Source organism: Diadema antillarum, unplaced genomic scaffold, assembly GCF_040938485.1.
Source record: "Diadema antillarum isolate AM-2024a unplaced genomic scaffold, OU_Dant_1.0 seq00001337_RagTag, whole genome shotgun sequence".
NCBI lineage: Eukaryota > Metazoa > Echinodermata > Echinoidea > Diadematoida > Diadematidae > Diadema > Diadema antillarum.
In genome coordinates, this window is record NW_027272106.1 from 5,967 (window position 1) to 150,145 (window position 144,179).

General features: G+C 37.4%; 5 protein-coding genes across 5 annotated transcripts in view; all 5 read left to right on the forward strand.

Annotated features, from left to right (window-relative positions):
* The first annotated feature begins 16,176 nt into the window (after window positions 1-16,176).
* Window positions 16,177-43,973, forward strand: LOC139708439 (uncharacterized). The gene is made up of 18 exons (XM_071620389.1): window positions 16,177-16,357; window positions 21,972-22,355; window positions 23,893-24,177; window positions 25,425-25,703; window positions 26,400-26,429; window positions 26,735-27,070; window positions 27,847-28,125; window positions 28,561-28,839; window positions 29,550-29,579; window positions 33,597-33,956; window positions 35,449-35,808; window positions 37,185-37,214; window positions 38,475-38,513; window positions 38,977-39,156; window positions 39,932-40,168; window positions 41,132-41,482; window positions 42,246-42,281; window positions 43,969-43,973. Exons 1-18 carry the CDS (start codon window positions 16,303-16,305, stop codon window positions 43,971-43,973), a joined length of 3,555 nt encoding a protein of 1,184 aa, XP_071476490.1. The 5' UTR covers window positions 16,177-16,302.
* A 1,201-nt stretch (window positions 43,974-45,174) lies between these two features.
* Window positions 45,175-68,992, forward strand: LOC139708443 (tolloid-like protein 2). The gene is made up of 19 exons (XM_071620394.1): window positions 45,175-45,307; window positions 46,917-47,168; window positions 48,321-48,611; window positions 50,034-50,075; window positions 50,502-50,810; window positions 52,347-52,388; window positions 52,846-53,196; window positions 54,183-54,233; window positions 56,117-56,425; window positions 57,157-57,198; window positions 57,731-58,081; window positions 59,813-59,854; window positions 61,090-61,131; window positions 61,581-61,931; window positions 62,295-62,336; window positions 66,115-66,422; window positions 67,303-67,344; window positions 67,939-67,971; window positions 68,928-68,992. Exons 1-16 carry the CDS (start codon window positions 45,175-45,177, stop codon window positions 66,243-66,245), a joined length of 2,781 nt encoding a protein of 926 aa, XP_071476495.1. The 3' UTR covers window positions 66,246-66,422; window positions 67,303-67,344; window positions 67,939-67,971; window positions 68,928-68,992.
* On the forward strand, window positions 66,416-69,265 carry LOC139708444 (bone morphogenetic protein 1-like). The gene is made up of 4 exons (XM_071620395.1): window positions 66,416-66,422; window positions 67,303-67,344; window positions 67,939-67,971; window positions 68,928-69,265. Exons 1-4 carry the CDS (start codon window positions 66,416-66,418, stop codon window positions 69,263-69,265), a joined length of 420 nt encoding a protein of 139 aa, XP_071476496.1.
* A 34,190-nt stretch (window positions 69,266-103,455) lies between these two features.
* On the forward strand, window positions 103,456-120,358 carry LOC139708445 (tolloid-like protein 2). The gene is made up of 11 exons (XM_071620396.1): window positions 103,456-103,632; window positions 109,714-109,752; window positions 110,819-111,178; window positions 111,724-111,897; window positions 113,408-113,644; window positions 114,970-115,335; window positions 115,988-116,329; window positions 117,206-117,508; window positions 118,162-118,287; window positions 118,933-118,999; window positions 120,190-120,358. The coding sequence occupies exons 1-11, from the start codon at window positions 103,563-103,565 to the stop codon at window positions 120,356-120,358; spliced, it is 2,253 nt and encodes a 750-aa protein (XP_071476497.1). The 5' UTR covers window positions 103,456-103,562.
* Window positions 120,359-121,237: 879 nt separating this feature from the next.
* LOC139708446 (uncharacterized) overlaps window positions 121,238-144,179 on the forward strand; it is a 38,596-nt gene continuing 15,654 nt past the window's right edge. The window contains exons 1-10 of the mRNA XM_071620397.1: window positions 121,238-123,111; window positions 127,811-128,148; window positions 131,689-131,994; window positions 133,773-133,901; window positions 135,774-135,857; window positions 136,612-136,692; window positions 137,717-138,070; window positions 140,140-140,445; window positions 141,499-141,627; window positions 143,023-143,097. Coding sequence (XP_071476498.1) covers window positions 121,238-123,111; window positions 127,811-128,148; window positions 131,689-131,994; window positions 133,773-133,901; window positions 135,774-135,857; window positions 136,612-136,692; window positions 137,717-138,070; window positions 140,140-140,445; window positions 141,499-141,627; window positions 143,023-143,097 — 3,676 coding nt within the window. The remainder of the gene's footprint in view (window positions 123,112-127,810; window positions 128,149-131,688; window positions 131,995-133,772; window positions 133,902-135,773; window positions 135,858-136,611; window positions 136,693-137,716; window positions 138,071-140,139; window positions 140,446-141,498; window positions 141,628-143,022; window positions 143,098-144,179) is intronic.

The window sequence follows — 144,179 nt, forward strand, 5'->3', positions numbered from 1 at the left end:
TCTAAAGACACACCTAATTACACTATTGTACCAAAAATGTTCGAGATAAACTGCTAAAAATACACACTTCCTGCCCGTTTTATGATACCAAATTTTAGCATAATGTAAAAGAAGACCCGCTCTTTCAGAAAATATGAAAAAGTCAAGTTCGGCTAGGTTGACCCATTTCACTTATTTTCAGTCCTCACGCAAAATCAGTGTGTGCGACTTTATGTTCGTTTTGAGGTGCACGGTCACATATATATAGACCTCTAGTTAGTATTAAAAAAAATATGTTAATTGTTAAATAAGTAATAAATTTAGACTTCTACACCGACTACATCGTAGCATTGGGGGTACCACCTATCGTCACCCTAAGGATCTGTAGCTTGTTTATTCCAAAATTATAAAACAAATTCGCCTTATTCTTGTCTCAAATATGCCATAAATACTGCAGTTTTGAATGTCGTGACCGTCTCTTTGATTCTGAATCTCCGTTTTAAAATAGCACAATTTTAGTGCGTGCGTTCAATTTTCTCCGCACAGTTTAAAAGGGTACCTTACGATCGGCATCCCCTCCCTCCATAGGTAATACACATGAATTTCACAGCCATGCGTCGTTACTGAGCGGATGTGTAATTGAAACGTGTTTAGTATGGTTTGTTAGTTTATTTGTGAGTTTGATTTTCGTTTCTTCATTTTTATTGTTTTCATAGCAAATGGCATTTAATCCCATGCGTACATTTCATTCTAGATCTATACGCAAACAGCCATGATACGCAGGGTGCCGATGTCAAGGTACCCTGGCAGGGCTCGACACAAGCTTTTATTTTTGGTGGCCCCATCTTCCTTTATTCTAGCCAAATGTTATTGCTATTTACTTTCGAAAGTAAAAGCAAACATCCGACATTTATTTAATCTTAATTCGGGGTTGAATATCATTGTTATTCATTTCCGAACGTCAAAGGGCAAGGGATCATTCGACATTTATTTTAGCATCTTCCGCAGCTGATCTGTTATTGCTATTTACTTCAAACCTGAATGTGAACATCCGGTATTTATTGTATTTTACTATCTATATGGAGTTGAATATTATTGTTGTTCATTTCCGAACGTCAGAGCAAAATTGATATCCGACATCTATTTTAGCATCTTCCGGAGCTGAATGTTGTTGCTATATTATTCTTAACATTCACCTGAACGTGAACATCCGGTATTTATTTTTTAGGCAGTTTATTTTACTATCTATATCATGGAGTTGAATATCATGTTTATTCATTTCTGAACGTCAAAGGGATCATTCGACACTTACTTTAGCATCTTCTGGAGCTGAATGTTGTTGTTATTTACTTTCCAACGAAAAAGCAAACATCCGGCATTTATTTTCTCATCGTACGGAGTTGAAATAGACTAGGTCTAACTGCTAGGTCTAGACTAGTTAATTTAGGCCTAATTGTTACATGTAAAATATTTTTAGAGCTAGGCCCGCCCGGATACTATTTTGTAGTAACATTACATTTTATTGCGTACATGCTTCAGTATTTACCCAGCTGGAAAGGCATAACTAGATACATCGAATTGGGGGATTTGGGTTCGATCTAGAATGGAAACGGGAGCATTTTCCACCAGCCAGGGACAAAAACGTAAACTCCACAACCAGAGACTCCAACCCAAAGTACCTTCTGATCTGGAGATTCTCCCGACTGAAACCCCAAGCAAACGGGAGACTCAAAGTTGATGTGTGCGAAGCGCGAAATTCCTAGGGTTCTAGATGCTCTCTGGTGCTATCTAAGGCTTATTTTTTCAACATACGATAGAAATATGCAAGAAATCCTTTCCAACGGGAGACAAAGAGCCAGGGCGGGAGAAATTAAATCTCAAACGGGAGAACGGGAGATTTTGCAAAAATGGGTTTTCGGCGGGAGATCTCCCGACGAAAACGGGAGAGTTGGGGTCTCTGCACAACATGTGCACGTAAAGTACAGAAGCGTTGCGTTTGAGATTTCTGTGCACCCACCTATTGAGTTTCACGTTATCGCCGGACGCGTACATCATTCACTCAGTGCCATAATATTATATTCTTTGCGATTTTACGCCTTTCCATCGTAATCTAGACATTAAACGTAAATTTTGCTACTCACCACAGTCTTTGCGTCATTTGTAGGTTCATTGAATCCAATGTCTTGGTTGTCCATGGCGTAAGAATCTTGAAAGACAACTTCTCACACGGCCGACGGTAGACCGGAGTTTTGTGCGTGCCTGTAAACACCCTTGCGGCGGGTACCCGGTATGGTACGTACACCGTGCGTACCCCACCCACCTATGTTAGATACTGAGTACCCGTACGATACCAAGGGGATCCGATACCACCTGGCATTCGGCCGTACGGCAGTCGGACGGCAGCCTGCGCCTGCAGCTGTCAAGCTGTTCTCGGTTGGTGTTGTGGTATGGGTGTACAAGTCTACTTTTAGGCTACCAAATGTTCACGGTCGTGATTCGCAGACCTCTGAGCACAGAATATCAGTGGCCGATCAGTTGGAGCCAGAGAAAATCGTATTCCCCTATAATAGATATATCATATTCAACAACCACTTTACTTTTGTTGCAATGTAAAATAATGTAGACATATTTAAATTCTTCCATCATTATTTTGATGTTAACTTACGTTTTGAATAATTGTCATTATTGCTGTTGACTATGACCTGCTGCCTTCAAGAAGGTTTAGGCCTATAATTTTCTTCCAGAAAAAAAAAAAGTCAAAAATCACGAAGATTTGAAAATTTTCTGGTTATGTGGTAAAGACAGAAAAATCCGTCTGTCCGGATTAGTTTAATTTTTTTTTTTTTTTGGTTACTTTACGGCTTTACGGCCTTCCTCATAAGGTGGGATTCCTGCAGGTAAAAAGAGTTGTGAGTTAATATCTACAAGACCGGAAACAACAAATTACAACACTGGCACCAGAAAAAAAAAATAACCAAAACCCCGAAATCTTTCGATGCATCCTGTTTTTTTCACGGACCTTGGTATCATGTCGATCAAACATATACTTTTGCAATTCGTTCTGGTAAAAACGTCGACCACCATGACTATGGCTTTCCGGAAAGTATAAATCAGTTCGGAGCTCCACTTGCCCATGAGCAGAAAAAGGTTATTTGTACTAACATGCCTGTTGGTTTTTAAAGGGACGGGTATTGTATTAGTGGACTTGAGGATTGGGCTGTTAACTTTTTTGCGAGATACCAAGAAACCACTTATAAAACTAGTAAAGAGCATAACATTTTCAGAGAAATTCACAGTTTATGTGATGAAAATCGGTTTTGGAATGGCTGAGACATCCAAAAACAAAGTAAAACAAACCCACCCTAATAAAAGGTGTGTCCCACCTTTTATTACAGTCGCTTCGTTTTGCATATCTCCGCCATTTCAAAACCAATCTTCATCAAATAAACATTGAATTCCTCTTTGAATTACATGCTCTTTCACATTGCAGGAGAGGTTTCTCATCACCTCACCAAAAAATGTTAGAAACCTGGAAGTTAGGTTTGAACCAAAACTCATGGGAGTATACGAATATACGATCTCTTTAAAATATTCACTAGGATTAGGCCTAAGCATCTGTGAGGAAGGCATAGTGATTATTCATGTTTTGGTCAGGTTTTATTCCTGCATTTTCTTTCTCCAAACACAATAACAAATGAAAGAAAAAAAAATGTTACAGTATGCAAAAGCAGTTGAAAGTAAAACATACAAATAAATGCAGGAAACTGTCAATTTCGTAAATTCATCATCTCTAATAATCATGAATTAAAGCAACATACAGGGGACCGTCATCTTAAGCAGAGCTTGACGTGGATGAAGTCCTCTCTTTATGCGAACGTTGTATACCAAACACCAAACAAACCAAAAATAACAACAGTGACTGCGTATGTTATAAAGGAAGAAGAAAAAACCAACAACAACAACGCAGTGCCTTTGACTAGTACTCGTTAGTAAATGGAAGTGTAGGCGGGTGTAAGGCAAACGACAGCGTGTCGCGTGTGTGTGACAGTGCAATACAGTGTGATTTAATGTAGTGTAGTCCTTGAGAATGCTCATAATCGATGTAATCCTTATAAATGCTGCTTGCCAGCACACTCACCTGACAGCAATTTAGTGGTATTTGGCAATATCAATAGAAAGAAATTGTTGATACAGTACATTGAATACAAAATAATGAAATTGATGCTTACCTATATACAAAGTGTCAATATTGACGGATCATTCTGGTCATCTGGTCTACGAAAGTTCATTCTTTGTTTAAACAGGATTTATAGGAATTCCTTAAATTGTTACGTAAAGTTTATGCATTATGTCGCTCCGTTAAAACGAGTGAAGCTCCCCTAACCGACCGAGAAAAAAAAAAAGAAAGGTCATTTCGTATCAATGTGCCCATTAGCTTTGCCACATATACATTAAACTCCGAACTGGCTAATTTCAACAGTGAGCCAGTGCATTATGGTTATCCTTCTTTTGCATGCATAAAGTGCAACCCTGGGTAACAGTTAACAGTGTCATGAGGCTTACGAAAATGGATAAACACATTATGTTCATCAGTTGCCAATCTAACTTTCCGGTATTAATCGATTATTAGGTAGACCCTACAAGTGGAACTCGCCAAGGACGTTCCACATCTGGCATAAGCACAGCCTAAAAGACCTTCGTTTGTCTGTTCTTCATCATAACATGGACCCTAAGTAGGGTCCATGATCATAATTTGATGAGAGTTTGTACACAAAACGCACTCTCCACTAATGACTGAACCATCTGTCCTGCAAAGCTATTATATTCAGAGGTGCATGACAAAACAGAAGAACAACAGGAACTGCAATAAGCTTGCATTGTGTTGAAATACACTTGTGAAACAAACAGTCTTTAAAACATTATTTTGATGAAGACACGGCTTTCACAAGTAGTTGAAATGAACAGGCGATTGAATCGCTCCACAAGCATGTTGCACTACAACTAAGAAAGCTAATTCCGTAAAAATGCTGAAATAAGGATGAAAATTACTCGACTATAGGCATACCCGGGCACTAACCTGATGTATCTAGCAATAAAGAATTATACTTCAAGATTATTCCTTATAAGTTTCATTTGTGGAAATTATATGACTCGCAAGTTGTATGACTCATGGACCTGTTTTCACTGTCGAACTCGTGCATGGGCTGTATGACTCGTATGGTGTCGGCATCGTGGGATAACCACAATAATGACTTGTGTGGCACACAGACCCATTGGGTACAGAAGGGGGTTTACACTATGCATACACTGCAAAAAGTCCGGTGTTAAATGGTGAACACCGAGCTGGTGTTAAATTTTCGGTGCTCATTTTTATGGTGTTAAATTAACACCTCCGGGTGTCATTTCCAAATAAAAAACTGTTTTTTGAAGAGTTTCTTAGTAACTGCACTTCTTGTTGATTTTTAATTTAAACAAGACGACCAAGAAGTTTACATTAAAATACTAGATTTTTGAAAAAAATGTGAAAATAAATTTACACCAAAGTAACAGCAGCTGGTGTGGTCTCTTATTGAAGCTGGACGGGTGTTAAACCATTGATATTAACACCAACAAATATCAAATCAACACCATGTGGTGTCATTTTTGAATTAACACCAGTACAGTGTCAAAATAACACCAGGTACAGTGTCAAATTAACACCACGAAGTGTCAGGTGAACACTTTTCAACACCATCACAGTGCATTTTTAACACCTGTGGGTGTGGTCCTTTATTGAAGTTTGATCGAAGTTAGATTTAACACCCGAGGTGTTAAATCTAACACCGATGTTTTTACAGTGTAACACATAAAGAGCTAGGAAACTTTGTCTGATGCTTACCTTCAAAAGTGACTTCAGAGGAGTCACCCTTTGTAAATTATGTGAACATTATTATCATCTTATATTCTTATTCTGTGCACTTTTATTCGGAGAGCTCCACTCGGAAGCAAATAAACTGCTAAGACTTACACCATTGTATGGAAATGAGGCAACAGCTCAGCGGACGTTTGGGGGTTTTGAATATCGCAGGTTATCTTACGATATAACTTCCTCTCGTAGTTCCTAATGTCATACACACAATTAGGATGATTACGAATTCATATCTCATTGTTGGATAATATATCCACCGATATAGGGATCTCACATGTTTCGTGGATGTTTACTGATGTTTAATCTTTGATAAATAATGAGAAGGGTATAAATTAGAGAAAAGGAAGTAAACTTTGGTATAAGGTTCGAATCGTATCAGGGCAATTACTCCTAGGACATTCCACCGCCCCTCCGCTAAATATTGGCGAAATGATAAGATTAAATGATAAAGATTAGGGTAGGGTTAGGTTTCGGGTTAGAGTTTGGGTTAGGATTAGGATGAGTTTCGAGATTGGGATTAGGGTGATGGGTTAGGGGAAGAGTCTGGGGTAATTTTCCAAGGGGTAATTGCCCCAGAACCGGTTCGTACATCAAGAAGAAAAAATACGAAATTTGTGACATTTCACGCCACATGAGGAGTATAGGGGAAGATTAAGATGACGATTCATGAATGCTCCATGATCGCCATGCAGCAAAAATTATATTCATGTTCATCATGATGATAGATTTTAAAATAGATACGCTAGTACAATGGTTGTTGATATGTTTTTGTTTTTGTGTTTTTGTTTTAAATGGGAGTGGGTGTGATGAGCGTGTAGCACTCTCGGGAACGCCCTTGACCGAGTCCCTCGATAATGAGTTTGTGCCACATGACGGATTGTTTGCATGGTTTGCTCGAATTGCAACGAAGAAGGTCGTTACATCGCCAGGTGCACGGTGTTAAAAAGTCAACAGGATGCATCAGAAAATCCAAAGCAAATGAGAGTTATATTATGACGATATAGCGTAGAGAAATGACACGCGGGTTTTGTGCAAAACTTGTCGTTGAGTTCATCCCCTCTGAATGCCACTCCCCCAGTGTTCTTTGCCAGTTTTGACTTCATACAACACAATATCGCGAACAGTCTGCACACGTCTAAATTCTACATTGTGCAGAATTACAGATTTACAGAGCGAGAGTGTATAAGGCAACGCATTACAATATGAATCACATTAATCATCAATCTGTCATATTGTGTAATGAATGAATTCACGGAGTGCACATTCACAACATCGAAGCTGGGCAGATTCAGGAAAAGCAAAAGCAGGGAGAGAGGTATATAGGCCTATGTATCATATCAAAATTTCTAGGTCGCAGAACATGAGGGCTGCAGTAAGACCCCCCCCCCCCCCCCGCCCCCTCACACACATTTGGCTCTTCCAGAAAAGAAGAAGAAGAAGAAGAAGAAGAAGAAGAAGAAGAAGTAAAGAGAGAGAAAGAAAGAAAATACTATTTTTCTTCCCAGAATATTAAACATTGGAGATTATGTCACATACTGTACACGTTGTTGAGAGTGCAATATATGTAATAAAATTATATTCTGAAGAGGGTTTAAAATTGTATTTCGGATATTATTTCAGAGAGTGACTGTCATGAGGGCCCATATAGATACAGTATGTTGCCCTCCTCATATCCCTATTTTGTTCCTGTATGACTGACTGCATGTTTAATTTACTGTGACTGATACAATAGTAATGTTTTATGTACAGATTTTGACATAGTGTATGGGATGTGGGGAAGAAGACCAGCGGCCATGGTAATTAAGTTTACCTTTTTTTTTGCCCCTGGCAGCCCTGTTTTCTATATGTCACAATCTAGGTCTTTCTCTCCTCTCATTTGTGCTTTGTCTTTGTGTTATAATTTATCTTATATTTGATAATGCTAAATCAGTTGTGTTTTGTGTTAACCCATGTACATGTGCAATGTCTGAAATGTCGAATAAGGTTGAACAATAATAACCATAATAATAAAAACGCCCTCTAACGACAAAAGAAGTAGCAGGTTCAGCTGGATGGTCCCTCGGCATAAGCAGCGACTTGCGACTTCGTCGCCGCAAAAGGCGCATTTTGTAAAAGGAGTACAGCTGGCAAAGGGTCTGGAAACCAGATTAGCTTAAAGGTACTTTTTCACCATTGGGAGCAGTGATTTAAAAAAAAAATGTTTGAGTTATTACATTTGATACATATGTGTGTGTGTGTCACAAGACATCCTACCATAATAAACATTTTAGATTAAAGCCCAAAATGTAAGGAAATATCACTATTTTTCTCACTATGCCACTGTAAATGGTTTAGTCTCAGACCAATTTTATTAAAAAATATTTTACATCTTGTTTATATCTTGTATATTTAACAAAACTTAACATTGATAATACTGATTGGCTCTTTCACACTGGTTGTGTCTTTCAGTGACTCAATTCTTAGAACTATTTTGAAGCACTAAAGCTGGGTTTTTGTTTCATCTGCAAATGGTAAATAATGCCTTTAAAGAGTGAAATGGGCGATGAGGGAGCCGAGGAAGCTGAATATGGATTTAGTTAACACTTTCTTTGCTAGGGAACTTTGAACGGTGTCTACAATGCAATGGGGTTTTCTGTGTCAATCGGCATTCAATACACATTATATCATAAAGCAGTTACCGTGTGCAACTCCAAATTTTTGTAACTTCTATATCAGGTCGTTCGATTAAAAAAACAATACCATATTTGAAGGAGAAAAATATATACTTTGCTTAGTCGATGCCACTTTAGCCTTAATCATTCGTATGAGCATCACCAACAGTGTCGAAGGATGTAGAAATAATATATAAGAAAAATACTATGGTGTGACAAATGAAAACTAAAATTGCGCCAGAGACAGCTAAGATCCGTGGGAAGGGGTGGAGACTTTTTTTTTCTGAAATGAGAGAAAGAGTTCCGGCCAATGCAATGATTGCGACACTTGGTGAAAGCAGATCAGTGGGATATGAAAGCAGTTTATTTGTTCGGAGCGAAATAGAAAGTGCGGACGCACAATTTAGGAAATGACAGGGCTATGAATGTATACCCGGCTGTTGTCCAAATTTCGTGCAGTTAGTGCGCCTTAAGTGAACGGTGCAACTGTTGTATGACTAAGATGTTACAGAATGGTGCGGGTAAAATTGCTATCCCACAAAGGCATAATTTTAGTTCTGAATTCTAGACACTTCACAAGCGTTCACTGTTCATAAAAAAATGAAAAAAAAATGATACTGGTCATAGTTACGGTAATGCGAACACTGAGGAGATGATGTCGTTGCCTCCAAAACCTATAGTTTCTGTGAAAACAATTCAAAAATTTTAGCGACTACAGTTTCCCCTTTCAACTTCAAGGATCACCAAAGTTGAATCATAAAACTTTAGAAGTGATGGGATACAAAGGATATAATTTTTACTTTGTGAATTTACACTGAGAGGGATGTCGTCTGTGTTATTGTTGAGCTAGCAATATTACCTCCTCATTTGATTTCCATAACGTCATTGTGGCCGATATACGCCTACAGGTATAGTTGTTTAATGAAAACATCGAGGTCATAACTATATTACAAATCTCCAATTTCTTATCAACTTCATGATACATTACGTCTGATTTTATTCTATTTTTCATTTTGTTTTGTTAACTTTTAATCCCTCGTGGAAGAAGGTCGCATCAATATCCAGAAATCTTTGGTTATACACCCCCCCCCCCCCGATACCCGGCAGGTACCTGTAACCCAAAACTCGTTACAACACCTCTATCCACACCCATCGACGCAGTTGACCCTGCTGGGCGTTATCTAGTCCGCCAATATGGAGTGCAAAAACAAGTAATTTAACACGTGTTTATCTAAGGGATTACAACAGTGCAGAATGAAATCAATGCGAAATTTTAAGGTATCGGCACAGCGGATGAAGAGTTCAAATTTTATAGCACAATTATTTCGGAAGTGGGTCACTGGAAAAGGTTTCATACCATGTACAGTGTAGGCTACTGTACGCATGCTCTGACAGTAACCCCCCCCCCCCTTATTTTTAATTCGCTACACACACCTATTGGGGAAAAAAAAAACTTAGGCTCTTTTCAAAGAGTTCACTCGTGTCATTTTGTCTTTGTGCCGCCGTCACGAAGTGTCGCCGCGCCGCGCCGGAGGGATAATGTATTCGGGTTGTCCGTCCGTCCTCCCATCCGGCCTTCCGTCCGTCCGTCCGTCCGTCCGGAATGAGAAACAGTTTGAGGTATCCTAATGGAATTTGATACATGGACATACCAGATGTATGAGTGGACGAAGTTGTGCCTATCTGCACATGTTTAAGGTCAAACGTCAAAGATCACGGTCAAATTCTCCAAATTTTACTATTTACCCCATATTATGCAATGCCTATAAATATTTTCTTGAAAGTAAAAGTGTATACATGCATTACTTTAAAAAGATTGTCTAAGGAGAGTTTTGGGCCATGGGGTCAAAGGTCATCAAAGGCCAAGTGAAAATGCAAAAATGTCACTTTTTCTCATATCTCTGAAGTGGCTCAAGGTATTATGAAATTTAGTGTACATATGCATTTACTGCCTGACAATGAGTCGCTTGGAAATTTTTAGGCCATGGGGTCAAGGATCAAAGGTAATGTTAAAATACTAATAGTAAGAGTCTGCTATTTAATGGTGATATAACTCATTTTCTTCAAAATTTAGATTATTCACTGTATAAACTTGATAAAACTAGGTATATGTACACGCATTAGTGCACAATGATCCTGTAGGGAAAAAAACTTTGGCCATGGGGTCAAAGGTCAATTGAAAATGACTAAATGTCACAATTTTCCCCATTCTTTTAACTAGCTCAAAGTATTATCGTGAAAATGCATGTTACCTATATGCAGTTACGGATTACTTGAAGACTTGTGCGCCAGGGGATCAAAGGGCAAGGGTCAGAGATCAAGTGAAAATTCTTAAATCCTGCTCTCTTGTCAGTGGAGCACTTTAGTCATCAGTCCAAGTGAAAGCTATTTCAAGGAAAGTAGTAAACAACCAACACAGTTGTGACAAATATGTCATTTTTTCCTTTTTACCAATGCAGTGAAACTGTCGTCTCAACATTGCCAAGAAGACCTACTGGAGTGGAAGAGCCATGCATTATTAGCGGAGGCATAGGCCTACTAGTCGCTATAGCGACATTACCAATTCCTGTCTGATTTGCAGCTGTCGTTTCTTTGCCTTTTAAATTGTCAGTGGATTTAATGGATCAAGAGCTGTCATTTCTAGCTGAAGTGACCCATGTGCGTGTTTGTGTGTGTGTGTGTGTGTGTGTGTGTATGTGTGTTATGTGGAGTGTTGTGGATTACTATAAACCAAAACTTGCGCTTTATCCTGTTTCTAACGCCTGCATAGTCAGCTTTTCTTTATCCAGCTCCACAGTATGTTCTCCTTAATGAAAGTGCGTTTGTTTTGTTTCAATGTCGTTGTTTTTTGAATTTGTGCTGGTTTGAATTATTCAAAACGTGATCAAGGCCACTCCAAGCACTGGTGTATCAATAACATCTACGATCTCTTTACAAAGTCCTCATACGGATGTAATGCAACAGTGCTGGTATATAATCAGTGCGTATGGGCCCCCATCAGGTCAGTTATCAAGAGCACTATTTTGTCAGTACTGATACCGCTGAGTCACGGAAGAAAAGTTCAAGAGACTGCTCAAGAGTACTATTTTGTCAATGCTAAGTACCACGGAGTCACGCAAAGAAAATACACCTTGAGACTGCCGGTGTAACTGTGGTAACGAAATACTTATCTGAAGAGACATCGGCCGGATTCAGTTCTGACTATAGTCAATATTGTTTTGCTCAGAATATCTATGACCTCATGTTCATTAATCCATATAAGGCGAAGAGAGAAACAAATTATATACACAGTCTACCTTCATACAGGCTGGAACAGGCACGCTATTACACTTTTTTTGTGTGTGAAATAATGAGAAACCTCTCATGAAATATGAAAGAGCATTATAATCTAAATGTGATTCAACGTTTATTTAATGAAAATTTATTTCAAAATGGTTGAGATATCAAAAACAGAGCAATCCTAATAAAATTTGGGACCCACCTTTCATTAGGATTCCTTTTTTTTACTTTGTTTTTGGATGTCGCAGCTATTCCAAATCCAATTTTCATTTGATAAACTTTGAATTAATCTTCGAATGGCATGCTCTGCGTTATTTCATATGTGGTTTCTTGGTATTTCGCAAAAAGTTAGAAGCCCAGTCCTCATCAACACCAATACAATTACATCCCTTTAATCTCTGAGAATTCCTTGAGTACAGTCCTACATTTTCATGATTTCCTAGACCACATACTGGCTTTGAAAAAAAAATCTTATTGCCAAAATAGTGTGATTCTTGTGAGGGAGGCGAGTTCTTTGGTGTATGCAAGTTCGCGCATGGGTAGAAACGGGTCATTGGTAAAAAATGATTGCTGAAGTTTTTTCAATTCCAATTGAAAATTCCCTCCGTTCATGTTCACGTTTATATAATTGGCATAGAATGATATTCTGATGTAAATAATTGAAAGTTGTGAGACAAAAATGTCACAACTCCAGCAACATACAAACACGTTTCAATGCTAAATTGTGTGCAACAATCACATAGATAGCACCTGATCAGGGGACTTGAAAATCCACATTATTGCAATGTAGTCTCTGTTTCTAATCTTATTCAAAAATTTTCCTGTTCAATTTGTTTCACTTGTCTTCGTATTATGGAAGTCAACTTGGCTAAAGAGTGTAGTTTCCCTTTTAAACAAGAGTTCTACTGGTTTATACGTGATGTTCGCTATTTTTTATCACAATGCCGGGCGTATTTGACTATGAGCATCAGTAGAAAAAAAACAACAGTTTTTTTTTTATAATATTATAGTTGCGAATTGACACAAACATCCTGAGCTTTTCTATAGTGCTGTATTAAGAAATAAATTTGATAGTAGGGGCCCACCCATATAAATAACTAAACTTCCATATATTTTGTGCTTATAATCACGAATAAGCTAATTGCAGGTGATTATTATTAGACTGCCTGATGTACGACGGAATGTTTTGTTTACCTGGAAGTTGCTGGAATGGTTACAGAAAGAAACAATAATGGTCTCTACCTATTTCATCAATTCTGAGTGTGCGTATTCTACTTTCTCTTTTCTGTTGTTTACTTTAAAGTTGTTACTGATAGGCCTATCTTCTGTTTGTGTCAGATAGTGATATACCGATATCTCTTCCTGGTTTTTGAATTTATTTGCGGTTATCTGTTTAATTCATCTGCGCTACCTGATCCGGTTCACATATAAAAAACGAGAACAGTATAAAAACGTCATCCGTTTTCACCTGTGCCGAAAGATGTATCAAGAGGAAAACAACAACAACAAGTGATTATCCATATGACACCAAAAGGACACGCATGTTAGAATCAATATGCCAGGGTGCTTTTCCTGACTTTTTCCTTACCTCAAGAGTAACCTTCGAAAGGGCTCACAGCTGATCGATTGGGGTGGGGTTATAAGCTACGTAGGCTTTCTCCTAGACTCTGTATGCTAGATTTTGCAAGGTTGGAGTGAGATATGAATATGGAGGCCGATATGTATTTTTCTTGTACTAAGTATTTAGATTCGAATTAGTGTATATTCAAAGGAGAAATGACTTGAATGAGGACTCAATGGATTTAAAGGGGGACCGGATATAAGTCATAGTTTGAAAAGAAAGAGTAAAATGTTACAACCACCGGGTATCCAACAATCTGAAAAGTTTGATCAAAATCAGCTAAACATTAAGAAAATTTTGAAATTATAAGTTTTGCTAATTTTCACAAACACTTTTGAAAACCCAATATAAATATGCAAATAAGAAGTCGATAATATCGATGATAACAGCCTCACAATTTGCCCTGCTCTCAAATCATAAAATATTGACTGGTTACCATTTTGAAGTTATTCAGCCAGGAATAGAATTATGTATGCTCCCTTTTAGGAAGAAAAATGGAATGGTTTTTTCATTTACTTGTCTTGTTCTATGGAAATTAGTAAGGTGAGGACATCCTAAGTTCAGTCATTCGCATATTCATAACAACACTTTAAAACTTCACAACCCCCTACTAATTTTGATACCATTTTTGATCACATTTTCACTGTTGAGTCCATATAACTTAGCTCTTTCTTTGTTTACCAACTTTCATCTCATCCTATTAAGGTGCATCACTCGACGTGTGGTTTCATATCTAGCTACTGAAAAGAACACTTTTCTCTTTGACCCCTTCATCTCAAATCCAAAGTAAGAATTTTCCAAAACTGGTGATATGTTCGTTATTCCGAGGGTAATCCGAAAATGAAATACGGTCAGTTACTCCGAAACACAAAAATTCTAGCTAGAAAAAATAGCTAGAAAAGGTTTGTAATTCCCAAAATGAAATAAAGTTCTTTATTCTTGGGGGTAAGATTCGTTATTCCGAAGGTTTGTTAATCCAAAAACCTACAAGGTGTGTTATTCCGAGCTACGGTTTGGTTAATAAAAATTTGCTTTCTAATCCGAAAACACATGGACGGTGACTACTAACTAATCTTCGGAATTATTTTTTTTTAATTTTTACATTAACGAACATTCGGGATAACAAACTGTAAACTCTCCCCCCAAAAAACAAAAAACAAAAAAAATCCAAACTAAACAAAACACACACAAAACACACACACACACAAACAACAATTGAGTGTGGATTCACAAATAGCTGAAAGTTACGAGTGAACCACTCCAAATTCGAGGTTTCGACTTTCTTTTCAAAAGTTTCAAAAATGATGTGGTTAACTTCATTACGTCGCCATCAACCATTTATGATGTCACAGCACATGGTAAAACAATATTTGAAATTCTAGTTATAATAACCCAGATCTTCATTAATTTTTTTTTTTCTCTACAACAATCAAACTTACTACTTTACCGGTTCATGAGATAAAGCCAAATAAATTGTCATTCCTTCTAGAGCCACCTGAGAGGAACTATGTCAAATGCTTTATGTAATAGTATTTCTTGCTTTTTGTCTGAAAGTCATTTATGTTTTCTTGAAATCATTCCGCGTCTATTCCATTCTGGGGGAAAATATTGAATTCCAATCGTTCTTTTTCCACTTATAGTGTTTCTCTGATCTTTTTGCATTCGCTAAATCCACAGATCTATGTTGTGAGAAATTTTCCTTTTCACTTTTTTAATGGCCACCTCTTCTAATTCCACTGCTGATAAATACGTTGGCTACAATAAGGCTAATCGCTTTAGGCATGTGCCAAAAGCTGGAAGTGTTGTGCATAAGTATAGACCTGAATATAATTTCCACACTTAATTCTACGATTTTGGTGTTTACACGAGAGTTCATACAATGAGCAAGTCAGCCTGAAAACGGAACGGGTGAGCCGGAAAATATAAACATTTCTGAATGTAACTGTCTTTCGTTCGAAAGAATTCCTCGTTGATTCCTATTCGTATGCATGCGAATCACATGCATGGTGTGAAATCATTATAAGGGAGTGCAGTGTGCCATAAATGATGATTAGGCTGGTTTTTCTCCTTCTTTTATTATTCAATCCTTCACCGTGAATATCACCCTATTCGTATAGTGTGTAGTTTTCAATAAGTTGCAGTAATTAATAGCAGAAGCTGAACAACATCTAATCAAGACAATCAGGATAAACATGAAGAGTCTTTGCAAACGCTGTGAACATCGCAAGTCGCCCCCTTTTGTACTTATACTATGAAATATGAATGTCTTAGTTCTGGACACAACTTGTACCGATTTTATGATAACAAATAAGTCGGGTCTTGAAGTCTTGAAACAAAGACTACGCCACTTGAGCGTGGGTGTCGAGGCTAGGAGACCTGTCCTGGCACGATTGTATGACCAGATACAGTATAACGTCACAACTTGGACCTTTCCAACCCACTCAATGAGGGGTCCGAAAAACCGTTGATTCATGTACGCCATTATGTCCAAACGCAGAATAAACCTGTTTACAAGGACGCATTCGAAGTAATTATCACTGAGATAAAGATTGATATGACTTTTAAAACACTACCCCGCACAGAATAATCACCAACAACGCTACCTAACGTGTCTCGAATGAAGAAAGCAAAACTATTACCCACAGAATAATGGACTATTCCACAAAACTTTCTGTTAGGGCGTGATCTGTACTCCTATAAATGAAACAGCAAATGCTCTGCTTTGTCCGCAACTGGAATCGGCCCCTCGGTAGGTCGACACTCCGATTGGTACCAGTGGGCGAGAGATTGCGTGTTCTGAGACTACTCTTGATTGTGGAGAACATCCGAGCTTCCTCAGGAGTTTTCTGTAGTCCCCACCGAAGATGATGTCTGCAAACAGCATCTTGGTCGTGTGCCTTTTGGCACAACTTGCAGCTGGTATGTGTGCAATCTCTATCTTTTTTCAGGTATTCTAACAGGGGTTCGATTGCAGATATCCCTATTGGGATCATAATCCTTGGATTATAAGTATTTGGGTAGAATATAGTTTCACTGCCCGCAAGTCAGACCAAAACAGAACCCGCAAATTCTGCAAAACGATACATTCAATGAGTCGGAGAAGAGGTATTGAATAGTTTCACTTCAGTAAAGTCATTTTAAACTAACCGGACTCTTTCAATCTAACAGTTAGCAGCAAAAGAAGATATTGAATTACTTGGGACTAATTGTGATATTCTTCGAAAGGAAAGGTGGAAGAAAGAGCTGTTTTTACCACTGCACCACTAGAAAAGTTTGTTTAAGACTTCAGAGTGCAAGGGCAGTTACATTTTCGAGTTTGAAAAACCCGTCTGACAATGGTGAATGTAAATAAATAGCAAATCAACTGGCGTGGCGCGGTGCGGCTGAATGCATAACTCAAAAAGTATAGCAAGGCCAAGCGAATGCTGACAATGACTTTTGTCGAAGTGTTCGGGGTGGGCAAGTTCACGAGAGACATGGAATTTTGCTATCTATTTGAAAAGAGTTTGAAAAGACAGAAAATACCTTTGAACCTGTGCATTATCTAGAAGACATAGTCTGATTTTGCTGTCAATGACGTCACAAGTATCCGGCGCGTTCGGCGAGTCTCGGTATATAGGTTTTTGAAATAAAAAGGAGAAGGGTATTCTCCTCGCTTTATGTTGCACAAATCTTTTGAATGAGGTCGTGATTTGTAATGATGTTGGGTTGGTTTAATTTTCGTTTGTAATCTCATCAAATACTTTCCACGTTAGATATCTTTGAATGCCTGAGCAGTAAACTAAGTGTTTGGAGCCATAGTTAGACATTGATTGCATGAAATAACGATTTAATGTGGTACTTTGCATTCCTTTATTCTACTAGTTTGGGATCATCTTTTATGCTATTTCGTATTTGATGTTTACCGTTATTTTCAACGTTTTAAACGAGTCGGTCTGGGATGATGTAGGTGATGTATAAGCTTTCAAATTTAGATTTTATTCACAGGCAAAGAAAAAAAAATATCGAAAGATCTTTTATAACGTTAAAGGAAAAATGTCTCTTATTTGAATTCATAGATACCGTAAATAGTGTATATTTAATTATAGCCAATCAAAATCATGTGAGAAAGTACATGCATGTATTTGGACCGTTATTGCAACATATCGATTATTTTTCATAGAAAACAGTATAATAACGCTAATCCGTGCATATTATAATAATTATAGCTCAAATCTCATGATAGGAAGAGATATGTAGAGGTAGCGAGATTATACAGAGGCGGAATGGGAGATGCACAGATGGATATATAGTGATTTGAAAAAAAAAATCAATGTTCTATAATTTAAAATTGAGGTTTTTGTTGTGATGTATGCTTTACAGTGTAAATTGACATCTTCTATTGCACAAACATTGAAATATATCTTGACAAGTGGGAAGTTTAATCATTCTTTTGATATGTAGTTGAAAGGACACTTTTATAGATTACCGGTACACAAATATCAAAGTGCGATTAAGGTACTCATTTCTCGTCTCCCTTCAAGCGTATACATTATTGACCGAATGTTACATTCTAAAGATGACTACGGTATTTCGCTCTACATGGTGCACAGGTGTTAAACGAATGAACCTTGATTATTGACTGACTATAGGTGCTTGGGTGATGTTCCAATCAGCAGTTAACACAGATCAATAAAAAAAAAAATACTCCTAAAAACCTATTACTTAAAAAACTAACACCTCTTTATAGATCTCACTTAATTTCACTGCTAGTGACCTGAGAAGTTTATTCGTTTTGCTTTGGCCTTTCTCTCTCTGTTTTGTAGATATTTTTTTTCTTGTATGTTGTTGAAATCATTGAAGCGCTTTTGAGTCCGTTTAGAAAAGGCGCTCTATATTGATCATCATACTTATTCCGACAGTTTGCTATTCCGACATTCCGAAGGTTCCTCAGTCCGAGAGAGAAATAATGATAGTTATTTAAAAGGTTTGACAGTCCCAAAAGAAGTTCGTAGATCTATAGGCCCTATATATACCTATCATTAACGAATTTTCCGAATTACGAACCTCTACATTTCATTCCGGAATAACGATCCTTTGTAATAACGAAATGTAACGGAATACTGTTATGCAATTAACGTTTCAAATGGTGGCCTTATGCAAAAGTGAAAGAATAATATACATCGGAACAGTAATTTTTTTTTAATTTTTTTTTTAACATGAGTAATATATCTACGAATTTTCAATGTGGATTTCGAAAAAGAAATCACAATACCACGTACGCTTTACTTACCTTCGTTGAGAAGATTACATAAAATTATGCACTCGATACATTTTGGCACAAAATAGGGATCGTCCAGAACTTCTCCAAGGCTTTTGATAACCCACGATTAATCACGACATACTTCTCTCAAAATTTTTCCATTACGGTATACGTGGAAAAGCATTTTGATGGTTCACAAGTTATTTACCTCATAAATTTAGATATGTTCATGTTAACGGTTTTGATTCTTCCATGAATATTGAATGTGGCGTTCCACGTGGAAGTTTGTTAGTCCCACTGTTATTTATAGAAATCCCTAGAAGAGGTTTCGCCCATTAAAATTTTAGGTGTTTGTGTTGATAACAAGTTTTCACGGAAGTGTCATAATCATCAATAATATTTATAGTGTAATCTCAATATGAATTATGAATAGATTGAAATATGATGACGCTTTACCCAAGTTTCGTCTACCGTATTTAGATTATGGAATTCTTGCTTGGGGGAATACATCATTCGACATTGCTAGGCAAACTTTTTCTTTCGCAAAAGATGGCGCTCAGAATTAACCTTCATATTCGAGCACAAAGTGATATACTGTTCTGTGAACATAAAATCCTGAAAATAAAAGAGTTGTATTTATTTCAACTTGGTCAATTTATGTTTAATTACAACTGCGACCACCCAATCAAAATATTTTCACTCTTTATTTCATCGTAACATCCACGAACAAAAGGCCGTGTCACACCTTTCCGGGTAAGCTACGCGGGCTTGTCGCGAGGAGCTGGGATTTTCCAGCACGCAGGAGAATTTTCCGCGGGCGGACAAGAATGTTTGCGAGTGTCGCACTTGTGTCTTACTTGCTAGACGCGTGCTACTTACCTTCTACTTGCGTGTATTTCGTGTGACCTGCGTGAGAGCTTTGAAACCGATCCGTTTTCTGTTACGAGCAACTTACTGGTACTGGTAGGTACCTGCGCTGGAGTTCCCTGCAAGATGCTGCCGGTAAAGGTCTCCTAATGGTGTTCTGCGTGTACCTCTGTGAGCGAACCCCCACGACTCACTCGGAACAAGTTTTGAGCATGCTCACGGCCTTGTCATACCGTATCTGGGGAAGTTTTGCTAACATTCTGTAGGACTTCTGCCAGAGGAATTCCGTCACTGAGTTGTCAGCCCCCATGCGCCTGGCACACAGGTCACACGGTATACCCGCAAGTAGAACGTAAGTAGAACTCCTCCAGCAAGTAAGACACATGCACTGACTCGCCCAAATCCTTGTTCACCCTCAGGAATTGTCCGGTATGCTGGAAAACTTCTACATGCAACAAGCCCACGTAGCTTGCCCTGAATGGTGTGACAAGCCCTAGCATGGTTGCGCGTAAAAAGATTTGCGTGCGCACCTCCGGGCGACTACGGGTGAAATACGTGCTAGGTACTGTCATGCGCAGGTCATCTAAGGAGACCTCGGGCGGTAAAAAAAATGTTTTTCGCAAGTCGCACGCAAGGCTTGCCCGAAAAGGTGTGACACGGCCTTCACTATACCATGAGAACAATCCAATGAATTTCATCTGCTCTTAGTGAGAACTGTACACACTCAAAATACATAAATAGCCTAGACAATAATTCAAAAGAATCTGTTTACATAAACTAATCCCATAATTATAGACACAAACTGAAAACAATTCCACTGAAAACAATTCCACATATACCAGTTAACTGCTTTTTACAGTCCTCCATTTTTACTTGCTTTTTCTTTATTTCTGTTATTTCTGGGTTTTGTTGTTGTTGCTGTGGTTATCGTTATTGTTTTGTGAGGCCGCATGCATAATATATTATATTATTCTCTTTTGGTCACATTTCCCTGGTATACACGGCCAAATAGTGTCTGTGCCATAGTATTGTTGTGCACGTATGCATTCTAAAATCATATGAACTCTGTATATGCCTCGTTCGCATGCCCTATACTCAAAGGCGTGCTAACTCCGCATATTCTGCTCAAACGCACAAACCTGCCCAAACCCGATCGATAAATCCCCAAATGCCATAGTACAATTTCGTTCTTCCAATTTCTCCCAATTTCGTTCTTCTCATATAGCTTGCATTTTATGTGGTGACTGACTAGCAGTTGGTGTTCTCCACTGAACTTGTGTGAGAATTCTAAGTTTCTGTCACTATTATGTGAGCAAAAGGCATGCCTTTTTACAATAATCATGATAATGTAGTTCCTGGTCATTTCAAAGAAAAGCAATAACAGATTTGTCGTGAAATTTACATCAAAACAAGCTAGGCATTTTCTCTACAAATTTGCTCACTACGTGTCCAGCCAAACAGAGGTCTTTAAAAGTTACAAGGATTTGAAAAAAAAAAGAATGTTTGAAAGCGTGACAATGTTGGTGTCTCAAAATAATTTGGTACACAGGGGGTTTCCATCATGGCACATAAAGAGTTAAGTACTGTTTATAGTAAACTTGCATTATCAGCATCATATTATAGCAATGAGCGGATGTACAATGGTAAATAGATGACTTTAGTATGACTATATTTCTTTGGTATATTGGTGCTGTTGTTGTTTTCATTCAAGTGTTCCGCGTCATACAAGGTTGCCTTTATATTGGAACACTCTTTTCGGTCGTTATGGATTTTTATGTTTTTGTTACCATGACAAGCGTGCATTTTTGTTGTTGTTATAATATCATTGATGCATATACTTTATATCGTGTTCGACGAGCTGTCTTTATCTGATGAATGAAAGTCAAATTGACAACTTATACAGATTTGACTAATTTTTTCTTCCTTGATGGCATTATTAACTACAGTGTATTTTGTTAATTAATTAATCAACGAATTAATTAATAAAAGTCTACATTACTATGAGATCAATTAACGAACAAGGCCCATGATTTCGGCACAAGTAAAAAAACACAAACAAAACAGGAGTTCGACATCACATCATCAGGGCTTAATGAGTGTTTCGTGGGCCATTTGACCTCGTGGGTTTTGTTTTCCTAGTGTGCAGCTCATGGACTATACGACTCGTGGGCTATAATGACTTGTGGTCTTACGACTCCTGGGGGTGGAACTCGTGAAGTGAATTCAAACAAACAACTCTATAGAGGGTATTCATTTGCATGTTCCTGTCCTTTTCTAGTTTTTTTTTTGTAAAATCTTTCAAACACCGTTTATTTTGTGTTTTTGAAGGTTTGACAATTTATTTGTCTGTTCAGCAATTTGTTTCAGTTGTGATGGACGGCGCTATGCTATAATGATGGTGTCATATTTGCCTTTTCCGTGCAGGCGTTCTTATTAGTGATGGCCAAGTGCGCCTGGTAGGCGGCGAGACGCCTTATGAGGGAACGGTTGAGATCTATCTCAGAGGCGAATGGGGGACCATCTGCGACGATAGATGGGGAATAGACGACGCCAAAGTTGTGTGTCGGATGCTTGGCCACCAAGACGTAGCCGATGCCTGGCAGAGAGCGCATTTCGGCCGGGGCACCGGCGAGATATGGCTGGACGACGTGGAATGCGTAGGTAACGAATACTCACTACTAGGATGCACTACCTCTGATATCGGTGTACACGATTGCACCCATTCTGAGGATGCTGGCGTTTCCTGCATCCCAGGGCCAACGACTCCGGCAGTTTCTGAATCCATCCAAACCACTCCGGCCGGAAATCGTAAGTATAGCGACCGCTGTGACTGGTTTACTTGATGTAAATCAGGATCGTGGTATCGGACCCTTTTTTATTCTTTATTTTCACGATTCATCAAATCAAAATTCATTGGATGGTTGCTGGTTTGATTTTATTTTCATAAATATAATCAAAATTCTCTTCAGCAATGTAACAGAAAACGTCAATATATGGATTGCAATATACATGTACATGATTCGAAGAAAAACACTCAATGTATACATTGATTATACGTAAACAAAGTTCGTATAGCATATTACCAAAAAGGCTAATAATTAACTATGAAATTATGCAGAGGAAAGACTGCCACTACAACGGTTGCTCGAATGCGTGCCAGCACAGAAACTTACCCCTCCTCTATAACTATACACTCTAAATTTTGTTTGCTGAACAAGAAAAGGGAAAGAGAAGTTAACGTGTTTAATGTATTGAATTTTATATTCTAGTGCATAAATATCAATAAAGATATGGTAAATTTTGGTTATGTTGATGAAAGGACGATGATGAAAGAAAATAATGATATTGGAGATGTATGGTGCGTGGTGACGATGAAGGTGATGGTTACTAAATGAAATAGTAGACACCGAATCATTGGTAAATTTGCAGATATATATATATATTTTTTTTTTTCAAATCTAACTCAAAGAATATAAGAAAGAGCCTGATCAATGCAGAATTTGTACCTCCCCATACCAAAATAATAGTACTACTAATAATACAAAAAAAAATTATGTTTCCTCCTGTGTGTGCGATCTCTCATAATGTTTATAAGCCCTGACCCGCGCGTAAGTTATCGAAATGAATGTGGCATACGATTTAGTATACATAAAGACATAAAAAAGTAAATTCAAATCTATGCTCACTGTTGACATTTCATTTTGATCCCACGGCCTCACTGCTTGCGACCAGAGTGTGTTTTGATCTTCCTGTCAATTCATACACACAATTGCAGTCATATTAAACTCCTGCCAACTCTTTTAACATTTAACTTCGACATGAGATAGTGGTAACGTGTTTACCTGTGACTCAGAGTTTCAATTTTCTCATGTTTTTGTTTTACCTCTGTTTCATTCGACAATAAATTTCATCATTATATGAACACGTAAAATATTAAGTTAATGAAGTGATGGCAGACAAAAATAGAACAGTCAAGGTGAATGCTTGATTTCCTTAAATACTGAATACATCCCATAATTTTATAATACGTTCCAATACAGTAGTAATTGTTCACTGAATCCCAAAGGTCACTAATCATTGGCAATAAGCATCATGACATCTTAATTCGTACTTTCCCTTCCATATAAGGATTGATTGCTTATCACAGACTATTTAAAGGACGTTTATGAGTTTAATGTGTCCCTGTGTTCTGTAACGCTGGTCGAGTTCAAAGGTCACCTTCTGAATGATGCCTGGACATGAATAAAGAGCAGACGTTTCAACAGATCATTGCTGCTGGATTACTGATAAACAATCACTAATTGTCAGTTCATACTACCCTTTCTTCATCATCTGTCTGCTGAAGGAACCTCAGCATGTGGCGAGGACCCGTCTGGTAGTTCGTACCGAGGTACCGTGGATCGCACCATATCAGGGCGCACATGCCAAATGTGGACCGCCCAAGAACCCCACGAGCACACCAGGACACCAAGCAGGTATCCAACCAGTGGACTTGGTGCCCACAACTACTGCCGCAATGTCGGCGGGACCTCCTTCACTGCATGGTGCTACACCACCGACCCTGAGAAGCGTTGGGAATATTGCCCGGTGGGAGATTTCAACCCTGAATGTATGGATAGCGGATCAGCAGGTTAGTCAAACATACATCTTATAGCTCCCCTCTTCATTTTTTAAAAACTATGTCTTTTTAGGGGGAGGGGGTGGTATAGAATTAATGTAGGGTAGGGACTACGGCGGTAACTTGATTACTAAAGAGACAAAAGACAACATAGGTACATATAATAGACGATATCAGGATAATATGTTTGCTGAGATGCTGTCAAAATAGTAATAATGAAATCTTTGGTATTATTTATGGGGATCACCATATTCAATATAATTGTCAGTAAGCCTATATATAAAACAATAGTTTAATAAGAAACAGACAGATAGACCGTATATGTAGACGAAACTGTACAATTTCGTTTAAAGAGAAATTCCAGTAAAGTTTTAGGTTAGTCTGATAAGAAAGAATAACATCTTATGGGTACAAAAGTAAAAATTTGATTAAAAAAAAAATGGAGTAAAAATTAATGAAGTAATGATTTCTGCAGAACAGTTGTCATCCAGCTGATATGAATATGCCAATGAGTCAGAGATAGTGATGTGATCATCTCACAATTTTCAATCGATGGACAAAGAGTAAAAATTCAATTTCTGTTATCAAAGCGTAAAGCAGGATGTAATTCACAGTTGAATAACTTCAGAATAAAATTGAGACTGGGGTGTATTTGAGTGTGATTGGAAAAATGGAAATTTCAAACTTTTATGTACAAACTATATGACAAGTTGTGGGGGATGACATCACTTCACTATTTGCAGATTCATTCTGAATATTCAAAAACTGTTTCCTGAAAATAGTAAAAAACCTTCAAAATGTCATAACTGCCTTATTTTTCAGCCAATTTTGATCAAATTTTCCTTGTTGTACAAACGAATTTTACTCCTTTTGCAAACTAACTCTCAACTGCACTGGAATTCCCCTTTGATAACAGGAAGTTTTAGAAACGGACTAAACAGACCTTAGCAGAACCTGATCTGGAAAAAATATTGTTAATTGGAACATTTAACTCAAGTTTAGCAGGTAGCTTAAATACAGACAGACAGTCAGATAGACAGAGACATGCAGATGACTGCAGACAAACAAACAAATAAACAAACAAAACAAAAGTATGCTGGTAGTCATAACCGTTATGCCACGGGTAAGTAAACACATCTTTTGAAGATTCACTGTGGAGCTGTCATTGGAAAATCAAGCACTGATGCTATCCATTGACACTACTAGTAATATATTGTGAACTTTTTTACGCTGACTGTTTCATTTCTTGTACTAATCAGATCCCAGAGAATGCTATGCTGATCCATACGGGACGGATTACAGAGGGAACCGCGATCTCACCCGCAGTGGTCTCCCTTGTCAAGTGTGGTCATCCCAGTCTCCTCATGAGCACACCCGAACACCGGAAAGATACCCGGATGCCGGGTTGGGGGACCACAACCTGTGTCGTAACCCGGATCAGTCAGACATGGCCTGGTGCTACACAACGAGTGATGAGACGCGATGGGAGTACTGTGACATAGGCTACCCATCTCAGTCGCAGTGTGCAGAAGCAACTGGTTAGTGATATCTAAAACATATAGCTCAGAAAAAGTGGTTATACATGTACTGTTGTGTGGTGTGATAGTCGAGTTTCTACTGCATGTCTTTCCCTTCTATTCTACTTAATTCTGATTAAGTGTGGTTTCCTTGGAACTGTGAAATAAAACAACAGCCAATAATATTATATTATCTTGATTCAGGTGATTGCGAGTTTGTCTTGGAGATGTGCAAACAGTGTTTATTGTCGATTTTTTCTTGTAAGGAGGAACGGCCTAAGCAACTTATGCATGAATATGTATCTTTTATGCGTGGATGTGTGTAAGTTTGTTACTGTATTCTATATTTGCTTGCATATTTTCAACTATCGCAAAGAGACGTTAAGAGTATAAAAGGCCTGAATGAAAAAGATTAAGCGTCATTCGTGAGGTGGTGCCAGTCATCGGTTTTGAAAGAACTTGATGTAATGTTGTTTTTTATTGATAGAGCAAAATGAAAATAATGCACATTGATTATTGATAGAGCAAAATGAAAATAATGCACATTGATCATGAATTATATATCAAAACTTAAATGCAATAACTTTAGTAATATTGAGTGTGTGATTATTGTAGTGTTTGATTTTGATGAACAAAATCATACATCAAATATTGATATACTATATAGATTTTATCGGTTTAAATGCAATTATCATAATGTCTTTTTTTGTGTAATAGGAACGGAAATCCCAACACCTACAGACGATGGTGAGAATATATACCCATATTCTATTTTCATATACCTGATATGATAAATCCTCAATTCTTCTTGGCTGACATAATGGTTGAAATAAATTGCCAGCCCAAGCATATTTTAATATCCTTCTTAAAAAAAGGAAGATTTCCGAATGTTTCATACGTTTGTCATAACTCTGCCATATGACCACTCTTCCCCCGACATGAACATCAAAATGAAAAAGAAAACATGTATATGTGACTCTCTTTTACGTCATGAATATTTTGGAAGTTAACTCTTCCTTTCTCACCTTTCATTACCATGGAAACATCTGGAGGACTAACATTCAACCTGGCATCTGGAGAGAGCGCGACCATCTCATCCCCTAACTATCCCCAACCATACGACAGCAACACTGACATCACCTGGATGGTGTCTGTTCCGGAGGGCTGTGGCATGACTTTGCGCTTTGACAGTTTCAGTACAGAGAGTAATTATGACAAGTTCACAATCAGCGACAACCCGGACTTCTCAGACGTAGCCGATGAGTTCTCAGGGCAACTGGTCCCACCTAGCGCAAACTATGACTTCAGCTCTGCCTGGATCAGGTTTCGCTCTGACTCGTCAATAAACTCAGATGGATTTGAGGCAATCATTTCAGCAAGATGCGCAGGTTTGAACTTCATTTTCACTTTCAAAAGCTAGTGTCTGTAAGTTTATCTTTCTGAAGGCTGCATGATGTTAATCTGTGTCATGATTTTACAGCAGGGGGCGGTGGCGATTTGGCTCGGTTGGTGGAGAGTTTGCCTCACAATCCAAATGGCTTTGATGTGATTCCTACCGAGTCTAATGAGCAATGCTGTGTTTAATAATGCTGTCTTCTCCTCTAATAAGATGCAAACACACTCTGTTCCTCGGATGAGACATCAAATGGAGCTAGGTCCCGTATATCAGCTACATAGGGAATCATGACTTATGCATGTAAAAGAACCCACTTAATTCAATCATCGCAAAGAACGGAGTGCTGTAACACGGTGAATATTGGTCCACCCACTACCCAAGGCCCAGGTGAAGATGCCAAAACCTTGCTCAATGCGCAGGTGACTAGCCATAGGCATCAGTCACCTGTCAGTGTCAACCAGGCACATTGTGTCATCATAAAGCAGAAGACAGTCAGTCGGTTTTGTTTCTGCTTGTTCAGAGGGAGGTATAAAAATGTCAACCCTCAAGGTTTAAGGTCAAGATCATGTACTTCATTTTTGAATGTCTGAATGTTAATTTGCAGGACTGCCTGCATTTAATACAGATTACGTAATCAGCCGTAAAGGAGGTAGACCTATACTCCGAGTTAACTGCTATAGCGTTAGCCCAAGCACACTGCATCAGCTGCTCGATATTACTTAGGCAGTATTCGATACTCATGAATAATGTTCCATACACTTGTTTCAGCGTGCAATGACGAGGATCCGTCTGGCAGTTCGTACAGAGGTACCATGGATGCCACGATATCGGGACGCACATGCCAAGTGTGGACGGCCCAGGAACCCCATGAGCACAACAGGTCGCCTGGCCGATATCCCACTAGTGGACTTGGTGACCACAATTACTGCCGTAATGTTGGTGGGACCGCCTTCACTGCATGGTGCTACACCACCGACCCTGAGAAGCGTTGGGAATATTGCCCAATTGGCGATTTTGACCCTGACTGTATGGAAAGCGGATCAACAGGTGAACAGATGCATCTCATCTCCCCTCCTCACTTGCAATTTGTGTCTCCTTTTATTTTATCATTTCTATTTGCGGACGAAGGGGGGGGGGGAGAGTGGGGATTGAGGAAAGGGACATACACAAGTTTAGCCATTGAACTGTGCAGACCTTTGTAGATCCCAAAGTTGATTGTATGGTGGTCTTGACAATTGTTTTTTTTCACTGTCTCTTACTTTTTGTGTTTCCGATTTTTTTAAGTGCTTGCAAAATAGCTGCCCCTATCTCATACTTGAAAGTAAGCTTTCTTTATTTCGTGAATGGCGGGGTATCAGATCACCACAAAAACAAAGCACTATAAGCTTTTTTGTTTTTTGTTTTGTGTTTCCTTTTCTTCGGACCCATAATATCCAGCACCGACATTTTTGTCTTATGATGACTGTTTCCTATACTGATCAGATCCCAGAGAATGCTATGTTGATCCAAGTGGGACTGATTACAGAGGGAACCGCAATTACACCCGCAGCGGTCTTCCTTGCCAAATGTGGACCTCCCAGTCGCCTCATGAGCACACCCGAACACCAGAAAACTACCCAGATGCCGGGTTGGGGGACCACAACCAGTGTCGTAACCCGGATCAGTCAGACATGGCCTGGTGCTACACAACGAGTGATGAGACGCGATGGGAGTACTGTGACATAGGCTACCCATCTCAGTCGCAGTGTGCAGAAACATCCAGTGAGTATATTTGATACATGTAGCTCAGGAGGAGGGGAATACTCATTATAATGGTACTGTATATGGCATGCATTCCATGTGAGGGGCGTCGATCCGTTTTCACGGTTTGCGGGCAAAACTTGGAGTGGGGCGATCTGTGTGCGATGGAGCCATCTGGGGGAGGGTGTCCTCCCACACGAGAATGATTTTACATTTTCAGTCATAAAATTCAGCGATCTGCCCGCTATTTTTTTTGTTTATATATATTGTATATATATATATATATATATATATATATATATATCTGTTTCTTTTTTAACTATCAGAAAGTAGTACTCCTTGTACTGAACCGGGGACATATTAAACGGAGCAGACTGCGGTATGGGTATACAGCTTCCCCCTCCAACGAGAGGGAGATTTTGCATTTTCAGAATTGAGAATTGAAATTCAGCAATAGGATGCACTTCCACTTTTGTTTTAAAGAAGAAAAAAAAATATTTTTTTTTGTAAATGTCGTTCTCTATAGTAGTTATTATTAATTCAACGAAATGCACATTCATATAGTCAAATAAGATGTGATTTAAAAAGTTAAGAGATTCAAATTATCCTGGAAGTTGCATGATACAAAGTTTACATTGTTGATTTTTTTTTTTGTATACGGAATCATGAAATATTTGATTTGCTAAATGCTGTTTTTCAAGCAATCATAATGGCTTGTTTTCTCATAATAGGCACGGAAATGCCAACAACCACAGATTCTGGTAAGTGTATTTACAATTGTACTTTCTTCTGTCCTTTTTTGTTGTGCATTTAATTCATGTAGTTTTTTTATTGATCTTTTTAAAATATTCATATTCGATTCGATCTTCTTAAATGATATTTCAAAGACTACTTTTAGGGCCCATAACCCAATTTATTGTGTGTGTTTGTGTGTGTGTGTGTGCGCGCGTGTGCAAATACCATTTTATTTTGATAACTTCCTGTACTCCTGCACTCTTTCTCCAATAGTATAGGTGTGGAGTGAAACGGAGATGTGTCAATTTGTTAATATTTTTCAATTTCAATTTCAATTTCAATTTTATTTCCATTTCCATTGAATAAACAGGGAAAATTATATACAATACATTTACAGAACATATTTGCAACAATTTCAAAGAAAACGTTCAAGTGGTCACGAGTAACAACAGAAATTCCTTTCTAAGGTATACATAATACAAAGATTAGAATGGAAATGGAGGGTCCCATTAAAAAGCAAAGCTTGTAGGATATGGGACCCTCGGAAAATACGTACACAAAATCAAAGAAACCAATGTCAACTGACATGAAATTAACTTAGGAAGGAACAAAGAAAAAATAAGGAAAACGAAGATAAAAGGGGAAATGAGACTATGATACAACACACACCATCGTGGACACAAGCATACTGTACTTCATGATGTAAATGCAATGACACAACGATAAAACGCTCCCTGGTTTGATATTGCGATTGATTTGGTGCAAATACCGGTATGAATGCACAGGAACGGATATGAAAAAGAGAAAGAGAATAGACTCACTGTTGTCTGGTACAATAAAAGAAATATCTGAGGAAAACTTATGTTAGACAGATTGTTTTCTTTAAAAGATGATTTCTGTGTGATATCTTAATACTTGTCAAAAAGATGACTTGATTGAGGCAATAAAACCGAACCTAATTTGCTACATTTCTGCAGCGGTTTCCCGAAGACAGATCATTATCTAGGGGTTATGCTCTGTTTTACAAGGTCACATCACATTAGTTTGTTTCGAAATAAATGTAGTAAAATTTGTGAAACCAAATTGAAGGGGACTCATTAAAAATCAAGAAAAAATATTAGATTTCATACATTAATTAAGTTTCATATAACTTCAAGATACTGTGGTATTGGAAACAAACACAGATGCAAATCGGAAGAGAGCACACCACTCTCAGTGACTCTTCTGTAAAATCATTTGAAATTGTACCATTACGTAACGTTCTTGTTTCACATTTATTTGATAACACTTCAATATTTCTGTTAATCTGATTGTATCTATCTATCAAAATAAAAATTAAAAGTATAAGGAATTGCACTTGACTATGGCAAGAGAAATGCGTCTTGTATGTGTAAAGAAACATGTAGGGTTACATTCATAAACCTACTATCTAACAGAAAACATATTTTTTTTTTTTGTTGATCGATCAGAATCCTGAGGTAATTTTGTTAATCAAGATTTAATAATTATATTTCACGTCGTATTTACTGGAGAAAAACTAGATTGAGATTATTATAGCTTTAAGAAAACTTTTCAAAGCCAGAAATATATATTGGAAGAAATATTCATGTTAGACACTGATGACATTGACACTGAAGTTTAAGGATTGATTATAAATCAAGCAAACAAGAAGCATTATAAAATTCTGTAACCAAATAAGCAACGGCGTTTGGTTTGAAAAAATTGCGACAAAAATTTTACTTTGAAATGTACCTAATGAATCATTAAAAATCACTAAATGAAGAATTTGTTCGCAAAAACCTATAAGTCCATTTTTGAAGATTTTGAAGTACGGTCTCTGTCATAAAGTACAAATGATACCTTTTAAATGATATATTGGTCACTACATATGAAGAGCTTGCTTCCATTTTCCAATGGATTTAGCGCCGTTTGGTTGCAAGCTCTTCATATAAAGGTACATTTTTAAAGTTATGGTCAAAAGAAGTACAAATTTTCTTATTATTCCCTTTATTTTTCTTGACCTTTAATCGCAAATACAGGTATCTCCATTTGACAAATATTGACTCATCGGTTTTTTTTTTTTCTCGAACAAACTCTTCAAAATATAACTGTAGTAAAATATATCCTACTACAACAGAGCACAGAAATGTAGTTTTTGTGGCTTGATGAGTCCAAGTAGATCTTGTCAACTTGCTTCACACCTGATAATAGGGTTGACAGACCATTTTTATCACCACCATGATTACGACTCCTCTGCTCGATGTGTGGAAAGTCAAAAGAAAATATTCCTTAAAGTTTCTTTCTAAATAATCATGAAGATATTTGAATGGGTCATCCTCGCGCAATTTTATCCTAAAACGAATTGCTATCTTCAAGTAAAATGTGTCTTCTATTCTTCTGTCCATAATGAGGATTTGCATGTTTGCCTGTAGTTATCTCTTCTATGACTTGCATGAAATTGTACGTGAAACAAAAAAAGTTTACAAAGTACATCAAGGCTATCATTATTTTAAATGGAGGGAACATTTCAGCAATATTATCAATGTCTCCGTAAATGTTTGTTGGGTATATGGGGCCAGGTATGCCAGGAAAATTGAACGGAAAGGAAGATATGCAATCGGCCACAAAAAACAACAACATAACAACAACAACAACAACAACAACAATAACAACACAAAACACAGAAATATCAGAACTTGAGGAAATGCACTCAGACATATACTGGACAACGAAGAACGAGGAAAGAGGAGCAGGGAAGAATAGAGAAGGAAAAGGAGAGGGAAAAGGAGAGGGATGGAAAAGGTCGGTGGAGACACTACAAAATCTCAAGGACAAGTGAACATAACGGGTTTTTTCATTAAACAAAATTAACTGGTATATTTAAAAAACAAATATTTTTTTAAAGTTTATACTTAAATGTAATTAACTTCACAGATTCTTTTAAATCATTATCTAAGCTATTCCAAAATCTGGGTCCGGTATAAACAAATATATTTTGAGTGTGTACAGTTCTCACTAAGGGAAGATGACATTCTTTAGATTGTCTCGTGGGATAATTATGTACGTGGCTGTTACGGTGAAATAAAGAATAACATATTTTGGGTAGATGGTTGCAGTTGTAATTAAACATAAATTGACTAAGTTGAAACAAATACAACTCTTTTATTTTCAGAATTTTGTGTTCAAGGAACAGCTTGTCAGTATGTGCTCGGATATGAAGGTTAAAAACAATTCTGAGCGCTATCCTTTGCAGAAGAAAAAGTTTATATCCCCCCAGTGCAGTGCAGTGATCGCGCAATCGGTGGCTGAGATCTGGGGGGAGGGAGCAAATTGACTCCCATCAGTAAAAACTAGGTCTCAAATAGCCTAGTTAGAATATAATGAAAGTACATAATCATGAAATACTTCCAAAAAAAATGTCGTATAATGAAAGTACATAATCATGAAATACTTCCAAAAAAAATGTCGTTATTATGCTACTTTCATGGCTTGCTTTCACAAACAACAGGAAGCAAAATGTCAAAAACCTCAGATTCTGGTGAAACTTTTAGCATAATTAGTGTTCCTGTCCTTCTCTGAAGAAATCACTTTTTATGCAGCTTTTCGTAACACATTCACCATTCATATTTTTTTTTAATTGAAATTCATTTTTCTCAGCGGCCTTTATTTTTCATAACTGATTTGTATTCTGTTTTATAACTTCAGAATTTCAAAAGGCTGTAATTACTAATTCAAACTCTTTTTCAATCTGTGATATGTTTTTGAAATATTCAAATCATTTTTTGTTTTTTCTTCTTTTTTTATCGTTTGCCCTTTCAAATATGTATTTCATCCAAATTCAACCAGCACAGCTGCTGTTTTGCCTTAATAACTTTTTCATTCTTAGAATTGTGATGTGTTCAAATATGTGTGTGTGTGTGTGTGTGTGTGTGTATGTGTGGTTATATTTTGGCGTGTATGCATACTTTAGGAATGAAAAGCGTGTGTCTGCCTTGCACCAGACTGCTAACCATTGATAAGTTTTTTCCCTTTCGCATTTCTAGTCACAACGGTTGCCTCTGACGGACGAACATTTAACCTTGAATCTGGAGAGAGCGCGACTATCTCATCCCCTAATTATCCCCGACCTTACGACAGCAACACTGACATTACTTGGACGGTGTCTGTTCCAGAGGGTTGCGGCATGAATATGCGCTTAGTCAGTTTTAGTACAGAGAGTACTTTTGACAAGCTGACAATTGCCGACAACCCGGACTTCTCAGGAGCAGCTGGCGAGTTCTCAGGGACACTTGACCCAACCAGCTATGACTATGACTTCAGCTCTGCCTGGATCAAGTTTCGATCTGACTCGTCGATAACCTTAGATGGATTTGAAGCAGTCCTTTCTGCGAGATGCCCAGAAGGTGAGAAGATTTCTGTTTGAAAGATGGCTGGAAGTATGTCTTTCTGATAACTGTATTTAATTGATTTGGGTTTTTTATCATTAATTTTTCTGACGGTCGGTTTAGTTTCTGTTTCTTTGGGTGATTTGTATGCAGCATCACTCCATCCAACAGACTTCTAAAATATAAATGACGCCTTCCAAAAAGAACTAATAGTACTTCATACAATGTGTTCACTCATGTTTTGGAGAACTTGAATCACAATTTTGAATTATCATAGCAGTCAAAAGATACCAAATTGATATGTGTGTTATGGTTGGTGTGAATCAAAAGCACATAATCATGAAATATATGATATGCCAAAATGTCGTCATTATGCCACTTTCGTGGCTTGCTTTCACAAAGAATAGGAAGCGAAATGTCAACAACCATAGATTCTGGTGGACCTTTTAACATATCAGTGTTCTCTTGTGTGTTTTTTTTTTTGTCTTTGCAGAAACCACATAATTATTTCCCCTCTTCATGGAGCTTTTCATAATATTCATCGCATTATGCTGGGTTTTATTTTCTCAAAAGTTTATTTGCATTTGGATGAAATTAATCTAAGTATCTTGAATGACTGCACTCATTTTCAGTTGCTGGTTTTTTAATCCAATACGTATTTATGAATTCGAAAATATTTAAAGATTTTTAACGTGTGAATTATGTATATAATGGATTTTATCATAATTATGTACATTGTATGTGAGGGTGTGTGCAATTTCTCTTCTGTTGATGCCTTATCTTTGTTGTTAAAGTTGTTATTAATTTTTATGATAATGTAATTATAGTGTGGCTTTTTTTTTTCGTGGGAGGGGTTTTCAATATGAATCAGTTGTTGTGTAAAGTGTCAGTTTGTTTCATTTCTTTTCTTTATGTCTGTCTGTAAAGTTGTAAAGCCGTAACGTTTGATGTAAACCAAATATGGTTAGTCTTCGAACTTTTATTTGGTGCTTTTTAATAAAACCGAAATTGAATTGAATTGAATTGAATTGAATTGAAATCACCGTTTTATTATTCTTGTTGGAATGAAATCCATTTTCATCAGAGGCCTCTATTCTTCATAATTACTATTGTTTTTTCTTTTTGGCCGCAGAATGTTAAAAGATAACTAATTTGAAAGCTTTGAAAGTTTGCAAACTAGACCTATTTTGGAACATTAAAGATATTGTTGTTTTTCCTTTCTTTCTGTTTGCCTTTTCTCCCAATAATTATTTCATCCAAATTCTACCAAGACAGCTACTGCATTGCCTTATGAATATCTCTATCATTCTCCGAAATGTTGTATGTGCCATTGTGTGTGTGTGTGTGTTTGTGTATGTGTGTGTGGGTGTGTGTATATTATATATGTGGGTGTGGTTATGAATATTCGTATGAGTATTCGTGCATGTATGCATAAATGCGTGTGTCTGCCTTAAGGAGAATTGTACCAGACTGAATACCATTGATATGTTGCCCCCTCTCTCATTTCTAGTCACGACGGTTGCCTTTGACGGACAAACATTTAACCTGGAATCTGGAGAGAGTGTCACCATCTCATCCCCCAATTATCCTCAATCATACGACAGCAACACGGACATTAGTTGGATGGTGTCTGTTCCAGAGGGATGTGGCATAACTTTGGACTTTGCCAGTTTCAGCACTGAGAGTACTTTTGACAGGCTCACAATCGCAGACAACCGGGACTTCTCAGGTGTAGCTGATGAGTTCTCAGGTTCATCTGTTCGCACCAGCACTGACTATGACTTCAGTTCTGCCTGGATCAGGTTTCACTCTGACTCCTCAATAACCTCATCTGGATTCGAGGCAGTCATTTCAGCAAGATGTGCAGATAGTAAGAACATACTTTAGATTTCATAATGTTGGTGTATGATGTTAACCAATGATTTTAAAACAAACCTGACCAGAATTTGCCACGCAGTTTACCAAGCTTCCTCTAACTGACCAATATAGCATTTTGTGGCTAATGAGCGCATGGAGAGTCAACCGGCGAGTCAATTCAAAGAGCGTTGGTGAAATTAGTTAGGGTAGGGCATGTGTATAGAAGCCACAGAATGAAAGGGTAAGAAACACAGCAAATTCTGACTCAGACTGAGAAAGTTTTTAAGTTTTGAAATTGATTTTGCAATTTTGAAACTGTGATCATTTTTGAGGTTGCAATAATGCTTGCATGGCGGAATCCTATGATAACTCTCGTATTGGTGGAGCTATATATTACAAAACAAAAGTGCCTTCAAATGAAATGAACAAATTGGGTGGATGGACTATAATTACCAATTTCAAATCATTAAGATTATTCAAACGTCAAGTTTTGTTAGTGTAGACATGAAATTATGGAAGATGCCATAATTCTGAAATGACGGGAGATTACAAATGACCAGATAAATGACCAGATGGGACTGATTGACATTATTTTCCAAATTGACTTATTGAAATTTTAATATTCAAAGCTCATATTAAATCCAGTTGTGTTGGTCTGGACATCACGGCAGGACAAATTGTTGATGCGAGCCACTGCCATGACGTGGTAACACAGCAAAATTACACACACACACACACACACACACACACACACACAAATAGACAAACGAGGCAAATTGAGCATTAAAATGCAGAGAATGAAATCCTAGATACAACAGGTACTACCTTTATATATATATATATATATATATATATATACAGTTTTATCAAATAATCATGAATATATGTATATGTGTATATTATGATTGTTATGTATTATTTTCATGCAATAATGACTTTTTATATTTTACTGTATACACAGCTGTATGTCACTCCCCAATTCAGCCATTTGGCTTTCATGGGAGTATTGTGAATATACCAAATTTAATTTGATTTAATTGATATTAGATATAAATTACATATGTATCCATACGCACTCTATTGTACCTTTTTATCGAGCATAGCATTCTCGAGATTTAACCTCTTCAATTTACAATAAGATTGACTCTATACTAAGCTATAGCTTCAGCTTATTGCAGCCATATATTAAAAAAAAACATTTAAGAGACACATCGCCATTTTATAGTGCAGAAGTGGCTTTGTGGTTGTGGTTACTGCCTGATTGCATGCAATTATTTGGTAATAATCAATAACTATTTTGGGAACCCAATTTATGGTTTGAAAGGTTAGAACTGTTGATTAGTTTACCATGTGAATAACTCATGAATTCTCATAACAATTCCCTTTCAGAAACAACTATGATGCCCACAGAAACTGTTGGTAAGAACTGCTTTGATGTTGAGATCCTGTATCTTTTTTTTTATTGTTGTGTCATTTTATTTCATTTTCATCAGCTATACAAAAACGTACAATGTGATGGCCACAGACTGCTTAATTCAATTGATATATAAAGTAATGACTGTTAAGTGCATATGTGACCCTGCACCTCAAAACAAGCAAAAAGTCGCCAGACATGAATTTTTAGTTAAGACCATATTCTGAAAGAGCAGACTTTAAGCTTTAAAATGATGTATAACTCAAATCAAATGGACTCTCCTAACCTATCTAAATATTGGAAAGAAAGCACAAACTCAGGAAAAGTGTGAACTGAGAAAAGAGGCTCTGAAGTACAGTGTCTATGCAAGCGCTTGATCTTTACCAAACCGTGCTGGCTGTGCGATGAATGGGACAAAAAACAGGAAGCAAACCACCACAGTAACAACAATGAAAGGATTATCAGATTAAACTGAAATGAAGCATGCCTCATTAACACATTCTGTCCATAATCAATGCCAACTTTCAAAGCAGTAGCACTATCCTTTCAAAAGTTATTAGAGTTGAAAGTGAAGAGTGTGGACAAGGTTTTTCAGAAATGAAAAAGGGATTCTAAAGACACACCTAATCACACTATTCTACCAAAAATATTCGAGATAAACTGCTAAAAACACACTTTCCTGCCCGTTTTATGATACCAAATTTTAGCATAATGTAAAAGAAGACCCGCTCTTTCAGAAAATATGAAAAAGTCAAGTTCTGCTAGGTTTCACTTATTTTTAGTCCTCACGCAAAATCAGTGTGTGCGACTTTATGTTCGTTTTGAGGTGCATGGTCACATATAATACTTTTAAAGACTCTTTTTGAATCTCTCATTTAATAAGAAATGTGAAACACGGTTTTTAAGTTTTTATCTTGATTGATTAAATAATTGATTTTATCATAATGACTTTTTGTTCTCCTAACAAATTGAACAAAACCACTGAACATTAACTTATCTTATGTGTAGGCCTACTTTTCGTAATCAAGCCTTGACGAGGGGAAAGTAATGATTCGGCCTGTTTGCTTATTTAGGTGTCATTAAATATTTTCTTGTGATCTTTGTCCCATCACCACACTATTTGAAAACTAACGAATACAATGCACACGACTTCAAGCGACAACGTATTGCAGTTACAGAACTACCAAAGGCTGCGTTTAGTTCAATGCATGAAGGCATTCACCACGCCATGAATATCTAATGAATTCTATTAATTTCGCTTTCAGAAACAAATGTGACCATAGTGATGCCCACAGAAAGTGTTGGTAAGAACTTCTTTAATGTGGATACCATGCATCTACTTTAAAAAAAAAATAGTTGCCTAAGTGTTTGATTGTTTATAATGTTCTCATCCACTACGAAATGTACAATGTGATTGCTAGACTGCTTAATTCCATCACTGTGAAGTTATGACTGATAAGTGCATGGTGCATTTTTATGCTATGGATAATCCACACAACTTCAAGTGATACCAGAATACATTTTCCAGTGACCACAGAATGCATTTAAAGAATTATCAAATGCTGCGTTTATGAATTTTCCCATGTTTAAAACACGTTTCGATACCCACTATCAAAACGCGTTTGCAAACGTCTTTCGGATCGCGTCTGTCGAGTTGTTGCGTTTACGAACTATGTAGTGATGTTGGGAGGCATTTAAATATTATGTAATATCGTATTAATTTTGGGTATACTTTTGCGCTCCCCTTTTTCTTTATTTATTGTTTAGCAGATAGTGACATCATGTGCTCACGGTGCATAGAAATGAGGTCAAATATGCCAGGATTCCCTGGATATAGCGGAGTCGGCCCTCCCTGTGTGAACTTCCCATCGCGAGACTCCGTTAGCTGTCCTCAGTCTGGAAGCTGCAAGTTTATGAATATTACAAGTTATCTGTCCCACCCAATGTGTAAGTTTTAATGTTTTATGTGGGCTTTAATTCTTATTGTTGATTCTGCTGATGCTTAAATGCAACTGATATGAACAGTCTATTTTAGTCAACAGTTTAGATAGTCGACATGATTCAGAGATTCATATGAACGATATGACAAAAAAACCCAGTCTTGATAAGATTAGATGTGACCATGTCTTGGATGCGGTTGCAAAAGCACTGTATAACCGATTTTAACCTTTATGCACAGACTCTGACCTCTTTTTTTTTTTCAAGTGATTAGAACAAAAATTAGGAATTGTAGCTTTTCTTTCTAATTTCATTTTGCTCTATCATCCAGAATCAATGATGTCTGTAAGGTTGAGAAGTAGCGGTTGCATCAGCTTTAAAAAAATATTTTTGAGTATGGGATAAACCTGTGACGTGATGACATTATTACCATGTCTCATTTGCACATGTAGCTGCAAATAGTATCATTACTGTGTTAAATTTATGTGAAAGTGTCTACACTTATTTATTTTTTTTTTTTGGGGGGGGGGGGGGGGAGTGGGATCGATTTCGTATGAAACTTGCAGCATGTTGCGTTTCACTCTAGTATTACATTTAAAAAAAGATGTGTCTTTGGTAGAACGTGTCTCTCAAGTAAGTCCTATTTTCCAGGTCGTGAAACTACATGTATAGTGCGATCGAGGTATACCTCATCAACTGCTGCAGTAAGCATGAAGATATAAAGTGTTAATTGTTTTGTGTCATCTTTCCCCTCTCTTCTGTGATATGCTGGGTACGTTCACAGTCGGCAATGTAACAATTACTCAACTGGAGAGAGGATGCAGCGAAGAGGGCATGCCTCCTAACGTGTGCCTCACTCCAGCAGACTTGCCTGGGGTAATGGAGGGACTCCAGGGTTCTCTGGAGGCCAGTGGATTGACTTTCCAGGGATTGGAGGGGCAGTTCTGCACCTGCAACACAGGCGACTTCTGCAATGAAGGACCGTCGGGCGTTGTTGCAACAACGTCGGCAGCCACTACAGGTATCGTGTATTTTGTTGATTGTACTGTTTTAATACCCATCTGTATCATGACATACAATCTACAGGAAGTCTTTTCTTTATCCTGCAGTAAGGATGCGCAGGTGTTTTGGATGACTTAGTATCTGTGTAGTTACTCTTTTCCCATGTGAGCATCAATGATTCCACAGCTGCTGCAGCTGTATATTGCCCTAGTCCTCATAGAACCGTCCTAATTCGATTGCGTGCTTTTGCTCCTCCTACGGCCATTCAACAATTCGTCCACTTTCTGGGGGGTGTTTCATAAAGCTGTTCGTAAAGTTACGAGCGACTTACAAGCGACTGGTGATCAGTTCTTGTGCTGAATCATGGAAATTCTGATAAGTATAGCACATCATAACTGATCACCAGTCGCTCGTAATTTGTTCGTAACTTTACGAACAGCTTTATGAAACAGGGCCGTGATGTTGTAAATCCATCTTGTTTTCCTACGTCCTAGCCTGGCCTTCCCTTTAGCTGGTACCTCTTCTTCTACTATCATCTGAATAGGAATGTTTTTAACGGCGTGTCCGATGTCCATACATAGACAGCTTCCTCTTCCTTAGCCGGGCAAGCAGGCCATCTTCCTCCGAAACTTTTACTTATTTGGCGGATCCACACCCCTCTCCCCCAGGAAATTACATAATATCGTGCGCAAAAAAAAAAGAAAGAAAGAAAAAAAGAAGTGTATGTGATTTTTTTTTTGGTCCAGTGGATGAAATATTTTAACCAGCGTTGTACATTCATCTGTCTGTGCTTAATGCATGTGATGTAGGAATATGTCTGTCATTTAGACTGTATCTGAATATTTATTTATTTACTTTGTTTGTTCTTTGCATGCTCGCAAGCCACTATAGATTTTAAAAGTGAGTGATCTAAAGCCTGGTTGCCACAGTCCATTTTTTTTTGTTGTATCGATATATTTTTTCTCATGTTTTATTACCACAGAAATCTCTGATGGACGAACATTTATCCTGGAATCTGGAGACAGTGTCACTATCTTCTCCCCCAATTATCCTCAACCATACGACAGCAGCACTGACATTACCTGGATGGTGTCTGTTCCAGAGGGTTGTGGCATGAATTTGCGCATAGTCAGTTTTAGTACTGAGCGCACTTTTGACGAGCTGACGATTGCCGACAACCCTGATTTCTCAGGAGCAGCTGGTGAGTTCTCCGGGACACTTGACCCAACCAGCTATGACTACGACTTCAGCTCTGCCTGGATCAGGTTTTACTCAGACTCCTCAATAACATCAGATGGATTTGAAGTCGTCATTTCAGCAAGATGCACAGATGGTAAGAATATACCTTCAATTCCATAATGTTGGCGAACGATTTTTTGCTGCTATTTTCAAATGTTTGTTATTATATCAATAGCAATTTCAAGCGCGCATCATCAACCAACGAACACTGAACCTGCTTCTATTATTGAGACTTCGGTTTGATACTACACAGACGCCACGTTTCCTTACACGTGGAAGAAGATTGATCGCAGAAAATGTATTTCGATATTCGGTCATACAAAAAAATTTGAAGGGTCGTTAGTCGTAACCAATTTCATTCGCATTTTTTCTCAGTGTTTGTAAATACCATAGGCAGTGTTAAAAATAACGTAGCGAATTGATTAAAAGGGATCTATGATATATTAATGACGAGGATGAAATACAGTAAACTGCTGTATCCTTGATGTATTTTTTTTTGCTTTTGTTTTTTTGTTTTTGTTTTTTTTTTGTTTTTTGTTTTTTGCACAGACATTGCAATACAAACGTTCCGGGAGCTCTGAATGTCAATCATCTATTTAGCAACACTTAAAAAAAAAGAGAAATTGACAATTTTTTTTTTTTTAATGGCGGGGTTGAAAGAGGTACCCGACTTATCAAAATTTGAAAGAGAATTCTCATCATTCCTTAATAATCATACGTAGTACAAGATGAACAATTCTTATGGGTGTACGGTCGGTTCTATGTTGATTTTGATATAAAGAAACATTTATATGAGATATTTGTTTTGCAGATGCTGTCATTAAATTATATTTTTGTCTTGTTTTTATTCACAATAGGAAATGAAGTTCCAACAACCACAGATGCTGGAGAGGGTAAGGCCAATTCACACGTTCATTTTTTGAATATATATAAAACATATTTCATTTGAATCCTTTGTACATTATATTGATGATGTCTCTCTATCTTTATGAAAAGCCTCTTGATCATTTTTTTTTTTTTTGCATAACTGATTCTCAAAAATCATGGCATATTCTAGTGGGTTTTTTTGCAAACTTTCCATGTTTTTTTTTTCTCTGGAATTGCCTTTTTTTTGCAAATTACTTAATGGTGACAAAACGATAACTCCTCCTGACTGTTTCTCCCAAGACCTCATGGGTTGAAATGATGGTTGATACCTATATAGTCGTTTGCTGTTTCACACCACGTTTATACGAGAGTAGCCTGTAGAAAAAGTAAATTTGGATTAAAATTGTAAAGGTATTTTACGAATGAACCTACATTTACCTCAAGTTGTTAAACGGTTCTTCCTCTCTTTTTTTTTTAAGGCTGGAAGGGCTACCGTGTGAAGAAAAAAAATTGAAAATAATGCTAACCATGTATGCAAAGATGATATATATGGACTGATCAACTTTTGAAAATGCTGCGAAGTCATTTTTGCAATTAGTTATGTGTACCAAACATTCGGATTACCAAGAGGTGACAATACAGCAATACGCCAATGCTGTTATTAAAACTACTTTAAAGTTTATGATTGTAAAATTGTAGAATCCCTCCGCAAATATAAACAATCGTCTATGACAACAAAAAGGGTTCAAATGACACACACATTTTTATTTGAACTTACAAAGTACTGACCCAACATTTTCTTCCATTTTTCTGTGTGATATAGTATTTTTGCAGTTCTCTTTGTTTCGCAAGTACGTAAAGGCTATTTTATTGTGATTTCCTACTCACTTACTAGTACCTGCAACATTGCAAGCGGCTGCTTTTATATATTTTTGAATATTTTATTCATCAAGACTTTATAGATACATCCCTTTTGAATGGATTTTGTAAACGAAAATTTGATAAAGTAAATGATTCAACAGGTGTCATAATCTGGCAATATACATTTCAGCATTTTCTATCCATTTCGAGTATTAGGAGCATCTTCAATATGTGATGCTCTTTGGGAGTTTCTACTCTTGTGTTATTAACTTTGTATGATTATTGCTTATAGATTATTTTGTATTTACCCCCCATAAGCAATGTACATTATCTTTTTCCACGGAAGAAGAGGATTAAAAAAAGGTAGGATTTTGATTGCAGCTCAAATGATGCCGGTTGTATGCAGAGGTGCACTTTCTTTTTAATATCCTACATATTTCTGTAAATTTTACTTTTAGAAACACCTGTGCCCGAAGTGATGCCCACAGAGAGTATTGGTCAGAACAGCTCTTTATTGAAAGTTTCTGTGATAGTTATCAAGCTTGACGCTTTGGATGTATCACTCACTTTGATATTTATGTGTCGAAAGTAGAGAATTTAGCTTGATATTTTTTTTTTCATATTCCTTATGTTCATAATCGTATCATCTATTCATAATAGATAAATAATACAATTTGATGTCTTGGTTTTTGCTTCATGAGTTTTATGAAAGACATCATAAAATCTGATATGTCATTATAGTTATACGTTTAAAAAATTCAAAATTTAGAAGTCATATTGGACTTGTGATGCATTGTGGGGGAACCCCCTTTCTTGATGCTATTAAACTATCCCTTTCCACACTCTCTGTAGGATGAGCAATATATCAACGATAATTGATTTTATACGATTTGATATCGAACTTTCGTATGCCCAAAGTCATGAACTTGAGTCCATCATAAGAAGTCCATGATTTGGCTTATTTGCCGATTTAATTTTCACTGGAAAGATTTGTCTATTTCTGCCATGACCACTATTTCAACCCTAATACAGGGCATACACAGATATCTGTGGATAGAACTTAAATGGAGTTTTCATCCTGGATGGTTTTATACTGTTTTGTATGAAAACTGAAAATTCAGGGAAGTGAATCAGTGAGAATTAAGGAATAAAGTTGGGGACACACAAACAAGTTATGAAATGTTAAAGCTTAAGAAGAAGTAGTAAAAACAAATTGGCAACTCTGTGGTGAATAGATGTTGAGCTGCAACGCTCTGTTTGGTTTAAACACAGAAGAAATAATTCTAATATGTTTTTCTGATTTTCTGAAAGCTAGCTTTCATGTAGGGAAAGTAATATGTCATATTTCTCTTTGTTCAACCCCATTTCGATTTTGACCAGTTATCATTTCAATTGCTGTGTTTATGTATATCGTTGTTTTCTGCACATTTTTTACGAGGTGAAAGATTACTTCTGTTGTAATGTCAATAAATGAGGAGTATGAAAGTATGAATTGAAATGAATTTTTTCAGACCTCTTATAGGTCCTATCCCTCAGCAAATCGCTTTCATCTGTTCCTTAACATTAATTTAACATTAATAAATGGGAAAATTGGTGAAACTTTGTATACAAAGCAAACGGAAAGCTGCTCGATAACGATGTCACGCAGAGTTGACAATTACGGATTTTGTCTTACTCACTAAACATTGACAGTTCACACTTTTTAGGAGTGTTTAGTGTTAAAGTGATTGTAGAAAGCAGCCACAAAATAATCTCCTTCTCCAATCGGCAAAATCATAAAGGCCTCCATCCCTATTGTTCAACATTGTGCATCGTCAGTACATGTACTTATTTCAAATCGTATATTGGCTTTCAATACACATGCACTATCTTCCTAATAGTCCACAAGGTGTGTTCGAATTCTCACTTCTATTCCATTACTTCTGTTTATTGTCATAGGTATCGATGTAAAAATGGCATGTAATTCAATGCCCCCTCCCTTTCTATCTTTCTTCGGCAATTGTTAATACGACAGAAAGTGGCATCATATGCTCACAGTGCAGAGAAATAAGGTCAAATATGCCAGGATTCACTGGATTAAGTGGAGTCGGGCCACCTTGTGTGGATTTCCCGTCGCCAAACTCCGTTAGCTGTCCTCAGTCTGGGAGCTGCAAGTTTATGAACATCACAACTTCTATGCACCACTCACTGTGTAAGTTTGTGTATTTTCTGTGGGATTTCTCAATATTCTACTTATGACGCTCGACACCTGTAATATTGATAGAGTCATCAATTCGCTTGTTTACGTAACAAAGGAAAACAAAGATAAAATACACTATCATTAGCTGAGATCACAAGAGGGAACATCATTCCCTCAATTTGTTTCCTAAACTAATGACCTTTATGCACAGTTTTCACTCTTTAAAAAGGGGATTTTTAAAAACATTTTCAATACAAAATAACATCATCAATAATATTTTCAACATCGCGAACGAATGAAAATACAGTGCTTACATAATGTACAAATCAAATATCAACGATGATGATAAACGATGCCATATAATAGGGAATGTTCATAAGGTGAAAAATGCATCAGACCACGTATCGTGAGCGTGTGCTTGAAATGATAGTGGCCTGGTGAAGTGGTAGTGGAAAAAAAAAATCGAAAAAGAGTGGGAGTGTTAAGTCTGATATTGTGCAAGGTACATCGTGCTAAGTGCGAAAGTGCATGGACCTCAAAATAATGGACAACTGCGAACAAAAAGGAATCAGAAATAAGTTCATTAAGACCATAATGCAAATGACATACTCGGAACAAGTTCCGATGTGAGACACCGTATCAATTTAAGTGATATACCTAGACAGTAGATTGAAAATTGAAAAATTGAAAATTGAAAGAATAAAGTGCTGTTCGTGATTTGAAGGGGAAGGCTAGTAACTGATCAGTGGGAATCAGTGCGAATGCTGGGGGATGATTGTTCCAATTCTTGTGGGATTCATTTAAGAGTACATTATATATCTATTGTTGTGTGAAAATTATTTGCTTCAGAACGGTCTCATATTCAAGTAATGTGCAGCTGAATGCCCCGTCACTGACCAGGCATGCTAACCTGGAAACATTAAACTGGGCATTACTTGGATATGAGACCATTCTGAAGCAAATAATTTTCACAAAACAATAGATATATAATGTACTCTTGAATGAATCCCATAAGGATCAGAACAATCATCTCCCAGCATTTCCACTGATTCCCACTGATCAGTTACTAGCCTTTCCCTTTAAGTGTGACAGGTAATGAGTTCCCTATGTCAGAACCATGGTGTCTAATTGATATATGAGCTAACAGAGATCGAGGATTATTGAGATGAAAGTCGGATGAGTGGCGTGTGGGGTAAGAATGGATATCAGTAGTGTATGCAAAGAATGATTCAAATGAAGATGGAAGTAGGTGTGTGACATACTTAAACATAAAAATAGCTGTTTTGGCTGTATGGATATCCTCAACTTTGAGTGCTTTCTTGTCTTTGAAGATGGGAGTGGTATGATCAAAATTGTTGGATTGGGAGCATATTCTAATCTCATTTTTTGTGCAATAAAACGAGTACTTCGATCTTGCTCTCAGTCAATCAGATGCAAGAATTTCTGTAGCTTATAACTGTCTGTCCGTACGAAAAAACAATCTGACCCAATGCTTCATGAAATACCCCCTCCCCCCAAATGTCACTTGAGCTACCTGTTAGATTGCAGCGGTACTATGGGTATGTTAACTGTAAGTTGTTCTTACTCCATCTCCTTGTTGATATGTTCGGTACGTTCACAGTTGGCAATGTGACCGTTACTCAAATGGAGAGAGGGTGCGGGGAGGAGGGCATGTCCCCCAACATGTGTCTTACTGCATCTGACTTGGATGGGGTGCTGGATGAAATTAGGGGCTCCTTAAGCTCTCTGGAGGCTATTGGACTGACCTTCCAGGAAATTGATGGTCAGGTGTGCACCTGCAACACTGGTGACCTGTGCAATGAAAGACCACTGGACGTGGCTACAACAACTGTTACACCAGCGACGAGCTCAGGTACTATGCATATTACACTGCAGAAAGTCCGATGTTAAATATGAAACACCGAGCTAGTGTTAAATTTCCGGTGCTCATTTATGGTGTATGATTAACATCTCCGGGTGTCATTTCAAAATATGAAAAATAATTGTTTGAATAGATTCTTATAGTTACTATTCTTCTTGTTGATTATGAACTTCAACAAGACGGTCAAGAATTTTTCAGTAAAGTACTTGATTTTTGAAAAAAAAAGGTGCGAACACATTTACACCACAGTTACACCAGTTGGTGTGGTCTCGTATTGAAGCTGGATGGGTGTTATACCATTGACATTTACCAGCAATATCAAATCAACATCATGCGGTGGCCTTGTTGAATTAACACCAGAGCAGTGTAAAAAATATCACCAGCTACAGTGTCAAATTAACTCCGAAGTGCCAGGTGAACATCTTTCAACACCTGTGGGTGTGGTGCTCGATTGACACTTGATCGGTGTTCGATTTAACACCCATGATGTCTAATCTAACACTGATGTGTTGGCAGTGTATGTTTAACTCATTTTGAGCCAAATAAGACTCATACAAATGAACTCTTGTGATCCATCGTCCATCACACTTTGGATGCCATCACGCACCAGGTGCCGTCGCTCATGCATGATTGCTCATCGATGATCCCTTTAACTGTTGACAGACTCGTTTCTTCTCTCAAACCCATCACTGTTCGATTTCAACCAAATGATGATAGGAGTCATTCTGAAGGGTTGTAAGGAATACATAATATTTTATTCACATGGTGCAGATGCAATATCTCCCTCCCGATAAAGTTGGGCACAAGGGTGGGGCTGAAAACGCCATAAGGACATTGCTTGTCCAGAACCACAAGTGTAGGCCTGTATCCCCTACGTGTTCATGAATGTGGCAGTGCCATATGTATCCAAACTGACCTAAATTGCCAAAGAGACTGAAAAGGCCGGTGTGACCCACACAGATCGAGGTGTTTCTCTTTTTTTTATTGTAAGTGAGGCGATGAAATAATTATGTGCACCCATTACTCCGGAATGTCCGAAGTCCTCCTGTAGGAGGTGTGTAGTGAAAAGACTGACAACGCACGTTAGTGTGGTGATCACGACAAGTTGACAATTATATGTTGTATATGTTTTGATTTATTCAGTAACAGGAGAGATCGAAGTGCGCAATCTCCAAGCTGTTCCCCTCTCAGCGTCATCTGTAAGTGTCTCATGGGAACCCCCCGCTGAGAGTGCAGACCTCGTCACTGCGTACGCCATCCTCATATGGGATGTGACCACGGGACAGCTGATTAGCCACAGTGTCGAATTGCCGGGCGAGCATAGCCTTCTAGTCAATGATCTCATGGGTGACACGGAGTATGTGATCGATGTAACGCCCCTTGGGAGGGAGATAGTGTCAAGGACCGCCAGTACCCCCGTGGTGCTTCCAGCAGGTGAGTAGAGAGATTGGTTAGGCCAATGCAGGAAGTCACTTCCAAGCACTTAACACATACTGCTTGTGATTAGGCCTACGGTTTGTTATTCCGAAGGTTGGATTATCACTCTGGTTCGTTTGATGATCCGAAGGTATCATAATGTGAAGATGCTTGTTACTCTGAAGGTTACTGTAATGATATTATAAATTGAATAAAGTTTGTCATTCCAAAGATTTGTTAAAACAAAACAAAATAAGGCTCATTATTTCAAAATATGATAAAAGGTTTGTTGATACGAAGGCTTGTTAATTGAAAAAAAAAATCAGCAACATAAGGTTCACAATTCTGAAGGTTTGATTGCACGCACCTTATTTCGTTGTCAGATTACCGAAACTCTGAAATTGCGAAACGTTTTATGCCTCCGCCACGAAGTGTCACCGGAGGCATTATATTTTCGGGTTGTCCATCCTTGGCGGTCCTCCCATCCGTAATCAATTTTGTGGACAGCGTAGCTTAAGAATATTTTGAGGTATCCAGATGAAGCTTGGCATGTGTATATTTGAGTGAGTGAAGTTGTTCCTATCTGATTTTTGGATGCACATGCTGAAGGTCAAAGATCAAAAAGTCAAGGTCAAATACTCAACAATTTTCTGTTTCCCCCATATCAATGCAGTGCCCGAATGTATTTTCTTGAAACTGAGTATAGGCCCATTTATGTAGGCCCTACTACAAAATAAAAATTCTCCAGAGAGAGATTCTGGGCATGAGGTCAAAGGTCAAAATCAAAAGTGAAGAAACAATGTTAAGATTTCATTTTTCTCCATATCTCTCAAATGGTACATATTATATTTTCATTGTCCATGAGCGCCCGAAGCGAATGAATGAATAATACAGGCACTTTTCTTGTCTAAAAGTTGTCAATTTCATATGTGAAAATGCAAAATTTGTCTGTTTGTTTGTTTTAGTAGTAGTAGTAGCCAAGATAAAAGAAATCATGGGCGTACATTCTCGAAAGGATTCGAACCTACGACTTCCTGATCTCCGGACAGGCGTCATCTTCACAAGACCACCGAGCTTGCGCCCGACAGCAAGTGGTGGTTCGACTCCTAGTATCATGCAGCGGCTAGTGCTTATTTATGTCGATGTGATGTTGGGCAATTTGTCAATCAGTTGCAATAAAAACATCTCGACTGAAAAATTTCATGAATTTGAATGGAAATAGCAAATACTAGGAAAAAAAGAAAATACGAAATTGCTGATGTCTGATTTTTTTTTGATAAAATGACGTTAAGATTTAATATTTCATAACACTGTATTTCAACTTACCCACGTGTTTTGAGATTGACTAGGTCTTTCAAGCTAGATCATAGTTTTGAATTATACTGGTTGCCATACTTCATCACTAGCAAACATTTGTATTGTTACATAATTCTGGTTTAGGTTCTACTATGGGTCCAACTACTCAAAGCTCGCACAGTCAGGGTAAGTAAGATTTGTGATTTCACGACTGACAAAAATATCCAAAAGCTCACTTGTTCAAGTACTGCAAACGACTACATAAAATCTCAATCCATCATTATCTATTCATTCTGGAACATGACAGTCCATATTTCAATAATCAGTAAGCTATTATATGGAACATTGTAATGAAGCATTGTATTTACTAGAGAGTCGATTAAGTGTCAATAAAATTGGTTGACTGCACCAAAATTTTTTTTTTTTAATATTATAGATGTACATTGTACTTGAGACTACAGAATCAAAACATAAGTATCACTACCAACCAATTATGAACTGGACATACTTCTTCTCTAAATTCCATCACATGAATGAAATATATATGTGGCCCTGCATCAAAAAATTAACAAACAGTGAACATCCTGGGGTTCAATCCTTTCTTTGGAACAGTGAACTTGGAATCAGATGGTGCTGTTGCAGCCATCACCTCTCCGAACTTCCCGCTAGACTATCCCGACAACACTAACGTGTCGTGGCGTGTCACAGTTCCGTCGGGATGTCAGCTACACGTCCACTTTGTAACTTTCGACACTGCATTTAGAGACTGGCTTCACATCGGCGACGGCCATTCCTATTTTGGACCAGTAAAGCCCTTTGACTTCGACGTTAACTCTGAGCACACGTTGATTCGATTCGTTTCTAATGACAGATCTACTAGCACTGGATTCAATATAACAGTGCAAGCAGATTGCATGCAAGGTAAGCACTTGATATATCATCAACATGAGGTCCAAGTTTCTTTGTAGCAATGTACTCTACTTTTCCTTTTTCTGCTTCGTACATGAATATCCGTATGAACTAGAAAATAAGTGGCTTGTAATATCGCATTTTGTATATCATGTGCAATTAAAAATATGAGAAAATCCACCCGTATAGCCATTCTTCCGGGTAAATAACCCATGTTTTGTTGAAATATGATAAGTAAGCAAGAATAAAGATATAATTTCAATTGAATACTTTCAGCATTACTGCACACAATCATTTGTACAGAATAACAGGAGACTATTAAAGTTGCATGGCAATTGGAGGTTGAGAAAACACATCAATTTATTGCATCTCGTGAGAGAAAGATTGTGTTTGTGGCGGTAGTACACACGGTAAAAACATACATGACAAGCCATTCAAGATTTGGTATAATATATACTAGGTCTGTGGAGGTGATTACTTTTGAAATAACATTTTGTCTTTGTCTTGTGCACCATACATATGAATCAGTATGTTTCATATATAACCCTTTTTGTTTCAACCCTATTTTTACTGGGCTATTTGAGACAAGTTTTTACGGGGGGGGGGGGGGGGGGGTCAATTTGACCCCCCTTCAGGTCTCGGCCGCTGATGGCGCGATTGCCGCAAAATTTTGCCTGAACATAGAGCCTGATGTCAACTACAGGATTACACGGTCATACAATACAAAAACATTGATTTTCTATTTTTAGTAAATTAATTATGCAAATTTATGCATGAAATCATATTTTCACCTGTAACTCCATTAAAAAGAGTGGAGGATTGCTAGATTTTTGTGTCAGAATTCCTCAAGACACATTAAACAAATCTTTTTTAAAAAAGTGGCACAATCAAAATCAATTCTTTTGTTTTTCATTGTTTTGTTAAGTTCTTATGTATGTTATTGTTTTTCCGACCTTTTGTTTTGCTTTGTTTTTTCCAAAACTTGTTGCAGGCACTCCATCAAGTTTATCTACATTAGAATTGATTAATTCCAATGATTTAAAATTGAAATAATCTAATTTATGCCAATTTAACCAAAAAAACACAATTTGCATTGGATTTGCACGCGATATCATGAATATGAGCTGTTTTCGGGTTGACATGCATATGCAAGACATTACGTAACTTCAGAACGGTGTACCTGGACGTCGCAAATTTGGTCTCAAAATATGCGGGAGACTTCAATAAAAAACGTTGTGCGTTGCGGAATCGTGGCGCGAAATCTCGAGGGGGGTCAATTTGCCCCCCCCCCCCCCCCCCCCGTTAGAATAGGGTTAATACAACAGCGTTACAAAAGAAGTTTAGTCTGTCGTCAGTTACATCATTTTGTTGGGAATGTTAAATATGAGAAAATCATATTTTCTTTGAAGTAGAAAAAAACTATGCTTTCGAAATTCAACCTAACTTTCCCTGCAAGCCTTCCTTTTTGAAACATTTGTTGATTTTGAATATGAGGGTCATATTTTGTGTGATTATGTTTTATAGGACATTTTGGTGTTTAATCTGCAGGTGCAGGCACAACCGAGCAACCATTGCTCCTGGACACAGACGGTAAATACATTTTTTTTTTGAAATATATGTTTATGGAATTAAGCATTCACTTATGTCTTTTAAGAACTTAAATTGTACTATTGATATTGTGTTACAGTTTTCCATGAAAAAGAAATGCAGAAATAGAATCAATGAAGCAACTCAGCATTAAACCCAAAAGGTTAAAAATATCCTTTCGGTGGTGCTGTCAAATATAACACATTCTGTTGGATGTTTTGTTATTGTAGTCAATCACATTTCTCTTGATATGCGACTTGTCTGTTGTCGTGTTGTAAAGGAACCCTTCTATGAGCCCCACTTTGCATTCTAGTCGAATTCCTTCTGCATTCAGTGTTTTAGACGTCTCAGAAAGTCAAAAGTCTTTTCAAGATTAATATAAAGTTAGATAAGATGTATTGATCATGTAATGTAATGTCAATTCTTTGAAACGTTCGAATGCTGTTTTTCATCTTTTCAGGTGGAAACGTCAGTCTTGTTCCCGGGTTGACCTACCGCATCGCCTCACCAAATTTCCCAGGCGACTATGATGATAGTTCAGATGTCCTGTGGTCAATCAATTCTCCTGCTGGATGCTCACTCAACGTGGAATTTCTCAATTTCACAACGGAAAATACCTTTGATTATGTGAAAGTAGGACCAGGTTCGACTCAGGCGGATGCAACTGCAGAGGAAACAAGAATAACGGGAGACCGTGAGACGCCTTTTGACGCCATGGTGAATTCGCCGTCAGCCTTTGTGTACTTCCACAGTGATGGGTCCGTAAGATACTCTGGTTTCAGAGCTGACTTGACACTTCAGTGCCAAGAGGGTGAGTTTTGATTACAATCATTAGCGGTTGGTTGAAGATAAAGGATGACATTCATCATAATGATGGACTCTTAGACAACATTTTTACCTGCAGTAAGTTTTTATAATGTTCAGCTGTTGTATATGCTAAAACAGATACATAACCCCCCCCCCCAAAAAAAAAAGGGAGACTCTCAGTGCTCTTGATTAGGCGAAAATGTGCGCTTCCCGTTCCATTCTGAATTCTGAAATCCCCATAGACTTAATACACAGGCCACCAGGTTCCCGTATAGAACATGTTAATTGACATAATTGATGATTCAAAAGAAAAATCATAAGGTACACAGGGATGCTAAATTTCGTTGGTATCGCAACCCCAATGACCGAGATCTCGGTTTTAGCATAGAAAAAAAAAATCCGGCCAGATTATGGTTACGCATTTGTAGTTATCTGAATGCATGTGTATCACCAAACGTGATCAGCAGAGCTTGCTCAGTCATCGGATTGTGATGGCCTAACCGGAGTCTCATTTGATATGCAACTTGAATGTCAGCTGATTTATTTTGAATATGATTCAAGTTACGTAGCTATGTTAGATTTCGATTATTCTTCTCTTTCTTTTCCCTCGTATGTGGTACTATTTTGACAAAGTTTTATTGTTCTTTTCTTTTTGTCTCATGACCACCACATCAACTTCCTGTAAAGGAAAACAAAATTGATGTGAGCACCCCCCCAAAAAAAAAATGCAATTTAGCCAGTCCAAAAATACAAAAAAAAAATAAAGATGGACAAGTACTTTGATGACAGAAACCAGAAAATTGCTGATGTCAAAATTTGGTAATGACTGAACTTATGATTAATGATTTTATGACACTATTATTTCATCACACCCTTATGCTTTTGAGAGTGACCAAGTCTTTCAAGCTTGGACGTGTGCTTGTGTTCTTTTCTTTTTATCTGTTTTGCATACTGTACTCTCATCTGTAACAACCATTTGTATTATTTTAGGTTCAACTATTGGTCCAATGGTTCAAACAACTCAAAGCTCGCACAGTCAGGGTAAGTTAAATTTAAAGATTTCATGAAAGACAAAAAAAAAAGATAAATAAACAAGACCAAACTGCTTCAATTAGGGCATACTTTAGTAAAAAAAAACAACTACTTGATAAGTGATGAAAGCTCATTTATTCAATCTAGCACATTACAATCAATATTTGAATAGAAAATCAGTAAGTTATCATAAAGGTTGCTGCAATATGAAGCATTGTGACTACAGAATCTACTAAGTTTTCTTCATATTTGTTGATTACACAAATTCTGTTACAGATAGTTGACACAACAACATCAAAAGAAAAGCACAGTATAATTGAAGACTATTACATACAAATATTGGTGACTGAAGATGGATAATGATAGTGAGGGCCAGTTTATGCCAGTGTGTACCAAAGCAACGGAACTTAATATTTTGCATCACTTTGCTTTGTTCTAATGATATTTGGGTGTGTGCGTGGGCGTATGTGTGTGTGTGTGTGTTTGTGTGTGAGTGTTTGCAAAATGACCCAAATCTTGTATGATGTAATCTCTCGTTATGGCATGACAGAAGAGACGGAGAGCCCGTGAAATTTTGTACTATTCCTACAGAGTTATGGTACAGCACTTTTTATTATGACCTGCATACGAATTTTCTCTGTATTACATTTTGTAAATATATGTGACCCTCAATCACAAACCAACAAAATGTCGCCAGACATGGATTTTTAGTTAAGGGCAGATTCTGAAAGAGCAGGCTCTAAGCTTTAAAATGATATGTAACTTAATTCAGATGGACTCCCATAACCTATCTAAATATTGGATAGAAAGCACACACTGGAAAAGTGTGCACTGAGAAAAGAGGTTTAGAAGTACAGAGTCTATATTCAAGCTGTGCTATCTGTGCAATGAAAGGGACAAAATAGAAGATGTAAACCACCGGAGCATAAAAAATGAAGGGATTATCAGATTAAGCTGAAATTAAGCATGCTCATTACACATATTCTGAACATGATTGATGCCGGCTTTCAAAGCAGTAAAATTTCCTTTCAAAAGTTACAAGAGTTGAAACTGAATAGTCATTGATAGTGTGGAAGGGATTTTCAAGCAATGAAAAAAGGGCCTCTGAGACATACTTGATCATTCAAATTTCCCACAAAAGGGTTGTAAAAAAACTGCTTAAAACACACTTTCCATTCATGTTATGATCCCAAACTTAGGAATAATGAAGACTGAGGATAATTTTTTTCAGAAAATATGAAAAAAAACCTCAAGATTGACTTGGTTGACCCGTTTCACCTTTTTGAGTCCTCACGTGAAATCACGGGGTGCGACCTTTTGTTGGTTTTGTGATGCACATTCACATAGATTATTCATACATGAAATTACTGGGAAAATAATGACACAGCAACAGTTATTTAATAAATCTCATTTTCTTGGGCAAATTTATTAGAAATAAGTATTTTCATTATTTCCTTATGCCACTGAATGGGAGAGAACGTTACGTCTTTTGTCTTAAAGATATTTTTTTTTTCTATCATGGACTACATTTATATACCTTTGGTATTTCAATAGTAAAAAATAATTTCAGTGTTTTTTGAAGGATAATCTTTAAATCCTTTATCGATTTTGATGTTGGATATGAGACCTATATGCCTATTCATCATGGCAGTAGCAAGCAGGTTCATTTGACTACTCAATTTATGTTTTGTTACACTACAAATGGTTGTATTTTAGGATTGTGTTCATCAATTGTTATGATACTTTCATATCATTTGCGTGTCTTTTGTGATGTGTTCATCTTCTGCGTCATAACGAGGATTCTAGAAATCAGGGGTTGTAAACGATTCTAGATGGCTTTGTCTTGAATGTGTGAAAGTTATTATTATTGAACAATCCTTTCTTTGAAACAGTGAACTTGGAATCAGATGGTGCTGTTGCCGTCATCACCTCTCCGAACTTCCCGATGGACTATCCCGACAATACTGATGTGTCGTGGAATGTCACGGTGCCATCAGGATGTCAGCTGCACGTCCACTTTGTAACTTTCTACACTGGTATTGGGGACTGGCTCTACATTGGCGACGACCATTCTTATTTTGGTCCGCTTAGGCCTGATGACATCGACGTCAACTCCGAGCACACGTTGATTCGTTTCGTTTCTGATGACAGTATCGCTCGCATGGGATTCAACTTAACACTACGGGCAGATTGCATGCAGGGTATGCTTCATTTAGCATCAGGTCCCAGTGTGTTTGTAGACGTGCTGCATCCTGCCTCCTTTCTTAATATCATCGCTTCTAAAGACTATTGAATAACCGTGATTACAATTTACTCGATAAACACATTTAGGTACTCAGTAGTATGTTAAAATATCAATAGTAAATGCAGATGATAATGGAGCTTGAAATAAATGCTCATAGTATCGAATATATGTAGTCACTGAAGAGGGAATAACAAAAGAGGGACAGTAAAAAGAAAAGAATGTCATGGTAATGATAATTTTGCTAAAAAACACATCATTTAAATCCTGTGTTTATGGAAGCAGTGGAAACATACTAATGCACAGCAGCAACATCACATGAGTCCTAATTGGGCCTAATTGTGTAAAGCCATGCCAAGGTTTTGGATATGATAACTCTTGTCATGGCATTCGATTTTTATTTTTATTTTTATTCTGTTTTTTCCTTTACATTCATTAGCACAATTTCAAGTTGTAACCCTTTTCATAGAAACACTCCTAGATAAGCATGGTTTGTGGTCATTTACAGCAGTTTATTCGGAACGTCAAATTTGAGAAAAATATATTCACTTTAAAAGCAGAAAAACTCTGCTGGTTAAACCAAACATCGAAGCTCAAAATATAATTTTGAGATATTTTGATGATTTTGAAATACAAGGTTTGTGCACAGGGGATTATGTTTAACGGTAACTTTTTGTTGCTAATCTGCAGGTGCAATCACAACGGAGCAACCATTGGTCCCGGATGCAGATGGTAAGTCTCAATGTGGAACCATTTTGCCTTTCAAACCCGTAGGGTCTACCTGATTTTGCAGGACGATCTTCTTAAAGATCAGAATTCTCGTCTTGAAAGCCATCCCGTAATGGGAACATATCTTCTTCTCTTTTTTTTATTGGCAATTGAGTGTGTGCTAACCTCTAGTATTTCCCATTTTCAAAATGTCGGAAATGGCAATCCAATGACGCTGTCAGATATTATGCATTCAGTTTGTTTCATTGTGTGTTGAAGGCACAGTGTATGGTTCTATAGAGGTAGGTGCATATATGCGAGGAGTCTGCTGTCTTGCAGCATTGGGAATTACTGAAAAACTATGCAGAGCCCTCTGTGCATACTAGTAGAATTTCCAGAGAAGTCAGCCCGTGCCGAGATAAGATTTTGCCAAATGAAATATTTCCATAATGTACAAATCCTTTTCAGAACTAATGTAAATTCAAATAAATCGCTTTTGTCTTGCTTAATCAACTCTCTGAGGTTCGTGCGTGTACTGTGTTTTCATCCTTTTCAGGTGGAAACGTCAGTCTTGTTCCTGGGATGACCTATCGCATCTCCACACCAAATTTCCCAAACAACTACCCTGTTTATTCAAATGTCCTTTGGTTTTTCAATGCTCCCGATGGATGCTCAGTCAACGTTAGGTTTCTCAGTTTCCGAACAGAAAACACTTTCGATTTTGTGAAAGTGGGACCAGGTTCAACTGGGGCTGACGTTGCAGCAGTGGAAAGGAAAATTTCGGGAGACCCTGAGACACCATATGACGTTATGGTGAATTCACCTCGAGCCTTCGTGTACTTCAGCAGTGATGGGTCCGTAACTCACACCGGTTTCCATGCTGACTTGACTCTTCAGTGCCAAGAAGGTGGGTTGTGAGTATGGTGAAATCAAAGCACAAATCAGTCATTTCAGCATATGACAAGCTTCTTAGCAACTTCACATTCAACCTAAGTTTAGGGTTCGTGTAACAGAGGTCAAAATGAGGACAGAAATGTCAATTGGTAAAAAATGAGTGACGTCAGGGATCACTCCAAAATCTTCGAGTGATCCCTGACGTCACTCCAAAATGAGTGAAAATGAGCATTTTCACTCAAAATTCACTCCAATTTCACTCGAAATTCACTCTTTTTTGTATTCACTCTTTTTAGAGTGAAAATTTTCGCTCGATTTTTTTAGAGAGTATGCCAGAGGTTTTAACATGTTTCCATGACGAAATATTGTAGGATTAATTTATTGTTTACTTTAAATCTGTTCTACCTTTCATATGAATTTTGGACACGGTAGTAAAATTAAAAGGTTAAATTGAAATTCTTGCGTATAATTTTCTTCTCTCCCCCGTCCCCATTCTCCTTACAGTGATATATGTAGCTTTATATAAGAGGAAACTATAGGAAAAGAAATTCCATACATGCAGAATGTCATTCAACTTCTTTATTCTTGAATCCACTTGTTATCATTATAATATAAGTGGTATAATTGACAAACATGATTTTCAATATCTAAGAAAGCAGTAACGGTGTATCATAACTTTGACAGAGAATCAAAGATATTAATGATTCCACATAATCGTACTATGTCTCGTTATGATGAAATTAGATGCGGCGGTTCTTTAGTGTGAGATTCATGAAGAAATTTCTATTCTTATTTCTTTTAAGAATTTGTATTCTTATTCTTTTGCCATACCATGCCACTTTTTTTTTCACCCGTGACACGTTTACCCCCATACGTTTTTAGTTATTGACAATGTTTCCCGACATGTTCATATGTACCATAAATTTTTACTCCTGATAATTTTACTAACATTTTATCCTTGATCCCCCCCCCGACAGTTTGTCTTCGATGATCTTCCCCTATATTGTTTTTTAAATTTTGCCTCAGACATTTCTAGCCGAAATGAGTTTTATTTTTGTCACTTATGCATTTGACATATTTGCTCGTAACATTTTTCTGACATTTTTACCTCTGAAAATTTTACTTTTGACTTCTTTGCTTGTGATATTTTTACTCCAGACTTTTCCCCGACATTTTCCCCATGACATTCCCCCTGACATGCTGTCTTAAGTATTTTCCAGCGCTGCCATTTTATCCTCAATATTATTACCTTTGAAATGTCGACCTGTGACATTCTTGCCCCTGACAATTTTACCATGGAATTTTTCCACCCTTAGATATTTTTCCCTTGACATTTTTACCTCTGACAATTCTACCCTGGACATTTTTGCCTCGTGACGTTTTAACTCATGACGATTTTACGTTTTACGTTTGTGCCTCCTATATCTTTGCCCTTGTTGTTTTTGATTGGCATTTATCATACCCAAATTCTTACATCTTACACCTCTGATAGTTTCACCATTATTTTATGAAATTTCTATTCTTGACATATTTAGCTCTTGAAGTATTTCTCCGTGACATCGCCCGATATTTCTTTTCCACTCACACTTTTTTCCTTCGATATTTTCCTCTATACTGCTAACATTTCTACCCCTGACAATTTAAAACTTTGACATGTTTACCTTCGACCGATATTTTACCCTTGAATTTTTTGCCTGGCGCCACACCATCAGTTACACGCATTTCTATTGGTTTCCTGTATTAGGTTCTACTATGGTTCCAACAACTCAAAGCTCTGACAGTGAGGGTAAGTAAGATTTAAGATCTCATGACTCAGAGACAAAATTGGCTAGGAATTGACTTGTTGACATAATTTATTTATCCAGGCACACGCATGGCGTAATTCTAACAAAACATTACGGCCTTACAATGTCATAGGTTATATAATATGGAGCTTTTTACCCATTTAATTTGCTGATTGTTGTTGAAAATGATTAACTACATGCACAAATCTATTTCTCTTGTAGATAATATACTTTAGACTAAGATAATTGCAACAGATGCACAACGTAACTGAAGAACATGTACGAATACAATGTACATTACCAATACAGATGAATGTATGAAGGCACAATTTTTCTCTTTTATACCATCGACCTTCATAGCAATGTAATTTTCTTGCAGTCAGAGTGCAAATATCTAACAAAATGAAATTTTTGAATGTCATTTGTTGGAAGAGTAGTTAAGAGTCTTTTCCATTTTAAATCGATCTGTCGGAACAAACCGTAAGGATTCGATGGCCTAGACATAAAATTTTGTAAGGTATAGGGCCTATGCATGTAATAATAATGGGATTGACACATAGAAACAGTGACTTATCCAGGAGAAGCGGATGTCGTGCCTTCTTTTTTTTTGTAACAAAATGTTTTTTCTTTTAATTTTGAATTGCATTTGTACTATTCCAACAATACCCTCTTTCAGAGTTCTCGTTATTTTTCAAAATATTTACATTATCGTATGTGGATTTAGACATAAAGTTTTAGACACGTTGCATACACAACCCTATACTATGCACAGGCAAATAAAGGTACATCTGTGAAGCTTAATTGTATCCTATCAAGTAGTCAAATCATGGTATTGTGCAATTCTTCACTAATTGTTGCAAGCCATACCAAATTTTTGGACGGTGGTTCCTCTGGGAGTAATTTTTTTTTTTTTCATTCATATGCAGAATATGTGCACCAGTGTGTTCCATGCAGTCAGAATCCTTTTCATGAAAATCATCATTAACGGAAAAGTTTGATTTCTTATTATTGAATTTGGTATCTTTCGGTAAGGTAAATCAAATTTCGGAAAGTAATTAATTCCTTATTTCAAGCATACACTGCTTTCAAAATCCGACCTCTAAACTCAAAACCTTATTTAGCAATATTTTGTTGATTTTGAGTTGCTGGGATCATGAATAGATGAATAGTGCCAAGAGTGCTTTACAGTACATTTCTTTCTTCTTCTTCTTTTTTTCTTTTGATGTCCAATTTGTAGATGCTGGCAATACAGAGCAACCATTGGTCCCGGACACAAACGGTAAGTCTCAATTGTAAGCCATTCCTTCTGATAGGGAGTGTTAGGTGTCAAGTCTCCCAAGTTTTGCACAAGGCTCTCTATGAAGAAGAACAAGAAGACGAAGAAAAAAAAAAAGCTTTCCGGAAGAATGAAACTAGCCCTTATAATGTCCCCTAATATTGGAATTCGCATCGCCGATTGTGATGCGTGTAAAGCACTTGTATCAATTCTGATAAGGATATGCAGTATGGTCATGTAGGATATGGCATTGCTCCAGAAATATACTTATCCCCCTGTGCTGGCTAGCCAGTTAAATTCCCTATGATGACTGTAAGATTCGATTTCAACTCAAACATCTGATCAATTTAAAACACTTTTGAGAATTAATGTGAAAAAAGTGTGTCTCGGTCCTACCTTTATCGATGCACTGACATGGCTGAGGTTGTCGCAAACTGCTATTTCTCTTTCAGGCGGAAACATCAATCTTGTTCCTGAGTTGACCTATCGCATCGCCTCACCAAATTTCCCAAACAGCTATCCCTATTCCGACCGTGTCCTGTGGTCAATCAGCGCTCCCGATGGATGCTCACTGAATGTGAGATTTCTTAATTTCACGACAGAGAGCTTCTACGATTATGTGAAAGCAGGACCCGGTTTGACAGAGGCTGATGTTGCAGCTGAGGTTAGGAAATTCTCGGGAGACCGTGAGACGCCGTTTGACATAATGGTGAATTCGAACGAAGCCTTTGTGTACTTCTACAGTGATGGGTCCCTAAGTTACTCTGGTTTCCGAGCTGACTTGACTCTTCAGTGTCAGGAAGGTAGGTCATGGTTACAATTTTTAGGGGGCTGAAAGCTGTACCTAGTAAGCATTGCACAAATTAGTCTTTGCAGTGTAAATGATGGATTTATCTATCAATCTTACATTTATTCATACCATTATTACCGCTAACATTTTTTGAAATGGAACATTCTAACTCGTGACCTTTTTTTTTCTGAACATTTTTTTTTTTTGCCATGACATTTGTTTACCCTTGACAGTTTTCTTCTCATTTTTGTTGTTGTTGTTGTCTTTGATAATTTACGCCTGTAATTTTTACGTGTGACATTTTTCACGAGTGTCGTTTTTACCTGGCATTACTACTCCATGAATAACACCCAATTGTATTGTTTTGTTGGTTTAGGGTCTACTATGGTTCCAACAACTCAAGGTTCGCACAGTCTCGGTAAGATGTAAGATCTTTTGATGATCAAAAAGAAAATAGATTTTCTAAAATTGGACTGGACTTTGTTGACATGAGTGCTCTTTCGATTGGTACTAGGTACATATCAGTATATCAGCCTCGGGACTGGAGATTGTCTGTCATTTCTATTGTACGTACAGTATAGATCTTAATAATCATAATATCAGTCGAATATATAAAATCGAATAGTTAACATGAATATATACTATAGCCAACCTCGCGTAAGTCGACATAATCGGGACTGAGCAAAACACGTCGACTTTAGTACGCGAAAGTCGGCTTACGCGTAAGTCGACATTTTGTCGACTTATATATGAAAACTAATTTCCCTTGTACAGATTAAGATTTGGATCACGATGCGGATCACTATCCAAATCTCACTCCTTTTGCCGCCAAAACATGCCCACTGACAGCAGCAAAAATAACGTTTTCGTTTATGCATAGATCTCGCGCGGATTAGTAACGACAACGCACAGTTCCCAAATCTCTAGAGATATTTTAAGAGAGCGGGATCGGAAACCTGGGTCCGTTTCTAGACACTTCACGTTTTAAACTTGATTAGAAAAAATTCCTAAAATTGCATGCAACTTTACGATTTAGATTCAAGTGCGTTGCTGAAAAGATATGCGTGTGAATTCGTATGATTCTGTCAGCATAATTTTTCAGTGCCGACTGAGTTGAAATATGTACGATTTTCCTTCCCTAAAGTCGCCATATTTGTTTTGCTCAAATTTCTATTGCCATACTCTGAAAATACATTGTTCTTGCGCTCCGATTTGCAACATTACCGCTCTGAACGGTGCGGGCCCGTCTGAAAAAAAAAAAACAGAAGAAAAGTTTGTTAATCCGAAAACGACATCTTATTTTCGGATATACTAACCTTCGTAAAAACAAACCTCTTTCCATTGTTGGACTAATTTAACTTTGGAATGAGATTTAAACCTTCGGCATAGCGAACTGTAACAATAATTTACCATTTTCTCATTGACATTCGTGATGCAGCATGCGTTTCGGTAGTTTGAAACGTGTAAATGTTGCGATGTCTTTCCCCTGCTAGTAGTGTATAGAATAAGTTCGGTCACGATGAAAGTTCCGTGTGGTATTTATTTTAAAAAAATTATAAAAAATAATGCAAGTCTTTTCAAAAATAAAGCACTTCCGCAGATGTTAGAGATGCGTTTAAACGTAGTTTTTAGTTTCACGAAAACCGCAAGTCTTTTCTTCAACGCTCTTGTGTTTGAATATACAGCGTTGCGTGTGATTTGATGGACTTGCATTTGATTTTTTTATAGAGTTGCGTTTAAACGCAATTGAGTTTCAGTTTTCTACAATTTTCTAGTTTCGTATGATTGTCAAACGCAAGTCTTTTCAGCGTTCTGCGTGATTTGATGGACTTGCATATGATTTTCAGAGTTGCGTTTAATTTCTAATTTTACGTACGAAGTAAAAAATAATGCAAGTCTTTTCAACAATAACGCACTTCTGTAGATTTTTAGAGATGCGTTTAAACGCAGTTTCTTGTTTCGTACAAAAATCACAAATCTCTGCAACTATCTTGTGTTAAAAGGACAAGTCCACCTTCATATACATGTGGATTGAGTGAAAGGCAACAATATTAGTAGAACACATCAGTGAAAGTTTGGGGAAAATCGGACTATCCATTCAAAAGTTATGAATTTTTAAAGTATCTGCGCAGTCATTGCTGGATGAGAAGACTACTACAATGTGTGATGTCACATGCCTACAACAATATAATGAAAATGAAAAGAGAATTTCACAAAACTTTACTTTTTGAATTAAGTGCACGTTCCTTCGACTTGAAATACTGACATATGTTAAGGGTAATATATTATTACCCCCCCCCCCCCCCCCCCGCCTTCTGAAAGAGAGCAGTTGAGTGTTCTTTTGTTATGCGAGAAAATGGACATTTGTTAAATTTTCTTTATTCTTTCTTTATATCGTTGTACACATGTTATATCACAAGCTATAGTAGTCTTCTCATCCAGCCATGACTGAGCAGAAACTTTAAAAACTCATAACTTTTGAACGGATTGTCCGATTTTCCTCAAACTCTCACTGATGTGTTCTACTGATATTGCTGCATTCACTCAACCCACATGTCTATGAAGGTGAACTCGTCCTTTAAATACAGCATTGCGTGTGGTTTGATGGACTTGCATTTGATTTTTAGAGTTACGCTTAAACGCAATTGAGTTTCAGGTTCGTACAATTATTTTCTAATTTCATATTATGATTATCAAACGCAAGTCTTTTCAGCAACGTACTTGCGTTTTAATGCAAAGTTGCATGTGATTTGATACACCTAAATCTAATTAGTTGCATTTAGATTAAGTTTCTAGAAACGGGCCCAGGTTTCTAATACCGCTTCGGAATATTTAACGTTAGAATATTCGGATTAACGAAATGCCTATTTCATGTTCGGATAATGAATATCTAGGCCTACTAGGACCCAGGTGTACAAAATTTGTGCGTTTTGAGAATAACGATCGAACTCATTGCATTTTCGGATAAACAAAATCACCCGTAACAAACATATTCCTGCAAGCTGCGTGAACAACCATCTTAATAATTAATGTGCAGAGAGAAGGTGTGATATAAAGATATTAAACAAAATTGTGCACATTACTGACTGTAATCAGACCAAATATCTTTTTGACTTAGCTTAGAAGGCAAGTGTACATCCCAAGGTACAATGCATGTAATTCAAAACGATCGAGACAAAAAGCGAGAGAAAAAAATGTTTAAGAACAATTTCCTGTTGCACGCTCATTGGACCATGCGGCTTTAGCTCCACGTTTGCACCGTGAGTTGCATCATGTTGACCTGCACCAAACGATACAGACAGACGCAACAAAAACTCAGAAAGAGAAAGGGAGAAAAGGGAGAAAGTGAACTGCCTTGTATGCCCTTTCTATTCAGGCGTCCAAGACGATGGATGCATGGCGCGAACGCTACCGCGCCGTACCCTAGCGAATTAGCGAGTAGAAATGCTGCGAATCGGAGCGGGAAAACAATTCTTTTTCAGAGAATAGCGATAAGCATTTGAGCGAAAAATTTTGTCGACTTAGACGAGGGAATTAACACGTATTTCAGCTCAGTTGGCACTGAAAATCATGTCGACTTACGCGAGCTGTCGACTTATAATGTCGACTAAGACGAGGAAATTTTCAAGGATTAACAAATGCAAAAATCGGGACTTTTCTATCGTGTCGACTTAAGCGAGCTGTAGACTTATGCGATGTCGACTTAAGCAAGGTTTACTGGGTGTATATCATGCATATATATAACATATACAATATATGTATATGTATATATTATATATATATGTATATATATGTATGTGTGTGTGTGTGTGTACATCAGAATTTGAGACAGATGGACTGAATTGTCATCAGTGATTTTTGGTGGGATATTTGGCTTGCCGTGTTGGAAAAAAAAAGCTAATTGCAGCAACTTATGTGAAAATTAATGGGAGGGATGTGAAACAACGTTGCATCATTTGAGTATAATTATGGTTCTTGTTTGGGGCATCCTTTAACAAATATATATTTTTAATTTGATATATATTTCTTCTCTTCGGGGATCTATTCTTTTTTTTCCCCTGATCTGCCTTTCTCTTACTTACACGTGGATAGGTTTTACAAAACACTTTTAAGGAATGTCAAGACTTTTACCCCCGTATTGTTTCTTGAATGTTGAAAAGTGATCATCTTGTGCTTCAATCCTTTCTTTGAAACAGTGAACTTGGAGTCAGATGGTGCTGTTGCCGTCATCACCTCTCCGAACTTCCCCAGGACTATCCCGACAATACTGATGTGTCGTGGAATGTCACGGTGCCACCAGGGTGTCAGCTACACGTCCACTTTGTAACTTTCTACACTGGTATCGGGGACTGGCTTCACATCGGCGACGGTCATTCCTATTTTGGTCCGCGCAGGCCCGATGATATCGACGTCAACTCCGAGCACACGCTGATTCGATTCGTTTCTGATGACAGTATCGCTCGCTTGGGATTCAATCTAACAGTACAGGCAGATTGTATGCAGGGTAAGTTTAAAGTAAAAAGATCAGCTCCCTAGACTATTAAGCAATCATGACTACCATCTGCTTGACACGTATACTGAAAAGTGAATGGCCTTTAACATTTATTTTACTCATGTTATGACGTTGTCACATCGTATACGTTATCATACTTGTGAATAGAACAACCCCCCCCCCCAAAAAAAAAAAAAAAAATAACAAACTCCATGAAATACAATACTTTGGGCTACATGCCCCATTTGTTGAAATATTATTGGATTGTATTAAACACAAATCATGATGAAACTTGAAGCTAGTGCCCCAGAAGTAAACTGTAAATTGTCACTGAGAAAATAGGAACAAAAAGCGTAGCACTTAGAAAAAAAGTAAAATGGTAAGTGTACCAATCGCTCATGAGCATGTTATATATATGTACGGAAAAGTAAGAGTATTCGTGATGTAGTGAAAAGTGAAAAAAAAGAACATGCAATCAAGGCATTGATTCTACACTTTAATTACGTTTTGTAACTGAGAGTGCTCATGTCTATGGAAATATTCACAACTTTATAAAGTCACAATAACAAGATTAGTTTCTACTAGCAATTTTAGAAATTATGAGTGCTTTGTAGTGTAGCTGCCTTGACAACGGAATACGCTTTTTATCTTGTGCGCTATGCAATTAAATGTCAATGTGTTCCAGCCAGAATTGTTTTCATAAAAAAAGTTACATTCCTGGGATTATACTTTTAAAAGCAGAATATTTCTGTGTTCAATATCCGACCTTTAAACCGATATTTTTTTTTCGGGGGGGGGGGGGGGGGATGTATTATGTTTTGTAACGCGAGGGACATGACAGTGTGTGTGCGTTATATCAATATTTTTTTTTGTGTGTGTGTTTAATCTGTAGGTGCTGGCACGACACAGCAGCCAGTGGTCACAAACACAGAAGGTAAGCATCAATAAAGAACTATTTTGTCTATAAGAGTTCTTAGGTATCCCTTTCTCAGCAGGAGAATCCCTCTGAAAAAAAGTAACAGATATGTAATATCTATAATATAAAGATAATAGTAATAATGATAATGACAATATATATATATATATATATATATATATAATATAATATAATAGATAGAATGTGTCGATGCACAGATGAATGATACTCGAAGCGTAGATAAATTATCATTATTTTTAAACTGCCCTGATTTTTTTACTGAATATTTCAAGACTACTCCTTAATGACACCACTAATTGTTATTTTTTAATCTCCTGCTATATCATGTGCGACGTCAATGCATTTCCTGCTTTGTGTTACAATATCCTCAGAACTTTGATGTTTAATTTTCTCTCAAGGACCCTGCATATTTATATTTTTTTTTGAAATACCATTAGTAGAATTATACATTGATTATAACATCATAACTCTCCACTGAGAACTGAGAATTTAATTGGTGATTTTTCTGGGGTTTTACGTTTTGAGGGTCACAAATAGGGAAGAATAGTGTGTGTAATTTATTGTGCATATATTTTGGTATTTATTTTTTAGGTGCTGGCACAACAGTGGGTCCAAATGAAGAAGGTATGTGAACGTCATGAAACGTTATTTTTAAAAACTCCCCGTTCTCCCTGATTTAGCAGGAACAGATCATTATGAATTGTACAATGATAAAAATGTTCCGTCATTTTGGAAATGATACCTTTGGCAACATTGATGGCTGTAATACACCTGAATCTAATATATTTGCTATTCCACTGATTTTAACGAGTAGTTCAGTTGGTTGAAAGTAAATAAAACTCTTCCAAAACTTTGTGACCTTGAGAGAAAATGTGGCATGAAGATACATCATTAATTAAAGCAACAAAGCTTCGTTTAGCTCATGTGTATTTTCCTGCAGTATTATGCATTATATTGTAGCATATAAAAATCAGTCATAAGACTTTAAACTTAGATGTACAGCGTGTTTACACAGTTAGTTCATTATAACGCCATGGAGTACTACACGTTAAAACTATCTAATGCCTATGCCTGTGACAATCCTTCTCTGTTTCTGATAGGTGATACAAAATTTCCCTCTGTTGAGTTCATACATACTTTTTTATACTGTTGTGTATATGTAAAATATTTCATTGTGATTGCATTTGTGCAAATTTTGTCGGTCAGTCACTTTTCGAGAAAAATAAACTGCTCCCAGTTGATCTAGTAATAAATGTTTTTATCTTTCCCGTGTTTGTTAGGAGGGAAATTGCCAACTTTTGTTTGAAGAGAAATACTGTACTTAATACTAAGAGTCTTATAGTTTTCAATATGTGGTATTACATCACGTTACATCTAGGGGAACCCCGTTATAATAAGCTGGCTGCTTGAATAGGACAACAGAAATGTCCTCATTTTATTGGATAGCTTGTTACATCAGGAATTAGAACAAAAGAACATAAAAGGAACTGGACTACGAACTTACATTGTTGCATCAGAAATCTTGCTATATCCGACCTCACTATAATGTGGTTCCAATGTATTCACATGTTGCCTTTCAGGAGGCTCATTCACACTTGCTCAGGGCGATGAAATGGTCATCGCTTCCCCCAACTTTCCAGAGGCCTATATAAGCTTAGCGCTGCGGACTTGGCGGTTCAGTGTTGATGCAGGTTGTACGGTGGAGATTGAATTCCAACAGTTTGAAACTGAGAGTAACTTTGATACTGTCAAAATTGGAAGAGGCTCTTCAGAGGTTGCTGAGAATACGCTCTCAGGGTCACGTGACGGAGAGATCTTCCAAGTTAATTATGAGTCCGCCTGGGTGAAATTTACATCCGATTCTTCAGTCAATATGGGTGGGTTTAAGGCCTTCATCCGACCAGTGTGCATTCCGTGAGCTTCAAATGATCTGACTTGCTTCCATTGAAGTCACTCTTAGCAGTGCGTATAATATGTAAAGAGCCGTGTCTTGTTTTTTTTTTCCTTTTTTTTTGCATTGCCTATAGTTACCACATGTCTGTGAAATCTGTTTTGTACATGATATTGTGTACCAGTGCTGAGGGATTAAAAAAAAAACTGCATAAAAAGTAGGCATTTGCATAACATACTAGAAATTTAACTAGAAAGAGTGTTTTATTGTTGTACGCAGATGGATTTCTGTTAGTTGCTTACGGTTACACGAAAAAAGTCCTTTTTATCATAAATATTGTTCGAAAAACAGGGCAAGATATTTGAGAAATTCTGTACTTGTAGGAAATCACCTGTATGCTATCACGTTATCAGTCTAAGTGTAAAACGGAGAATATTAGCGTGCACTGTAAAGGCACATGTTTGGAAAGCTCTTTTTTTTTGGTGGGGGGGGGGGGGGGGGGGGCTTTGCCAATGAATGCTCACATCTACTTGAATATGATGCAGCTCATACAACATTCCAGTACATGACAAACCGCAAAGCCAGTGCATTGTAGAACATGGACGATAAACCCAAGAGGAAATGTGCATTTCATTTGGTCATAGGAGTCACGATCTTTTGATACCTTGCTACATAAAAGAAGGATTATGCAGATTCTAATTTACATTTGTTCATGGAGTACCCAAATGGATTAGACCACAGAATATTGATGTAGTGTAATGTCAGTTATAGTTAATAACATGTTTTCACACGATGGTCTTTTTTGTTTACTGTTTTGTCGTCATTTTGTATTTCATAAAACTGATGCTGTTCATCTGAATAGTGCCCAAGGTTGTAATAAATCATATCATTCCTTTATGAAAGGTGTTCTTTTGTATACATATATCAGTTAACCTTTAATTAGTTTGTGTTGTCAGTCAATTTTGAAAAATCATGAATGTGTACTATCTTTCCATGGGGAACAGAAATCAAACCAAATAGAAATCGTCAAAATAATCCAGTAATTTAAAATGATGAATGGCAACTTGAGCTGACGGTAAACTCCGTATGTTCCCCTCCTCTCTGCATAGCAGAATTTGATCTTTTGAGAGACTTGCAAGAGCCAAGTGCATTTAGTAGTTAGATTGTTTCGTATGCAAATATGTGCAAGCACATTTTTTTTCATTGATTACAGTAATAACAATTCTTGTGGTAGATTTGACGTAGTTTGCCTATTCGTGATCAAAATAAAAGATAGAAACATCTGAAATGATGACTTTCATGACCGCTTTATTACCCGGTGCGTGAATAAATATAATTTTATGTCCTACTTTAAATATATATATATATATATATATATATATATATATATATAGAGAGAGAGAGAGAGAGAGAGAGAGAGAGAGAGAGAATAGACGTGACCCTGCACCACAAAGCCAACATAAAGTCGCCAGACATGAATTTTTAGTTTAGGGCAGATTCTGAAAGAGCAGACTCTAGGCTTTGAAATGATGTTTAACTCAATTCAACGGATTTTCGTAACCTATATAAATATTGGAAAGAAAGCCCACACTTTGGAAAGGTTTAAACTGAGAAAAGAGGCTCTGAAGTACAGCGTCTATTCAAGCGCTTAATCTTGACTAAGCCGTGCTACCTGTCCCATGAATGAAAAAAAAAATCAACAACAACATACAAACGGAAAAGTGATGTAAACCACTGCAGCAAAAACAATGAAGGATGTATCAGTTCAAGCTCAAAATGAGCATGCTTTATGAACACATTCTGCCCATTATGAATACCAGCCTTCAAAACAGTCGCATTATCCTTTCAAAAGTTATTAGACTTATGTGAAGAGTGTGTTAAGTATTTTCGAGAAATATAAAGGGGCCTCAAAGAAAAACCTGCTCACACTACTGTACCAAAAAAGGGGTTGTAGAAAAACTGCTGAAAACCCACTTTCCCATTCAATTTATGATCTCAACTAGAATAATGTAGAAGAATAGCTCTATAAGAAAATATGGAAACTCAAAATTGACTTGGTTGACCCATTTCACCTTTCTTGAGTCCTCATGTAAAATCAAGGGGTGCGACTTTGTGTGTGTTTTGTGATGCAAGATCATATATATGTTTATATATATATATATATATATATATATAAAAACGCAACAAGATTTAATTTCAAATTTGTGAAGATTGTGTTAACTTTACACCAAATTGAGTAGCAACATCTTAAAGCTACATGTCTCCTCTTTCCAATGATATCTTATTTATTCTTACACGGTCATGGATGGCTGAGTAATCATTCTTTTTGGACAATGGGTCAAATTGGACTTGGGACCAAGTTTCAGTTTCTGCATTCAATTATGACGTCGATTTTCGTAGAGAAAAGCTGAATATCTGGGCGGGACTTTGTGGAAACGGTTTGCTCCTAGGGCCCTTCTTCTTTGAAAACATGAACGGAAATGGATACTTAGAATTTAAATGAAAATGTGATTCCTGACTTTAATGGAACATTTTTCTGTGCAGCAAAGCGGTGTGTTCAGATGCCTATGGTGGGCACAGGATGGCGCACCAGCCCATCGACTAATTGCAGTAAGAAACAGATTGGCTGAGGTATTTGGAAATTGGGTGATTGCCTTGTATCATGATGTGGAGTGGCCACCACGATCTCCGGATCTGACTTGTGACTTTTTTCTTTGGGGTTATCTCAAGAGCAAAGTGTTCATTACCCCTCCACCTGACATTGCAACTTTTGAGACAAAGAATCACGGATGAGTTTGAAGCTCTACGCCACCAAGCCCAAATGATTCGCAGGGCTGTGCGTGAGATGGAGAAAAGAGCTAATCTCTGTGTGGAAAGGAATGGTGGCCATGTTGAGGGGCATGGAATGTAATGTTAAAAAGAAATACTAGTATCGGAAAGAAGATAATGGTAAGTTGCGATTATTAATTTCATCAATTTCATTAATTGCGATCATTAATTTCAATAAAATTAATTCATTATTCAATTTGTTTAGTTAATTTCTAATAAGGTGCATTAATTCTTGCAGTACCTAAACTTGGTCCCATGTCCAATTTGACCCATTGTCCAAAAAGGATGATTACTCAGCCATCCATGACCGTGTAAGAATGAATAAGATATCATTGGAAAGAGGAGATATGTGGCTTTAAGATGTTGCTACTCAGGTAAACACAATCTTCATAAATTTGAAATCAAATCTTGTTGCGTTTTTTTTTTTTTGTTGATACGCACTGTATATGTATACACTGTATAATCAATTGTAACTCTTCAGAAAACAGGGCCCACCTTGGGTAATGACCAAGCTAAGTTTAATATACTTGAAAAAGGGTTGAAATTGCTTACAATTATTACCTATAAGGTTTATTAATAAATGAGATCCTGCCTGTTTGAGTGCGCTCAATTCGTTTGTAGCGTTGTGCAGTAGGTTATGGTAATGACTGCCACTTTGGTAAGAGGATTTTTTCCCCCTCAGTAATCAAGACAAAAAAGGCAATATGTTCTGTAGACGAAACAAACGATATCAGTATAAAATAAAATGAAAGTGGAGCAGGTGAGTCGGGGGAAAAAAGAGAGAGTTGTACAACAGCGGACAAGGCGAAGTGAAAACCGTCATCTAAAGTGAGTAGGGCTATTCAGCCAAGCTCGTCCAAACCCACCAAGTCAAACATGGATGATCCTTCTCAATTACAGAGCAAGATGCAATGGCAACGATAATGTTTAGCTTTTAATCTGTTGACAAGAGAGCAGTGAGATCTTAGGATATACACGGCTTCACTTTTGTATTCATAGATGAGAGTGAACTTTGCTGTCTAAACCCTAACTAGAGCGGGAAGGAGTGGATTTTTTTTTTACTGCCCAAGACAGGCTAGGACTTTTGCATTTATTTCATGACCCTTTTCTCTGTCTTCTGCATGCTTTGATGCCATTAACACATCCGTGTGGGTCGGACCCATTCTTCGGTTGCCACATTACAATTACTGCATGAACTCCAAAAAATCCCCTTACGTCGTTAGGGTTAAAGATAATAAAAAGTTTTGGTACCTCAAAAGTTTCCCTGAATTTCCTTGTCTTGGTTTGTGTTTCACGTTAAAGTACGTTGTCTGTGAGAATTACTCGCCCCAAAGTGCTCTCATGTCTTAGTAATCATGCAATAATTGTTTCGTACCAGAGCCGTAGCCGTACGGCGTCGATAAATATTGTACGAAACCACTGACTGCGACCAGCAGCGTGCAGCCCATTGTACGCATAGCTAACTGCGACCAGCAGTCCCATACGCATAGCGTAATGGGGCTTCGCATTGTAGCATTCAGGATCATGACAGAATTAGTATCGCGGGTAAATGGCAACTTAAAACCCAAAAATTTCTTCGATTTGAAGACTTACCGATTAAGTTGAAGTGTTGAAAACAGGCTTCGAACAACGTTTGGTTCTGCCAATAGTCCCTTTCTTTTCGAATTGATGACTGATTGTGACTCGGTCGAGAGGACCTTGGGAGAGCTACATACACTGACTACCACGGCCAGCGCATGCGCACACAAACATCTTATCCGTTGATGGCTTTGAAATTTGTGCGCATGTGATGTGTTCGCATGCCCTGGCTGTAGTATTCAGTGTATGGTAGCTCTCCCAAGGTCCTCTCGACCGAGTCACATTCAGTCATCAATTCGAACAGAAAGGGACTATAGGCAGAATCAAACGTTGCCCGAAGCCTGTTTTCAATACTTCACCTTAATCGGTAAGTCTTCAAATTGAAGAATTTTTGGGATTTTAAGTTGACATTTATCCTGCGATACTAAATCTGTCAAGATCCTGAATGCTACAATGCGATGCCCGATTACGCTATGCGGATGGGACTGCTGGTCGCTATGCGTATGGGGCTGCTGGTCGCAGTTAATTGCATGATTACTAAGACATGAGAGCACTTTGGGGCGAGCAAGTCTCACAGTGTTAGTTATATGAAAGGTACTTTAACCTGAAACACAAACTAAGACAAGGAAATTCAAGGAAACTTTTGAGGTACCAAGATTTTTTTATCATCTTTAAGTATCATTGAATCTAGTGTCTATGGATACCACTGGACATTTTGATTTTCCACTTGAAGAAGAAGTGGATTAATGTTTGAGTGCAATTCAATGGATTAGCAAAGTTTTGACTTTTCAATCTTAACCCTAATCAGGCCGGGCTTTTTTGGGAGCTCTGTGGCCGGGGAGGGGTTGATTCAACCCCCCCCCCCCCCACGAGATCTCGGCGGTCGATCGCGCAATCGCCATGAAATTTGGCACGTGCATTACCTGTGGCGTAATCTACCAAGCTATACAAAAAGAAATGGAAATTTTCGTCATAATAATTGATTATGCTAATATATGCATAGGATCGTACATTTTGCTCTAAATCAGAAATTAAAGCTCCTAGAATCCTAATCTTTTCACCTAGTGAAAACATTCTTTGTAGCATTCCTAACAATGTGCTTGAAAAAATTGGTATCAAAATCAATTTCTTATGTATTTTATTGTTTTATGAATTTCTTATGTATTTCTTTGTTTTTAGACCTTTTGTTTTATCCTTTTTTCCGTAAAATTTACGACAGAACCTATTTCAAGCATAATTATGCTAAAATTAATTAGTTTCAGCCTATGAAAGTGAAAATAATATCTTTATGAATAAGAAGAGAAAACTCCATTTGCAAGGACTTTATACACAAAATCACGTTTTTGAGCCATTTTCGGTCTGACAGGCATGTATAAAACGTTATTCAGCGTCGTAACGGTATGCGCGATTTTTGCGAAAATGGTGTCAAAATATGCGCGACACTTGAAAGTGAAAAGTCAGCGAACGGCGCGGTCAAAAAATTTCGCGCGGCGGAGTAGTCGCGAAAAATGTCGAGGGGGGGGGGGGGAGTTGATTATGGATTAATATTTGAGTGCAATTCAATGGATTAGCAAAGTTTTGACTTTTCAATCTTAACCCTAACCAGGCCGGGCTTTTTTTTGGGTGCTCTGTGGCCGGGGAGGGGTTGATTCAACCCCCCCCCCCTCCGGCCTTTTTAGGGTTAAACTTTGACCTAATAGGTCACACGTTTGTATGTCAGCTCATTTTGTTGGGCTGTTGCATTGTTTTAAGGTTGATTTAACGGTGGAAATGGATTGCTCGCAGATGTTGGTATATTATTTTTAAACTCTCTCTGAGCTCCCTTAATCCAATCTCTCGGATGGAAAACGCTTGTAAACATTTTTTCTTTTTTTCTTTTTTTCTTTTTTTTTTTGGGGGGGGGGGAGGGGCAAAACTAGTGTTCTCCCTATTGACCCCGAATTCGGGTCAACAGGGACAGCGCCAGTTTGTGTAAAAAATGGTTATCCCCCATATATTATTCTTCACAACTTTTCAATAATTTTTTTTTCACAATACTGATTTTTTTTCTGATGTTGTTGTCTTTGGTAATTTAACCCTGTAATTTTACCGATAATATTCATAGAGTGCCTTTTTAACCTGGCATTACTACTCCATGAATGATAAGCATCTGTATTTGTTGTTGTTGTTGTTGTTGGTTCAGGGTCTACTATGGTTCCAACAACTCAAAGTTCGCACAGTCTGGGTAAGATTTCAAATTTTCTGATTATCAAATAGAAAGCAAATTCTTTAACTGTAGACCTACTCTTAAGGTACATGTACACATGAAATTGGATGAGCGCCCTTTCGATCAGTTCTCGGTTATCTAGGTACATGTCAGTAAATATTTTAGACTATTTTTACCTAATTCTTCAGAAATTTGCTGGGAAAACACGGTCGTTGTAAATCGAGATCTGGATGTGACTGAAGTGCTCATCAGCTTAGTCCCATATGCTTCACTACGTTATGTTGCAGCAAAGCATCGTCAAGAACACCCAGGGGTGAGTTTCCCGTTGGCGAGGTGAGGTTTGCTTATTGTATGAGACTACCCGTACCATCTCATCTTTGATATCATCATTGATATTATCCCACTGTGAAATACCATGGCGAAATCAAAACGCAAACATTCTTTGAAAACTAACACTTTCTTTATCCCGGGATAGTTTCAAGGAACTGCTGAAAGGGATTACTACTTCAAGGTTCAAGGTTCTATGGAAAACCCGGAACTGAAGACTTCCGTTGTAAGCTCCCGAAACATATTACCAATGATAGCATATACACTGTGTTACATCATCTCCTGAAACATGACATTGGGGATGCAGCTCTGGAAGAGGAGCAGATAGAGTATCTAACTGGAGAACTGAAAATGATATATGCAAATCTAAACGTGGAAATAGCTAGACAGTACAGCAGTATTGCCATCCAAAATGGCCGCCACCATTTCAGCAGGGTCACTTCCAATGGAATTCTTTTCGACAATACGCTATTAGATACATCTATTCAGGGCGACCCGTCAACCTCCCCAAATCGGATCAGCAATACTGCCACACCTGCTAGCCCTATTGTCATGTCTGACAGTCCCAACGCCCATGACAATGACCATAGCCCCGTGGATTCTTCAATGTGTCTCCAGAATTTATCACTCCAAGTCAAACACCTCTCGAAAGAAGTGAATGATCTTCGGGTGCTCGTCAATGCACTAACTCCACAAAACAATGAAAGTGACCGGCATGTAACCGAGAGAATCAATGGCCTTACTACTTCAACGGGGGAGCATCAAACATCTGCCCAATATCCTAGTGCTGACGAACAACTGAGAGCTTACCGTGACAAACACAAAGTACAACATGCCTCGCTAATCACACCCCAATCTGTGACTTCAGAAGGAGCCTCTCTTCTAATCATTGGTGACTCAATGACAAAAAAGATAGTACCTTCGAGATTATCAAAGCGACGACGAGTTGCTAGCAAATCCCTCCCTGGTGCGCGGATAGAGGATGCATTTGAGGCAACATGTGCAGCGGCCAATCAACATCAGCCTGATGAAATACTCCTCCATCTGGGGACGAATAATCTACCCCATGACGATGACAACGAGGTGATTGTCAAATTAGCATCTCTGGCTGACCAGATAGTCGAGGAAACTAGTGCTTCTGCCATCACACTCTCATCGATCATACATCGCGCAAATGAAACAACAAAGGAATTCAGCAAAGTGGAAGATGTAAACAGAGGTCTCAAACTTCTAGCCAATAAGCACGGCTGGTCATTCATCGACAACAGCAACATCGACCCTCGCTCACACCTGTCGGTAGATGGCGTACATCTAAATGGCTTCGGCATTCGTGCTCTCGCTATAAACTACATAGCACACATTCGCGGAAACACAACGCGTATCACCGATGAGTCATCGCCGAGTTTTTGGCAGCACCATCATCAGAAATTCCGTCGGAGACCGAAAGGGAGGGTATTCCCTCGCGATTGGATGGACAGTCTGGAGACCGCCAAAAGGCTGCTGAACCCCAACCACTGAACTCTGATGGACAAGTATATGAACACCTAGTAGATGGTCACATTCCAAATACAGATTTATGTGGGCTGAAAATACGTCACCCCAATGTCAACTCGCTCCCCAGTATAAGTCGTGAGATTAAAGCAAATTATTTGATTAGTACTCAACTGGAAAATTTTACCGGATTGAAAGTAGCACATATTAATGTCTGTAGCCTCCTGCCTAAAATAGATGAAATTCGGTATATTTTGATTACATTTAATTTTGATATTTTGTGCATTTCTGAAACGTGGCTCCATGAACAAATTGGAGATCATGAGATTCTGATAGAGGGTTATGATATTATAAGAAAGGATCGTGTGTGTAAAAGAGGAGGAGGTGTTTGTTTATATGTGAGAAGTTCTTTAACTACAACCGATAAAAGTGATTTTATTGAGGAATATGATATTGAGTCAGTATTAATTGAACTGAAATGTAAGAAAATGAATTTATTGGTAAGTTGTATATACCGTCCCCCTAATGCTGGAAATGAGTTTTTTGAGATTTGTACCAGTATGTTTGAGAAATTATTAATGGATAACAAGGAATTTATTATTCTGGGTGATTTTAATGTTGATTATAGTGGTGGAAATAACTCACCAATTCATGCATTAGAATGTCTTTTCTCTTTACATCAGCTTGTCCACAAGCCAACACGCGTTACCGCCTCCTCTTCTACGTGTATTGACCTTATACTTACTACAATACCCGAGAGCCATATTATAACTGATGTTGCACAGATCTCGCTAAGTGATCATTACATGATTTTCACGTATGTTAAGTGTTCGGCTAGAAACTCAGGCCATAAATTGGCCCGTTTCAGAGATTACAGTGAATTTAACTGTGATGATTTTGTCAATGATATATGTAACTGTGATGTTTTGACAAATCATCAAGGTTTCTCATCTCAAATTATTTGTGATGATATTTGGCAAAATTGGATAAATGCATTTCTGAAAATATGTGATAAACATGCACCAATTAAACATATTCGAATAAAGAATAGATATAATCCATGGATAACATCAGAAATTATAGGTATGATGTATAAGAGAGATTACCTTAAACGCAAGGCTACATGTGCTACTTCTTTGAATGAATATCGGAAACAAAGAAACATTGTCACTGATGCAATTCGTAAATCAAAGAAAGTGTATTTAGCATCAGTTTCTGAAAAGTATAAAAACAACCCTAAGAAACTTTGGAAGGAATTACATAGAGCCACGGGTAATTCGAAGTATCTTAATAGTGTTCATAATGAAATAAGTCCTGATAAATTGAATGATTTTTTTTGTAAATGTTGGGCAGAAAATTTTTAATTCTTTTGATAATGCATCATTATGTTGGAAAAACCCGAAATGTCTTTACGAATTTAGATTCTCTGATATACAAGAGGATGATGTACTAAAGATTTTACGTGAACTGCCCAAAGACAGTAATTTAGATATTTTAGATATAGATAGTAAACTTTTGAATATTGCCGCATTATATATATCTAAAACTTTGACTGGTATTTTCAATGGTTCGTTAAAGACTGGACTTGTATTTGAAGATTGGAAATTCTCCCGTGTCACCCCTATCTACAAAGGGAATGGAGATAAAGAAGTTTTGTCAAATTACAGACCGATTTCGGTTGTCTCTCACGTTGCAAAAATTCTTGAAAAATTTGTCCAAAAGCAGTTCATTTCTTATTTACTTCATCATGAATTGATTACTGTTGAACAGTCAGCATTCTTACAATATCATTCAACTGTTACGTGCTTGCACAGAGTAATTGATGACTGGCTTGAAGCTCTAAATGCCCGTGAAGTAGTGGCAGTGTGTTTCCTAGATATATCCAAATGTTTTGATGCAATTTCACATGAATTATTACTTTTGAAATTGCAATATCATGGAGTTTATGGCACTGAATTATGCTGGTTTGAGAGTTACCTGAAAGGAAGGAAACAAGCAGTATGTTTGAATGGAAAGCTATCAAAGCCAAACAAAGTAACAATAGGAATCCCTCAAGGTGGAGTTCTTGGACCCATACTCTTTTTGCTCTTTATCAATGATATCACTCAGAGTGTTAATTCAGGTATCTGTAATATATACGCTGATGACGTTGCAATCTACAGCTATGGGCAAAATGTGAATGATGTTGAAATAAAGCTTCAAGCCTGCATTGATGAAATATATAGCTGGTATAGAAATAACAAATTGAAAATTAATGCTGATAAAACAAATGTAAAGGTTGTATCCTCAGGTTTTAAACCTAATTTGAAGGATTTGAATGTGAATCTTAATGGAATCAGACTTAAACAAGTCGATTGTGTAAAATATTTGGGTGTTAACATAGACAGTCATTTGACTTGGGATAATCATGTAAAACAGCTGTGTAAAAGCTTAGCATATAAAGTGTTTTCTTTACGACGACTTAGTAGCACCCTTGACACTCGGTTACTTAACATCCTATACAAGTCTACCATTCAACCATGTTTTGACTATGCTTGTTCTGTGTGGGGAAACTGCTCCGCAAAAAATCGCTAATCTATACGACGCATTCAAAAAAGAGCTGCCCGTGTAGTTTCCAAACAATTTGGATATGGTGATATAAACGTGACTGAATTGTTTAACCAATTGAAATGGCAGAGCCTAGAAACCCGACGTGACTATTTTCTTTGTATGCTCATGTTTCAATGCATTCACGGTACAGCACCAGTCAGGCTTTGCAATGAAGTAGAAATGTATTTTGATAGACATGGCCTAAACACAAGAAATGCAAATTCGTTAAATGTAGTATTACCGAAGCCAATCAATGAAATGTTTAAACAATCTTTCAGATACTCGGGCTCCATTGCCTGGAATTCTCTTCCCAATGAATTGCAAAATGCACCAACTCTTTTGACTTTTAAAAGGTTTTACAAACGTACCTTTTTTAAGACATATATTGTGAAATAGCAGTTCTTAGTTATTCAATGCCTTGAAATCTATGTATACAGCCGTCACTACATTTTTATTTTGCCTAATGTCGTGTATTTGTATATCCAATGCAGATTGTAAACTTTTTTTCCTTTATTTGAATTTTGTGAGCTTTTCCTGCACGGGGATTCCTCGGATATTTCATTAAGTATGATTTTATATTTTCAATGATTGATTGATTAATTGTTATAATGGTTATTTTGAACTGCCGGGCTGTCACTTTTTACCAGTCACCTACCACACATTTTCATCTCTGTATTTCAGTAGGCCTATACGTAGAAATGGAGGTTGTTGTATCGCATTGTTTTTTATTGACACGTTTATGTACATGTATAATGCCATCGCCAGTGTCGTATTAATGTACTGTATATTACGTTGTGTTTCTAGAATGTGTATTGTATGTGTGCATTGTTTGTGTGAGTATTTGCCTGTGATATGTCATCTTGTGTTGTATCACTGCATGTGGTGCGAGTGTGTGCTCGAGTGAGTTTTGTGTGTGGTGTGTCTGTTGATGGTGTGCGTGTGTAATTGTATGTGTGTGTATGTGTGTGTGTGCGCGTGTGTAAGTGAGTGTGCCGTGTGTGAACTGTAGGCTTGACCGAATGTCTGGTGTTGTATAAATGGGGTTGCTGAAAACTGCGTGTTTCAGTCTTGTGTGTATTGATTCTGTTTGGTGTGAATAGTGGGCAGAATATACTCCAAAACTTAGCATTTTTCATATTTTTTTTTAACGAATTGTGCATTTGTATCCCAGTCCGGCAGTCCTTTTTGTTCTAAATCTGTTGAAAATGATTTTTTTTTCTTCGCTTTTTGATGGTCTCTCTTTTATAGTATATACATGTATCCCCTGTGCAGGAAAATGCATTGTTTTTACACAGGACTTCGATGTAAAACAGCTTTTAGCTGATCGTTTTTATCCTGTATAAATATGTTTCAATAAATGAATAAATAAATAAATAAATAAATTCTGTATAATCGATATCATTGCTTTACACCTGATTTTGAGACCAGTTGTGACCGCATTCCATTGTTCGTGCTAACATCTACTGTTTTTTTCTCTTTGATACTTTCGTGGGTTTTGACTCTTTTTTAGAAATTGAGAGCCTTGTGGTGATAACTTATACGGAACTATCTCACAAAACTTTATTTATTATTTTGTACTCTCTTTATCTCTCTCCCTCTCTGTCTTTCTCATTCCCTGCTTTTTCGTCTCCCAATTAGTCTCCCTAACAGTCCTTTTGTCTTAACTCTTGTGTTTCCCCATGTTCCATTAGAATGCATAGACGAACACGATACATGCTCTTACTGGACGGGTATTGGAGAATGCGATATCAATCCGCGCTACATGCTGTCCTTTTGCAGGTACAGCTGCGGCGTGTGCAGAGACTATGGTGAGTTGGGGATCAGCGAATTGTGTGCTGCAAAGAACAAAAGATAAACTGAATTGCCAATTTTGTCATCACTCCCGCATAAAAACCCTTACATTACATTCTTTCAAAGCTTATCTTCTTCTGCGTAATCATGACTGTGATGACAACTATAATAAAGATGGCCAAAAGTTATATCGAAATGATTATTATAATGAACATTATCTCCATTTTCCTCTTCATTATGCATTTATCATACCCCCGCCACATATAGTGTGAAGGGGGTATACATGTACAGAAATCACCGTGATGTTGGTCGGGCGGGCGGTCGGTCGGTCGGTCGGTCTGTTGTAAAATCTTGCGTCGCGAACTTCTACAGTTTTGAAGCAATTTAAATGAAACTTGGGGTAAATGATGATATTGAGGTATAGATGTGCAAGATATGTTTTTTGTGTTTGTCGGACAATGCGTTGCCATGGTAAGTATAATTTTACCAAAACCTTGTGAATTGAATAACTTCCATAGTATTTAAGCAATCAATTTCAAAATTGGTATCTATGATGATCTATAGGTGTAGTTATGCAAGACACTCTTTGTGTTTGTACTTGACAAAGCGTTGCCATGGTAACCGCATGTTTTCTTCAAAATCTTGTGGAGTGAACAATTTCCACAGTTTTGAAGCAATTGAAATCAAATTTGGTAGGCATTATGCCCTTGAGGCATAGCTGTGGAACACATTTTTTGTGTTTGTCAGACAAAGCGTTGCCATGGTAACCATACTTTTACCAAAACCTTGTGGATTGAATAACTTCCACATCATTCAAGCAATGAAGGTCAAATTTAGTATGTATGATGATCGGGAGGTGTAGTTATGCAAGACACCAATGTGTTAATATGTGACCGTGCACCTCAAAGCGAACATAAAGTCGCACACACTGATTTTGCGTGAGGACTGAAAATAAGTGAAATGGGTCAACCTTGCCGAACTTGACTTTTTCATATTTTCTGAAAGAGCGGGTCTTCTTTTACATTATGCTTAAATTTGGTATCATAAAACGGGCAGGAAAGTGTGTTTTTTAGCAGTTTATCTCGAACATTTTTGGTAGAATAGTGTGATAAGGTGTGTCTTTAGAATCCTTTTTTCATTTTTGAAAAACCTTGTCCACACTCTTCACTTTCAACTCTTAACTTTTGAAAGGATAGTGCTACTGCTTTGGAAGTTAGCATTAATTATGGACAGAATGTGTTAATGAGGCATGTCTAATTTCAGTTTAATCTGATAATCCCTTCATTGTTTTTACTCTGGTGGTTTACTTCCTGTTTTTTCCCATTCATCACACAGCCAGCACGGTTTGGTAAAGATTAAGCGCTTGAATAGACACTGTACTTCAGAGCCTCTTTTCTTAGTTCTCACTTTTACTGAGTTTGAGCTTTCTTTCCAATATTTAGATAGGTTAGGAGAGTCCATTTGATTTGAGTTATGCATCATTTTAAAGCTTAAAGTCTGCTCTTTCAGAATATGGTCTTAACTCAAAATTCATGTCTGGCGACTTTTTGTTTGTTTTGAGGTGCAGGGTCACATAATATGTGTTGTATGGTAACCACTCGTTTTTGTATCAAATTGAACCATTTAATATATGAAGGTGAAATTTGGTGTGTATGATGCTCTTTAAGTGTAGTTTTGCAAAATGTCCTTTGTATTTGTATCGGACAATGCGTTGCCATGGTAACCACATGTTTGGTTTTTTTTTTTTAATCCTGTGGAGTGAACCTCTTTTATAGTTTTCAAGCAATTGAAACCAAATTTGGTAGGCATTGTGGCCCTGAGGTATAGATGTGGAAGACATAATTTTTGTGTTTGTTACACAAACCGTTGCCATGGTAACCACAATTTTACCAAAACCTTGCAGATTGAATAACTTCCACATCATTCAAGCAATTAAAGGGACTGTACAGTACTGGTTGAGGAGGGGGTTCATGTTTTGAACATTCCTAAGTGAGATAATGAGAAACCTCTTATGAAATATGAAAGAGCATGTAATTTTAAGAAGGATTCAACGTTTATTTGATGAAAATTGGTTTTCAAATGGCTGAGATATCCAAAGAAGAGCAATTCTAATAAAGTGTGGGACCCACACTTTATTACGATTGCTTTGTTTTACTTTGTTTTTGGATGTTTCAGTCATTCCAAACCCGATTTTCATCAAATAAACTTTGAATTCCTCTTAAAATGGTATGCTCTGTCCTATATCATAAGTGTTTTCTTGGTATCTCGCAAAAAGTTAAAAGCCCAATTCTCATCTCCACCAAAACTGTACTATCCCTTTAAAGTTAAATTCAGTATGTATCATGATTTAGAAGTGTAGTTTTGAAAGACACCAATGTGTAGTTTAAGGAAAGTGTGTTGCCATGGTAACCACTCATTTTTGTATCAAAATAAACCATTCAAGCTATGAAGGTCAAATTTGGTGTGTATGATGGTCTTTAAGTGTAGTTATGCAAAATGTCCCTTGTGTTCGTATCAGACAATGCATTGCCATGGTAATCACACTTTTTACCCAAACCTTGTGGAACTCAGTGTCAACTCTGTAATTGCACAGTGAACTAAAATTGTTCTGTTTCCAATTCGACAAGTGCACAAACTTGGTATTAACGTCATTGCCCTTATGACATTACATACTATAAAGCAACACTAGGGGCGGGAGTATTAATCACCTTCAGTGATAATTCTAGTTATAATTGATAGCGTTTCAGTGGTTAAATTCTTAGCTGTCTAGAGCTATTACCACGTGAATAATAACTTTTTTTTCTATCTGCATTATAGTTTTTCGCGTTTTCTTTCATATTCGTATAGATATACATTCTGCGCCTTATAAGGGAGCACTTTTGTGGACATAAAGCTATGTTTATGTCATGAAAACACTGAAAAAATCAAGTAATTTGTTATTTCAATTCAAGCCTACAAATTTTGACAATAGTGTCAGAATATTTCCAGTGATAGCAAGATCTGTAACCTAGTTTACATAGATGTTTCTCTATCCATCTGATTATCAACCTCTATCGTAGTTTTTAGTATCTTTTTTTCTTTATAGTTTTTTGATAGTTTTTTTTCTATCATTTACATTATGATACAGAGGAGAATATCAAGATGATATGCTTGCTGTTTAATAGATATCGTGCTGTATGGCTGTAGAAATGATATGTATATTTTGTTGATGGAAATGATATGGAGTTAATTCTTTTAAAAAAGGGTCAATCTTTTTTTTTCAATTTTTTTTTGTTTTGTCTGGGCAAGGAGCAACATACTTCAGTTGGAACGTGTTCAGACTTCAACGATATTTTCCTTAATTTATATCATTTCTTTTTATTACTATCTTTTCCAGTCCCGAAAAAATGCATAATATGCATACTTTTATGCATTTTTTTTTTTTGCTGATGATGCAAATAAATTGTATTGCATTGAAATTAAAAGCTTCAAAGTTATTGTGTTGTTTATATCTTGTACAGATGAAGGAAAATCACAATTACCAAAACAATTCTTCTTGGGTAAGGAAGATATGAAAGACATGATATATATGAAAGATTATAGCAAATGAAGTTGCCTAACGACGTGGTATTGCATATCTAAATACTACTCCTTCATTTCTTTCGATAGTTTGCCAGGACAATCACGACAGTTGTCCGTACTGGGCATCGATCGGGGAGTGTGATGGGAATCCTCGCTATATGTTGGCAAACTGTCATCTTAGCTGTAAAGTCTGTTTAGACGGTGAGTGAATGTTCTGTATTCATGCGGGTTTTTTTTTTTTTTTTTTAGTTTTCTCCCTTCCATTTCTCGCTTGATGATGAAGGAAGAGAGAAAAGAAATGATGAAAAGGCTTCACATAAGTGTTCAGGCAGCATTGCAAAGTGCACGGCCATATCGACACGATACAAAATGCATTTGATGATGATTACGCCTCGAGTCTATACTAACTGCATATCACATACCGGGTAATATAAATTATTAACTTCGAAATAAGGGACATTATAATTACATATGCTCACCACGTCCTTTTCTGAGACTTTATGTTGCCTTGGGCCTTATCATTGGGCGATGCTTACGACAAGGCCCACACAGGGGCTAGCAACTAATAGCCTTGGTATCTCCTGGCTATGTTACATCTATATTGCCTCAAATGATGCATCGTTACAGAGCGTCGACCTGGCAAATGATTTCTCGAGTGTTGCCAATTTGCGTAATCCGTTAGAAATTGGGGGACAAAATTGATGTATGTTGTATGCCATGCTATGAAAAAATGATAATGTAATAAGGCTAAAACAAGGACTGATTTTTGTCACTGGATTTGTTAGCTCTTTCTTTATGTTGTCCTCTGGAGAAAACGAATGAAATCTGTTCCCTTTAAATCATGACGTCAATAATGTATAGATGAATGCAGATCATCCCCGTGCCTGAATGGAGGATCCTGTATCGATGGGAACCGCTCTTACACGTGCCAGTGCCCACCTGGGTATACCGGTGTCAACTGCGAAACAGGTACCTTAGGCCCTACACAATTTTTTTTTTTTTTTTTTTTTTTTGCTGGATTATCACCCAGCACGCCGTTATACTGTTTGTACAAACTGCTTCACATAATGCCTATTTTTTTTTTATATTGTTCGTCATATTGTGTACTTTCGTCAAAAATAAAATACACATGTAGATGAAATGAATGAATGAATATCTGACCTTTGAACCAAGATTTGATTTTTATGCCTCCGCCACGAAGTGGTGCCGGAGGCATTATATTTTCGGGTTGTCCGTCCGTCCGTACGTCCGTACGTCCTTCCGTCCGCTTTCGTTTACGCGATAACTTGAGTAATATTGACTGGAATTTTACCAAACTTGGTCCAAGTATGAAGTATGATGAGGCAATTATTTGATTAGATTTTGGGTGAAATCGGCTAAAGGTCAAAGGTCAAGGTCAAATCATGAAATTGTATCCGTTTACGCGATAACTCAAGACTGGATAGAGCAAATTTCACCAAACTTTGTTGGAGGATGATGTATGATGGGACAATTACTTGATTAGTTTTTCAGTGAAATCGGACAGAGGTCAAAGGTCAAAGATCAAGGTCAAATCCTAAAATTTATCTGTTTACGTGATAACTCAAAACTGGACGAAGCAGCTTTCACCAAACTTGGTCCAAGGATGATGTATGATGGGACAATTAGTCGAGTTGATTTAAGTGACATTGGCAAGAGGTCAAAGGTCAAAAGGTCAAGGTCAAATGCTACAAATGTTGCAATTTCCCACATATCTATGCAATGCCCAAAGGTATTTTCTTGAAACTTGGTGTGGACATGTACTACTACTTAGAGATTCTCCAGAGAGAGTTTCATGTCATAAGGTCAAAGGTCAAAAGGTCAAAGGTTAGGTGGAAATGTTGCAATATCATTTTTCTCGCAAATGGTTCAATGTATCTTCGTGGAACTTGGTACATACGCATGTCCTGACTGGCAGGGATTATCTAGGGAATTTAGGGGTCATGGGTCAATAGTCATGGGCCAACTCCTCAAAATTTTACTATTTCCCTCATATACTAGTATATGCAATGCTTGCATTATTAGTTTCAAAACTTAATACATGCATTACCTGATGGAGATTCTCTTGGAAATTTCCAGCCAGAAGGTCAAAGGTCAAAGGTTAAGGGTCAAAGGGCAGGTTTCAATGCCCCCCCCCCCCCCCCCCAAAAAAAAAAAAAAAAAATCCATTTTGTACCGTCATTACGCTCTTTCTTCATACCTTATAAAAAGGTCTGTCAGAATTCAAGTAAAAATTCTCAATTCCCCAAATATGTGTACCTGCACTCTTGGAAAATTAAAGCAAACCCAGTTCAAGACATTTCTGACAAACCTGTCATTTCAATATATTGCCAGTTATGTGAAACTGTCATGGATCACACATTGTGAAGACATTGTACTATACGCCTATTGGGAGAATCATGCATTATGGCGGAGGCATCAGTCGCCATAGCGACATTTCTAGTTTGGCTGTACATTGTATTTTTGTTTTGTAATGCAAGGGACATGACAGTGTGTGCGTTATATCATTTTGTGTGTGTGTGTGTGTGTGTGTTTAATCAGTAGGTGCTGCCACGATACAGCTGCAACCACTGGTCAGAAACACTGAAGGTAAGCATCAAAGATGGACCATTTTGTCTTTAAGAGCTTTTAGGTATCCCTTTCTCAGCAGGAGAATCCCTGTGGGGAAAAAAAATTTTGAACTTGTCACGACCAAATAACACTGAGAATAATTGCAAAAAAAAATAATGTCAGTCAGTTTATTAACAGTTACATTGCAGCTTGAAATCACGAACAGTACAACCACAAATATGATCACTTACATTATGTTACCGTCGAATTTGATAACCACAGGTTTCCCGTAATCCCCTGGAATGTCCAAAAGTGTTAAACTGAATTGATATTTCTTGGGTTTTGCGTTTCGAGGGTCACTAATAGCAGTGAATAGTGTGTGTGATTTATTGTGCATATATTTTGGTATCTATTTTTAGGTGCTGGCAGAAGAGTTGGTCCGAACGAAGAAGTTATGTGAGCGTGATGAAACGTTGTCTTAAAAACTACCAGTTCTCCCTGATTTAGCAGGAACAGATCATTATGAATTGTACAATTATAAAAATATTCCCTCATTTTGGCGGTAAGACCTTTGGCACATTGCTAGCTGTAAATATACCTCAAACTGATATTTGATATTCCATTGATTTCAGTGAGTAGTTCAGAGTTGTTTGATGTTTGATAGATACTTTATTTTCAGCAAATCAATATACATAAGTTACATAATCATGAAAATGCAGGAAATATACAAAGTGAATTCAACGCAAAGTCGTTCGACTTGCATAAACCACGATACATATTAAGTACATAATCATGAACATGTAGGACATATGTAAAGTAAATTTAACACAGTCTTTTGACTTGCATAAACAACGATATGAAAGAAATTTAATATACAGTATGCATGTCTATGCAGCAGTGATAAGAATAACATTTATAGTTAAGAAACGATTATGCAGAAGGCCGCCATTATAAGCATTGCTTGAAAAGATGGCCGGCCCGAGGAAAAGATAAGGACGTACTAAATTCGTAACAATATAAATTCTGCTGCGAAGGTAGCAGGGGAAAATAAACTCTGGTGTGTGATGGTGGTGGTGGTGAATGTGTGTGCAGGTGCTTGAGGGTGCACAGTAGCAGATAGGCTGGAATTTAGAATAGTGAAATTGGTTTACTGAAAGAGGGGACGATATGCGCTGTTGCTATCAGGAGACCAACATTAGTTATATAATTTATTTGTTCTTAGTTCATATTTGAAATATACTGTAATAAAATGTACTTCTTTAAGTTTGCTTTAAATGAAAACAAGGAGGCACACTGTTTCAACTCCTCAGGAAGAGTGTTCCATGTATCCGGACCTTGATGTCTAATCGACTTTTGAGCAAGTAAAAGCTTCGGATTACTTAAGTGAAAATCATGGGAACGACGGGTAGGGTATGAGTGAATATGGTCATTGGTTACTAGGGTATTATGAAAAAATGGTAATGCATTTCGAGTGTATAAATGTATATCATGGGCCTTCAAAGTTTTTAGGCGATAAAATATGGGGTCAGTGTGAGCCAAAAAATGTGAATGTGTGCATATACGAAGAGCCTTTTTCTGGAGAAGAAAAATTGTGTTCAATTTTGTTTTGCTACTGTTGCCCCATACAATATTACAGTACATTACATATGGTAAAAATAAAGTGTTCTATAACATAATTAAAATTTGATCATTAATTAAATATTTTATTCTTCTTAAAACACCAGTTGCTTTAGATATTGCTGTTGTAATACTCTGAACATGAGTATTCCAAGTTAGATTGCTATCTAGGGTTACTCCTAGGAACTTGGTTGAATGTTTCTCAGCAATGTTTATATCATCAATAAAAATACTTTGAGGAAGGGTGGGTTGGGATTGCAACGTATGAAAGTGTATAAAACATGTCTTATCAATATTCATTGAAAGCTTACTTCTAAACCACTTCGAGATGTTGCTTAATTCCGTATTTAATGTGTCAACCAGTGTTACAATGTCCTTGTGGGAATAAAAAAACATTGGTGTCATCTGCAAATAAGATGAAATTTAAACGAGGAGAGGAGTTGATAATATCATTGATATAAATCAAAAAGAGTAGGGGCCCAAGGATAGATCCCAGAGGGACACCGCATGACACGTTAGAATATGTTGAGTGAGTGGATTTAAATACAACATATTGTTTTCGATGACTCACACCATAGTTATATAATTTTTCAAGTAAAATATCATGATCAATAGTGTCAAACGCTTATAAGGTCCATAAAAACTCCAATTATGTGCTCCTTTTTAGAAAGCGCATCAATAATATTATCAACATATTTAATTATATCATAATCGGTAGAAAATCCTTTCCTAAAACCAAACTGATTCGCATTTAATATTTCATTTTCAATCATGAACGAGTGGAGACGCTTGTAAACTACTTTTTCTAAAATTTTCGATATTGCAGGTAACAGTGAAATGGGTCTATAATTTTTCACCATTAAGGGATCTTCTCTTTTATGAATGGGGATAACTTTGGCCGTTTTGAAGGAGTCTGGACAATTTCCGTTGAGTAGGGATAGATTGAATATATGGGTGAGAGGGGCTGCTATGGGGTAACTTATTTTTTTAAACAAATTCACACTTACGTTATCAGGCCCACAGGATTTACTACATTTCAAAAATCGAACAGTATCAATAATTTCCGATTCATTAATTGAAGTAAAAAACAAAGAATTTTGATTACTTTCAAATAAATAATCTTTATAATTCTTTGTATCATTTGTAGGAATAGATGCTGCTAAAGAAGGACCAACATTAACAAAAAAATTGTTAAACATATTTGCAATTTGGTAAGGATTGGAGATAACATTATCGTTATGAGTAATGCTGTCAGGACATTCCGTAGGTTTCTTTTTGAGTATTTCATTAACAGTCTGCCAAAGAGCACTTTTATCATCCTTATCAGATTCGAGTTTATTCGAAATATATGATTTACGTGAAACTCGAATCAAGGTAGTTAGTTTATTTCTATATGTTTTATACCTTTTCACATTTTCAGGAGTAGGTTTTCTCAAAGATATTTTATAAAGACGGTTTCGAGTGAGAATGGAACGTATAAGACCTTGAGTAATCCAGGGTTGCCGAGCTTTTTTCCTTCCTTTTCTTTTGGGAGTTAAAGGAATGTGCTTATCACAATAATCTAATGATTTTTGTAAGAAAATTTCATAAGAAGAATTAACATCTTGGAGTTCAAAGACGTCATTCCATTGTTCTTCAAATAAATCTTGATTCAATGAATCAATATTATGTGGCGTTACATTTCTATGCATTTTCAAATATTGTTTGGGTTGGTGACGTATTGGGGTTGTTACAGATTTATCATTAATCATAAAAATTGGTAGGTGATCGGATATATCTGAGTAAATAGTGCCGTTCGTACAGGTTTCCGTTATTACGGAAACCTGTTGGTTGAAAGTTATTAACTTTTCCATAACCTTGTGACCTCGAGAGAAACTGTGACGTCATTTAAATAATTAAAGCAATATAGCTTCGTTAAGCTCATGTTGATATACCTGCAGTATTATACATTATATCGTAGCATAGAAAAATCAATCATAAGACACCACACTTAGATGTACAGCGTGTTTACACTGGTGAGTCATTATAACGCCATGTAGTACTACACGATAAAACTATCTAATGCATGTGCCTGAATGTGATAGTCTTTCTCTGTTTCTTTTAAAGTGATACAAAAATAATAGTCCTCTGTCGAGTTCATACATACTTGCTAATACTGCGTTTGCGGTATATTTCATGGGGATTTTGTCAGTCACTGTTAGAGAAAAACTGTTTCCTGTTACATATGCCTGTATTTTCTACATAAGGAGGGAAATTTCCAACTTTTGTCTGAAGAAAAGTACTATACTTCATTATATGTCTGAGGGTCTTATAGTTCTCAGTCACATGCAAGGTAATACATGTTACAAGTACTATTACGTGTTATTAAGGGGAACCCTGTTGTGACGAGCTTGTTGTTTGGGACCACAGAAATGCCCTCATTTTATGGGTACCTCTTTACATCAGGAATAAGAGCAAAATATTAAAAAGAACGGAGCCTGCAATCCTACCTTGTTATGCATCAGCTATCTTGCTATAACGAGGTTCCACTGTATTCACATGCTATTTCTCAGGAGGCTTTTTCACACTTGCTCGGGGCGACGAAATGTTCATCGCCTCACCCAATTACCCACTGGCCTACAGCATCTTAGAACAGCGGACTTGGCGATTTACCGTCGAAGCTGGCTGCACCGTAGAGATTGAATTCCAAGAGTTTGAAACTGAAGTTTTCTTTGATACCGTCAAGATTGGAAGAGGCTGTTCAGAGAATGCTCAGGAAACGCTCTCTGGCACACGTGACGCACAAATCTTCCATGTTAATGAAGAGTCCGCCTGGGTGGAGTTTGCATCCGATTACTCAAACGGTATGAGTGGGTTTAATGCCATCGTCCGACCAGTGTGCATTCCGTAAGCTTCAGATGATCTTACTTGCTTCGAATCTTAACGTCACTCTCAGCAGTGCGTGAAATATTTAAAGAGCCGTGTCCACTTTTTTTTTTTGCATTGCCTATAGTTGACGCATGTCTGTTAATTTTTCTTTTATTCAGCATATGTACCAGTGCTTAGTGATTCTACTAATCTGCTTAGAAATTAGGCAGTTGCATAACATAATATACTAGAAACTTAACTTAAGGGAGTGTTTTACTCTGTTTTACGCAGATGGAAGTATGTTAGTTGCTTACTGTTAAACAGGGGAACACTTTGATTAGATTCTGTACTTGTATAAAATCTCATGTTTTCTATCACGTTATTATTTTAAGTGCAAAAATAGAGAATAGTGGTGTGCACTGTAAAGGCACATGTTTGGAAAGCTCTTTTTGGGGGGCTTTGTCAATGAAACAATGAATGCTCACAACTACTTGACTGTCATGCAGCTCATACAATATTCCAGTACATGACGAACTGCAAAGTCAGTGCGTTGTACAACGTGAACGTTAATCCAAGGGGTAACGTGCATTTCATTTTGTTCAAAGGGATACAATCTTTTGAAACCTTGCTTCATAAAAGAGGGATTATGCAGATTCCAGTTTATATATTTTGTTCATGGAGTACCCCAATCATGCCAATGTATATAGACTACAGATTATTGATGTAATGCAGTGCCAATTATAGTTGATAACATGTTTTCACACAATTGGTTTTTTTTTCGGGGGGGGGGGGGGGGGCGCCTTCTGTTTTGTCGTCGCGCATTTTGAATTTCATAAAAATGATGTTGATCATGTGAATAATGCCCAAGGCTTTAACAAAATTGTTTAAGTTGCAATCTTACTATCCCTTTGTGAAATTTTATACATTGTACATGTGACCCTGCACCTCAACAAACAAAAGTCGCCAGACATGAATTTTTAGTTAAGACCATATTCTGAGAGAGCAGACTTTAAGCTATAAAATGATGTATAACTCAAATCAAATTTACTCTCCTAAACTATCTAAATATTGGAAAGAAAGCACAAACTCAGGAAAAGTGGGAACTGCGAAAAGAGGCTCTGAAGTACAATGTCTATTCAAGCGCTTAATCTTTACCAAACCGTGCTGGCTGTGCGATGAATGGGACAAAAAACAGGAAGTAAACCACCAGAGTAACAACAATGAAGGGATTATCAGATTAAACTGAAATTAGACATGCCTCATTAACACATTCTGTCCATAATTAATGCCAACTTTCAAAGTAGTAGTAGCACTATCTTTTCAAAAGTTGTTAGAGTTGAAAGTGAAGAGTGTGGACAAGGTTTTTCAGAAATGAAAAAGGGATTCTAAAGACACACCTAATCACGCTATTCTACCAAAAATGTTCGAGATAAATTGCTAAAAAAACACACTTCTGCCCGTTTTATGATACCAAATTTTAGCATAATATAAAAGAAGACCCGCTCTTTCAGAAAATATGAAAAAGTCAAGTTCGGCTAGGTTGACCCATTTCACTTATTTTCAGTCCTCATGCAAAATCAGTGTGTGCGGCTTTATGTTCGTTTTGAGGTGCACGGTCACATATGATATTTACAGTTAATCGCTCATCAGTTCGTGTTGTAAGTATATTTTCTATCAACATATAGGACTGACTTGAAGTCCAAAGTCGGAAGGCAATGAAAAATATCTTCCCATGGGGAACAGTAATCAAACGAAATACATATCGTCAAAATAATCCCGTAATTCAACATGATGAATGGCAACTTGAGCTGACAGTAAACTCCGTATGGTTCTTCTCTGCAGAGCAGGATTTGATATTTTGAGAGACTTGCAAGAGCCATGTGCATTTAGTAGTTAGATCGTTTCGTATGCAAATATGTGCATGCACTTCTTTTTTCATTGATTACAGAAATAACAATTCTTGTGGTGGATTTGTGGTAGTATGACTATTCGTGATCAAATAAAAAGATATGAATATCTGAAATGATGACTTTAATGACCACTCTGTTGCCCAGCGTGTGAATAAATACTGTACACATACCAACATCCAAACAAAACCTTGCAGTTCATGTACTGAAGACGACTTTATTTTTCCAATGTTACCATAGTTAATGTCTCCGAAATTAGATCCAATCTATTTAAAAGTCAAGTCATACAAATCAACAGAACTCTTTAAGCGCTAGAAACACAATAATGATAATAGAAATACATTTGTTATGTATACATACACACATGCGTACATTCCAACATAACCATGCAAACATGTATAGAAGTCGTTCATGCATCATTCGAGATATAAAATCTTCATGCTTGTAAACACAACTATTGGCTGAAAACTTGCTGCATGTGCGTAGAATTGGGTCTAGGGCAATTACCCCACGGGCAATTACCCCAGACCCTTCCTCTGGCCCTAATCCTAATCCTAATCTTGAACCTACTCCTAACCCTAACCCTAACCAAACTCCTAACCCTAAACCTAACCCTAATCCTTTACTCTAACCTTACCACTAACCAGTACTTAGCGGGGGGGGGGGGGGGTAATTGCCCGGATACTCGTAGAATTAAATGTGTTTGTCACATGTGCGTGTGTGTGTGTCACATGTGCGTGTGTGTGCGTGTGTTTGTGTTGAAATAATTTGCATTATAAATTTGCAAATGGATTTGTTTGTGTTTTGAATTGTATTTTATACTTTTTATTTTCATGTTACACCCGAATGGGTTGATTTAGGAATGATTTGAATGAAATCAATAAAATATCATGGAAAAAAAAGTGTGTGTGTTTGTGTGTAATTGTCTTTGAAATGTGCTCGCAAGCTAGAGCTGTTACCAAGTTTGGATTTCCTAATCTGTCGTCATGATTCTCGATGCAATGTACAACCAAGGTGATGATGATGTTGAACTCTTTATGTGCCACGTTCGCTCGTCCGACTCAGTCGTCGCCGCGGCGTGCCAACTTCACATGTTCTGCTCTAACGCACAAACCCGCCCAAAGCAATCGATGAATCGCCATACGCCGCAGTACAACGGAAGCGTTTCTCGCGTTTCTGTTCTTCTCACATGGAGCTTGCATTTCCTGCGGTGATTGACTAACAAGTGGTGTTACGTAGGACGTACTGGATTTGCGTGTAAATTCTCAGTTTCTGTCACTGTTTTATGTGCAGAAGTCATGCCTTTACAGTAATTTAGCTAGTAGCCATTCGAAAGAAACACAATCATAGATTTTTCATACAATTTACATCAAATCAGAGCTTGGTATTTTCTCTACAACTTTACTCAGTATACGTCTAGCTTGACAGAATTCTATAAAAGTAACACATTTGAAAAACAGAATGTTATCTCAAAGCATGACAACGTTGGTTTCTCAAAATAATGTAGCACACAGAGGCTTTCCACCATGGAACATGAAGAGATAGGGTTTTATCTGGGGTAATAACTAGGGTAATTTACTTGACACAGGCAGACAGGTGTGAACTTGCTTAAGTTACTAAAGTTACTTAAGTTACTAAAGGAGATCCCGCCTGTTTGAGTTCTGTCAATTCGTCTGTAAATTTGAAGGTTATGGTAATGACCGCCACTTTGGCAAGAAGATTTTCTTTTGTTTCCCCTCAGTAAATATTAGACATAAAACAAACAAACAAACAAACAAACAACGAACAAAATGTTCTGTTAACGAAACATACAATATCAGTATAAAATAAAATGAAAGCGGAGCAGGTGCGTCGAGGAAGAAGAGAGAGTTGTACAAGACGAAGTGAAAACCGTCATCTAAAGTGAGTAGGGCTATTCAGCCAAGCTCGTCCAAATCCACCAAGTCAAACATGGATGATCCTACTCAATTACAGAGCAAGATGCTATGACAATAATAATGTTTTGGCCTTAAAGCTTGGTTCATGATTGTTATCGAAAGATCAGCTGAAAAAAACAAACAAACTAATGTTAAAAGCTTAAAATAAAATGTTCTTATCAATTCTAATTACCAAATGAAAAAGTAACTTTTTTAAAGGTTTGGTATATTTTAATGGGCACTTGTTACGGTGTTAGTTGCTATACTCATAACCTTAGCTAATTACAGATATTCATATTAACCCTTTATGTGCCAAAGAGTCAAATGTGCACATATTTCACACACATACCTAATGGACAGGAGATTGATCTGGCATGCAAAGGGTTAAGTGTCCTAGCTAGAATAGTAGAAGAATACAAATAGAAGTGCCGTATAATGGAGATGGAATGTGTGTGTGTGGGGGGGGGGGGAGTGTACAATTTTACCATGCCTTATAAGGACAATTCCACCTTCATATCATACACTGGGGCGGATCCAGGAATTCCGTAAAAGGGAGGCGCCTATGGCGGGCGAAATGTATCGTAAGTAATGCAACTATGCAACTGAACAGCCATGGAATGGATGTCACGTTTTAACCAATCAGACGCAAGAAACCGTACAACTATGCAACCGTGCAACTGTACAGCCCTAGAATGCTTGTACGGTTGTCACTCGTACAATTAACTCGGTGAGTTCATGTGAAGTTTGCTACAGCGCAATCATTTTTCTAAACTATTTTACGATTTATTTCATTGGAATAGTCACTATCTGCGTACACAACCCTCCCATGCAACGACCGAATGAATTCCATCTTTAATACCCCATCAAGAACTGTACGAATATACTCAAAACAAAGCCCGAGCTTTGGCAATAGCCCAGATAAAACAATTACCCTTCGAGTTTATTACATTTGAATATCATTAAAATGACAGTTTTTTTTTCTCTAAACAACGCTATATAATTTACTAAATTGCTGATGATTTCTTTATTCTACTTATAAATTATCCGGTCATGGGAATGAATAGGCTTCATCACCACGCTAGAAAGTAAAAGAAAACTGCGTTCGACCCATTATGGTGGAAGAGTATAAGAGCTCATAATATAACTCTAATTATTTTCTCAACAATATTGACTATTTTTGTACATTTGTTAATTTCTGAAAATTTGCTTTGGCATCATTGTCCAGGGACTTATAGTGTCAATTTCGAAGTCAACTCGGAATCTAGCAAGCACAAATAATTATTTGTTTCAAAGAGATGACTGTACACCTTGCCATTAATTTTGTTAATACTATTCCATCTCTTATGTGGTTCAGTTGGTATAAACACACCTGGTAAGTTATCAACCACTACATGCATGTGTAATGCTATCTTCCTACATTTGTACAGTCTCACAATCGCTGCGAGTGTGACCCACTTAGGGAAACTGAAAACATTTCTAGCTCTTGAATCTGCATATTGATGGGATATGGTCACTCGATCCACATCTCAAAATTTTCGAGGCGGAACCTTCTTTGGATTGGCTTTCTTTTAATATCCTGGTTCCGTTTGTTTTGTGCTATCTGTTACAAAGAAGAAGCGTCATGCTTACACCGTCTCCTACCTTGCAGACTCTGTAGTGCAGGTGACTGTGTTACTTTATTCATTATTTTGAATATCCCTGTTTGAGACCTATATTCCTGTCTCAGTTTGGAATACACATCTCTTAAAGTAGGCCTAAGGCACTGTAAGAGGCAACTGACGCATTAGTTCCCGTTGAATAGCAATGTCCAGACAAATTAAAACTTGGCGATTCCATTTCATGTTTTCTGTAGTTTTGTAAAATTCCAGCCACAGCTTTTAAAGTTGGCGCAAATTTGCCACAAACTGTGAAAAAGGACTCGTTTTATAGGATCGCCAAAGTTAAAATCATAACATTGTAAAAACGATTTGCTACAAAGAACATCTGTTGTTTCTTTTAATTGATTTCACAAAGGAGATATAACGGGGTACCAAATAAAAAAAAGAAAGAAATTATTTCTTTTTCTTTTGATAATCATCGACACCCCGTGTCCTTCGCAAAATACCGTTTCGTGAAAACATCAAGCTTACGAACTTTATATATCCTAAATTTCCTCTTTAATGAAATGCTCGAAGTTCTTTTCGAATCCTTTACTTGGAATGAAGAATTTAAAGGGAACTTCGAATTATCAGTATTTTTTTTTTTTTTGCAAAGAAAAATCAATTGCCGAATGGAACGAGATCACACCCATATGGCCGAATAATGTGAATAAATAATCGCCGGTATATACTAACCGTAGTTGAAATCCAAAACTCTTTTGCGACATCGCTCTTCAGATCTATTCACGCAATTGACTCTGCTCGATGTTATCTAATTCCACTAAATCTTGCAAGAAACACGTAATTTCACACATATTTACTCCTCATGATTAAATCTTGCAACATGAAATAGATGCGTGACTGAAGATTCCGGTAGAACGGATGAAGAGTTCAGGTTTTATAGCACAGTAATTCTGAAACTAGGTCACACGACAAGTAAAGGAACCACGGCGGATGCACTGGGAGATGATTTTTCCCCGATTTGATACAAACACCTTAATCCTAAGACTTTTTGAGACAGGAGGTCATTCGTATCATTTTCTATTTTTCTCGTGTTTGAGAAAAGCACGAACAAACAAAAAAAAACACGAACAAACCAACCAACAAGAAATTCACTATGAGCAAAGCGCACGACTACTTTCAAGGTAAAGTCATAAGTTTGGATGTGTTCTCTTTTCGCCAGATTGCTCTACATCGTTACGATTTTACATAGTTATTGTCGATTTGAGCCAATTTAAACGTTGAGTTTACACTTATTTTCGGACAGCAAATGCAGCCTATGATTTAGACTCAGAAGTGGCCACGGCCAACAAATCCCTGTCTCGATAATAGGATTGTGGCGTCACTGAAGAACTACGCGTTTAGCTTGCGCATGCAGTCTTTTTTTTTTGAATTATGGTGATGACGGTATTAATGTTGTTCTCTACACGTCAGAGAGACAGATGATAAATACCAGCATGCCTGATAATGCGTTTTTCCTTCATTTTGTTTTGATGTTGCCATGCGACAACGGCGTAACTGCTGAAGAACATGCAACAGTATCAGATAATCTTGTTGCAAAGATATGTTTTTGGCCTGTTGATCCCGCAATTAAGTACAATTCAAGTCCTTTTTCAAGTTGATTTTAAATGATAGAGATAAACCAGAGAAAGGTCGTTTTTTTTTTTCAGGAAAGCAGTGGTATGAAAAGTATAATTAACGACTCACAGAAGAAGAAAAAGTGATCACTCGCGTTGGTAATGAATCGGTAGATTTGTGATCTATAGTAAATTGATAAAGCTGCTATTTTCTATTATCTATTCCTGTGTTCAAACCCATTATAGGAGTGCTATGAAGTGGTGATATTATTATCACGTAAATTCTGCACGTTTTCCCTAAAAATTCATCGTTACTATCTACAGAAGTACGCAAGTATGATATCTAATGGAAATGGTACAATTCATCCTCGCTGATTTTATGTCAGAAAATAAGCAAATTAAGGGGAAACTTGACTTTCACTAACCTGCAGCATCATGTGATTGTGAAGAAAATCACTGCATCAATCTATTCGTTGTTTTATGTGAACATGCTATTTCATAACCCTATTCAAGATAAGGTAATTGAGGTCCGAGATTTTATGAGACCTCCGTCACTCACTCCGATTCATTGTCCTCAATCTACTGAAAAAGAAAATGAGTTTGATTTGAAGTTTACTCCTTTGCTAATTCAATGTTTTGTAGCATAAGTCGCCGAGTGAGAGCTGACATTTCTAGCTCAGTTGCCCATATTTTTTTTGTGTGTGTGCGTACGTGTGTGTGTGTGTGTGTGTGTTCGAGTGTCTGCGTGTGTGTGTGATGTGGAGTGTGATGTGGGAATACTTTTGAGAACAAGACATACAGTTAAATGTCGTAATTAAGGGGAATTTCAATATAAGTTACTACATGGTGCCTTATACAATAAAGAGTCCCTCCATCATGTCCACAGATTTCGATATGTATCTGATAAATTATGTTCTTATTGTTAAAAGGAGGACGAGACGTATTCACATGTATTTCTGTCTTGTGAACAAGTTCAAAGAACTTTTCAAGAAATAATAGATAAATTAGATATGAGGGAAAAAGATATTAATGACTGGAATTTCATTTTACGATTAATTTATGAAAACTCTCATAGAATCAAAATGTGTAATTCCATTACATTATCATAAACAATAGCATATATTTTTCCAGATCAAAGGGAGTGTCTCCCTCAACGAATGAAGTTTTAATTATGATTACACATTATGAAGATCAGGAAAAGGAATTAGCGACTAAAATTTGTAAAATAGCGTTATATTATTGAAATAGGAAGAGTCAGATACTTAGGGAACGTTAGCGTAATATTGTAATTTTATTGTAACATTTTATTTTCTTATCATTCTGTTCGGCAGTCTATAGGATGTAAGTGTTCGGGTTTTTGTTGTTGGTTGTATGCTTTTTAACCCTTCCTTCACACCCATAGCTAATACTTCCCTGGCAGTATCAGCACTGCAACTTTGTGATATAAGTATTTGAGTGAGTGACAATGGGAGCTGGTTCACCAGACACGGGATTAGGTGTGCCTTGTCCCCTTCTTTTTGATGTGTTTGCATTTTGTTTATCTTTTTTTCCCCATACAAAAATTCTTTCTTTTTCATTCATATAATATTGACAATGTGGAATTTATGTTGTCATGTTGAAATTTGTACTATTTTGCAATTACTAGTACCTAATTTGTATGCTATTATTCATATGAAAAAGAAAGAAAAATAAAAGATTGGCAAAAATAAACAAAAAAGTGTTTTGTAACAACATAACAACACAAAGTTAACTATCATGTTTCTCCTGTCTTCAGACAGGTATTGCCTATGTTTTTTTTTTTCTATCAGTCGTGTCAACTTTGTCTTTTCTTTCATTTTTTTTTTTTTTTGGGGGGGGTATTTGTTTAATGTTGTTCTGGTTTGTATAATTTATATTTGCATTTTGGATAACGTAATGGACGTGACTCTCCATACTTTGATGCTGTCAAGTACAACAACGATCTCTTCAAAATGCCCTCATACAGACCCAACCCTCAACAATACTGGTAGAAGCAGTGTGTAAAGGCCCTATCAGGTCACTTCTCAAGAGCTTTTATCTTGTCAATGCCTCGAGTACCAGTATACCACGGAGACACGGTAGGTAGATCTGCACGTGCTCACGTTGAGACAGCCGGTGCACTTGTTGCGGCAACGAAACTTATTTTGAAGGGTATTTAATATGCAACCAAAATACATGCTGACTCGTGTTGATTTATGGTACATATACCATCATTATTATTTATGAGGCCGACTAGCTGACTGAAGTGACACCGTATATTGTATTTTTTTTTTACTTGATTACTTGGATTTCTAAGAATTTCCAAACCAGATTCTGACCCGTCCTTTCCAAAATCATTTAAAGCCAAATCGTAGTTCTTGTGTGCTTGCAGCAGAACTGTCAATTATTACCCCCAAAATAAAAACGCATGCATGACAAAGGAGATACTGGTATATAAGCCAAAACGGTACGTCGGAAATCCACAACTCACGGCTTACTCGATCATGGTTGCTTTGCTTGTTGTTTGTTTGTGTGCTTTTGTTTTTGGAGTAAGAATCACCGTGTTATTAATTGATTCCATTTCCTGCTGAGCAAGGCCAGCGTACCTCGTTTCATTGGTAATTTCCTTTCTTCTTATCGACTTTCTAACATTCTTTCTTTAATTTCTCTTATCAATGGGGGCCTGTTCTTTTCCTTCAAATATACAAATATCATCCATTTTATCAATGATATCTAATGGTAACTTTGTTTTTGTTTCAAACAATATTTTATTTCAATTCCATCATCCATCCTTGATTACCATTGAACACATTCAGTTGTTGTTGCTAGCTGGGTGACATTTCAAACATTACAAAATATTACAAAGTAATTCTTAGGACTGTCATTGTGTCAATTTCTGATTATTCTACTTTACACATGATACACATTAACTGCTTCACAAAATAATATACTCATCTCCACAATAATTGTTAATAACAAATTTGATTCTTGATAATGGGTCAGCAAAACCAATATGTATGTACAGTACACAACGCAAAATATACACATTAACTGCGTTCATATACTCGTCACATCAGTAATCATCACATAATGGAATCATAATCTTTCATAATCGATTATCAATAATCGACCACAGCGCCTCCTTTATTGTTTTTGGGTTTAAACAAAAGAAATAAAAAGAAAATATGGGGGGGGGGGGTTGGGAGTTTCTTGAGGTGCCCCAACCCCGTCCATTACGTAATTCCTGAATCCGTCCCTGATTACAGTGATAATAATGTACTTTGCCACTTGTCACACCCACTTCTTTGCTTAAATGTAAGTTCGTGATACCGTCTTTCAAAAAACCGGTCTTTTGGTAATGCAAAAGGAGGTAAAGGTCCAGACTGGAAGTTTAAAACAGAGACTGCGCTGCATTAGCGTGGGTGTTGAGCTGAGGAGACATGTCGGGGCACGACTGTAGGACCAGTCGACGTCACAGTTACGACCTTTCCAATTCACTCAAAATTGGGCTTTTTTTAAACGTTATTTTCTCGACGCAGAATTAATTTTCTTACATGATGGGTAAGAATTTGGGTATTAAGCAATACACCTACTTATACGACGTTTAAACACCATCTGATACAGAAAAGCCACCACGAATGCTACTCAACGTATTTTGAAAGAAAAAAAAAGCACAGCTATAAAATGATCCCTCACAAAATAATGGACTATTCCACAAAAACTTTCTGGTAGAGTGTTAACTGCTCTTATAAAAGAGGCTGCTCCTCATCGGTAGAAACGCCGAGTGATATTCGTGGTGACTGTCTATTCTGAGATTATAGCCTACAACAGAGAACATCTGAGCTTTGTCGTCAGGGCGTTGCCTGAGCTGTAGTTCCCACTGAACATGCCGAACATGCTGTCTGCACGCAACATCCTGATCTTGGTCGTGTGCCTTTCGGGCCAACTCTCAGCTGGTAAGGGTGCAATGCCTATATATATATATATATATATATATATATATATATATATATATATATATATTTTTTTTTTTTTTTTTTTTTTTTTTGAGCGGAGAGGGGATTCCGCGTATCCATGTTGCTTGAACACTTGACGACTGAAAGGTTTTAAAGGTGATAAAGTCCATAGAGTTTATGCTTTTCTTTCGAAGTGTCATGTCTTTTGGTACACTTAAACTAACAGTCGGGCACGCCTTCAAGAAAATGGCATGTAGATTTTTAAGTTACCAACAAATAGAACTATTTAATGTGGAAATAAAAAAATTAATGATGTAAAATTGTATGTTTTGTACAACAATAAGCAATGGCTAAATTAGGTACTTCTAGGTCACTTGTATAATTATGACCTGATCATTGTCACAGTTATAAGCTAAGAGTGAATGCGTGTCCCAAATATTGCTTTCAAAAAGAGGCAAATTGCAACAAATAAACAACCAAACACTGAGAATTAAAGAATCGAGCCCCAAGAGCAGAAAGTTGTTGAGTTGTTACTTCAGAAGAAGGAAGGGGGGGGGGGGGGTTAAGTGTTTGTGTTTGTGTGTGTTTGTGTGTGTGTGTGTGTGTGTAAGCCATATTTTAATTTGTAATTTCTTGCGTTTTATTTTTTTTTTTAAATCGGTGAGTGAAAACATTATAGCCTGAGAGCTGGCTGCTGGTCAATTTACCCCACCAAGCCCTAAAGGTTTGACCCCTCAGAGTTGCTGGGGCCACCCTCCTCATTAACAAAATGGGCGTCAGCCTGGTCCCTGAGGGTGGGTTTGGCCCCCAGGGACCCCCCCCCCCCCCGAAAAGGCCCTCCGGTGGGTGTAATTTACGCCATGGAGCCCATGAACCAAACCTGGCCTAAATGAATGTCCTATGGGTGTACATACTCAAAACATAAAAACTGACAAAATATCTGGTCGGGAAAGGGGTTGCCAGACCGCTTGTTTGCAGGCACAAAACCTTGTTTTTGGCAAAGGGGTCTGCGCCAAGACTACACGGTCCCATAGGCCCTGTACTGTAGGGTCTCCCACCAGTCTGAGGGACAGTGGTAGTTTTAATAGTGAATGTAGTAGTCTTGGTGCAGACTCCTTTACGCCCAACAAGGGTTTGTGCCTGCAAACTACCCATTACACCCTGGAACCCAGGGTAGTTTGCATGCACAAATTGACCACACACACACACACACACACACACACACACACACACACAATGTTCACACATGGCTCTATGTATATACCATAACACATGAATGTTATTTAGGTTTCTCACTAATACAGCCATGTTAAATACCTTGCACACAATTAATGTCAGACCTATAAGATGTTCATACCTTTTGAATGTTTTACGTTGATACTATCAGTGAACCTTCAAGCAGGTACACTGAAGAGATTTTGAAATTTGTGTGAAATTATATTGTGTTTTACTGGCCTCACAACCTGCTTACCCTTATATGTATCCATCTTTGACACATTATACTTGGAAAATGCTTAGATAAACCCTTTTTTGTGAGTAGACTTCTGTTATATATTCCTCAAATCATGCATCATACTGTATGATAGACTAAAATATGAAATTATGTTTGATGTTTGTGTGAACAAATCCATGCTAAATACTTTTCAGTTCAGGGATCATAGTGTCCAACTGAAACAGTCATGTGCAATGCTTATCAGGCCTACATTATGTAATTCATGTAAGCTTTAGTCTTTCATAGAGTGTGATGCATGGCTTGATTGTAATTGCGATGGTTTTGAATGGCAACTAAATCATAAACATGAACTACATTGTAACTGTATAATTAATGGTATGACACCCTGAAAGTATTACCTTTTTTGGGGTAGGGGAGGTAAACAAAGTGTCTCATAAATGAGGAGTTGACAAAAATTCTGATATGAAATAGAACACAAGAAAAAAAAATGTAAACACTCTCAACGTGCATGCTATTGTTAAAGAAAAGAAATTAAGCTACTAGTAAGATTTCATTCAGCTGGTAATTTTATGTTTATGTATATGTCCAGGGTCAATGGCAATCAAATGCGCTGTTTGCAATATGTGACACCATAGGTTGAGTTTTGTTTGTGTGGGGCTGGGGAACTGAAGATGATGTATCTCCAGAAATAAGGAGTTGACAAACGTGCTGATATAAAGCAAGTTAATAATCTCAGCCTATATGCTATATAAAGAGAGAGCTATTTCATTAAGCTGATGATTTGATGTGTCAATTTGGTGTGTACTGGTCACGGTCAATGGCAGTGTTTGCAGTATGTGACACAATTTGTGTGGGGCTGGGAACTATTATAAATAAAAAGTATCTCAAGAAATAAGCTGACAAAAAAGTGCTGAAGAAATAGAACACAAGATCAAAGTAAATGCTCTCAGCCTGTTTATTTTCATTACAGAAAGTTAGCACTCTATTGTGAAGCTTGTTATTTGATGTTTCAAGGAAGTTCAGCAATACATGTATATAATTTATATGGAACACCATAATTATGTTCGTAACTCTGATATGCAGATATTTGTCCCAAACTATGAGGTGGCATGCACTACTGAGTATGAAAATAGATTGATATCATGTCGTTATGTAATGCAGTTTATTCCGATTTGTAATTTATTAGAGTCAAATAAAGGAAATGTTGGCATGGATGCTGTAACCCTTGCCTATATTATACATCGAAGGGTGGTTTTTATCAGCCAACAACACAAAAAGTTGGTAGTTTGAGGTTTTCCAAATAATCTTATATGAGGATTGAGACTTGCTATTTGTATTTAAAAGAGGATATCAAGCAGGAGAAAGAGAAGTAATCCAAGCTAAATCCCAGCTGTTGACATAAACTTTATTAAAGGTATGTTTAATGCACTGCTGATGAAAATGTTTACTTAAATGTATTATACAACTGGCCTTTAGTGCTGTTGTGGTTGGTCTGAAACTGAAGTCTACTCACAACAAAGGTTTTATTTCAGCATTTTCTGAAAAGCTATTTGTGTCTCATAAGGTGAATTCACCATGCAGAAAAAGCAGGCTGTGTGGCCATTAAAACATAATACAACTTCACACAAATTTCGAATTTCTTCAGTGTTCCTTAAATGTGTATTGATATTATCCATGTAAAACATTCAACAGGTATGAACATCTTATAGGTCTGACATTAATTGTGTGCAAGGTCTATCATGGCTGTATTATTGAGAAACCTAAATAACATGCCAATTCCCGGTAACCATCAATAGGCTCCGAAGGTCGATGGATGTCGGCCGCAGGCCACCACCGCTAAACAAGTAAGTTGTGAGATTTTTGGTTTAAATTGTCTTTCCATCATGAACATGTCATGTGTTATAGTATATACATAGAGCCATGTGTGAACATTGTGTGTGTGTGTGTGTGTGTGTGTGTGTGTGTGTGTGTGCGTGTGTGTGCGTGTGTAGGTGATGTCAGTTTGTGCATGCAAACTACCCTGGGTCCCAGGGTATAACGGGTAGTTTGCAGGCACAAACCCTTGTTGGGCGTAAAGGAGTCTGCGCCAAGACTACTACATGCTCTAAACTACCACTGTCTCTCAGACTGGCGGGAGACCCTACCGTACAGGGACTATGGGACCGTGTAGTCTTGGCGCAGACCCCTTTGCCAAAAACAAGGTTTTGTGCCTGCAAACAAGCGGTCTGGCAACCCCTTTCCCGACCAGATATTTTGTCAGCTTTTATGTTTTGATTATGTACACCCATAGGACATTCATTTAGGCCAAGTTTGGTTCATGGGCTCCATGGGGTATTAAATACACCCGCCGGAGGGCCTTTTCGGGGGGGGGGGGGTACCTGGGGGCCGAACCCGCCCTCAGGGACCAGGCTGACGCCCATTTTGTTAACCCTATAAAGCCCAAGGGGGGGGGGGGGGGGAGGGCACATTGTGCCCCCCTACCAGATTTTCGTTTGCCACTCCTTCGTCCTTAATCCGATTTCAACCAAATTTGGTGACTTTTCCTAAAATCTTATTGCAAACATTTTGATATATAATTTAGCTATATTTGATGTTGCTGGTTGCCATGGCAACCATAAACTGACAACCATGTCAGTCAGATTTTGCATTTGTTTTCTGTTCCTATTTCATTTAACAGCATTATAGTGTATGAAATGGGTGTTTCTTCGCTGAAATTTGTTGAAGAAGCAAAATTTGAAGTAATCATGGTCCTGAAAAGTTTTTCTTATTATTTCCTTTGTTTTTATGTGACAAAGGCATAAAACAATAGATATAATAGAGATAATTGAAAACAATATTTTCTACAGATTGCCCTTATATTTTGAGTTTGATTCCCTTCACCCAAATTATGCCTCTAATATCATTAGTTTATCATATTTTCAATTTGCAATCTAAAAATTCCACTATTATGCAAATATGAAATGTCATAACTATACGTGTACCCATTCCAAACATTTCATCTCGGATTTCATAATGTATCACTATGTTGATATGAATAGCGCCCCCATGTGTTGACCTTGAGAAATTTCAAACATAACAAATAATAAAATTCCACTTGCTTATGTGCCCCCCCCCCCCCCTCTTGGGCCTACGAGGGGTCAAAATAGCTTGGGCTTAATAGGGTTAATGAGGAGGGTGGCCCCAGCAACTCTGAGGGGTCAAACCTTTTGGGCTTGGTGGGGTAAATTGACCAGCAGCCAGCTCTCAGACTATTACATCCAATGTCAGACATGTCGCGCGTGATTGTGACGAACTTGCCTCATCGTGTCACGCACGATAATTATGTTTGACTTTGACCTGATATAGTCCACTAATCAGGTCCGAATTCTAAGACTGCGATCAGATACACTCCGGTGAGTGGTAGGAAGCAACACCCTTTGCTTCCGACGAGTGAACAATGACAAAAGAAAAAAAAATCCTTGTAGAATGGGGATAATTTCAAAAACCACTGGTAACTGCCACCTCTTTTGACAAACTAACAAGATTTCAGGGAACCCTGACTTCATACGTCTTCGTATAAAATGGACGTTTTTGAAACGTATACAACGTCAAAGTTGGGACTAGGCATTTACTGCAAAGCGCAGGTTTTGTGGAAAACGTTTTACAAACGTCCATGAACGTTAGAAAACATTTTTATCTTGTCCGCTATGTCTTCGTCCTTTATAAACGTCTACAAATTGTTGTTATTATTATCTTTGTCGGTTTTTTAAACTCTTAAAACACGTTTTACTACGCCCATTTGAAACGTTTTAAATACGTCGACAACCTTCCACAAATAATGAACTTGGAAATTTTCATAAACGTCCACAACATGTGCTTATTGGGTCTGCTACTCTAACTTCGTCTGTAATGAACGTTCAGCAAACGTTTTTATTCGATTCGCTACGTCTTCGTCACTGGTTTCTTCATCATGAATACTAAATGCATATTCATCAACATTCAAATAAGAAAATTTATGATTTGAAAGCTACTGGAAAAAGATAAAAGACATCGCAATCTTTAGTATTTATGCTGGATTCAGACTTTCGATTTGTGTTAAAAATTGTACTTATACGTTATTATTCAGTTATTTGCAGTTTTGGATTGTGTTTTGAAAATGTGGTTTCATATTTAATTTTAGTAACCATGTCTTCACGCATTACAAAATTTTTGCCGGTGTATGAAAGACTGTGATACAGATGCATCAACTGGGAAAAGGATGTAGTAGGTATACGGGGTAGGACATTAGGAATCGGTTAAAAAATATTCAGTGCAACAGCTAGCCCGTATGACATCACGGCATTATTTTTAGTTTCAGCATTTTGCTGCCATATTGTTGGCCAATAAAATCAGATAAAGTATCATCATTTACGTGCTTTTAGTTATTTTTGTTTATAAGGTTTCGGTACTCTGGATTGCGATACTATAAGTAGTTTATAATTCCATTTATGTTGGGTGAATGGTATATCTAATGCATCACATGAATAAAACGAAACAAATCAAAATAAGTTAGACTGAAAATAGGTCAGGGCTTTCACGTGTTTTATGCAGAGTTTCATCGTGTTTTCTAATTTGATGTCTTGAATCTCTGTTTTAAACTTCGCTTCCAGGAACAAATGTGTCTGATGTGATGCCTACAGAAAGAGTTGGTAAGAACAAATTTGGTATTGATATTCGTTATCCAATGTATAACTGTCTTCAGTTCTACCATTCTGTTTTGTTCTCACTATGAAATGTGCAATGATAACATCAGATCCTTGTTAATTTTTCAGCTGCTTATAGTGATTGATTTGATTACAGTGAAGCTTTAACTTTACAAGTACATGTTTTATTTGATACTATTGATATACCACTAAATTAATTTGAAGGTAGACATTAAAAATGGGAGATAAGCTCCCTAATACCTGGTTTAATAGTGACAAGGTGAAGAGCTAATAATGAACGTGTGTTTATATTTTCGGGGAGCAAAGCTTGGATCGAGTCACCATGTAGGCGAAGTTCAAAAGTTATTGAATAATTCTGGTTAAGAAGCATGGTATGTGAGAAAGAAACCTGCTGTAATTTTTGTCTGTAAAAAAATTAGCCTACGAATATCTCCTGAATACATTTTTAAAAAAAAAAATGAAATATATTTCCAAGTAAGCTCCAAATTGTGTAGACTAATCCACCATAGTGGATAAAGCGCATGGAGTCATGTTTTGAGGTTACTGCGGAAGCAAACTCACTTAAAGTGTAATTTAAAACAATAGTAAGAAAATGGCTTGCTCCTTAAAACATGCGAGATGAGTTTGTGAAGAGAAGTTGTATAGAATTATAGAAATTTAACTTCAATAAATATTTTTCTTCATGCATTTCTGTTTAATGAGATGAGTGTGGATAAGATCAGATAATTGGTTGTCAATTCAACGTGCTCCAAGATGACGGCATGCGGCTCGGGAAGAAAAAAGAGATATAAGCGAGACTTGAGTATAATATTATTAAACAGGCAACAAGTATGCCTAGAACTACTAAGTAAACAAACACGTTAGAGCTGATACAATTTAATTCTAGTAGTTTTTTCAAAACACATGACCTCAGCTAGGAGCAGATCATGGACACCATGCGCTGATAATTTCACAAGTCTCGACTAATTTAAGACATGGTTGTGTGGTATCTGCTATAATACGCGATTAAGTTAAAGAAACTTTCACCATTTTTTTCTTTTATCATTTCTAGTCACCACAGGTGTGTCTGGAGGACAAGCTTTCAGCTTGGAATCTGGTCAAAATGTCACCATCTCATCTCCTAATTATCCCTTGAATTACGACAGCAACGCTGATATTACCTGGATGGTGTCTGTTCCAGAGGGGTGTGGCATTACTTTGCGCTTTGTTACTTTTAACACTGAGCGATCTTATGACAAACTCACAATCGCAGATAACCCTGACTTCTCTGAAGTAGCCGATGAGTTTTCAGGGCAACTTGTCTCAAGTAGCCATGAATATGACTTCAGCTCTGCCTGGATCAGGTTTCACTCTGACTCATCAATAACCTCAGATGGATTCGAGGCAATCATTTCAGCAAGATGCACTGAAGGTTAGAGCAGTTCTCTTAAAATAAGAAAAAATCCTTGAAGTATATCTTTTTGGAAAATACATAATGGTAGTGCATGATCTCAACCACAAATTTTACAGTCACCTTAATTGTATTTGCCATCTTCAGATGTGCCATTCTAATTCTCTGCATTCTGCAGCTGTGTTTCTGAGTAAAATTCTTTTCAAATATCAGCTTGTAGGCATATGATATGTTTGCAAGGAGAATTCCAAAGAGTTTGACAGTCAGATGCTTAAAGTAGAAGGCCACAAAAATTGTGTTTTTTTGTGTTAAGAAGCAAAGGAATTACAGGGACAGACGGTGAACGTTTCAGCATCTTCTGATTCAAATTACGAAATTTATGTGGGGTTGTGTGTGTGTGTGATCAATAAAACACAAAGAGACAACTCCATGATATAGTGTGTTAGAGAACCTGTGCATTTAAATTGTTTCTTTCGGTTACATTTGTTTATGTTCTATGTATGGATGTATACGTGAGATAATTTCACTTTATCTCTCCACCCCCTTTCTTTATGAACTTACAACAGAAAGCGGCATTATGTGCTCACAGTGCAGAGAAATGAGGTCAAATATGCCAGGATTCAGTGGTGATAGTGGAGTCGGCCCTTGCGAGGATTTCCCGTCGGTCCAACCCGTTAACTGTTCTCAGTCTGGGAGCTGCAAGTTTACAAATATCACAAGCTATATGTACCACCCATTGTGTAAGTTTGCAAATCTCTCCAGGATCTCAGAACTGTTGATTCTCATCATTCTTGGCAACTGTTACCTCAGCACTTAAGTTTTCACTTGAACGAGAGACATTATACTAGTTTTTTTTTTCCCCCCGTAAAATTATCATTTTCAAGCAAATCGATCGTCTGTCTTTCGTTTTCTATTATATAACTTTGTGATTTGCTTCCAATGTTGCATTGACTGTTATTCATGCAGCGAAGAATTATCTGCTCCGGTATGTCTTGAAGCCTCCTTTTATTTGTCAAGAGCTCCCTACACACTCTTCACTTTCAATTCTAATAAAATATGACTGTTTTTCGTATCATTCATTGCGCAGACATGAGTTGATAACTTTACGTACTCATGCCGTCAAACCCCCGTTTGAGGCGAGACCCCATCGCCAAACGAAGCTGATGGGGTGCTATACCCCCTAACGATTCCTCGTTTGAGACGTGGGAGTATAGATGTATTTGCCCACTGCAAAATAACTTTCTACTCAGGCGTGGCAAACCTGGAGGCCAAGCCAGGGTTTAATGACTGCAACAGCTGTCATATTACGTAAGAGCATGATAAGGATATCTGCCTGTGGCAGACCATTCAAAGTGCACTCAATTTTCTCTATTCTTTCTGAAGTTTTAGATTTTATATTCTATTGAGAAATTGTATAGTCATCCGTTTTGAATTTCGAACGAAAAAATTTGACCCATAAATAACGAAAATACAGGAATAAGAAGGAGAGCATTGTAGAAGTTTGTCGACACACACACGCACCATGGAGCTACATAGCCCATGCCAAAACCAAAACAATCTCCTCCTCTCGCGGGTGCCCCCCCCCCCCCCCCCCCCCCCCTCTGTGGCGGTGACTGATGCTTAGATTAGGCCAGGGTCAAGAAACAGGTGTTTTATATCTTTGGTTTTTAAGTCCTTGATTGCCAAGATATACACTGGCATTGTCTACAGGGGTGTAGCTTCTTCAAACGAGAGATTTGCCTCATGTGAATAGACTCTATAAGCTTCAGAGCCTCTTTCCTCAGTGTACAAATATTTCAGAGTATGTATTTCTTGTCTGGCAGTTTCTTTTGTCGCTTTTGTGATGCACGAGTCACAATTTCAACTGCGAAGTGAAATATTACGTTTACACAACGAGTTCCGCACATGTTAATGATGTTTCATAGATTTCTGTGTTATAAATGTTGTGGATTTTGCATGATCAGCTGCGTGACGGGCGGGGGGGGGGGGGGTAATAAATGAATGCTGGAGTTTGAGATGACTGTTTCTTAAACATCCCACGGAGCTGATTAGAGGTATACTGTAATATGCGTGGATATTGAAATTTGCCAGGTGTGTTTGACAATCCTTTGGTGATATATCTATACCAGTGGGTAATTGATGCAACGCTATAAGATATTAGCTGCAGCATGCTTGGTGACATGGGTTGTAGAGTATTAATTTTATCTTTGTGTCCCCCTCTCTGTTTTGATATTTTGGAAATGTTTACAGTTGGCAATGTATCAATGACTCAACTGGAGAGAGGGTGCAGCGATGAGGGCATGCCTCCTAACGTATGCCTCACTCCAGCAGACTTGCCTGGGGTGATGGAGGGACTCCGGGGTTCTTTGGAGGCCAGTGGAATGAGCTTCCGGGGATTGGAGGGCCAGCTCTGCACCTGCAACACAGGCGACCTCTGCAATGAAGGACCTATGGGCGTTGTTGCAACATCAACAGCAACTAATACAGGTATACTATATTTTGTTAGATACAGAGTCTACTTATTGTACCCTTCTGCATTAATCTATCCATTAGTCATGTAGTGGGCAAAAACACGATCCAGGAGACAAGCAATGTGACCATCATATACCCAGTGAACATCTACCTTGCTTCTTGTTCTTACATTGAAAAAATGCCCGACGACCTGCCCGATGACTACAACGCAATGATTACATCTGTATAGAGTACTTCCATAAAAACGTAGGACTACACTATATCTAATCAATTTCTTTTCTTGAATGGTATATAACCAAGACAATTTCAAATGTTCAACCCAAAACAGTTATTCTAATTAATACACATAAAACAACAACAGCAACAACAACAACAACAACACGGGACTGTACCAAATAGACCTTGGTAACAGGAACCCCTTGACAGCACCCATACCGCTTACGGGGATATGCATGTCTGTTCCGTCGACATTGAGATCTGCATGTATGAATAGTACCCCGTGTCAACGTCATTGAAGTCTTGATCTTTGGTTGGAACATACGCCTCATAATCGTACTACAGAAAGGGCAAAATAAAACCACCTGGCTGGTAGAGGGACCTAGTAGAGATACGTATCCGGCATTATGTACAAAAGGATAATATCTAACTGGCAGGAATTAATTATACTGTATGTACCGTTGTCCGATGATCATAAACTTGTGTAGATGCAGTATTTCCCTTCGCAGCGTTAATCGTCTTTGTTGGCTCTAAATGTATACTCTTATGTAACATCATAGTCTCCTTGTGATTTAGATATAGCTTCAAGTGCTTTTAAAGTTACTTTTAATATTCAGTTTCTGTCTTCTCCTTTCTGTTTTAGATGCCCCCCTTCTCTATCCCTCGATTTTTTGTCTCTTTATAGAATTATATGCATATCCTAATAACCAAATTTGTTTCAAATTTTTAACACTTCTATGTTGTTCTTCTTCCAGTTCCACTTTGAATTTTGATTTTTATAAACAATAAGTTTCTGTGAGGTTGCCATCCCTGTCAAGCACCTGTAGTAATGATGGTCTTCTCTATGCAAATTGTACCTAAAAATTTAATGAAGTTAAGGTTTTACATGTTAACCACGTGATTTCTTTTACGGCCTACCCGTCCTCAGCGTTGAGTAAATTTAGTTATCACTGATTAGTCAAATCACGAATAATTGTTTCATTTATCACATTTTTTCATTCATCTTTACAAGCAAATATTATAATGTGACACAAACCGAAACTAAAAACACAGATAAAAAACCCAACAACAACACCGCAGCAATTACGGGAAATTTTATATAATTTTTCCTGTCTAATTTCTAGTTAATACGAAGGATGTCCCTGTAGTACAAACATTAAACCTGGAATCTGAAGAGAGCGCCACCATCTCGTCCCCTAATTATCCTCAACAATACGACAGCAACACTGATATCACCTGGATGGTGTCTGTTCCAGATGGCTGTGGCATTGGTTTGTACTTTGTCAGTTTTAGTACCGAGCGTTCTTATGACAAGCTGACAATAGCAGACAATCCTGCCTTCTCAGATGTGGCCGATGAGTTCTCAGGGCGACTTGACATAGCAACTAGCACTGAGTATGACTTCAGCTCTGCCTGGATCAGGTTTCACTCTGACTCTTCAGTAACATCAGATGGATTCGAGGCAGTCATTTCAGCAAGATGTATCGATGGTAAGAACTTACTTTAATTTGTTGGTGCAGGACTTTCATCAATACCTGACCGCCGATCCAAAAAACAAAGTAAAACAAAATGTTCCTAATACATGTCAAAAGTGAGACCCACTTGTTATTAGGACCTCCTTGAATTTGGATATCTCAACCATTTCAAAAGAAATTTTCATCATAAGAACTTTGAGTTCCTCATAGAATTATATGCTCTTCATACTTACCTTGATTATGGGGCTGTAGCTCATGTATATTTAGGCCTATACTTGAAATAGCACGAGAGTAAAGATAATTTGTTGTCATTGCTGTTTTTTTTTCGTCAATTTTAATTATCTAAATCTGTATTTGAATCTTTAAATACCGTCATACCTGCCAGTCAGACACTCTGCTAATTGAAGAAGGTCTTCTCAATTTATACCTCAAAAATGTATATTTGTTAATGTTATTTATTCTATCTATCTGCATGTCTGTTCCAATGTATAATTAGTTAGATAGGGCTATATTGTTATTGACTTGTTACATGAAAATTAAACTTTCGTCGTCAATCTATCACAAGTAAGTAAAAAAAAAGATAAAAACTTTCAAAAGGGGCACATTTTTGGGGAGGAAGTTTTTTTTTTTAATGATTTTCTTCTCTTTCTTATTACTCTTACCCTAGAACACACATTCAACCTGGAGTCTGGCCAGAGGGCCTCCATCATTTTCCCTAGTCCTCCTGTACGTTACTACACAGACACTGAAGTTACATGGATGGTGTCTGTGCCAGAGGGCTGTGACATGACTTTGCACTTCGTCAGATTTCGTATTTGGACTAGATATGACACGCTACAAATCGCAGATAACCCTTACTTTTCCGGAGCAGCCGATGAGTTCTCGGGAGTAAATGTCCCGTCAACAAGAAATGACTATCACTTCAGTCCAGTCTGGATCAGCTTTCACTCTGATTACTTAACGTCCTCGGTTAAATTTGCGGCGATCATTTCAGCTACTTGTCCTGATGGTAAGAACATATAACTTATTAATTCAATCTAGCGTTTAGCACAATGTGCCTGGTCAATACCGTTTGCTGACTATTGCTTTAAGGAACTCTTTATCATTTTCGGATTTATGAACCTGTAAGTAGATAGGGCTTATATAAAATTTCTGTGTTTCAGAATAACGAACCTTCGCAATAATGAACATCACCACGTTTTATTTGTTTTGAATGAAAACACCATTCAGTGAGATAGTGTGACGTTTTAAAACTGTAGAATCTTGCAACTGAACAAAAAAAAAAATATGGCGAATGAAGAGTAATTGTATTCAACCTGACGACTAGCTTACTGATTACAATCTGCACATTATGTGTCGTGATAGTTTCAAAGCTATTTCTCGAAGGAAACTGTAGATATGTAATGGCAAGTTCATACATCATTACCGCTCTTAAACTACAGGAACGGAACTGTTAACCTTAATTTTTATGATATTTACTATGTTTCTCAAGAAACACAAGAGATTATATCACTGAATGATACTATATTCAATACTTTTTTTAATTCAATACAGCCAAAATTATATGACTGTAAAATGCTTTAAAAGTTTTTATGATTTTTTTTTTTATGTACGTGAGTTTGTCTGTTTTACAATTTGTATAGGTTACTTGGCAGCTCTGTATCTCTCAAACATGTTGCATTATACATGTATATATGGATACAAATAGCCAACCAAAATAATTTGTTTGTTCAGTGATGTTGAAACTTTACTGTCCACCACTCTATTAACGGCCAATATTGGAAAGTGTGCTGGCGATAGTGTATAATGACCTTTTTCTTGTGCATGTGATGATGTTGTGCAATCTCACCTTTTACTTATACTATTATTTTCCACATGGTAAAAGTTGAGCCTGACCCCACATCGGTCTGTCCGAGCGGCTGGTTCCCAGCAGGGTCCAAGTGTCTGCATATAAAAGACCAAATGTGGTGGTTCGATGCTGTGAGAAGTTGCAATACTATGGCGGAGGTGGAGCTGACAAACGGTGAGATGAGGCAGCCATCTCTCCTCTTTCTGGAAAGCGACGCAGAGTTTGACGCGCTACAGCTTCACTTTGATGGTCTCTCTGCCTGGATAAACTGTCACAAATTGGGCGAGCCTGAATGGGTGTGTGAGACGGACGCACGCGGCACCCGCTCAAATTATAGAAGTAAGGAAACGGTTCTGTTAAAAGATAATTGCACACTCTATCTATAAGGTATACTTCCATACTAGATGGCTGTATAGATCATAATCAAATGATTTCATAAGAGCCATTACGTGACAAGTTATTGATAGACTAATTAATCATTTTGCCTCGGACTTATAAAATAAGGATTGATGATACAATTAATAACAAGTAGAGGCCCACTATCTGTCTATTGACCGCTGTGATCGTCTATGCTCAGCTGCATTGCTTGTTTATCATAAATACATTGGAAGGGTTTGCGTTGTTAAGCTTATTAAGCAATAGTGCTGGTCCCGAAAATCTTGCGAAGATTACTGCTGTGAAAAATAAATCATACCAATATCTTCTTAAGCAGATAGTACACGTTACTTGATGGGTATTAGTTGAAATATCTGTAACTTTGCAAACGTTTCTACCATTCCAGTTATACCTCACTTGTAACATAACAAGGAATATTCTAAAAGTTATGAATTAAAAAATAATCCTGCATTTTCCTATTATTTTCATTGTTTTTAGCAGCTTTAATCTCAAATATCTTACCTTAACAAGAATGCATTTAGCTCCTTTTGCGATAAAACTCTTCATATTCAAATATCAATTTAAACGCTTCTACTTTCTTTTCAATACAACACGAGATTGGGATGCCGGTGAACCAGATGATGAATATGCCAGCTGTGCCTGCATCTACATGCTGAATAGGAAATTCCACAATGAAATGTGCGGCGACAAAAGGACAGCCATTTGCCAAATTGTGGTTGAAGGTCAGTAGCCAATGTTTTTTATCCACTTGTGATGGTTTGGAGGGCATGGCAGGACCAGATATGAAATTGACCTGGGTCCTGTTTTATCAAAAGATATAATCGATTTTAAATTTTCTGAACACATACGTCGCCATAGACTTGTGATAGAAATCAACTTTATAAGAAATTGTAACTCTTCATAAAACAGGACCCTGATGTCATAAATCTGAGACACTTTTGGATCACAAAAAGAAATTGATAATAACACAAAAGATAAACAAAAGCTATAAACCCACCGGAATCCCCCCCCCCCCCAAAAAAAAAAAAATCACTCTCAAAGTTTATTTGAGAGTTTAACATAGAATTATGCATTCGATTAAATTGGAAGAACAATCTATCAATACAACATTTGCTTTATACCTTGGCGTTTCAATTCATACATTTTGCAGCTGTAAATAAAGTCACCTGAAATTCCATCATTTGTATTATGGATTGCCACTCCGGTGCACATTGTAAGATTGTGCATTCACTTCATAAATAATGATATCGTTATAATTGTGAGGAATAACTGGTTCAAAATAAATGTTGGCAATACTCTGATGGCGGGTTTCATGTAGAGGTTAATTCCTCTTCTAACATCTTGTGAATTTCTGATTACCCTTTCAGAAACAAATGTGCCCGACCTGATATCAAACAACGGTATTGGTAAGAACAACTTTCATAATGATACTCTGTAGGATAAAGTTTCTTAGTTGTTATTTTAGGTGAACGTTTCGAAAGGAGATTTTTTTATTTTTAAATTTTGGTGCAGTTATTATTCGTATATTGGCTGTATGACTTTGTAATCAAATATTATTTCATGAATGCTTAGTCTGTTTTAAGAGGAAATTTAGATATGTCGGTACAGTTCGTTTATATTTGCTGGATTTTGCTGGACTTTGCAGTAGGGACCCGGTGAGGCCTTTGGTGTTTTATTCTTGATGCGTCAGGAGGTATTTCCAGTTTCTAGACGTATAAGTCTTGAAATTCTTCCTTTTCTTCTCCCCAGATGTAGCTCCTTGAAGTGCCACGTGCTACATACGTCGCTAGTCTATCTCATTATTCATATGACTCTGTCCTTGTAATTTAACTCCTTCTGCAGCCCAGTCATTTCTCCGTGAGGATTTCGCCTTCTCCTGACTTTGGTAGTTTAGAGAACCTTTGATTTCTTGAAGACTTAATTTTCTCGCGGTCTGTAATTTTTTCTCGAAGTCTTGTAACTTTCCATCTACAGTACAATTGTATCTTCCGAACGAGGTTTCAAAGAAGGCACTCGTCCGGGCTTAGGGGTGAATCCGGTCACAGCCTTTTGGCACTACCATGGACTTCGGCGTTGTGGCTTTATACATACACGATCGACCTTGCAAACAACAGAGTCCCCCCCCCCCCCCATATATATATATATATATATATATATGTACTGTTAACTAACGTTTGTACTTCGCGCTGCTCAATGTTGCCCCATGTTCTCTGCAAAATGCGCTGAAATTCTTGCAGTGAAGTGTTATCTTTCACCTTCTTGCTCGCTGTCGGCTTAATGATATCCTAAAGATTCTCTATTGGATTACAGTCAGGGGATGTTGCAGGCCACTCCATACGTTCGATGTCATTTCCCTCAACAAACTGATCTGCAACTTGAGCGCGATGAGGTCTATAGCATTGTCATCCATGAAGATGAAATCGTCTCCCATAGCTGCTGCATACGGAATGACGTGCGGTTCCAACACCTCGTCGACGTATCGCTGCTGATGTCTGCTGATGTCGCCCCACATCATCACACTGCCAACCTCAGGGCGCTCTACATTGTAGATCAACTATGCAGTCACGATTCAGCTCCTCCCCTGCCCTTTTCCAAACCCGCATTCTGCCGTCAATCTTCCTCAGACAAAATCTGCACTCGTCTCCGACGACGTCTTGCAAAGGCGATGCGCTCCTGGCGATGGCGATCCGTGAGCTTCACTTTCTTCTTGGGGCGTCTAGCTCGGAGGCCCACCTCATGAAGGCGATTCCTCACGGTCTGAAGACTGATATCATGTCCTCGTCGGCGATGTAGTCCCTTATTTTATCTGTTTTGTTGGAAAGAAAAAAGGGAAAAGCATGTATATAGGGATACTTGAAAATGTAGAAGCCTGAAAATATAGCAGCATTACAAATCACTCATTTTCATGCAATTTAATACATTTCATAGAACACAATTTTTTTTTTCTTGTGAGCGCCTAACAGGCTGCCACACGAGTTTGTGAGCTCCTGAGATTGTGTGATATATCTCATCTTTTTGGAAAGCTGTCTTCATGTTTTTGGTATCAGGAGTTGTGTTATCACTCATAGATCATCCTGGACGATTGCTGAGATGAATCTTGCTGCAATTTGATTCATATTCGCGATTTTCTTAATGTCTCCCAAATGGCTACTCATGTACATTGGGCTGTAGGCATTACCATCCTGTCTACACTACTTCATGGTCTGTTGCTTCTTCAGTCTGTTGTACTGGGACATGGCTTGCCTGACCATGGACTAGACAATACACTCCCAGGCATTGATGGTTGCACTGGTACCCTGCCATTCTTTTCAGCCATGAGAGGATTAAGTGGGTCAAACAATGCGGACCAAATTCTTGACCTTCAACCGCATGGAAAGACTCGATTACCAGAGCATCTATGGAAAACTGTTAGAGAACTTGGTATTTGCTCATGCCTGCCAACACACAGAGGCAAGCGTGCTGGCAGCCGAAGGCAGAGGAAAATTCCAATTCTCTCCTCTCCTCGTGGAACTCCTGTCAATGGTCAGCATGGTGCAAACAGGGACAATCTCAGGTATATTACCAAATCGACCGCCACACACACACCGGACATGACATTTTGTCTGTGAAATGCCCACTCTATGCGAAACAAGACTCGAAATTTACGATCTTGTCCTCGAAAATGACATCGACATGCTGGCGGTTACAGAGACTTGGCTCACGAAGGAAGATACAGTTGTCATTAACGAGTTTTCTCCTCCTGGCTACTCCTTCATGAACTTTCCTCGAGAAAGCGACAGCCATAGTGGTATCGGCATCCTGTTTAAGTCACAGTTACATCTCAAAATCAAGGAGCTAGATCAGCAAACGACTACATTTGAATATGTATGTGTCAGCGATGATTCAAACAACTTGAACATTGTTGCTGTCTACAGGCCACCTCCTTCAGCAGCCAATGGTTACACAGTGACCGCTTTCCTAGAAGAAATTGATGATTTCCTCGGCAGCTTAGCGATGTTAACTGGAGATCTACTGGTTGTAGGTGACTTCAATGTCCACATTGATGTTCTACGAAATCGGGAAACTAGGCAGTTTCTGAGTTCTGTAAAAGCAGCAGGACTGCAACAGCATGTTACTGGACCTACCCACAATATGGGCCACACATTAGATCTGATCATGTCTCGAAAAGAAAGTTGTCTTGTGTCCAAATGTTCAGTGAGTGACAAAGCACTTTCTGATCATTTCAATGTGGGCTGCATCCTGAAGAGAGAGCAACCAGATCCACAGAAGAAAACGACAACTTCTCGTAACTTCCGCCAACTTGACAGGAAGTCATTTGGACAAGATCTTCTGACGACTCTCAGTGATTTGACTACAGATGACAGCAGTTCTGCCATAGACTTATATAATCAAACTATCAGACGCGTCCTCGATGTTCACTGTCCAGCATCAACACGCACAAGGAAGCAACAACCCTGCGTTCCCTGGTATGATTCGATGGTGCATGAAGCTCGACAGAAGCGTCGGAAGTTTGAACGAAAGTGGCGGAAGACACGAGCACCATGCGATCGCGAGCTCTTCGTCAAACAGAAAAACCATGCCACTCAAGTTATCCAGACGGCTAAGAGAAGTTTCTACACTGATGTATTTCTTTCGTCAAATCCAAAGAGTCTGTACACAACACTCCATTCTCTGCTCAGAACTGCAGATAATCAACAGCTACATGCTTCAGACGATGATCTTCAGCTGAGCAATGAATTTGCAGACTATTTTGATGATAAGATGTCCAGCATGAGACAATCCCTTGAATCCAGTACCTCTGGAAGTGTCTCATCGTCCACTGGTCCCATCATGTCTACCCTACAAGATAGTCCTGAGGATATGCCATCACTGACTGAGTTTGGCTATGTTAGTGACAGTGAAATAAGGAAGATCATTTTGAGAGCTCCCAGTAAATCTTGTGATATTGACCCATTACCCACCTGGCTTTTAAAGGAATATGTCGATGTTTTCGTACCAGTCATAAGTCATATTGTAAACACATCCATGAATTCCGGTGTATTCTCAGATAAACTGAAGGAGGCTGTTGTCTTTATTCGGTTGAAAAAGCCGTCACTGGACCAGAACGTCATGGAAAACTACCGGCGAGTATCAAACATCGCTTTCATGTCGAAAGTAACTGAGCATGTGGTATCTTCTAGGTTGACATCTTATTTACGTGATTGCCATTTGCATGAGGACTGTCAGTCAGCTTACAAGGCCTTCCACAGCACTGAGACGGCATTACTTCGTGTGAAGCAAGATATTCTGCAAGAGATTGACCACAAGAAGGCAGTCATACTTGTGCTGCTAGATCTAAGTGCCGCATTCGACACACTAGATCATTCGATCTTGTCGGCAAGACTTCAGTCTGATTATGGGATCAGAGACACAGCTCTACAATGGTTTACATCGTACCTTACCGGACGCTCTCTACGTGTCGTCACTAGGGGAAAGTTCTCTGAGCCTCATACTGTAAGATACGGAGTCCCTCAGGGCTCGGTGCTTGGGCCTCAACTCTTCACAATGTACATCAGACCTGTCGCTAATATCATCAGACGACATGGCCTACGATATCATCTGTACGCCGACGATACACAAATTTACTGTACTTTCGATCCACGCAATCCTGCCAGTCTGAACGAAGCCCGGACTAAACTGCACGAATGCATACATGAGTTAAGACATTGGATGGCGAGTAATATGTTGAAGTTAAATGAGGACAAAGCTCAAAGCATTGTTTTCTCATCTAGTAGACTACGCCCTACGGGAGATACAAGCATTCGGCTTGGAAACACTACTGTCAATGTATCAGACACTGTTAAAAATCTAGGTGTTCATTTTGACCAGATACTGTCGATGACAGATCATGTCAGTAGAGTGTGCCAGACAGCAAACCTCCATCTGAGAAACATATCTCATGTTCGAAAGTATCTTACAGAAGATGCATGTAACCATGCAGTGCGCTCTCTAGTTCTGAGCAGGCTTGATTATGGAAATTCTCTGCTGGCAAATATGAATGTCAGTGATGTGAAAAGACTCCAAAAAGTCCAAAATCGAGCGGCTCGCCTGGTGCTTGGTGTAAAGAGAAGATCCCCGAGTGCTCCTTTACTGAAGCAGTTACACTGGCTCCCCATCAAAGAGAGCGTATCGATTTCAAACTAGCCCTTCTTGTCTATAAATGCATGATGAATACCGCTCCTCAATACCTATCCAACCTACTAACCACCCCTACAGCCACCAGATGTCAACTCCGGTCACAAAATGATAAGACAGTCCTACAAATCCCACAAGCAAAAACCAAAGCTTTCGAACGTACATTTTCACATGCTGGATCTGTTGTCTGGAACACTCTACCAGAATGTTTTGTAATACAACTAACCTGCACATATAAATCGAATGTGATATATCTTCCAATGGTAAACGATACCTTTAGTGTGTTGCGTCAGAGTCAAATCTTGATTAATAATTTCATATATTTTTAGAATTTCTTGTACTGCTGTCTATCATATATATTGTCCTTGTTTAAACCATATTGAGGGTTTATTTATTTATTTTTTTTTTTTGGGGGGGGGGGGTGGAGCTCATTTTAGTGTCTGGGTAAGGACCGACCTTTGATTTAAAAAAGAAATGCTTCTGTATCAAAGATATGCTTTTGTATTTGTATGTTACTCTGCTGTTGTAGAAACGTGAATGATGATGGCATATTATGTGTAATAATATCTGATCCGTACATGTCCGTGAAAGCCCTTCTGATCCGAGCACCCCCCCCCCCCGAAAAATCCGACAATTTCTCAAAGTTGCTTTTAAATGTGTTGTGCGAAATTACTTTTCAGTATATTGTTCAAATAACACTGTCCAAAATGATTATTCATGCTGTATATTCACATTTCTGAGGGGCGCACATTCTACAAGACTTGTCTTTTTAGTGGGTCCCTCCATTTTTCGAATTATCCACAATGTTTACTTACTTCAAATCACTCGAGTTTTATGATAATGTGTAATTATTGCAAGGTGCTACAATTAATGTATATTCTTTTCATCCCACATAGTTCTACGCACCTGATTTTCTGTGATCAAAAAAGAAGATGTGATGTTTGTATGTTCTTGTCGAAAAATGAAATAAAACATTGAATTGAATTGAATTGAATTGAATTGAATTTACAAATAAGCATGCTGAAAGTGTATTCACTATGAATAAATTTTTCTTACTTCGTTTTAGGCTGATTTCATGTGGGTTATAGTGTCAAAATTGAATTGAACTAATGCCATTGGTAGATGCTTTCACATTTTAGATATCAGGATCACCCGAGAGTGGAAATGTTCATTTTCATTCCTTTAAGAGTGATCTCAGGGATCACTCAAAATGTGACGAGTGATCCCTAAGGTCACTCTAAAATGAGTGAAAATGAAAATTTTCACTCAAAATTCACTCCAATTTTACTTCAAATTTACTGATTTCCGTTATTAACTCCTTCAAAAATGAAACTTCCACTCGATTTTTTTCTTTTTCTGAGTAGAATATCACTGGTTTTAAAAATATCTCCATAAAGATCCATGACGGTTTGAAATACCACTACAATGTTCAAAATATATAAAAACTATAAATAGATAGCACAACAGACAAAATTGTACCAAAATTAAAATAATACATTTAATTTGGCGCAATAAACTATGTCAGCTTTGATGGCCTGCAATCTTGAAGTTTTTGAGTGATTGATCCAAATTTTGTTTTAAACTTTCTATAGCATGGTTGTTTCAAGCTTCTACCTCTACTTGTAAGACATTTTTTGCTTCATCTCATCTGCTCCAGAACAATCTACTTTGAAATGATAGCGATCGGCGTAACCTGAGCTACGACTTGGTATGAAAAGTTAGTTTACAGGCACAAACTCTTGTTTGCCAAAAAAAAGTCTGCGCGCACCAAGACTACTACACGCACCACTGGCACTGCTACAAGCGTCAGTGCCAGTGGTGCGTGTAGTAGTCTTGGCGTATGCAGACTCTCTTTACAACCAACAAGGTCTTGTCACAGCTAAAGTGGAAATTTTTACATAGTGAGTTTTCAAGTTTGAAACATTATAACTCCTGAACCGCATATGGTACTGACCCCTAATTTTCTCCAAATATTAATTATATGTTAAAAAAAATTCTTAAAAACGTTTCAAGATAATCCTTCAGTCTTTTTCTGATTTATGCTGAATCAAGCATTTTCATGATTTTCCTTTTTTCAGAAAAATATCAAAAAATGAGAATTTTTCCTTAAAATCTCAATTCAGTTATCACAATCTCCCACAAAAATGGTATCAACTTGTAGGAAATTTTATTCTCTTTCATATGACATCACATTTGTTGAAATTTGATGTTTCTATCAAATTCTATCTTTCAAATTGCAAATTCAGTAAATATGGCGGCCATCTTGGACGCCAGTTTGGATTTGGAGGCTTTCGCAACAAGTTTTTTTGAGGTAGACCAGCGTTATGTTGTTTGTTACAATAGAAATTTGAAAATAAGCATGGTCTACTTAGTTTGCAGAGAGAGTGGAACTCACTCGTTAAGTAAGCGAGTTTTTAGGTTTGGCCCTCCGGTTCTTCTGACATTTATTAATTTCGGGAGCTCCGTCTGGCGGCCATGTTGGATTTTCGCAATAAAAAAGAAACTGATTCTGATTTTAATCCACTGAATCTTATTTCTGTTACCATTTATCATCAAATAGAGTTTTAAAAAACCCATCCCCAGACAAATCTTACCACAGAAGGCACTTTTTAGGTCCTCTGGCGGCCATTTTGGATTTTTGGCGGCCATCTTGGATCTGGACAGATTTCAAGATGGCGCAGAAGCTTATTTCGTTAAGTATGGTCTAAAGTACCAGAATCAAGTGAGAGAAAAAGGCAGTTTTTGCCTGGCTCTGCCCTGTCTAATAGGTTTAGTTGAGATCACTCTTCAGATTTCTAACATTTTTGTGAAGTAATGAGAAATCAGTTATAAAATATAATAAAGCATGCATTTGTCTTCGGAATTAAATATTTATTAGATGAAAATAGGTTTTTGAAATGACTGACATATCTAATACAAACCGATATTAGGATACGACCTAACCTTTGGTCGTACTAAAATTTGGGGTGCAGCTTTTATTAGGATCACATTATATATATAGTTTTATTAAACAAACTTGGATTCCATCTCGAGTTGAATGGTCTTTCATATTTCATAAGTGGTTTCTCATTACCTTACGAAACAATGTGAATCCCCATCTAAACAAAAACTGTATTATCTTTTTAATGGTAAATGATCAATAGTGAATGGCATTTCATTCGTGGACTTGACTGGTAAATGGTGTTTCAATGGCACTTCATTGATGAATGGGCAATAGTGAACTTTATCGCAGTGTGCATACTAATAGACTCAAATTGTCAATCGCGTGTCGTGGAAGAATATTGATACAGTCTAATGATAAATGGTATTTTAAACGGTATTCTATGGTAGTGGTGATCGGCAAATGACAATTTAAGGCATAGTGTAGTGGTAGACAGTGTTTTCATGGTATCCCATTGGTAAGAGTCGCATTGTTGTTCAGTTGGCATTGTCTTAAAGTAACGGTTCTTCAGTTGTACTTCACGGTGTAAGATGAATGGTATGTGATGAAAAGTAAATGGTATAAAAAGGAAAAATGTTGGAAGGTTTTTCGATAGTAAGGTCTGTATGATATAACATGTTTTTTTTTCTTTTTTTTCTGATGCTTGTCTGGTTTAATTCATCCAATTCGTAGATAATCCATGCATGTATTGTTGACACCCGTTTATTGCATCTTTTTATGATACATTAATACCTGTAAAAATACGTAGGGCCTAACGATTTTCTTCTTTGCCATGGATGACATAACAAGAACAATCAGAAAAATAATCATTAAATGAGTCTGATAAGACATTTGCTTGCTAATGATTGTCTCCACCACACGCGGCAAACCCCAAATCATATGAATGTTTTTACAAGTACTTGTCACTACTATCATAATTATACATGTATATCTATATATTCATATTACAAGTAGGTATTAGTTATCACTGATTTGTCACATAATAGATTATGTCGTTGATTTACACATGTGAATAAATAGAATCAAACCAAAACTGAAAACTAAATTAAAAAAGTCCAAGAAACCTTCTGGAAGTTACTTACATCCACCCCCATTTTTTTAACTTTTAGTGATCTTCAATGTCTCTGAAGAACGAACATTCCACCTAGAATCTGGCCAGAGGGTCGCCATCTCATCCCTAATTATCCCCAACGTTACGACGCCAACAGTGACATTACCTGGATGGTGTCTGTTCCAGAGGGCTGTCTTATGACTCTGCATCTCGTAAGATTCAGAACCGAGCCTATTTATGATACGCTGAAAATAGCGGACAATCCTCACTTCTCTGGAGTAGCCAATCAGTTCTCAGGGATACGTGGCCAAATCAGACGCGACTTTGACTTCAGTCCTGTCTGGATCAGGTTCCAGTCTGATGGCAGTTTATCCGGAGTTGGATTCACTGCACTCATTTCAGCAACATGCACATATGGTAAGAACATAGCTGAAATAGCTTCACGTGGCTTTAGTACTAATTGTGACCGTGCACCTCAAAACGAACATAAAGTCGCACACACTGATTTTGCGTGAGGACTGAAAATAAGTGAAATGGGTCAACCTAGCCGAACTTGACTTTTTCATATTTTCTGAAAGAGCGGGTCTTCGTTTACATTATGCTAAAATTTGGTATCATAAAACGGGCATAAAAGTGTGTTTTTTTAGCAGTTTATCTCGAACATTTTTGGTAGAATAGTGTGATTAGGTATGTCTTTAGAATCTTTTTTTCATTTCTGAAAAACCTTGTCCACACTCTTAACTTTCAACTCTAATAACTTTTGAAAGGATAGTGCTACTGCTTTGAAAGTTGGCATCTATTATGAACAGAATGTGTTAATGAGGCATGTGTAATTTCAGTTTAATCTAATAATCTCTTCATTGTTGTTACTCTGGTGGTTTACTTCCTGTTTTTTGTCCCATTCATCGCTCAGCCAGCACGGTTTGGTAAAGATTAAGCGCTTGAATAGACACTGTACTTCAGAGCCTCTTTTCTCAGTTCACACTTTTCCTGAGTTCGTGCTTTCTTTCCAATATTTAGATAGGTTAGGAGAGTCCATTTGATTTGATTTATACATCATTTTCAAGCTTAAAGTCTGCTCTTTCAGAATATGGTCTTAACTAAAAATTCATATCTGGCGACTTTTTGTTTGTTTTGAGGTGCAGGGTCACAATTATTTTGAGATCAGATTTTGTTTTCTCAAGGGGATTAGCTTAGATTATCTGCCACATGATAATCGTTCACTTTCAAACCAGCCATCAGTCTTCTAACATATAAATGGAGGCTTCAATCAAATTCACATTTTCTATCAAAACACATAGTAAATATGTGTTTTCAATATGGTCAATATGGTTAAATGGAACCTTGTTTGAATATTTGTATGTGTGTGTGTGTGTGTGTGTGTGTGGTTTTTTTTTTTTTGGGGGGGGGAGGAGTATAGTATTCTATCTTGAGTAAGGCTGTATGAAATAAAAGGAACAACCTTTTCAGGAAGTTGGAGGAGATAGATTCGCAAACATATTTTTGAAATATACATAACTCTCGAGAATGGAATTCTACCCAATTTTAAGAGGGAATGCCACACCAGTAAAATGTTTATCTGCTAAGAAAGTGTAAAATTACTGAGTGTAACATGAAAATGTTATCAAAATCGGATGGAAATTGTACGTAAAATCTAAAAAAAAAATAAGTTCTTCCCCCGTAACAATTGGCGATACAGCCTACTGACCATTATTTTAGTACGGTAATCAGTCTGCCAGCGATAGCATTCTGTTTTACAGTTTATATTGCTGGAAAAAAAAATATTTATAACTCCATTGATGACATCTTCAGCTCACTGATATCCATCATTCATATCCATCATTTTCATTTGATTTTGATCAATGTTTTCCTGTTGTAATTAAAAAAAAATGTTCGCTCTTTTCACCTGTTTCAAGGTTACTTACAGGCCTAACTGCATCTGAAATTTTCCTCTACTGTGAGCTTTTGATACAGCAAATGGTAACACAACTGGCTGTTCTATCTATTTATTATGGGAACTTTATTGTCTTTTAGCACTATGAATGTCCATATTAGAAAGCATGCCGACATTGTGTATGATTACTTTCTTCTCTTGTGTCATGATGTTGTGATATTACAACTGTTATTTTTCATATTTATCTTTTTATATTTATACTATAAAAACAAACAAGGCGAGATTATGATAAAGAAAAAAAGAACAAAAACCACATCGAGAGAATTCATTAACATCGTGAGTTTGGTTGTCGGAAAATGGCATGCGCGTAGAAAGCCAGAATAGGCTTCTTATGTTGCACATAGTACGCGTTATAATTATTTAAAAATTACCTTAAAAAACAAAGCAAAGAAAACAAAGGACGGAGAAAAAAAAATCAAGTTAATCATAACCAAAAAAAAAAAAGAAAAACATTAAACACCATCATACAAATAGAAGAAAGACCAATACATCCATACATATATATAATCCAATCAATACTTACTAATCAATAACTTCTTCTACTGCCTTTTGAACATACATTGTGTTATTAAACTGTGTATTGAATTTGCTCAATTCTAACGTATTCCATAAAACGGGACCAGTATGACGCAACGAATGTTTATTGAAATTGATTTGACGATCTTGTATGATAATTATGTACATCAGAGTTCACAGAAAACATATTTTGTAAATAAGGTGAAAGAGTTTTAGCATGAAAACGTTGCATAAAAGAACATTATTTGCATTTTATTCAAATCTTGCAATTTAAGAGTGTGTAATGATTTAAAAAGTTTAGACGTTGATGCTCTATAATCTAACTTTGTACAAATTCGAATTACTTTCTTTTGTAGTATAAAAAGTCTCTGAGTTTGGCAAGATTACGTGTTTCCCCAGATAGAATTGCAATAAGATGAAACTGATAAGATATTAGCATTATAAAGAGCGAACAAAATGTAACTTGGCAAATCATATTTCAGTCGATTCAAAATTCCAATAAAACGGGAAAATGTTGTACAAACAAAGTCAATATGATCGCTCCAACTCAACTTACTGTTTAATACAACTCCTAAACAATTTATAGATTCATAAAATTTCAAACGTATATCACCAATTTTTAAAATCATATCATCAGTATTATACTGCATACCTCCGCGTCTAAAAAATACACATTGTGTTTTACTTATATTCAAAGTGAGCATATTGCACTTAAACCAATTATGTACTTGATAGAGATTTTAGTTTAAAAGTTCAATTAAAACATTGATAGCATTATGAGAGGCAAGAAGTGAGGTGTCGTCTGCATATGAAATAAAATGAGATTCATGGCAAGAATTGACAATGTCATTTATATAAATCAAAAACAGTAGAGGTCCAAGAATGGATCCCTGAGGCACACCCGTATTAATATTTCTAAAAGACGAATGAAAACAATCGTGAACAGTGAATTGTTTCCGCCCACATAAAAAAGGTCTAAACCACTTAAGACAGACACCACGAACGCCATAATATTGCAATTTTTGAAGTAAAATTTCATGAGAAAGACAGTCAAAGACTTTAAAAAGATCCATGAATATTGCCAAAATTTCTTTACCATCATTCATTTCTTGAATTATTCTGTCTTGTATCTATCGTGTCTGCTAGGTCAGCACAAAGGGTAGCGAGGTTTTCATAGTAAATCTTCCTGAATATTTTTGGCTTCTTACTGTTACGTCCTCTGGATACAATGATATATGAAATATTGGTAGGTGATCAGATATATCTGTCATCAGAATGCCTGACAGAGTGGAGATGGTGTTATCATTTGTGAATAATAGTATATTGTCGAAAATTGTGGCTGACGTAGCACTGACGCGAGTTGGTCTATCTACCAAGGGGTGAAATCCGAAAGAAGCAGTTACATATACAAACTCCAGTATTGATGAACTTATATCTTTTTTAGTCAAATCGATGTTCGATGTTATTTTATATTTTCAACATGGTAGATGTTGAGACTGACCCCACATCTCTCTGTCCAAGTGGATGGTTCCCAGCAGGGTCCAAGTGCCTGCAGATAAATAATAAAACCGGGTGGGTGGACGCTGAATTACAGTGCAATATGATGGATGAAGTGGAGCTAACAAACGGTGAGCTGAGGCAGCCATCTCTCCTCTTTCTGGAAAGCGACACAGAGTTTGACGCGCTGCAGCTTCACTTTGATGGCGTCTCTGCCTGGATACACTGCAACAAATTTGAGGAGTCTGAATGGGTGTGTGAGACCGACGCAAATGGCACTCGCTCCAATTATAGAAGTAAGGAAACAATTCTGTGCGAAGATGAATCCCTTTTCACGATCATGACAATGGTTCTGCGACTGCTTGCGATCATTTGGTCGCACAACATGCTGCAATGAGTATGCATAAGTTAAAGGTCCTTTTTCATCCCCTAGAAAACCTTTACACACTATTGATTTTCAACTTCAAACAACTTTTGAAAGGATTATGCTACAGCTTCGACAGTTAACCATTAGTCATGCTTATAATGTGCTTATAGAGTACACCAAATTTCAGTCTAATCCAACAATAGTGGCCGCTATAAAGTTTTACATCCTGTTTTTATCCTATTCATTGCACAGAGCACAACTAGGCAAGATTAAACACTTGAATAGACACTGAACTTCATAGCGTATTTTCTCAGCAGACATTTTGTCAGAGTGTGTACTTTCCTTTCCACTATTTAGATAGATTAAGAAAAACCATTTGTATTGAGTTTGCACCATTTAAAAGCATAGAGTCGGCTCTTTTGTGAATCTGTCCTTTCCTAAGAATGCATGTTCAGATGTGACCTGACATGATCACCTGCAACGATTGCGAGTGAAAAAAAATAATGCTCCGTGCGGTCGCAGACTGGTCAGACCAATACCATCGTGAAATGGTCTTAACTGCGCATTCTTTATGTGTGCCCACATCATATTATGATGACTTGCCTCCTAATTAAATAATTTTACGAGAGCCATCATGTGATCATTTTTCTTTCTTTTCTTTTCCCTGGGCATAAGTGTACTGGTAAACTGTACTAAAGACTGCTTTGATCGTTTGCGCCCACCTGCATTGCCTGTAATGGGCTGGTTTATGTGTGCAGTAGACAAAAAGATCCGTCTGTCATTTTATTTATGTATTTTTTTTTTTACGTTATCCCTCTCCTCCGGAGGGAATCCGTCAAGCCAGACGCAGTCACCGCGGAACATACACACGTATATCCCCGACGACCAGATACAGACCAATCTTTCGGTCAATGTGTGCAGGTGCAGTTAGCTTGGAGTTATAGTTCTATTCCTTGAAATCTTCCGAAGATCGCTGCCATGGAAATAAAGTCGTATCATGTCTTGTTAAGCAAATAATCAACAAAACTTGGTCGACATCAGTAAATTATCCGTAACGCAATTAACTCTTTTTTAATACCCTAAAGTACACTTCCTTTCGCCTCGTGTGTTTTTTACTGCTAACAAAAGTCAATGCTGAGTCTTTGATGCCTGTGCCATGAGGTGTAATGTGTATTGTATACTACTCTTTTTTTATCTTTGTCAGCCATTGAGGACTCAATGAAAGAAGTTGTTTTGTTCTAGCAGGAAAGTTGAAAATGTCCCAGGGTAGTTTATCGAAAGTGTGCGACATCAGACTGTGTTTGGGTGTTGGATCTTACAGTGATATAGGAAAACAATTGAACTTTCTTTCTAAATATCCTCAGCATGTTCTGTAACAGAGCTCATTCAAGAATTATTTCATTTCTTAACTTGTCAAGACATCTTGGGTTTATCAACAGGGGAAGCAGTCTTAAACCTTTGATTTGTACAAGAAAATGACCATATCTAGATTGTATCGGATTTAGAAATAGATAAAGGAAAGCAAATCTCTTGATATTACCACATCAACGGCAGGTAGCATGAGAGTGATATCGGTACAGTAAGTTCACCCCTACCACGCATTGTGCTTGTATCAATCGTGATGACACACTTTGGGAATTGATCTTGTGTCGTGGTGCATATATTCCGACATAAATTGTGATGCTTCTATTCTCTTTTTGATACGAGACTGGAATGCAGCTGGTGAACCAAGTAGTGACTATGCTGCCTGTGCCTCCATCTACATGCTGAATAGAAAGTTCTACAATGAAAGGTGCAGCCTCCGAAGGACAGCCATTTGCCAAATTGTGGTTGGAGGTTGGTAGCAATTATGTCATTGATAACTTCTAATGGTATGATGTGCATAGGCATGGTACAGACATGGATCTGAGCCAATGCCATAACTTTGAAATATAGCCAGATTACACCAAAACATAAAAGCATAAACAAGTAAGAAAGTGTTGATAGTGTGCTGATGGCGGGTTGAATGCAGAGGTTTAATATGTTGTGAATTTCTGTGAATGTCACTTTCAGAAACAAAACAACTCTGTAAAAACTACTCTCAAGTTGATATTGTATTTAGAGGTTTTTTTTTTTTGTTAGGAGTGATGTTAATGATATATAACGTACATTAGTGTGAACGTTTAGAAAGTAAATTTGTTTATTTATGTATTTATCTATTCATTTACCTGTTTATTTAGTCATGTTGACTTTTCTGTGAAGACTGTATTTGCCATAACTGCAGGTAGTTTAGACTCCTCCACATTCAGTATAGGGTGAACAAAATATTGGCTATTCATTTATTTCAAAACAATTTGATTGAGCAAAAATGACACGGAAACTTTTTGACGGAAAACCTTCAATCTACGTATTTGCTGGTTCGTTTGTCACTTCTTGTCATGTGACATAATCATTAACTAATGGCCACTGAAAGGAATGAAGGAAACCTAGCAAATACAATGTGTGCGCAGACATCTATGGCTATACGAATGAAGGGAAAACATCACCCTCATAATATACTATGTTGCTTTGTTACTGAAAAAAAAAATCCGAGAAGAAAAAATCAGTGAAAATTGAGGGTTACCGGACCCACAAAATCAGTTTTAACTGTTAAAGTTTAGAGTCTAAGTTAAATTGTCAACTCTGTCTGCGACGGTGATTTGGCTCAGTCGGTAGCGCGTCTGCCTCACGATCACGCAGCCCGGGTTCGAACCCGAGTCTGGACTGAGCAATGTTGTGTGCAAGCATACCGTCCCCTCTAGCAAGAGGCAAAACACTATGTCCCTCGGATAGGACATAAAATGGAGGTCCCGTGTATGACAGAGTAACAACTCATGCACGTAAAAGATTCTGCTTCATTCATTCATCGCAAAGAGCACGGTGTTTAACCCGTTGAAGTGGTCCCACGTCAAATCCAAGTGGACCCCATGGAAGACCAGCTTAACGTAGCTGAATATGGGCTATCCAGCCATCTTCTCAGATGGGAAATGAACAGGCAATCAGATTGCCTGATGATTGCTTCCCTAAATGAAGGTGGCATGAAACTCCGAGTAGCAATACAATACGGATGAGCCTGATGTCAACGAGTGAACTTGTTGCAATACTTCTGTCTAAAGCATTTCTCCCTTTGAGGATATCGAGCAGGACTCAAATGCAAAATTCTTCCCCAGTACTTCTGATCAAGTTCTGGGTATAATGATATGTGAGTATCAGGTTTTACATATATATATATATATATATATATATATATATATATATATAGACAGAAGTATTGCAACAAGTTCACTCGGTTGACATCAGGTTCATCCGTATTTTATTGCTACTCGGAGTTTCATGCCACCTTCATTTAGGGGCAATCATCAGGCAATCAGATTGCCTGATTTGCCCCTAAATATTTTTTTTTTTTTTTTTGGTGAGGCTATGAAATGTGTGTGCCCATATCTCTAGGATTCCAAAGTTCTTTCGATTGCACTTCCACTGTAATGCCAGTGTAAAGGCTGGGAAGGTTAATCATACTGATCACGAGTTAATAAATACTGTGTGTATGTGTGTGTGTGTGTGTGTGTGTGTGTGTGTGTGTGTGTGTGGTTATTTCGGCTTAAGATGAAACATTCTTTATCCTTCTCTTTCATTTATAAAACATTTTCTTACTTGTGACAAGTTTGCTGTTCATTCCTCAAAATGCTTTAGATAAATCAACAACCTCTGAAGCCTTTACTGACAGAGCTCTCCCTGAGTCCTCTGTACCTCAACCAGTCATCATAACAGACGAAGGTGAGTTCTACCTACCCTTCCTCCCCACCCCATGCTAATAAACCCATGTGACAAGACAGGAAAACCTATGGACAGTATCACTCTTCATTCGTTGCTGAGTGAATGTATTTTCTTCCTCTGTCTCCACTCCTCACCAGAGATTAAAAAGAAGAAAAGAAAATAGAGGATATAATTGATGATAGAATCACAGTCTAGATTGTACAAAGAAAACAGAAAAGTGAAATCACCATAATAGTGGATACACAATGATATAAGTTATCAAAATTCTACAGTTCATCATGCTTCAATTAATATGTGATAATGGTAATCATGATATATGAATACCGCATATCACAAAAATAGATTGTCTCTATGCACATAAAAGGAAGGAAAATACGGAAATCGAGGAAAATAGAAATAGTAGAGAGAGAGAGAGAGAGCAGAGGAGACAAAACAGGATGTAAAATGATAAGACTGCGACATACAGGGTAAAGCCAGACCAATTGATACGTTTAACAGATATATATATTTTTTAAAACAACAAACGTTTAAATAAGGTTGCAGACGCGAGAATACTCATTAACTGAGACACAGATAACCTAAGAGCTTTATTATCATATCCTTCCTGCTGGAAAATCAAACCTTCTTTTTTTTTTCTAGGTGCTGACTCTAGTTTTGTCTACAAATATGACTGCTCCGTACTCTTCGCTTAGATGTATTTGCATACTTATGACAGATGTGCCTTTTTTCTTACTTCCTTAAAATGCACCTTAAGATGCACCAACAACCTCTGAAGCCTTTACAATCAGAACTCTACAAGAGTCAACTCCTCACGCAGTGACTATAGTAGAAGAAGGTGAGTTCTGCCCTTCCTCCCAATGCTCATGCTGTATACACTTGTATAATCATGTTTAATGACCTAACCTGGAAGGGATACGTCGTAATATATTGCACCAGTGACTTGTGAGATCTGCAGCATCCTGATGGGAGTCTTCTAGGAGTCACATCCTCTTTTCTACTTTCAAAGATTGAAAAAAAAAAGTCCAATGTCTTTATCATTGTCATTCCAATCCATTTGACAGATATATTTTTATACAGCCATATTCTGTCCTGTTTCTTCAATTCTTTTACAGTTACGTAAAGCCATCCATACAATGTCGATAATTTCACATGCTTATGCATGCATGATGTTTATTACAAATCTTATGAGTGTGATCAGAGGCTTGGGTTTATTCGGATGTTTTGCGCGTGTTGCTATTAACTGTCTAGATAGTTAAATGCTTTGGTAATACACTTACTATATGACATGTATGATAAGCGATGAGTCTGTGGTTATGTCGAGTTAGGAATTACTCCAGAACCATAAAATGAGCGAGTCGACAACCTCATGTGAGCAACGTCCCGAGAGGGGAAAATGTTTCCGTCAGCACTCGAAAACACCTCCTTACAACGCATTGCAAATTTAACATGCATGTACAAAATTGCGTCACAATATAAAAAAAAAAAACGAAACATTTTGTTCATGAACCACAGGGTACCTACCTGACAAAAGAAGTCATCATAAAAGCAATAATTCTAAGTTGCAAATACCAATGTAATACACTAAATTGCATTTCAAAAAATAAAAGTGAATCAAGTTATAGGCCTACTCAGAAACAAAGAAAGGGGGAGCATATCTCATGAATAGCGTTATAATCGGGGTATGCCTCTTCTTTCATGTACATGTGAGCCTATTCATGTTATGAGTAAGTGTAGTTATCACTGATTTGTCACATTATGGTTAGAGCATTGTCGTTGATTTATCACATGCGAATGCATAAACAAACAAACAAGCCCAAACTTTTTCATATGTTTTTTTGTTTGATTGCTTGTTACCTTAGATGTCTCTGAAGAACAGTCATTCTACCTGGAATCTGGTCAGAGGGCCGTCATCTCATCCCCTAACTATCCCCAACCATACGATAGCAACACTGAAATTACCTGGATGGTGTCTGTTCCAGAGGGTTGCAACATGACGTTGCACTTTGTCAGTTTCCTTACCGAGGCTGCCGATGATACGCTGACAATCGCAGACAACTCTAACTTCTCAGGAGTAGCCGATGAGTTCTCAGGGTATCTTGCCTCATCCACCAGGGCCGACTATGGCTTCGTTCCTGTCTGGATCAAGTTTCACTCTGACCACGCGATATCTGCAGGTGGATTCAAGGCAATCATTTCAGCAACATGCACCGATAGTAAGAACATAACTTAGCTTGCTTTATATTGGTGCGTCATTTTAGTACCACTATAACTTTATCTATTACATCCAAACGGTTCAGTTTCTGCTTTCTCAAGGGGTTGCATCGATTCAAGATCGGTTGCTGCATGCAAGCAAACATGTATCCTCGGCCCAATCAACAGGCTTCTAGCATACATTGTGTAAATAGAGACTTCTAAAAAGGAGCTCACATTCTTCGGTTCAATACTTCACACATACCATATTCACTTCTGTTGAAATCGGCTTGAGCATTAGCTATGTGTTTTGATATTGAAACTTCTTTGATTACACATAACTTAGTTTGAATGCTTTGTTAGTAGTATTCTATCTTGTGTCAGGCTCCATGGAATAGTCACAATAGGAGCATACTTATCACCAAAATCGGATGAAAAATAATTACGCTATATGAAGTCATGAATCATCGCATTTTTCACAAGACGGTTCTAAAACAGTCATCTAAATTTCCAAATTAGTGAGATATCATTTCACAACTTGCGATAGTATGTACACAAAGTCTTAAAATTTCCAGTATTTCTTTAAATGTAGTGATGTTGAGTTCTCAAAACTTTTTTTTTTGAATTACAAATATCCTCTCTTATTTTCACTCGATTTTGATCAAATTTGCATTGTTTTGCTGGTAAAGTTAAGCTCTTTCTTTTCAGAAATAAAGGGCTTATACTTATTGCCCGAGCTAGTCGGGAATAACCCTTTATAACGTCGGCTTTTTGATTTTGTATTGGAGGCATCAAATTAATAGATTTACTTTAAGTAACTTATGGCTTGCTGATTTAGTCTTAAGGCTTAAAATGTCTGTGTTATCGACTGAACACATTTATTTTATTTGTAACAATATTAGTGTTCTTATCAATGGGAGTATTATGAGTTGGTAACATCGTCGTCTTATTATTATTCATTTTTGGTACTATTTAGTGAGATCACTATATAATATTGTGTGAGTCGTGTATCTTCAGCTGCCAAACCCCTGGGCCGTCGCATCTTTTAGTAGTATGTATAACGCGAGTAAAGAAGAGGCGGTAGACGTTGCTTTTGAATCCTCACAGTTTGATATCACTTCAAGCTTTCGGGCTCTGCCCTTTGTCAAGAGATTCACATTTGGCCCGGTTACATGCCGGCAGTCAATTGGTAGCCGGTTGTAGGGAAGCGAATCATTTGTGATGGTGGTTGGAGTTGGGCGTGCTGAGGTGAGGTGTTGTGTGTATATTATATATATATATATATATATATATATATATATATACATATATATGTATATATATATATATATGTATATATATATATATATATACATATATATGTATATATATACATATTTATATATACATATATATATATATATATATATATATATATATATATAAATATATATTTGTATATATATATATATATATATGCGCTTTTCTCGCCAGGATAAAGCGTTTTTTATCTATTGCCATTTTAGGTTTTTATCACATGTATATATATTGCATAATAACGGGACCTACAAATAAATGGTAAGTTCATACTTGTTTGCCTGTGGTTCAGTACAAGTACACAGCAGCCAAATGTTATATTGTTTCGTTATTACGCGATGCTTGCTGAAATTTTCTTTGGGAAAATTATGACTTTGTGCTATCAAAAAAAAAAGAGTAATTTTTCCTTTTTCTCTCTACGTATTTTTCTTCTTCTTTTTTTTTTTTTTTTTTGCTTTTTAATCTCCAGAGGTTAATTGGCAGCCCGATATTTACCATTATACTTGTTGAAATAATGTTGGCCAACCAATGGGAAGTGGAAGACTAAGTCTTCTTCCTTAGTAGTATGGAAAGATACATTTGAAATTATGACACTGCACTATATCAATTTCTTACTCTACAACTCGTACGGAAACAACGTGACAACGGCAATTTGCAACATAACCGGTTGCTATGGACACTCAGAATGTTGATACTGACAAGCATGGATGCATTGTGTGTCATTACCTTTTTTTTTTTCTTGTACGATGATGTTGTGTTATCTCACCTGTTATTTGATATTTTCCACATGGTATAGACATAGAGACTGACTCCGCATCTGTGTGTCCAAGTGGCTGGTTCCCAGCAGGGTCTAAGTGTCTGCAGATAAATAATCAAAATGGGTGGATGAATGCTGATTTTCATTGCAATATGATGGATGAAGTGGAGCTAACAAACGGTGAGCTGAGGCAACCATCCCTTCTCTTTCTGGAAAGCGTCACAGAGTTTGACGCGCTGCAGCTTCACTTTGATGGCGTCTCTGCCTGGATAAACTGTCACAAATTGGGCGAGCCTGAATGGGTGTGTGAGACGGACGCACGCGGCACCCGCTCAAGTTATAGAAGTAAGGAAAGAGTTCTGTTGAAATGTTCTGCACACCCAAGGTGTGTACCTGCATCATGAAATGATTATGTATCCTGCTCAAAGGATTTCATGAGAGCTACATTGTATCACCTGACCATTTTTGCCCTATTAGTCCCAAGTTTATTCCCCTCCCCTCCCCCCCCCCCCAAAAAAAAAAAAAAAAAAAATCAGTAGGACTATGATCACATCTTTCATTGTCTGCGCTCAGGCACACTCCCTGTGTATTATGAATGCATTGCAATGGTTTGTGTGTGAAGGTGCAGGAATTATCTTGGGGATATAGTTACGCGCTTGTCCTGGAAATCTTGCAGAGATGGCTGCAACCAAAATTGAATCATATCATATATTATCATAGTTCTGTGTAGCTTTGTCACGTATTATTATTTATCATCATTGTTTGTAACAGTCCAAAATAAAATAATATTCGCCTCATGTTGTTTCTGACTGTTCCAAAGTAGAAATCGGGCGGACGGGGCTGATGTGTAATGTGTATTATTCGTATATTGTACTATTTTTCATCTTTGTCAGCAACTCTCTGAAAGAAATTGTTTTGTTCTGGCAGGGGAGTTAAAAATGTCTGAAGTGTAGTTTGTCCGATGCAACGTCAGACTGTGTTTGTGTGTCTGGTCTTTGCAGTAATGTTGGAAATGTTGCATTTCAATATTAATAAATGTCTGTAACATGTCATGGCACGAAGCTCCTTCTAGAGCTATTTCATTTCCTAGCTTCTCAACAGACATCTTGGTTTCAACAGTGGAAGCAATCCAAACCATCGCTTCCGAGGAAATAACCATACGTAGATCGTATTGTATCTAGAAATAGATAAACAAAAACAAATCTTTTAATAGTAGCCCGGTACTTGCACGTGAAAAACCAGAAGACATAACAGTAATATCAACACGGTTCACCTCTGCCAAAGAATTGTGCATGTATCGATCATGATCATACACTGAGAATAGAGCTTAAAGTGATGCATTAATTAGACATCAATTGTGATGCTTCTACTCTCTCTCTTTTTCTTTCTAAATTCGAGATTGGGATGATGGCGAACCAGATGATGGATATTATGCTGACTGTGCCTCCATCTACATGCTGAATAGAAAGTTTCACAACGGAAGGTGCAGCGACCAGAGGACGACCATTTGCCAAATTGTGGTTGAAGGTTGGTAGCAAAATATTACGCCCTATTTTTTTAAAGGAGTTCTCCAAAAGATTCCGATAATAAGCATCCATTACTCTTTTGAGTTGCTTTGGAAGACTGTTCTTATCCACTTAATGAGAGGCTGACGTCTTATTTCCTACAAATATCTAATGTTAGAGGAACAGGCTGGATATCATGAGGGGTGTCCAACGAGATACGTTTGTGTTGCTTTCTCTAATAGATCTATACCTCTGTCAGAAGAAATGTTTATGTTGTGCTTCGGTTGATAAAACAAAATCTGTATCATAACTACAAGTAGATGATATGGATATATCACTTAGATGCGAACGTGTAGAAGGCAAAATTTGTTTATTCATTTTCCATTTATTAATTCATTTGTCAAGTCATATTGGCGTTCAATGACTCGAAATAAATAATACTTGACTGCGTCTTTATGAATAATAATTCTGTCTTCAGTAAAAACTCTGATTTCACGTTACAGTTATAGTTAAAGATCTAAACATTTACCAGCAATATCGAACTAGTAGTAATGCATTGTAGGGTAATTATTTATTTATACATTTCTGCACACTCCCTGTCATACTTGTAGGATGAACAAAATATTTGTTACTAATATATCTTCATGTTGTTGGTGTTTTAAAGAACGAAAGAAGAGAGGGATTTTCATGTAATACAGTTTTTTTCATCTACAAATTTGTATACCCAAAGCGTGGAAGCTTTAAAATAGGTGGCCTACATTTGGCTCATATGCTATTTTGTCAATTAAAATCAATGATTGTGTGGGTGTGTGATATTTCTGCAATTACCACTTTATTTATTAAAGATTTAACAAATTCTACTGTTATTTTGACTCTTATCGTTAAGTGGAAAATTCATCCTGATATAGAATACTGCTTTATATGAAAGCAGAAAAAAATCACAAGTAAATAAATGAAAATTTGGAGAAAATTCGGACACACACACACAAGATCTAACTGTTAAAGTTCAGAAAAATAAGACAAGTTGTCAGCGTTGTCACGCATGGGTGTTGAGCTGCAGCTCAGAGTTCGCTTTATATAGAAAAAAAGTACGAGCATTTTTTATTTTTCTCCCGAGAAAAAAATGAGACTGATTTTTGTTGTTTTCGTTTTCATGTGAGGCTATGAAATGGGTGTGCCCAACTTCTCTAGAATCCCAAAGTTCTTTCGATTGTACCTCCAATGCAATGACAGCAAAAGGACTCAGAAGATTAGTGATCACAGCAACTTTAATAACTACTGGTGTATGTGTGTGTGTGTGTTGATTTCGGCTAAAATTGGATATTCCTTATACAAATATATTTCGCCATATGATATTTTTACATAATTGTGACGAGTGTCCTTTTTCTTCCTCAAAATACACCTTAAAATGCATTAGAAACCCCTGAAGCCTCCACCACCAGTGCTCTACAAAAGTCGTCTGCCCCGCAACCAGTGACTATAATAGAAAAAGGTTAGTTCTATTCCTCCCCGTGCATGCATCGTGTGCATTCATAATCAATTTATGATAATGACCTTACCTGAGAGGGATACGTCATAATATATTGCACCAGTGACTTGCGAGATCTGTAGGATACTGGCAGTCTTCAAGGAGTCACATCCTCTTTTCTATAGTTCCGGGGGAAAAAATGAAAAAAAAAGTCCAATGTTTTATCATTGTCACTCCAATCCAGTTGGCACTGACATTTTAGATAATTGTTGCTTATATAATATTCAGATATAAAATCATTCAAACTCTATTATTTTTTTTTACCCAAGTGCAAATGAAAAGTTTTGTAAGCCAGGTATTGCAATAGTTAGCCATAGATATGGTTATATGAGAGATCAAGTATATGACAATATTTTGAGAAGGCTTTTTAAAGGTAGGGAATCCCATTTGCATGCCTTAAATGAAGAGTTGTATTAATACAGTGGTATGTTGAAGAGAGTATCATTTTAGAAACTCCCATAGAGTATTGAAAGTGGAAGGTAACATTTAGTACACTTTTATTGACCGTTAGATTTTCAATGGATTTTTTTTTCGGGGCTCACCGTAAATTCCAGTACATTACTAGGCTACCTTTGCAGACCCATGCACTGCATGTGTGTCCATCATGTATATTTTGTAAAGAAAGTTCATCAAAACTTACAAACATTTCTATTACACTCTTGCCACACACTCTATATGTTAGTACATCAGCTCTTATACTTATAGATTTGTGTTTATAGATAAAAAATACAGAAGACTGCAACAAAAAGGCTTAAGTGTGGCTGACACACAGAACTACTGAGTAGTTGAGTTTTGTGCATTATTCAAATTGTAGATAACTGTTGACTTCCAAATTTCTCAGCAGTGGCCTAAACAAGTCCCCTGAGGTTCATATTTAATGTTTTGCTGCATTTTGGGAGGTCTGTAAAAGGTATCCCCTACCTTTAAAGGCCTACTCTGGATCTCGATACTGTGATATTATATTTATACTGATTGCCTATTATGTAATTAATAAGTAGTGTATAATCGAACAGATTTTGCATTTGGTGTAGGAAACTTTTCAACAC

Bases quoted from the DNA above. Each gene is read 5' to 3' on its own strand.
- LOC139708444 (XM_071620395.1), top strand. The intron at 67,345-67,938 runs GTAAGCATCAAT...TTTATTTTTTAG, and splicing joins AGTGGTCACAAACACAGAAG to GTGCTGGCACAACAGTGGGT. The intron at 67,972-68,927 runs GTATGTGAACGT...GTTGCCTTTCAG, and splicing joins AGTGGGTCCAAATGAAGAAG to GAGGCTCATTCACACTTGCT.
- LOC139708443 (XM_071620394.1), top strand. From the start codon at position 45,175: ATGCCAGGATTCACTGGATTAAGTGGAGTCGGGCCACCTTGTGTGGAT. The intron at 45,308-46,916 runs GTAAGTTTGTGT...GTACGTTCACAG, and splicing joins TTCTATGCACCACTCACTGT to TTGGCAATGTGACCGTTACT. The intron at 58,082-59,812 runs GTGGGTTGTGAG...TTCCTGTATTAG, and splicing joins GACTCTTCAGTGCCAAGAAG to GTTCTACTATGGTTCCAACA.
- LOC139708445 (XM_071620396.1), top strand. From the start codon at position 103,563: ATGCCGAACATGCTGTCTGCACGCAACATCCTGATCTTGGTCGTGTGC. The intron at 103,633-109,713 runs GTAAGGGTGCAA...CTTCGCTTCCAG, and splicing joins TTCGGGCCAACTCTCAGCTG to GAACAAATGTGTCTGATGTG. The intron at 117,509-118,161 runs GTAAGGAAACGG...ATACAACACGAG, and splicing joins CACCCGCTCAAATTATAGAA to ATTGGGATGCCGGTGAACCA.
- LOC139708439 (XM_071620389.1), top strand. From the start codon at position 16,303: ATGATGTCTGCAAACAGCATCTTGGTCGTGTGCCTTTTGGCACAACTT. The intron at 16,358-21,971 runs GTATGTGTGCAA...TTTTCCGTGCAG, and splicing joins TTTGGCACAACTTGCAGCTG to GCGTTCTTATTAGTGATGGC. The intron at 41,483-42,245 runs GTAAGAATATAC...TATTCACAATAG, and splicing joins TTCAGCAAGATGCACAGATG to GAAATGAAGTTCCAACAACC.